General features: G+C 34.8%; 4 protein-coding genes across 6 annotated transcripts; 2 read left to right on the top strand and 2 right to left on the bottom strand.

Annotated features, from left to right (window-relative positions):
- Nucleotides 1–16,614: 16,614 nt before the first annotated feature.
- LOC136034649 (dnaJ homolog subfamily B member 6-B-like) lies at nt 16,615–17,016 on the top strand. Its single transcript, XM_065715960.1, has one exon. The coding sequence runs from the start codon at nt 16,615–16,617 to the stop codon at nt 17,014–17,016; it is 402 nt and encodes a 133-aa protein (XP_065572032.1).
- Nucleotides 17,017–30,391: 13,375 nt separating this feature from the next.
- On the bottom strand, nt 30,392–62,867 carry LOC136039308 (nitric oxide synthase 1-like). The gene is made up of 12 exons (XM_065722921.1): nt 61,050–62,867; nt 58,417–58,602; nt 52,879–52,987; nt 50,063–50,144; nt 46,181–46,419; nt 44,499–44,668; nt 43,406–43,616; nt 40,880–40,961; nt 39,254–39,369; nt 37,226–37,374; nt 33,936–34,136; nt 30,392–32,088 (listed from the first exon to the last, which is right to left on the bottom strand). The coding sequence occupies exons 1-12, from the start codon at nt 61,179–61,181 to the stop codon at nt 31,993–31,995; spliced, it is 1,773 nt and encodes a 590-aa protein (XP_065578993.1). The 5' UTR covers nt 61,182–62,867; the 3' UTR covers nt 30,392–31,992.
- A 6,999-nt stretch (nt 62,868–69,866) lies between these two features.
- Nucleotides 69,867–100,684, top strand: LOC136039316 (palmitoleoyl-protein carboxylesterase NOTUM-like). 3 transcript variants are annotated; one of them, XM_065722944.1, is made up of 7 exons: nt 69,867–70,036; nt 73,972–74,130; nt 76,105–76,238; nt 78,626–78,764; nt 83,384–83,699; nt 87,473–87,702; nt 99,676–100,684. In XM_065722944.1, the coding sequence occupies exons 5-7, from the start codon at nt 83,521–83,523 to the stop codon at nt 99,813–99,815; spliced, it is 549 nt and encodes a 182-aa protein (XP_065579016.1). In that variant the 5' UTR covers nt 69,867–70,036; nt 73,972–74,130; nt 76,105–76,238; nt 78,626–78,764; nt 83,384–83,520; the 3' UTR covers nt 99,816–100,684. The 3 variants fall into 3 exon arrangements, with proteins under 3 accessions (XP_065579016.1, XP_065579005.1, XP_065579007.1); XM_065722933.1 differs by having other exon boundaries at nt 83,499–83,699; XM_065722935.1 differs by lacking the exons at nt 69,867–70,036; nt 73,972–74,130; nt 76,105–76,238 and having other exon boundaries at nt 77,990–78,764; nt 83,499–83,699.
- A 12,175-nt stretch (nt 100,685–112,859) lies between these two features.
- On the bottom strand, nt 112,860–113,375 carry LOC136034655 (dnaJ homolog subfamily B member 7-like). The gene has a single exon (XM_065715973.1). It carries the CDS (start codon nt 113,373–113,375, stop codon nt 112,860–112,862), a length of 516 nt encoding a protein of 171 aa, XP_065572045.1.
- Between the last annotated feature and the right edge of the window lie 24,644 nt (nt 113,376–138,019).

The following is a 138,019-nucleotide window of genomic DNA, read 5'->3' on the forward strand; positions in this document are numbered from 1 at the left end:
ATCTTTTGGTCACTAACATTTGGCACTAAGACTTAGTGACGAAGATGCATTAAGTTAGAATTTGCTTAGTGTATATTATACTTAGAAGCTCGAGACACTCTATTGCCAAGAAAAAATAAAAGATGATAAATAGAATATATGTCATGCAAAAACAAATATCTTTATGAAGTATAAAATATAAAGGATAATGAACTTTCAAGGACTCAAAATTTCAACGCTGAATACTCGACAGCTAAAACTCATTTGGTTTTTTTCTTCATCCATAATATTAAATCCCTTCGGACGCCTGTTTTTATATTACGAAAAACATGATTTTGAGCTTTTCATTTTTATCATTGCCTCAGTCAGATCACTCCGAAATTTGGTTATTTTGTAAAATCTTGTTAGCTTTTATAGAAATGTTTTTAGACGTTATAGTGTTTATAGATAAAGGTCGTTGGGTAGGAGGTTGGGAATAGGAAAGTTAAAACGCATTTGAAAATATTTACCACCAAAACCATACAAAGTGTGAACTTGACACTTCAGAGCGTAGACTACATTCATAGCATTTAGTCTTTTTCTTCTCATTTTCTGTGTAAGTGACAGTAACGTTCACTAGAAAAAATTTAAGAACACTTCAAGTTTACTCGCAATTTAGGCTAGAAATACGTTTTACGCCACCGCGGCGATCCAGTCTCCTAACAGCTGTTTTTATGATTCCTTGGATACTGTTCCGAAGAACTTTACAATGACGTTTTCTGTTTTCTTTACCAAACCCCTTTCCTGGTTTCCCCTTTACATTTTTGAATGGTTTTTTACTTTATAATACAAAAATCTTTCCCCACAAAATTTTCTCTTTCACGAGTTTGCACCTTGTATAAATATAACCTCTAGTCGTTAATTCGTTAATCATAGTTGCAGTGGTAGCCGCGACCTAGTAAAGAGCGAACCTCAGCCCATAGTAACCATATTGCACAATAGCACATAGTAAAGTCTACCATTGGAATCAGCATGGTCGAAACCCTAGTTATGGGAATTCTAGTTATACGCTGTTTGAGTTTTCCAGCTTGGTTTTTGCTTTCTGATTCTTCTCCGGCTTGCTTTCACTGCCTCTTAGGAATCTTCTCCGTTTGGTAGCCAAACAGCATCTTCTAATTACAAGACTATCTGCGAAGATCCATATTTGACATACAACAACAGCGTGGCCGGAGTTTTCCCCTGACATCGTCTGCGCTAAGGCTTACAATACCCTTCCACTTGAACTGAGTGGTAGGATCTCCCATGGTTCTTTCAAAAAGAAAGTAAAAAAAGATATCTTGTTTGGAAATAAGTTAAATTGAATAATGAATTTAGATAGATAAGAAATTTTAGTCATTATTTAGTATTTTATGATTATTAATTTTTTTTGCAGAGATTGGAGTGATTTGCTCCTAGTTTTTCTTGACTCTATTACTGTGCTAAAAAGAGGCTACTAATAAAAACATTTGAAGCCTTGGTAATACATTTCTAACTATAACTTACTACAATAAAGCCATTCTTTCTTGCACTTTTAAGCCTGGTAATATCAATTCGGCGTTCTTTTTGTTCCTTTGTCACTTAATGCCTCTTAGTTTGAAAACTGGATAAGTAAAACGAAGAAAAATTGGTAATCACGTAGCCTTGTGGATTTATCTACTTAGTAGTATACTTGACATTTTCAATAGGAGATATTACAATAACTTATGCCATATGCAAAACGGAATAATACTCAAATTCTGTTTCAAATATAACACCTGGTTGGCAGTCTTGGAAAACTTCTTGTCAGTGCGTAGCACTAAAAAAAAGTAAGGCAACAATCATCGAACTGATTTCAGTCGTCCAACTCACAATGAAAATCAGGACGCTGAATATCTCATAGTGAAGGAGCTGAGATGGCACAAAACTTAATGACTTTCGTTTACATGTAAAATTGAGGGATTGTTATGAATATTTGATAGGTAAAAGCGATAGAGTTTGTCATGTAGATGTGTTTCTCGCTTAAACTAGCGGAAATCCTTAGAAATAACTTGGTGGGCCCATGTTGTGATTTGGAGCAAGACAACAAGCTGTATAGGAGCTGTGCGGCTCCCATACATGTGTTTAGTTTTTCAATTTTATGTATGTGTACACCTTAAAAATATTGCTATATTTTGAATTATGTTGCAAAATTAGCAGGTTTGCATCAATTTTTTTGGGATATGGAGAGGTATGAGCAGTGGAAGCATTCCAAATGGCCAACTGTACTCAGCTTCCTTGAAGAGTTTTCATCACTGAGTATTCCTGCTGAAATTCTCATCTACAAACTCCCCTTAATGAAGCCTTGCTTTTATCCCATAGCTTCTAGTTTGCTGAGTTCGCTAACTTGTGTGGATCTAACAGTGGAGGCAGTCAAATTTATTACCGAAGGTGAACAATTCTTATGACCGGAATAACTAAAGTTACGTATTCACTAAGGTCAACTGCTTGACAAAAAAAAAAGAAGCATATTCACGTATGGACTCAATTATTTAAGCTGCTAAAGATAGTCTCATTTATCGGTTAGGATTTCCAAAATCAAATTCCTTTTTTGCATTAACAGACTGGGTCACTTCGATGCTGGTTACTCTCCATATCTGCTCAACAATATTGATGATTACAACTATGATTGTAATTTTATTGTAAAGTGTTCAAGCTCACTGAAAAATCGTACTGAGAAAAGCTGTCGCTAAGCGCGTTTAAAGCCCAGGATGGTTGGCCCCCAACCCCCCATTGCACTTCCTGACTGAAGGGCCAAGAAACGGAGATCAGCACCGCCGGTACGGACTGTAAAGTCTAATGCCGTATCCTTTACCTTTTTACCTTATATATATATATATATATATATATATATATATATATATATATATATATATATATATATATATATATATATATATATATATATATATATATATATATATATATATATATATATATATATATATATATATATATATGTATATGTATATATATATATATATATATTTATATATATATATATATATAAAAGGCAGCTCGTACTTTCAACCCTCATAAGTGGATCACTTCATGCATCGCAAATAGATACCGTTATTTTCTTGGGAAACTTACAAATTTTCCCTTTCTGTTTTGATTAGAAAAAACTAATATACCCTTGGTTCTCATGGTGTTAACTACACTATATTTAAAAAAATTCATATTCTTTTGGTCCTTTAGTTTAGGAGAGTATCAAATATTTTTATAAACACACCCAAATTTGTATATCTGAGGCAACTTTATAGCGTTGTCTATAGTAAAGGCCGTACGACTCCAATGTTTTATTATTTATTATATTTTTTTCAGAGGTACTTCATATGGAATGGATCGTCGCATAAACTTCGAAGGGGGCTCATTCGATTGGAAATCGGAATTTCTAGTGGCATTTTTAAGAGTCAAAAGTGATCAGAAGCCAACTAGCCCCTCCCCTCCCACGCCCTTTTTCCCAAATGTATCCGATAAAAATTTGAGATAGTTATTTGTTAAAAACTGTTCAAGGATCATATAACAAAAACTCTAATGTCGACACAAAACCCCAGGGCCTGGGGGCAGGTGTTGTAAGTTATGCACTGGGGGCATATATGTTTCTTATGGAAGATATGCTTGTATAAACTTCTGAAAGGTCTCATTTGATTGGAAATTGAAAGTTCTAGTTCACTTTTTAAGAGTCATAAGAGATCGGGGTTCAAATACCCCCCCCCCTTCTCCCCACGCCCTGTTTCCCCGAAATTATCCGAGAAGAACTTTCAGATATCCATTTTTTGAAAATAGTTCAAAGATCATGTAAAATGAACTCCAGAGTCAACATAAACCCCAAGAGCCCCGGGGGGCAGGTGTTGTTTGTTACGCCCTGGAGGCATATATGTTTCTTTTGGGAGGATGGTCGTAAAAAACTTCAGAGAGGGCTCATTTGACTTGATATTGAAAGTTCTAGTTCAGTTTTAAGAGTCAAAAGAGATATGAGGACAACTAGCCCCCCTCCCCCCACGTCTATTTTTCTAAAGATATTTTATGTCTTCAGCTTGTGGTTGTTAATACTATAGACTAGCATATCCATAGGAATGACCTATATTAAGTTATGAAGCAAATAAAAAGAGATCACAGCTGTTGAACCATTATACCATTTCATTACTGAAGCCCGTACTTGAATTTGTAGCACTTTCGTGATTCAATTTTTTTTTTTTGTCATGGACGAAATGATGTGTATTTTCAAAACAGGCAGAGGAATTAACAAAAGTGTGGATCGTATTTTTCTGTATTTGTTTCGAAAGATTTGTGCGAATTTGATTTAACCAGGACCACATTCTTGCTATGTTTGTTTCGAAAAATTGGACCTAAGCTCGAAATAACCGGAAGAAAAAAAAATTGATCCAAAACAACTAAAGTTAGTGAACCATGCGCGTGTCGCGGCGCAAGCTTTGACACGTGCAAAATATTGTTTAACTTTAGCACCGAAAATTGTTGTAAAACATACAAATTTAGGGAATTTTAGCACTTTAGGAACTGACCATGATGGCAATCCTGGTTTTCAAAGACTCAGGCGTATTTTGGCGTACTATTTGTTTCACTTTATGGCAATACTAAGTTTCAGTGATGCTTTTAAAGGCAGGTGTATGTCTAATCGAAAGAAGTTATCGTCAATAGTTTTTAGTGTTCTTTCGTTTATGTGGATGTAGATACCTCTCTGTTTGAATTTTATTTTTTATAGAAATCTGTAACACAAATAATGGTGATGGATGCCAACAGCCGTCGTACTTGTGATTTGTTAGATAGCCACGGTGGTCATATTTATGTATGCGGAGATGCTAACATGGCCAATGAAGTCAAATCCGCGTTGGTTTCAATATTTGTACAACACGGAAATATGGATCCGGATGAAGCTGAATCGGCTGTAGAAAATCTCTCTGTAAGTTTCTTGCATGAATAAGGATTAGAAGTAAAATTATATTCTTATTGCCATCCTCTTGTCAGTCCCAGGGCATCAGTAATGCAAGCTTGCAATCAAAAACTGCTTAGGGATTTTTAATTTTTCTTACATACTTTTACCTTCACTTGCTAAAACTAGTATTGAAATACTACTATTATGTTAGTTTTCTTGCAAATCAAATGTTTAAGCTTAATTTTGCGTGAGGATAGGCTAAGGTTTAGGGTCTTCCAACTGTCATAAGTTTTCATCTTCATCCCTGGACCTCAAGGTCCTAGTTCTATCCCTCCACCCCTAGATTCAAGGAATCAAATTTGGTTGGATTCCAGAGTTTTTTACTCTCAATGTGTCTATACATTTAGGAATACTAAATTTAAGCGTAAAAATTCGTTTGTATCTTGATAAAAGCATAAAATTTTCATATTTTCAAAAATGGATTTTGGGCTTTTTAGCTTAGTACGGTTCAGCAGTTAAAGTCATACCTTTAATATTAATTTTGCGTAAGGATAGGTTGTTTGGAAAAAATTGAAGCTATTTTTGTGTTGTGAGATGGTTTAGGGTTATAATTTCATACCTATATCCCTGAAACAGTACCCCTGTCTGTCTAGGCTCATAGTGGTACTGAGATAGACTTTCCATGAGCTCACCTAATTAGAATTGGGCCTATAAACATAGCTTCGGGGTAAACTTGATGAGTTGCTTCTTTCGAGATAATAATAGCCTAGTTAATGACATAGCATTGTATTGGATTTGATTAATGCATAGTTTTTGTGGGTTGCTTTTGTTTTGGTGGGATTTTTTTGGATGAATAACCTCTTCCTAGCTACGTTATAACTGTAATTCTAAAAGCAAAGATCTCAGTTCCGTGAAAATTTTATCTTGACTGGTTTTTCTTGGTTTGAAAAAAGAAATATTTTTGAATGAATTTAAAATAAAATGCATTCAGAGAGTATAAATTTAGTATCCTACTGGAACTATCCTAGCATATACTTATTTGGGTTATTTAGTATAAAAATACTGTATCCATGATTTATAATAAATCCAAGAAAAAATATAATGAATCTACAGCATAAGCTGTGGTACGATAATCTTTACGTTTCCATAATTTTTTTTTTTTTTTTTATCTTATTTAGTTATACCGTTTGGGACAAGATTTTTTGAAATATCAAAATATTGGTGCAATTAAAACCCTCTCAAGAACAATGAGGTAAGAACTACAATAAAATTCACTCAAATAATCCTTGCGAAAAATATTCTTTTAGTCGAGGCTGTCGTTTCAAATGCAAATTATATCTTCTGTTTAAAAATAAAACTCGGGGTTAACAGTGTAGGTATGCGTGTGTGTATTAATTCTATACAAATTCTTCTGTATGTGCAGTTTTTTGGACCATCCCATTTCAAAAAGCAACTTTTATAGTTATACTTGCCTTTTCATCTCTTCCTTATGTTATCTCCATTATTTTTTAGCTGTAACTATTGAATGAAATATTTAAAAAAAATGTATTTTATTTAATGTCCAGCCTTTTTTGTTTGAGAGTTAAACCATTCAAGTCAAAAACACTTTTTTCTGTATATGTGTCTCTACAGTCGTATAAAGTCGATTATATTCTTCAATGACATCCAAAAATAAGCGGAGATAAATTACTCCCCCGTTGTTACAAAATTGGGAATAGTCATTTTAAAATCAGTCGATATATCTTAATGCCACCGGTCAGTAGGTCCGATAAATATGTTGTCAGGGGAAAAGGCAGGAGAAAGGGTATATTTTATGATGTTTGAGTAAAGAGTTGCTGTGTTTCTAATTAATCATGTATTGTTTTAGAATAGGGGCCGTTACCATGAGGACATTCTGTGAATTACTGTTGGTGCACGAAAATCTCACTTACAACAGACAAGCCCTTAATGAAGAATAGTACTGTCTGATTCAATTGTTAGTTCAGTGTTCAAACGTTTATTGGATTTGAAGCTTCTTCTTCTTTTTTTGAAAGTGCTATTTTCCCCAAAATTTATCAATTTTAACTGTATTTCAAATTATTCGTCTTAATAAACATATTAACCCGAAAATAATGTCTTTCAATTATTTTTTTTTCTGGGAGTGGTTGATTTGATAGAAAAAATCTAATTTTTTTTTTGCCAACAATGCAATAATTCGTAGGTTAGATTTTGACTGTCTTTTGACTGCTTTCTATTATTTAGGGACACTTGGTGATTGGTCATAACCTGTTTTAGCTATCTTTTGATGTACCCCTCTTGTAATTTTTAATGAAAAACTATACAACTTTAAGTGTCAATTTTTTTAATTTGCCTCTGCAAATGAAAGCGGCTAGTTGACGAATGAAATTTTTTGTTAGATTTTAAATTTAGTTTTGCCATTTTTGACTTTTTTCTTAGTAACTATAGTAAGGGGTACATGATGTTCTGTGCGTATCTCATGTAGTAGATGTTATTTCTGCTTCGAAGCAACGCTGGGTTTGTTTTGCTTTATTGTGTCTGATCAGCGGTCTTTAGCTCAAAAATGGAAAGAGATGTAAATCTGAAAGTTTTTTTGTACTAACATTTCCAATTTGTACAAATTTCCATTTTAAATAGGTAAATTTTCCAAGGCTTTGACACGCGGAGACAATATTTTGGAACTACCCTCCCCTCCCACCTCAACATCAAAACATTGAATTAACTTCATCACTCAGGACGAATATCCTTAAGTGGAATGAGAGAGTGCAATGTTAGTTTTTGTGTATGCGTTTTATTTCGATTTTTTAATCCGAAAGCATAAGCTGTAGTAAGATTATGAATTCTATAAGCGTTACGTTTCTACAGTTATCTTTTTTTTATCTTGTTTAGTTATGCTATTTGGGACAAGATTTTTTGAAATATCAAAATATCAGTGCAATTAAATCCCTCTCCAGCATAAAGAGTTAAGAACTACAATGAAACCTTCTGAAATTTTTTACACTAAGCAAAGCCATCACGGTATTTGCATTCGCTTTCATCTGAAAACGAGATTTAAGAAATAAGTGAAGTATATTTCTTAATTTTGTGCAGTATTTACAAAAATAGAAAAAAGATTGAATATAATATCTTCTATATATATAAAAATAAGTTGTCTGTCTGTGGATGGATCAGGTGACGTCACCTGAAAAAACTGGATCAGGTGACGTCAAAACTGAAAAAACTAAAAAAAGGCAAAAACTACAAAAAAAAACTAAAAACTAATAAAAAAAATAAAAAAGCTAAAAAACTAAAAAAACTAAAAAAAGGCAAAAACTACAAAAAAAACTAAAAACTAATAAAAAAGCTAAAAAACTAAAAAAACTAAAAAAAAGGCAAAAACTACAAAAAAAACTAAAAACTAATAAAAAAAATAAAAAAGCTAAAAAACTAAAAAAAGGTAAAAAACTAAAAAAACTAAAAACTAAAAAAAACTAAAAAAAAGGAAAAAACTGAAAAATAAGCTAAAATAAAGGTAAAAACCAATAAAAAACTAAAAAAAAAACTGAAAAAAAAACTAAAAAAACTAAAAAAAGGTAAAAAACTAAAAAAAATAAAAAATAAAAAAAAAATAAAAAAAAGGAAAAAACTGAAAAATAAGCTAACATAAAGGTAAAAACCAATAAAAAACTAAAAAGAAAAAAAGGAAAAAACTAAAAAAAAATTACTAAAAAGAAAAAAAAACTAAAAACTAATAAAAAAACTAAAAAATCTAAAAATCTAAATAAACTAAAAAAGAAAAAAAAAGGAAAAAAATAAAGGAGAAAAACAAAACTAAAAAACGAATGTATATACAGACCGGTACACCGGGATACAAATGACGACCGGGACACAGGGAATATAAATGACGACCGGGACACAGGGACACAACTACAACGGGGACACCGGGGGAAACAGGGGGATATAAATGACGACCGGGACAAAAAAACTAAAAAGAAAAAAAAACTAAAAACTAATAAAAAAACTAAAAAATCTAAAAATCTAAATAAGCTAAAAAAGAAAAAAAAAGGAAAAAAATAAAGGAGAAAAACAAAACTAAAAAACGAATGTATATACAGACCGGGACACCGGGATACAAATGACGACCGGGACACAGGGAATATAAATGACGACCGGGACACAGGGACACAACTACAACGGGGACACCGGGGGAAACAGGGGGATGTAATATATATATATATATATATATATATATATATATATATATATATATATATATCTATCTATATTCACAGGTGGGACATAGTGACACAACTACAATGGCGCGTAACTATTATGGCGCGTAACGACTTACGCGCGCGGGGGGGCTTGGGGGGGCGCGAAGCGCCCCCACCAACTAGGTGTTGGGGTGGCGCGAAGCGCCACCCCAACAGCTAGTATATATATATGTATATGCTGTTTGTTTGTTTGTACCTCTGTTAGTCTACTGTACTTCTTTACTTCTGTTCTCTAAAAAATCTACTGTGGTTTTTGTTTAAGCGATCAACAATTGCAATTCAAACTTAACATTAAAAAACTAAAAAAAAAAAAACACCAGAAAACTAAAAAAAAACTAAAAAAAGAAAAAAACGCCATAAAAACTATAAAAAAACACCAAAAACTAACAAAAAAACAAAAGAAAAAAACCCACAAAAACTAACTATTAAAAAAGTGGTAGTTCAGGCGTTGTTTCCAAAGAATCATCTATGGTAACTACAACTGCAAATTTTCGGTTTTCGGGGCTTCCCACAGACATTGCGTTGGATAAATAATTTTTAGCACTGACACCCCAAGTGATGTTGGAGCGCGCAGCACAACAGCAACGCGTGGCAGGCGAGGGAGGAGGATAGGGGGACTAGCTGACACTCCACGTGCTGCTGGGGTGTGCAGCGCCATAGCAACGCGTGGCAGGGGTCAACTAGTATATATATAAATCAGACAAATTTAGACCATTGACCCTCGTCACTTGTATCTAAAAGCCAAGATCCAGGTAGTACACAAACTTTTGTCTTTAAAATTTAGAATACCTAGCTGTAGGCAGGACAGCCACCATCTTAAGGGAAAAATTTGTGGCAATCGTAAAAAAAAAAATCCATAGCTTGGCGATGACAACCGTATCAAGAAAGGAATCAGAACGTGCTGCCTTTCAGTGAAGTGATACTCGTCACTCAAAAATACTCTTGTTACTGAAAAGATGAATTTTTCAGTTTACTAGGGTTTAATAAAAAATACAAAAAAAAACATAACACACATAACCTCTCTTCTCTATGCAAACATACATGCGGAGTCCCTAATCGCCTCAAAACTTACTACGCACTATGGCTCTCCCTTCACTCCTCGAAACAACAATGGCCCCTGCCTTCAATATTATCCTTACAAGTCCCTACCATTTCATCTTGGAGCAAACAACTCCAATCTCTACTAAAAAAGAAATAATAATAAAATACTCAATAATGACTAAACTCTCTTTATCTATTTAAATTCATCATTCAATTTAACTCATTACCAAGCAAGATATTTTTTTTGTCTCTTTTTGAAAGAACCATGGGAGCTCCTACTTCTCAGTTCAAGTGGAAGGGTATTGTAAGCCTTAGCGCAGACGATGTCAGGCGAAAACTCCGGCCTCACTGTTGGCGTATATCGAATATGGATCTGTGCAAATAGTCTTGTAATTGGAAGATGCTGTTTGCCTACCAAACGGAATAGATTCCTAAAAGGCAGTGGAAGTAAGCCGCAGAAAAATCTGTAAGCAAAAACCGTGCAGGAAAGCTCAAATAGCGTATAACTAGGATTTCGACCATGCTGATTCCAATGGTAGACTTTTTGTTTTGATCCGGTACCGTTTTTGAGTTTTCTTTTCGCAATAACCATTCAAAAATGTATAGGGGAAACGAGGAAAGCGGTTTGGTAAAGAAAACAGAAAACGTCATTGTAAAGTTCTTCGGAACAGTATCCAAGGAATCATAAAAACAGCTGTTAAGAGACTGGCTCGCCGCGGTGGCCTGAAACGTATTTCTAGCCTAAATTACGAGTAACTAGAAGTGTTCTTAAATTTTTTTCTAGAGAATGTTACTTGCGATACTGTCACTTAAGGCAGAGAATGAGAAGAGAAAGACTAAATGCTATGAATGTAGTCTACGCTCTGAAGTGTCAAGTTTACACTTTGTATGGTTTTGGTGGTAAATACTTTGAAATGCGTTTTAACTTTCCTAATCCCAACAGCCTTTATCTATAAACATTATAACATCTAAAACACTTCATAATAGCTAGCAAGATTTTACAAAATGAAAAAATTTCAGAGTAATCTGACTCTGAGGTAATGATAAAAATGAAATGAAGCCCAAAATCATGTTTTCCGTAATGTAAAAACAGGCATCCGAAAGACTTTAATATTATGGATGAAGAAAAAAAAAATGAGTTTTAGCTGTCGAGTATTCAGCGTTGAAATTGTGAGTCCATAGAAGTTCATTATCCTTTATACTTTATACTTCGTAAATATATTTGTTTTTGCATGAAATGTATTCTATTTATCATCATTTTCTTTTTTTTGGCAGTAGAGTGTCTCGAGTTTTTAAGTATAATACACACTAAGCAAATTCTAACTTAATAAAAGAAAAACTAAGCATTGAACATATTGATTCGTCCCAGCACTGTTTTTTGGCTTTTGAAATATCAAACAGTTCTTGGTAACAAACCGTAAATAAGAAGCGAACCGGCTCAATAGTAACCGAAACTCTAAAAAACAGAACTTGATACCAATAGTTATACCAAAAGAATCGGCGTATTATACTCCTTTCTAATTTATAAGTTTCGCTAAGTTCAATCTTAAACATTAACGGCAATGAGCCTGAGGAAATTCGACTGATTTAAAAAAAAAAGGAGGAATCACCGCTTAAAAGTCAGAGAATCTGAATGAAAATCACCCCGCCAGATTCAACGTATCAGAAAATCCTCCGGTAAGGCTTTCAAGCTCCTACCTGCAAAACTGTGGAATCTTGTATTTTTGCCAGAAGAAAGAACACGGATACGTGTTTATTTGTTGTTTTTTTTGTAGTTTTCAAACAGTTCGTGGCAACGAACTGTAGTAAAGAGCGACCCGGCTAAATAGTAACCGAAACTCTAAAAAATGGAATTTTGATACCAATAGTTACATCAAAATAATTGCATTTTAATGCTGATTTTAAATATATAAGTTTCATCAAGATCAGTTATACCCATCAAAAGTTACGAGCCTGATAAAATTTGCCTCATTTTAGAAAATAGGAGGAAACACCCCTAAAAGTCGTACAATCTTAACGAAAATAACACCATTTGATTCAGCGTATTAGAGAACCTTATTGTAGAAGTTTCAAGCTCCTATCTACAAAAATGTGGAATCCGTGTTAGTTGTTATTTGTTTTGTTTTTTTCCCCAGGGGTGATCGTATCAACTGAATGGTCCTAAAATGTCGCGTGAGGGCTCATTCTAACGGAAATTAAAAGTTCTAATGCCCTTTTTAAGTGACTAAAAAATTGAGGGCACCTAGGCCCCCTCCCACTCATTTTTTCCCAAAAGTCACCGGATTCAAAATTCTGAGATAGCCATTTTATTCATCATAGTCGAAAAACCTAATAATCATGTTTTTAGGGACGATTTATTCCCCCGCAGTCCCCATGGGAGGGGCTGTAAGTTACAAACTTTGACCTATGTTTACATATAGTAATGGTTACTAGGAAGTGTGCAGACGTTTTCAGGAGGATTTTTTGGTTTAGGGGGGAGAGTCGAGGGGAGGGGGGTTACGTGGGAGGATATATCCGTGGAGGAACTGCTCATGGGGGAAGAGAATTTCAATGAAGGGGGCTTAGGATTTTCTAGCATTATTTGAAAAAACAATGAAAAAATAAATATGAAAAGTTTTTTCTACTGAAAGTAAGGAGCAGCATTAAAACTTAAAACAAAAAAAAAAATTATTACGCATATGAGGGGTTTACCTCCTCGTTATACCTCACTCTTTACGCTAAAGTATTTGTAGTAATTTCAGCTATTTATTATATGGCCTTTGTGATTGAGAGGTCATTCTCAAAGAATTGGGAAAAAATTTAAGCTTTAGTGTAAAGAGCGAGGTATCGACGAGGGTTGAACCCCCTCATATACGCAATAAAAATGCGTATTCATATACGCATATATATATTCATATACGAATATATTCATATACGAATATAGAAGTTCGTTACGTAAGTTAATTCGTAAGTTACGTATATTTTTTACCAATGAAAACGTTGTAAAAAATTAAAAGTTCTAGTTGCCTTTTTAAGTAATCAAAAAATTGGAGGACAACTAGGCCTCCCTGCCCCTCGCTCCTTTTTTCTCAAAATCTTCGATTACTTGCAATTAATTAATATGCAAATTTCGTTTTAATTATTTATGTGCCAAGAGCCAAGATCAAAACATGCTGTAATTCAAAAACGTCCAGAAATAAAATAAAATAAAACAAGTTTTTTAAATGAAAGTAAGGAGCAACATTAAAACGAACAGAAATTACGCCGTATATGAAAGGGGATTTTCCTCCTCAACGCCCCACTCTTTACGCTAAAGTTTCTTACTGTTTTAAAAAGTAGAGTTAAGAGAAAGAGTATCTTTAGAGTCAAACTAAGAGAAAGAGTCATACTTTCCATCAAGTTTCATCCCGATATCTCCACTCTAAACGTTTTCCAAGATTTCCGGTTTCCAAGATTTCTGTTTCCCCCCCTCCGACCTTCTATGTCCCTGGATCCGATTCGAATTGAAAATGGACCATCTGAGAAATAAGATTCTTGTATATATCAAGTTTCATTGAGATCCAATCACCCATTCGTAAGATACCTTGATTTCACGTTTTCCGAGAAATCTGGCTTCCCCCTCCAACCCCCTTCAATGTCTCCGGATCTGGTCGGGATTTAAAATGAGATTTATAAAGCACAAGATCCTTCTAGATATCAAATTTCATTAAGATCTGATAACCCGTTCGTAAGTTACAAATACCTTATTTTTTCTAATTTTTCCGAACTACTCCCCCCCCCCAACTCCGCCAAAGAGAGCGGATCCGGCCCGGTTATGTCAGTCACCTATCTTGGACTTGTGCTTATTCTTTGCACCATGTTTCATCCTGATCCCTCCACTTTAAGCGTTTTCCATGATTTTCGGTCTCCCCCCCACCCTAATGACACTGGACACGGTCGGGATAAAAAATAAGAGATCTAAGTTTCGATGACCTTCTAAATATAAAATTTCATTAAGGTATAATCACTTTTTGCAAGTTAAAAATACATAATTTTTTCTAATTTTTAGAATTAACCCCCCCCCCAACTCACCCAAAGAGAGCAGATAAGTTCTGGTTATGTCAATCCCGTATCTAGGACTTGTGCTTATTTTTCCCAAAAATTTCATTCCGATCCCTCTACTCTAAGCATTTTCCAAGAGTTTAGGTTCTGCCCCCCCCCCCCAACATCCCCTTCACCGGATAGAGTTGAAATTTAATATGAGAGCTCTGAGACATGATATCCTTCCAAATATCAAAATTCATTAAGATCTGATCACTCCTTCGTAAGTTAAAAATACCTCATTTTTCTAATTTTTCAGAATTAACCCTCTCCCCCACTCCCCCAAAGAGAGTGGATCTGTCCCGGTTATGTCAATCACGTATTTAGGACTTGTGCTTATTTTTTCCATCAAGTTTCATCCCGATCCCTCCACTCTAAGCGTTTTCCAAGATTTTTGGTCCACCCTCAATTCCCCCCAATGTCACCAGATCCAGTCGGAATTTAAAATAAGAGCTCTGAGACTCGATATCCTTCCAAACTTCAAATTTCATTAAGATCCGATCACTCCGTCGTAAGTTAAAAATACTTCATTTTTCTAATTTGTTCAGAATTAAACCCTCCCCCCCAACTCCCCCAAAGAGAGCAGATATGTCCCGGTTATATCAATCACGAATATAGGACTTGTGCTTATTTTTCCCACCAAGTTTCCTCCTGATCCCTGCACTCTAAGCATTTTCCAAGATTTTAGGTTCCCCCCCCCCTCAATTCCCCCCAATTTCACCAGATCCAGTCGGAATTTAAAATAAGAGCTTTGAGACAAGATATCCTTCCAAATTTCATTAAGATCTGATCACTTCTTCGTAGGTTAAAAATGCCTCATTTTGTCTATTTTTCTGAATCAACCGCCCTCCCCACTCTCCCCCCCCCCAGATGGTCAAATCGGGAAAACAATATATTTTTAATTTAATCTGATCTGGTCTCTGATATGCTTGCCAAGTTTCATCGTCCTAACTTGCCTGGAAGTGCCTGAAGTAGCGAAACCGGGACCGACAGACAGACCAACAGAATTTGCGATTGCTATATGTCACTCGGTTAATACCAAGTGCAATAAAAACAATTTTTTTCGACTGAGACTATGGAGCAAAATTAAAACTTAAAACAAACAAAGGTTATTACGTATTTGAAGGTGGTTGCCTCCTCCTCAACACCTCACCCCTCGTGCTAAAGTTTGAATTGTGCCCCAATTCCTCAAGAACAACTCCCGAAACACAAGGGTCGTTTAATTAGAACAATAAGAAGCTTTTTCGAAAGTACTAAAAAATATTGGCGTCAAAAGTGAGGTTATGGGGAGCAGGCTACCCCCTTCAAATGTATAATCTTCTCTGTTCGTTTAAATTTTTAATGTTGCTCCATACTGTCAGTGGAAAAAAAAACTTTTTTATTTTGTAAAAACTCAGAAACATTAAAAGCCTTTGCTTCGAAAACATGAACACCAGTTCCTTTGACTCGTCTTTCTTTAATTGCTGTACTAAAGAAATACTTGTCGTATCCCTATAGATACGACAAGCGAATAGGGTATCTTGTGGAATGATGCTCACCGTTTTGGATCGAATGACACGCAAGCAGGCATCCTTAAAAAGTTCAAATAAATATCTCTCTCTGGCTCCTTGTAGGACCATCACCGCCAAGCTCTGGCACCTCAACTCAGGTTCAAAATCCTGGGCAATCTCTTCCACAAGGCTTTGAGTGGGAAATTCCCCTATTTAACGATCGGTACTCTTTTGATAGCAATGATTCTCTCTCAGTGCAACAGTTCAAGGTCTGTATTTGTGTGGTTTTTTTTACCCAACCAATAGAATGAGCCAAATTACATGCTACCTTCGTCGCAACCTGAAACTTGACCATGAGGTAATGATTAAGTTGAAAACTATAATTATAGTGGTAGACAATAAAAGATATAAATAATGCCTCATTTAGCGTTAAAATACAAATTTAGAATAGTTTAGCAAATTTTAGCAAATGGGAATATTTTCATTTTACGGATGAGTACCGTTTGAATTTTTTTTTTTTTTTTACATTAATCTCGGTACAATATTAAGTTTTGTGCTGATTATAAAAGCTATTGTATATTCATTGTCGATCTTTAACAGTAGCTAATTCAAAGGTAAATATGACGTCACATCTAAATTATATTGTAATCTTAAACGCGTGACGTGTGAAAGTCTTAGACTCGTAGTTATGTAAAAACTCGATAACGTCATTCATAGTATAAATAAAGGGAATACTAAAACTACTGAGTAAGTACAACACTAGGAGTCAGATTAGACAAAACTTTAAGAAATTCATATCATGTCAAGGCGAATAGAAGCAAAGAAAACCGACTATTATACTATACTAAAGTTAAATAGAAACAAAATGACAGGTATGAAGGCAAAGGAAATTAAGGCAGAAGTAAGAAAGTCATACCGTTTTTTAGCTATGAGATGGCATCCTGACAAAAACCGGAACAATGAGAAAGAGGCCACGAGCCGTTTTCAAGAGATTTTAAACGCTTATGAAGTTCTTGTTGATGACAAAAAACGTGAAAATTATAACGTTTATGGCTCTAGTACAAGCTCTGGCACTTCTGATAGCTCTGGCACTTCTAATAGCTCTAGGACTTCTGAAAGCTCTGGCACTTCTGATTGCTCTGGCACCAGAAAAAAGTCATTCCAGTGCAGGGTATGTAAGAAGAAATTTCTAAACAGGGATGACTTGATTTACCACATGGGCAAATATAAAAAGTCTTGCCATTTAGAGTGTTTTAGATTTCATTGATATTTCATAGAACATTCTTGAAAAACATGTATTTAATGGAAGAAGATATTTCTAAACAGGGGTGACTTCATTTGCCACATGGGCACATACAAAAAGTCATTCCAGTGCGGGGTATGTACGAAGATATTTCTAAACGAGGATGACCTCTTTTACCACATAGGCCTATACAAGCATACCAACGGATGGCATACATTGTACACCTGAATGATTTCTAAATATGGTTTTGATTGTCTCATTCTACTATCCCCTCACAACGGCCTTTTTAAGGGCCATCAAATCTATAAATATTTTCTAGCCCAGGCTTTATGAGCCTTTTCTGTGCTGTTTATTCAAAATGTTATATATATTTTGTTTTTTTTTGTTCATATCAGCTGCTGCGTTTTCTTAATAGACTTATTCAAAGAAAGAAATGTTTCTACTTTACTGTATTCAGCTTTTTCTTTTATTTTTGAATAAAGTCTGTTTTCTTGCATATGGTATTGTTCAGAGAAATAATTGTTGCTATTTTACTGAAAAGGTTTTTTTTTCAAATAAAAATCAAATGGGAATGAAATAAAGAGTGTTCCTGCTCTTCTGAAGTTGTCGCTCAACCTTACATATTTGGGTAAAAGTATTGAGAATATATTTGGGACTATAAATGACCGGGACACAGGGACACAACTACAACGGGGACGCCGGGGGGCACAGGGGGATACGTAAATGACGACGGGGACACATAGAATTTTCGATTAGCAATCATCATCTACAAAGCTCAAGGGCAATCATTAGAATCATGAGGTATAGATCTGAATACGGATTGTTTTTCCCATGGATAATTATATGTTGTATGTTCAAGAGTCGGTAAACCTAACAATCTATTTATATGCACAGACAAGGGGACAGCGAAGAAGGTTGTATATTTGCAAGTTTTACGTAGTTAAAAACATATACTAGGTGTTGCTTAATATTGCTAGGTGCTGCATAATTAAATTACTAGGTGTTGGGGTGGCGCTTCGCGCCACCCCAACAGCTAGTATATATATATATATATATATATATATATATATATATATATATATATATATATATATATATATATATATATATATATATATATCACAGGTGGGACACAGGGACACAACTATAATGGCGCGTAACTAATATGGCGCGTAACGAGTTACGCGCGCGGGGGGGCTTGGGGGGTGCACGAAGCGCCCCCATCAACTAGGTGCTGGGGTGGTTTGAAGCGCCACCCCAACAGCTAGTATTGAATACATATTTTGAATATCGAGAGGTTTTTAAAAGATCCTATCGACCATCTCATAGCAATGGCTAATTGTAACAAGTTGAAACTTCCAGGACTTGGTGAGGGAGATGTTCAACTGATTAAAAGGCATGTGTTAATATAACTGTTGTTAATAGTGCTAGTTATACTGTTTTTAACAATACTGCTAGTAGTACCATTATTAATAAAACTGTTACTGCTGCTGTCGCTAGTATTACAACTGTGCCTAAGGGTATAAAGGGGAAATTTTCGGGGATTGAACATTTACTCATCATCTACTACATGAAATTCTCTTGTCTGACACCATTTATTATGAGTTTTATCGATTCTTTATATAACTGATTTTAAAATTATTTTTGTTAACTACAATAGGTTTTTAAATACATCAATTTCTTTTAAATGAGCCATTAAATAGCTCTCTATGATGCTTCAGTGCCCTGATAACTGAGGAGAAGGCGAAGAAAAAGACAAAAAAAAAGAAGATGGAATAAATGCAGAATATGGTGATTTCAGCCACTTTGCTTGATTTCTAGGCCATTATATTTTCCTTGTTATTCAAGCCAAGGGATGGTAACTTTCCTATGTTATGCATCAAAATTTTAGGAATGTCTAGGTTCGAGCATGGCCTAAAGTTGGATTGGAACCACTGCTTTAGAATTAAGAATATCTAGCTATAGGCCTTAAACTAGCTAATATAGGCTACCTAGCTTTTTATCCCAGAATTCACAGCTATACCTAAGTTCATCCCCATCGTGTGTATTGTTGTAAAAATTAGATATATGATAAAGCAAAAACGGGAAAATTTTACGGTTTTAAAGGAAACTGAGAATTTGAACATAGTGGTTTGTCCCAACGTTGAATCTTTACTTTACCCCTTTCTACATTATTCATTAGAAAAATATGTGTAACTTTCCAAAGGACTGTTGGATAATAAACAGTACATCTTACAAGTTTCCAAAAATTCCATCAACTGTAAACTCTGTGTTTTATCGAGCTCTTGGGTATATTAAAAATTGCTGAAAAGCGTTTACTTTTACGAAACGGTGGATTTTTAGTTTCGCTATTGGTCTCTCCCCTATATTACCTATAACTTAATCTATTTTTCTTACATTTTTTCAAATTTGTCATCATAAAAGAAGTTGTCATCACAATTTAATAGCAAGCACTTTATTTCCGAAACACAATGAATAAAAATCGCTGAAAATGGTTTGCCTTTACGAAACACAATCGTTACCGCACGCCCAAAAATATTATTTCGTACTTCTTAAAATATTAGTCTCTATGAGAATTAAAAGCTTTTGCTTTAGATAAAAGAAAACAAAAAAAGATGTATCCAAATTTTTTAAAACTCATTTTTTTTTTAAACTGGGGTGTTGAAGGAATCCTAATAGAAGCAAAAGAAAAATATCAAGAGGAATCAAAGATGCATGTATATTAATCTTTAATGTACGCAGAGATCGATCGCTTCTATTTCTGAACAGATTGAACGATTTCGATCTTTTTGTTGTCATGCCACTTTGTTCAAACTCTAATTTTTCCTAAAAACCAATAAGCTGTTTAACGTTATTTCGTGTGAGTGTTAGAACCTTGTAATGACCTTAAAAGGGTGGTGTATCTGCCCTGTATCAATTTGCCGTGTAAAATTTTCTTACGCTTGTATATCATTGTATTTCATCTTCAAGGTAGTACCATTCAATATATTCCTGAGTATATGTTTTTTTTTTCTTCAAAAATGCTAAAAATGTTTTTGAAAAGTATGGTCTAATTTAGAGTCTTTATTCTGAATCAAAATGAAACAATATCTGTATAAACGTTTTCACCACTTCCTGGTCTTACTGGAAATTTTAATCGAATTTTTTTCAGTTTTCAGTTCATTAGTCCATCAAATTTCAGTTCATCAAATTTTTAATTTAATCACTTACTGATCTATATGATTATGAGGTCAAAATTGCAATATTTCTCAAACTGGTCTCATAAAAGCAGTATGAACTTCTTTAAAAAAAACAACAACAAAAAAAAACCAGAAAAACACAGTATTTCACAGGGCATGTAATAACTCGTCTATACGATCACCCCTGAGAAAAAAATAAATGAACACGCAGCCCTGACCTTTCGTCTGGCAAAAATACAAAATTCCACATTTTTGCAGATAGGCACTAGAAACCTCTAAAGTAGGCTTCTCTGTAATAAAGTAAATACAGATAAGGGTATAAAGTTATTTTTCATAGTCCCTCTCCCCCTAAGATTCAGCTTATGGGTGTCCATGTATGTAAGGGCTAACTAATATTCGTCTTAAATTATAATGTTTCTCCTTATATTCAGTTTTAAAAAACTAGTTTTTAATTAGTTTTTGTCACTTTAAAATAATGCAAAGAAAGCATGTACTCTTTTATAGCCCCCAACCCATATTGGGGGTCTTCCTCGGGAAATAAAACCTTGGATACAATTCTCCCTAGGAAAGCTCCACTCACATAAAATTCCCCTGGATAATGTTATCCTTGCTGAAAATTCCCGTGGAAAACTTCCTATGGAGAATTAATGGAAAATTCTCTACTTTGCTGTGATAAAAATATTGTTTAAATTTATTTTCTAATTGTTTTTCAAATCATTGAAAATCCACCTCCGTAGTAGGTTATATGGTACCCTACTTACGTGTTATCCCAACGAAACTCAAGAAGTTTGATCGGTCGAAAACTGGTTTCAATGTGTTTCTCTGTGAGAATTTGCTTAGCCTGCTTAGTTATCCTACTTAAGTGTTATCCCAACCACACTCACACCACACCGTTGAAAACTGGTTTCTTTCTTTTTTTCTGAGAGAATTAGCTTAACATGCTTAAGATAAACTATTATGTAGTTATATTTTAATTAAATATTTCATATATAGAGTTTGTTAGGTTAGGTATTTAGTATAATGCCTTCTAGGTGGCCTGCTTTCCATTATTCTCTGTTGTATTTTCTAAGCTAGTTTATGGGGAGTAAATAGCAAAGTTTCAGCAGTCAATGCAATGAATGCTTCACCAGCAGCCGAATCCGTAAAGGCTCTAAAGTGTGAAGTTTTATCTCTCCATAATCACACAAGGAGATAACATCCTTGAAAAACCGGCCACAGAAACGGTGTTTCAGAGGAAAAGTATTTAGAGCGGAGGTCTCAATAAATCCCATGTAAAAAGTAGCCAAAATAGTGAAAGGCCTAAAAGTTACCTAAAAGTGCAAATTTCGATGCCTAAATTGCCTAAATCTCTATGAACCCTTACTTTTCAAAGTACCAGTATTTTATTGGCTCTTATTTTTATCTATTAAATAAGTCTCAAGTAATATGCAATCGCCAATTGTCCTGGCCATACGCAATGACCCAATTCATAACCTTGAAAACAGTGCTGCCATAATTTGTCCCCTATAACCAAAAAATCAGAACACGCGTTTTTGAATTTTTATTTGACCAGCATTGATGATAAAAAGACTATTTTACGTCGTTATAAAAGCCAGTGTACCCTTTAAAAAGTTATATCTGCTAAAAAAAAAGAGAATCAAAGGCATTCTATGATGGACAGTCCTTTTGAGAAGATGGAAAAGCCTCCGAAACTCTTATAGCCAAAATAATTCGTAGTATCCAACTTTGAGTAAGGAGCGACTTGACCGAGCGTGACCCAGAATCGAAAAGATGAAATTTAAATAGCAATAAATTAACAAAGTGAATGATATTCTTATGGTGATTTCAAACATATAAAATTCACCAAGGTTAAGGTTACCCATCAAACGCTACGAGCCAGAGAAAATGTTTCTGATTTTTGAAAAAAAGTGGGAAACATCCCCAGAAAGTCAAAGAATTTAAGCGAAAATCAATACCATCAGATCTAATGTATGAGAAAAGCTTATTATAGAGGTTTTCAAGATCCCTTCTGAACAAATATGAATGACAACTTTTTGCCAGAAGAAAGACCACGGGTGCCTGCTTATTTCTTTTTTTCTCAAGGGTAACCGTTTCAAACCATTGGCCTCAGGAGATCGTCCACATGAAATCTTTGATCGTCCGGATTAAAATTCTTAAGCCTCTCTGACAACTCCTAAGTTTACACCTATTTGAACCTTGAGTAACAGTAAACCTTTCTGTAATTTTGGTTTCAGTCTTTTTTTTTTCTTTTACTCTAGGTTTTGAACATAATAGATAGATATTGAATGCCTTATAATAGATGATATTTAAGTATATTCACCCATCAGATTAATTGGCCTACTAAAACATAACAAAAAAGGAATAATTGTTTATTTTTTCACTACTGGAAAAAAACAGCCTTTTAATGGACAGTTACTATTATCAATTATTACCCCTGAGAGTAAGGAACATTTTTATCTTTTAAATTCACCTGTGTTATGCTAAAAGCTTGGAACAAAACAGTACATAGGTGAGTTTTTGTTTGTTACTACGCATTCTTTTAAGTTTACTTAACACTGTTTTTCAATTAGATCATGGTATGCAAGCATTAAACCAAGTGTGTAAAGAATAATTTGATTTTTTGCTATTATATATTTTTTGCTTTCAGTTAAGCACTAGTCAAATCTGCAACTGCATACATGGAGGGATGGTAGTTTTTGTTCCTTCACTTGACTCTTATTTTACTTTTGACCTACACTTATGTGTTGGGTGTTAGATATGCCGATTGGGTTTTTCTTGTTTTACCCATAATTGCACTATAATAAAGTTCACCGTTTTTGGGGTAATTTTGGCTATTCTGGGCTATGTTTGGCCTAGCGATTGCGCCGGTCTGGGCTATGTCTTCTGCCAAAAACCTACTACTACTACTAACAGCTCACTGCAGCACCAAGCCGTCTGAGGCCTAAAAAGCTACACATACTCCACCTCCATCCCAACCTATTCAAAATTTCCTCTTTACACCCTCCTAGGAAGTTCCATTTCCTTTAAATCTTTATTTACGACGTCATCCCACCCCAGACAAGGACGAACTGCTTTCCGTTTAGCCCTAGACGGTTGGCCGAAAAGGACAAATTTCGGCAATCTGTCATCTTTCATCCACAGAACGTGACCTAGCCATCTCAACCTTTCTTCCATTTTAGTCCTAGAAAGTGGGATTCAAGCGCATTTTGCATACGGCATACTGTTTGTAATACGGTCAGTCAGCCAGGTATCCAGAACTTTCCAAAGGCTATTTCTCTGGAAAATTTCTAATAAATCTCCATCACTTTTCAAAGTGCCCATGCTTCTGAGCCATACTTGACCACCGTCATCACTGTCTTTTCCAATATTCTAATCTTGGTTTGCCGACTTGTCTTATTTTTCCAAACTTTTTTTGAACTGTGAAAAAACACCTCGAGCCTTGGCTATTCCACTTTTAGCATATTCACTGTATTAGCTGTTTTACTAATAATGCTACCAAGGTAATTGAAGGTGCACACCTGATCAATCTTTTCGCTACCCAACGTCACCTTTTCATCTTCACTTATTCCTAGCCTTCGTGATTTAGTCTTCTTAGTTTTAATTTTCAAACCTATTAAAGCACCCTCGACTCGCAAAATTTCTGAAAGTTCATTCATTTTTCTCACACTTTCATCTAGTATGCTTAAATAGACAACTAAAATAAAAGACAACTAAATAGACAACTAAGGGACTTCTCAAATATTAACCTAAGAGTGAAACTTTGATCGACACATCCTCTACCTTTTCTAAAACCGTATTGTTCTTCTCTTAAAACTTTGTCTACTGCATCTCTAAGTCTAAAAAGTATCATATTATTAAATAATTTGTAACCAGCCTTGATAACAAAGACGGTTTAAATAAGGTTTTCCTAAGATCGTTAGGTACTTCCCCTTTTTCAAAAATCGTATTCATAATCTTTCGTAGCTTATTTCTAACCTCAGAGCCACCATATTTAAGAAACTCATATACTATACTATCAGCTCCTGGAGCCTTATTATTTTTTAATCCTTTTAGTACTGTCACTACTTCCTCACAAAACAAATCTTCCTTCACATCTAAGTTATCGCAAACTTTTTCATTTTCCTCAATATTTTTTCCTGCAACTGTATCTTGATTTACCACACTCTCAAAATGTTCCATTTATCACTCTTTAAGTCTTTTCTTATCACTAAATTTGACCCCATTCCAATTCAATTCAATTTATTTCTGACCCGTCAACAAAACAAAAAAGGGTTTGTAGCCCTAGTGACAGAGTAAGACGAAAAAAAAAATAAAAAAAGAAAATAAACAACTAACAAAAAGAGAGATTACAGTCAACAAACACAAACATAACTACATACTATGCAAAGAGGGAAGACCACTGGTGGTTAAGTTTTCTAGCAGAGGATTTGGAATCTTCCACTCTTTTATCAATAATGTTTGCAGGTAGAATCATATAAATTTTTGTACCAGAGAAGAATTACTGGTCCAAGGAGGCAGATGCAGCAAATACTTGGCAAATTTTGAAATAGATTCGGTTAATATTATTTTTAGTTGAAGCTGCAGAAGGTTTCCAAATGGGGGACATAGCAAGAAGATGGGCTAAGTTAGACTGTTGTAAAGTTTGGAAAGGTGAAACCGACTAAGATTCGTGATATTAGATGCAAGTGAAGAATATGCAATTCGAATCTTTTTAGCGAGGTTTTGAATTACGAGCTTAACGGTTTCTTTAATACTTCTTCCAATGGGCATACCAACATAAATAAGGCTTTCAGAAAGCGGAATAGAGGTTTTAGAAAGTGGAAGTTGCATGTCATAGTTACCCCTAAGATTGAAAGCGATTGCTATAGTTTTATCAGCATTAAAATTCAGACTGATTTGCTGATATTGATGCTGGTGTTTAGAAAAAGTTCTACTACCTCCCAAAAAGGTATGACTTAGATTCAAAATATCATTAGCGTAGGTAAATAAAAAAACATCGATTCCTAAATAAATACACGTACACTTGACAGCATGGAACAGCAGAAACTGAGTTATTAAAAAGCAGAGAAAGTTAAACCACCCTGTGTGAAACCCTTAAATATATTGAAAAGATCCGAACCCCCTTTTATTTTAGCTTTAAGATGAATGTACATATAACGGAGACAATTAATAACAGAAGGATCAACCCCTCTTTTTATTTCTTCTGACAAAATCTGGGCAAATATACACAAATCGAACGCTCTAGCTACCAGATTCTTTCACATCAGCTAGAATATTAAAAAAGGGCATAAAGAGCATGCTCCCGACTTAATTCTTTCTGGAAACCAAACTGATGACTCAAAAATCCACTATGGACACATAAAATTTTGAACGAGATACATGAAACGGTTATAGGGCGGTATGATTGAAAATCTTCAAGATCTCTTTTTCCTTTTTTGGTAATAGGAGTGATCTGGCCAATGCAAAACTGTTGTGGTACCACACCTGAGAAAATTGACATTTGAAACAACAGCGAAAGGTGCTGCACAAGCAAATCACCAGCATTTTCAAAATGTTTAGCAGAGACCAGATCAACGCCAGTGGATGTTTTTCTGGATCTCTCTTAAAGCGCACTTTACATCAGAAGGAGTAATTGAGAAGGTAGACCGCTGGAATTATGCAAAGATACTGCCAAGCATTTTTTGGAATTTACTTTTAGTTGACGGATCTGGTGACGAAAATTCAGTTTTATAATAATCAATCCACTTAATTTCAGAAATATTATAGGTAGAGGTCCGCTCGGAAGTTTTAAGATTTTTACACAAAAGAGAAGGATCACTGGCTATATTGTCTACATTTGTTTGTATCAGCATGATTTTATGGTCCTTAAGAGCTCTTGCAAAATTTCTTTTGTTTTTATACACAAATTGTTTACTATACCAGAACGCGTCTAGTTGAAGCCACAATAAGTTCTTCACATTGAAGTGCGTGATTAATTTCCGCAAGATAACTGGTAATCTGAATTTCAATCTGACGCTCACTAAGATAAGAACTGCAGTCAGGGCTAAAGAGACAGAACGGACCCTTGATTTTATTAAAAAGCAAGTCACACTCTAACATAAATAACTGGCAATTAATGGCGCTTTAATCTTGGATATCAAACCATTTTTTGAAGTTAGAAATTGTGGTAGCACTGATGCACTCAATATATACACAGATCGGAAAGTGATCAATGCAAAAGCCTTCACGCAAGACTGTGGCTTGGTTCAATGGAAAAGAAGAGACAATTTGATCAAGGTTCGACGTTGAGGAACTAGTGCCTATATAAGTAAAATTTTCATCTTTTTCAACTAAATGGTGGAGTGTAAAATGATGGAAAGGAGCTCCAGGGCTACTGACTCCTTGGGAGGGTTTTGTTTGTGAAGTCACAATTAAAGTTACCTATGACTATAATTTGTGAGTGAAATTCTCTACTTTCTTGACGAGTCGGCACACTTTTTTGTCAGCACTTAGATAACTTGAATCAGAGATGTCATTGCATTAATTCGTCGGGAGGTAAATGTTTACTATCGAGATATCCAGGCATGATACTGCAAGAATACGATCGCCAGATTCAATCTGATAGCATGTTAAAGTAGTCAGAATGGCAAGGCCAACCAAGGGGTGTCCCTGTTCTGCAGAATACATTGCTGGGGAGAAAAATACAAAGCAATTGAGCGAAATTCTTAGTAGCTTTTTTTTATCTGTCGAAAGAAAATGTTCTTGAAGAAAATCACATCATATTTTTTGAGTAATTGGGTCAAAATTGGAATTTTATCAGCGACTTTGCCATTTATATTCCATGATTGAGCTGATATAGGGCACGTCATTGTCTTGGGATGTGTTTTAATAGGGTTTGAGCCACAAGGCACTTATAGCTGTAGCATAGGTGACTGGAGGACTTGCAAAGGGCACATTTTGTTGGTTTCATTCAGGGATCGTCTTTAAAGCTGCAATGTCCCCCTCCACCACAGACAGAGCAAACGTAGGAGTTCTTACAAGAGGCGGATACATGGCCAAACTGCTAGCAGTTATAGCATCGAGGTGGGAAGAATTTGTATGCCTCGATTGGTAGACGCTCGTAATCAATTACAATGGGGGAGCGTATTGTATTGAGTAAATTTTTTTTTTTTTTTTTCAAACTTCAGCTTATATGAGTGGGTTGTGCCTATCATGACAGCCAAAACGCAGTTTTCCACCTTAGCACAAACATTTCAGAGCAAAAGCCAGCTGGAAGTCGACGCACAACTCCGTAATAAGCTTGGGATTTTACTTTTGCACTAAGGGAGGAATCAGAGGTTGAAATGGATTGAGCTACAGAATTAGCAGCATTCTTGCTATCTACGAATACCGTACAGAGGGATTTACGAAGTTTCAGTTCGAGAATGCTAGCAGCATCGTTGCCAGAAACCTTTTTCAAGTATTCTTTCCGAGCTGCCGCATCTGTCACATCTTTGGGAAAGTTTTTCAAAACAACTGAATAGCAGAGACTTGGAGATATAGACGCGGAGTCATTTCTACTAAACCCACTAAAGCTAGCGGAAAAGGATTGACCTGATTCGACAAAGCTGTCAAACTTAACAACCATCTCGTTCACTTTTTTAATTAAAGTAGCGCTAATCTCATCAGCAATTTCCGGAACCTTATCAGGTTCAAAAATAACGTATCTTGGGAGACTAATTTTTTCATCGCACTGTTAAATAGCTTTTATGATGTCTACCAAGTTGTCAGCAGGGTTTTTTTCTAGATGTTACACGAGTTGCTAAATAAGCATGACTCCACACTAGCTCCTTAACCGCTATATTTAACTTGGACAAGTCCAGATTGACTACTCCTTCTCAATTTATTAACATTTCAATATGATATATTACTATTATGCCGTCTAGCTGCATCTTCCAGATCCTCGGCAATATTATTCATGACCTCCACTTCACACCTCCTTAGTTCATATTTTGATGTGTTCTCCACTTTCTCCACATTTTTTTTGTTTTTATACGATTTATCACTAATATAATCCTTATACAAACCCCTTCTACTCTCTATTAAACATATTAAACAGCTTTGTAACTAATATAATAGCTGCATTCTTAACTTTCTTCCCTAAGATACCTTCCGCTGAGATACCATTAGCAACTTCACACATTATTTTTCTAAAATTATTTCATCCATCTTCCACATTGTCAAATTACTCTCAAGCTTCGTATTCAACTGTCCCAGGAAAGTTTCTCTCAAATTCTCATCTTGGAGCCTACCAATATCTTAACTATCCGGGAAGTAGTTACCCTCCTGAAATTTTAAATTAACCCTAGAAAATATTAGATGGTCGTGTTTACTTTTAATATTAATAACAGCACTCCTATATAGCCTACCCTAGTATGTTGCATTGATCCTGCTAGTCTTCGGTTTACAATAACATAATCAGTAAGGTTTGCTGTCTTACTATCACGTGAATACCATGTCAACTGATGCGCCATTTTATGACCAGAAACCGTATTAGTTATTACTAGATTGTTATACCAACAAATTGCAAAAGTCTGTAGCCATTACTGTTTTCTTTTCCTGCATCAAATTTACCAAGACTAGGATACTATCTATCCTTATTTCTACAGACATGGGCATTAAAATCTCTTAGTAAACTTGGCAGCACTTGCAGCAACTAGAGCGCCATCTATTCACAATTGAATCAAATTGAATTTGAATGGTTTGTACTAATTTTTTTAAGAATTCATGTGCACAGACACTCCAAGTGATGTTGGGGCACGCAGTGCCATAGCAACGTGTGGCAGGCGAGGGTGGATGGGGGACTAGCTGACACTCCACGTGCTGCTGGGGTGTGCAGCGTCACAGCAACGCGTGGCAGGGTTCAGCTAGTATACATAAAAATCAGACAAATGTAGACCATTGACCATCATCATTTGTATTTAAAAGCCAAGATCCAGGTGGTACACAAATTTTTGTCTTTAAAATTTAGAATACCTAGCTGTAGGCAGGACTGCCACCATCTTTTTTTTTACGAACATTTTCATAAGTAAAAAATAGACGTAATTTACGAATTAACTTACGTAACGAACTTCTATATTCGTATGTTTTTATGGCGTATATGAGGGAGTTCACCCCTCGTCGATACCTCGCTCTTTACACTAAAGCTTTAAATTCTGTCCCAATTCCTTAAGAATGACCCTTGAATCACAAAGGCCGTAGAATAAATAGTTGAAATTACTAAAAATACTTTAGAGTAAAGAGCGAGAAATTATGAGGAGGTAAACCCCTCATATGCGCAATAATTTCTGCTTGTTTTAAGTTTTAATGCTGCTCCTCACTTTCAGTAGAAAAAAACTTTTCATATATATTTTTTCATTGTTTTTTTTAAATAATGCTAAAAAATCCTGCGTCCCCTTCATTGAAAGTCTCTTCCCCCATGAGAAGTTTTTACATGGAAAGATCTTCCCACGTAACCACCCCGCCACCTCAACTCTTCTCCCAAACCAAAAAAATCCCTCTGAAAACGTCCGTACACTTCCCAGCAACCATTAATATATGTAAACACAGGTCAAAGTTTGTAACTTACAACCCCTCCCACGGGGACTACGGGGGAGTAAATCGTCCCCAAAGATATAGTTATTAGGTTTGTCGACTATGGTGAAAAAAAGGGCTATCTCAGAATTTTGATCCGGTGACTTTGGGGAAAAATTAGCGTGGGAGGAGGCCTTGGTGCCCTCTGAGTTTTTTGGTCACTCAAAAAGGGCACTAGAACTTTTAATTTCCGTTAGAATGAGCCCTCTTGCGACATTCTAGGACCACTGGGTCGATACGATCACCCATGGGAAAAAAACAACAACAAAAAAACAAATAAACAAGCATCCGTGATCTGTCTTCTGGCAAATAATGCGAAATTCCACATTTTTGTAGATAGGAGCTTGAAACTTCTACAGTAAGGTTCTCTAAGACGCTAAATCTGATGGTGTGATTTTCGTTAAGATTGTATGACTGTTAGGGGGTGTTTTCCCCTATTTTCTAAAATGAGGCAAATTTTCTCAGGCTCGTAACTTTTGATATATATGTTTTTAACTACGTGAAACTTGCGAATATACAATATTCTTCGCTGTCCCATTGTCTGTGCATATAAACAGATTGTCAGGTTTACCGACTCTTGAACATGCAACATATAATTGTCCATGGGAAAAACAATCCGTATTCAGATCTATACCTCATTATTCTAATGATTGCCCTTGAGTTTTGTTGATGGTGATTGCTAATCGAACATTCCCTGTGTCCCCGTCGTCATTTATATATCCCCCTGTGCTCCCCGGCGTCCCCGTTGTAGTTGTGTCCCGGTCGTCATTTATATTCCCTGTGTCCCGGTCGTCATTTCTTTCCCGGTGTCCCAGTCTGTAATTTCTCTTTGAGTGTCCCGGTCGTCATTTATATTCCCTGTGTCCCGGTCGTCATTTGTGTCCCGGTCTGTAGTGTCATCTTATAATGACGTCATATACAAAGCCTTATATACTTATAATGAAGTCATATGCAAACCCACAAACAAACAAACATGCATACATACAGCTTATTTATATATGTGTAGATATAGTTTCTTTTTTAGTTTTCTTTTTTTTAGTTTTGCAGCTTTTTTAGTTTTTTTAGTTTTTTCTCTTTTTAGTTTTTTACCTTTTTAATTTTTTCCTTTTTTTTAGTTTTTTTCTTTTTAGGTTTTTTCTTTTTTTAGTTTTTTTCAGTTTTTTCATTTTTTCTCTTATTTTAGTTTTTATTTTTTAAATTTTTAGTTTCTTCTTATTTTAATTTGTATTCTTTTTTACTTTTTTCTTCTTTTTTTGGTTTTTTAGTTTTTATCCTTTTTTTTTAGTTTTTATAGTTTTTTACATTTTAAAGTTTTTTTTACTCCTTTTTAGTTTTCTTTTTCGTCTTTATTTTTTAGTTTTTTCTCCTTTCTTGGTTTTTCTTTTTTAGTTTTTTCTTTTTTAGTTTTTAGTTTTTTCCTTTTGTTTTCTTTTTTAGTTTCATATTTTTTTAAACTTTCTTTTTTAGTCTTTCATTTTTGGTTTTTCTTTTTTAGTTATTCTTTTTAAGTCCTTCTTTTTTTTTCTTATTTAGTTTTCTTTTTCTTCTTTATTTTTCACACGTCATATGAGGAAACTCGCGATGTTCGTAAAAAAAAAACTTTCAGATTCTCATCTCTTTCCATTTATGAGCTACAGACCGCTGATTCGACACAATAAAGCAAAACAAAACCGGCATTGCTCCGAAGCAGAAATAACATCTATTACAAGAGATACGCAACAGAATATCATGTACCCCTTTGCTCTAGTTACTAAGACGAAAGTCCAAAATGGCAAAACTAAATTCAAAATGTAACAGAAATTTTCATTCGTCAACGATCCGCTTTTCTTTGCAGAGACAAATGAAAAAATTGACACTTAAAGTTGTCTAGTTTTCCAATAATTACAAGAAGGGTACACCAAAAGATAGTTAAAACAGGTTATGACCAATCAATAATCATCCCCAAATAATAGAAAGCAGTCAAAAGACAATAAAAATCTAAACTGGTAATTATTGCATTGTTGGCAAAAAGAAATTAGATCTATTCTGTTAAATCAACCACTCCAGAAAAAAAAAAGAAAAAAAGAAATTGAAAGACATTATTTACGGGTTTATATGTTTATTAAGATGAATAATTTTAAATGCAGTTAAAATCGATAAATTTCGGGGAAATTAGCACTTTCAAAAAAATAAAATAGCTTCAAATCCAATAAACGTTTGAACACTGAACTAACAATTGAATCAGACAGTACTATTCTTCATTAAGGGCTTGTCTGTTACATTCCAAGTGAGATTTTCGTGCACCAACAGTAATACACAGAATGTCCTCATGGTAACGGCCGCTATTCTAAAACAATCATAATTAATTAGAAATACAGCAACTCTTTACTCGAACATCATAAAGTATACCCTTTCCCCTGCCTTTTCCCCTGACAACATATTTATCGGACCTACTGACCGGTGGCATTAACATATATCGAGTGATTTTAAAATATGTTTATTCCCAATTTTGTAACAACGGGGGAGTGATTTACCTCTGCTCATTTTTGGATGTCACTGAAGAATATAATTGACTTTATAGGACTGTAGATACACATATACAGAAAAAAGTGTTTTGACTTAAATGGTTTAACTCTCAAACAAAAAAGGCTGGAAATTAAATAAAATACTCTTTTTTAATATTTCATTCAATAGTTACGGCTACAAAATAATGGAGATAACATAAAGAAGATGTAAAAAGGCAAGTATAACTAAAAAGTTGCTTTTTCGACATGGGATGGTTCAACAACTGCACATAGAGAGGAATTTGTATCGAATTGATACACAAACGCAGACCTACACTGTTAACCCCGTATTTTACTTTTAAACTGAAAATATAACTTGCACTTGAAACAACAGAATCGACAAAAAGAGTTTTTTTTTTTGCAAATATTATCTGAGTGAATTTTATTGTAGTTCTTACTTCGTTATGCTGGAGAGGGATTTAATTGCACTGATATTTTGATATTTCAAAAAATCTTGTCCCAAATAACATAACTAAATAAGATAAAAAAAGAGAAAAATATGGAAACGTAAAGATTATAGAATTCATATTCGTACTACAGCTTACGCTGAAGATTCATTATATTTTTTCTTAGATTTATTATAAATCAAGGATACAGTATTTTTACACTAAAATAACCCAAATAAGTTTATGTTAAGATGGTTCCAGTAGGATAGTAAATTTATACTCTCTGAATGCATTTTATTTTAAATGATTTCAGAAATATTTCTTTTTTCAAACCACGGAAAACAAGTCTAGATAAGATTTTGACAGAACTGAGTCCTTTGCTTTTAGAATTACAGTTATAACATAAATAGGAAGAGGTTATTCATAAAAAAAAACCACCAAAACAAAAGCAACCCACAAAAACTATGCATTAATCAAATCCAATACAATACTATGTCATTAACTAGGCTATTATTATCTCGGAAGATGCAACTCCTCAAGTTTACCATGAAGCTATGTTTATAGGCCCCATTCTAATTAGGTGAGCTCATGGACAGTCTATCTCAGTACCACTATGAGCCTAGACAGACAGGGTTACTGTTTCAGGTATACTTGTATGAAATTACAACCCAAAACCACATGACAACACAAAAACAGCTTCAATTCTTTCTAGCCAGCCTATCCATTCGCAAAATTAAGACTAAAGGTATGATTTTAACTGCTGAATAGTACTAGTTAAAAGACCTGAAATTCATTCTAATATATTAAAATTTTTTGCTTTTATCAAGATACGAATGAATTTATACGATTAAATTTACTATTCCTAAATGTAAAGATACATTGAGAGTGAAAAAACTCTGGAATCCTACCAAATTAGATTCCTTAAATCTAGGGGTGCAGGGATAGAACTAATCACCTTGAGGTCCAGGGATGAAGATGAAAACTTATGACAGTGGGAAGACCCTAAACCTTAGCCTATCCTCACGCAAAATTAAGCTTAAATATTTGATTTGCAAGAAAACTAACGTAATAGGAGTATTTCAGTTCTAGTTTTAGTAAGTGGAGTTAAAAGTATGTAAGAAAAATTAAAAATCCCTAAGCAGTTTTTCATTGCAAGCAAGCATTACTAATGCCCTGGGATTGAAGAGAAGGCTACAATAAAAAGAAAAATTTACTTCCACTCCTTATTCATGCAAGAAACTTACAAAGAGGTTTTCTACAGCCGATGCAGCTTCACCCAGATCGATATTTCCTTCTTCTTTAAATATTGAAACCACAGCCGATTTGACTTCATTGGCCATGTTAGCATCCCCACAAACATAAATATGACCACAGTGGCTAGCTAACAAATCATAAGTACAACGACGGTTGTTGGCATCCATCATCATCATTTGTGCTACAGATTTCTATAAAATATAACATTCAAATATAGCGGCATATAAATCAAATGTGGCTTCAACTGAAAAACAGAACATAAACGAAAGAACAGTTTCAAAAGCCTATCTAACAAGAAGGCAAGGCTATAGAACAAGTAGCCAGAAGGCTGTCTAATAAATCATTAACACGACGGTTGTTGGCACCCATTCCCATTATTTGTGTTACAGATTTCTATAAAAGCAACACTCAAACTTAGTATTGCCATAAAGTGAAGCAAATAATACGCCAAAATACGCACGAGCCTTTGAAAGCCAGGATTGCCAGCATGGTCATTTCCTAAAGTCCTAAAATTGCCTAAATTTGTATGTTTCACAACAATTTTTGGTGCTAAAGTTAAATAAGATTTTAAGCGTGTCGCAGCTTCCGCCGCGACATGTCTATGGCTCACTAGGTGTAGTCGTGGTTATTTCGAACTTAGGGCAAATTTTTCGAAACAAACGTAGCAAAAAGGTGGTCCTGGTTAAATTAAAATTCGCACAAATCTTTCGAAACAAATACAGAAAAATGCGATCCACACTTTTTGTTAATTCCTCTGCCTGTTTTAAAAATCCACATCAGTTCGTCCATGACAAAAAGAAAAATTGAATCACGAAAGTGCTACAAATGCATGTACTGGCTTCAGTACTACACATGATGAAACAATTCTTTCTTGATAAAGTCAGACAAAGTTTTGCCTCTAGTCTAACTCTATTTTTACCTTGCTTGCTTACCTTTGGTTCATCCTGTTCAACTTTCACGGCAAAACATCAATTTCGCGTGATCCACCAACGTTAATCTGTTTTTAGCTGCCGGTTTATGCGTCATAATGGTTCAACAGCTGTGAACTCTTTTTATTTACCTCATAACTTAATATAGCTCATTTTTATGGATACGCTGGTCTATACTATTAACGACCACAAGTTGAAGACATAAAATATCTTTGGTTTATTGTCACATAAACATTTTCGGTACAGTTGCAACACATTATTTACAAGATAACTTCATAATGAATGTAAGGCGTGAAAAAGAAAGATGAGTCTAGTCAAGCAAAACGTACAAGTAACATTGTCAAGAGAAATCCTACTAAAATTTCGATAAAAAGCTGGATTTTATAAATTATGTGTTTTAAATACTTGTCTAAAAAGTATTATTATAAAGAGTAAGTTTTCACTTGTTTCAAGCAGTTTCTTCAGCCGTAGAAAGAAGCGTAAAATTTACACATTGATCTAGATGTCAAACTTTTCAGCCTGTAAAAAACGCAGAGGCCTAATTGACCCTTTGTACAAAATAAATAGCCCGTACAAAAAAGTAATTGAGCTACGATCTTTTTTTATTATTATAACTTTGTTTATCTGTGATTAAACTAAGTTCTGGAAGAGAAAGGTAAGTTGCATCTAATCTATTCGTTCTTTTTTCTTTGAAATTTCAAACCCAGGCGTGTACTACGGAGAAAAGACCTTGATTAAAGAGGCAACCACATGAAAAATAATCGAAGGTTTGGACATAAAAGCTCACCAATTTAGTATCAACCAAAATCTTTCACACAGATCTGTCAAATATATCCAAAAAAGCATGAATATGCATATAATCCAAGTCTTACCTTAGTCTGAGCAGTAAAAGAAAAGAGTGTAAGAAAAGACTTTAAAAACGCATAAAAAATTTAACTATATTCATTTTTACAAGTCAGAAAAAATTTCGGGGGGGGGATAGGGTTCAAACCCCATGACCCCCCTGGATACTGCCTTGGTCTCAAAGTCGTTATTTCGTTCTTCATCTTAATATTTTTATCTCATTGTTTTTAAACATAAATTAAAGTAAATTTATTTTATCAGTTTACGAATAATGAGAACTAACAAGGACGTTGATAAGCAAGTACATTTTCATCCAAGAAAAAAACTTTTTTTTATGATTAAATAAAGTTAGAAGTTAGTTAATAATTTCAAATAAATAAAAAATTTTCAAAAGCAAATAACTCATTCGAACAGAGACAAAAGGCAGTCAAAACTAGTCAAAATTATTTTACCACTTTATTAATTATTAAAGTTATATAGTAGCAGCTGGGATAAGAAACTTGACAATAAAGTTCCCTTAAATCAGCGCTATTCTGCTTGCATCCTATCTAAACGCAGGGTGCACTTACAGAACCAAGGGGAAATAAATTCCCTAATGGTTCCTTTACACATTAAGGAAATCCGTGCAGAAATCTGTCCGTGTCTTTATATATATATATATATATATATATATATATATATATATATATATATATATATATATATATATATATATATATATATATATATATATATATATATATATATATATATATATATATATGTTTTTAACTACGTAAAACTTGCGAATATACAACATTCTTCGATGTCCCATTGTCTGTGCATATAGATAGATTGTCAGGTTTACCGACTCTTGAACATGCAACATAAAATTGTCCATGGGAAAAACAATCCGTATTCAGATCTATACCTGATTATTCTAATGATTGCCCTTGAGCTTTGTTGATGGTGATTGCTAATCGAACATTCCCTGTGTCCCCGTCGTCATTTATATATCCCCCTGTGCCCCCGGCATCCCCCTTGTAGTTGTGTCCCTGTGTCCCGGTCGTCATTTATATTCCCAGTATCCCGGTCGTCATTTGTGTCCCAGTGTCCCAGTCTGTAAATTCTCTTTGAGCGTCCCAGTCGTCATTTATATTCCCTGTGTCCTGGTGTCCCGGTCGTCAGTTGTGTTCCGGTCTGTAATTTATCTTTGAGTGTCCCGGTCGTCATTTATATCTCCGGGTCGTTATTTGTGTCCCAGTGTCCCAGTCTGTAATTTCTCATTCTCATGTTTACTGTCGACTCCATTATCCAATTTGCTCATAAAATCCATTTATTTTTTTTATTTCAACCATCTTCAAGTGAAAATAATTTCCTTGGACGTACTTATCCGAAGGCCAGGCTTGTTCACGATATAAGAAGCGAAAACCAGTTCATCCTCACTGGAAAGCTTAATTTATCGACTTGTTAATATTCTAAGGCAAAAACAGAGAAAAAGGAAAAAAAAATGTCAAGACTACGCTTACTGTCTCAATTACAGCTTCTCGGGAATACGTAGTTGGAGCTAGCTCAATAACACCCAGTTTATGATATTTCCATTTCTCCTCTCTGTATAGGTCCAGTTCTTGTGTTGTATACTCTCCATAGAAAATGGCTCTTCCCAGTTGTTGTTGAACTAAAAATAAATTTGGATTATTCGTTTATGATGTATTAAGCATTAGTATAAACTGATATAGAACCGAAGTTGACAATTTTTCCGAAGAAAGTAAATCGGATCAAAAGTAACACTATTAATCAACAGTAAATACCAGAATTTTAACCAAGTAATCTACATTTTAACTATCAAACAGATTTGTTAAGACTAGAAATTTTAATAATAAAACAACTTTTTGGCCCCTACTTTTTAATCAAGCAGGTCGTGGAAATGATCTGTGAGTATGGAGCGACTCCACCTAATAGCAACAGAAACTCTAAAAACAGAATTTTGATAGCAATAAGGTATGGATGACTCTGGCAAATATTAACCGAAATTCTGAAAAAAAGAGCTTTGATAGCAATAAGGTAAGGAGCGATTCTGGCCAATATTAACCGAAACTCTAAAAACAGAATTTTGATAACAATAGATGGATCAAAAGATTTGGCCTTGTTAATTTTACTAATCAAAAGTTACGAGCCGGAGAAAACTTTTCCGAATTTCGAGAAAGAGGGCAAGCATCCCCCAAAAGTCAAGGAATCTTATTGAAAATTACACCATCAGATACAGCGTATCAGAGAATTCTACTGTAGAATTTTCAAGCTTCCACCTGTAAAAAATAGAACTTTGTATTTTTTTTTACCAGAAAAAAGATAAAGGATGTTTTTTGTTGACAGTATTGAACCAGTAAGCCTTGGACATTGGGAGAGGGCTCAGGCGCTCACAGAAACTGAAAGTTCCAGTGCCCTTTTTAAGTGACAACAAAATTGGAGTCCAACTAGCCTCCGTTCCAAGTTCTTTTCCCCAAAGTCGTCTGATCAAACTTTAGAGATAGCCATTTTGTTTAGCATAGATAAAAGGCCCAATAACTTTCTTTGGGGACGACACTATCCCCCCAGAACCTTTCCGGGTTGAACTTAAATGTGGAAATTTTTCACGGAGGAATTTTCCAAAATTCATATACGGAATTCGTTTTATATGTATTGCTTTCTCGTTGGCATCTCATTTTAAATGTGGAGATGCTCTGGGGGAATTGTCCGGGGGAATTTACGGTAGAGTTAGAATTGTCGGGGGGATTTCCCACGGGAGAAATTCTCCCAAGAGCAATTATAAGAGAAACTTTGCATGGGGATTTCTGCGGAAGAACCTTTTCATTGGCAGGGGAAGGGGATATTTCCCCCAACATGAAAAATATTTTACACACAGGGGGGATTATCCCACGACTGGAACAAAGCTCAGAAATTCAACAGAAAACAAGTTTTTCTTCAAATGTAAAACATACAAAGGAGTATTTTTCAGACGGGATCGCAAATAATAAATTTTCCAGAGGGGGGATTCACAGCAAGAATAGAACTATCCGAGGGTAATTTCCTGAGGTATAATTTTACGTGAGACGATTTTCAACAGAGGGGGACGGACGGTGGATTTCCTTGGATTCTTTGGAAAACTATCAGAAATAAATAAAATTAAAAAACTGGTTTTTTCTAATGATAGTAAGGGGTAACATCAAAACTTAAAACAAGCAGAAATGATTCCGTATAAGGGGGAAGAGAGGGGGCTGCCCCTCCTCAATATACAGCTCTTTACGCTAAAGTTCAACCTTTTGTCTCAGTTCTTTAGAAACGATTCCTGAAACACAAGGTCCATACAATTAGAAGCAGAACCTTTTTTCAAAGTACTTCACAAACTTTAGCGTGAAGAGGAGCATTGAAAAAGGGCCACCACTTCTCATATAACGAACAATTAGTGTTCGTTAAAAAAAACATATTTCCATGGGGGACATAGCTTAAGAGAAAAACATAAAAACTGGGGGAATTAGAAGCAAAATATACAAAACTGTAAGATAAATCGTAACAATTACCTTTCTTGAGTTCTGCCCTGTGCATCCAGAAAGACCTGAATGGTGCGGTGCCTTTTCCCATTCCTACCATTATAATTGGAAAATTCGGATTTTCCGGTAAATGAAATCGAGGCTTACTAAAAAAAAAAAAACGTATTGTATTTATTAAAAAAAAAACTGTTTTCCAGACTTATTGCTCCAGTTAATGATGAGCATTGTTTCTATTGGGCGTTTTAAGCAGCTTTTAAACTAAGTATGCAATTTTCTATGCTGTAATACAATACGCACTACCTTTCTATTTTAAACAAGTTCTTTTGCACTAAGTTAACATATTTTAATTTTACATAAAATAGGAATTCTGGAAGTTTTCAAAATACAATATATTGCGAAGACAAATGGTTTCTTGGCAATTTATTACTGGCTCATCGAAAAATCCCTTTCATTGTTGCTATTTTGGCTTTTTCTTAACCCAACATAAACTTTTGCCACCCCCACCCCCAAAATTCCGCGATCGTCTATTTTCTATTTTTTTAATTGTGTTGCGAGAGCAACACTTTTTTTTCCAAGCATCCCGATTTCAGCTTATTTTTAGAAAGTGGTAAGGGTCTAACCTCCGTGGTTTTTACGGAAAGTGTGGACCTTAGGCCGGATTGATGAATATGACTATGCATTTTGGAAAGCTTCGTAAAACTCTTGCATGGGGCCGAAAATCTATTGTTTCTACTCATTTCTGTTCGTTATTTCAGCTGAGTTTATCATTCGGCTTTTTGCACTTGGGATTGTGGTAGAGAAATGGTATCAGATGTGTCTCTTAAACTTTAAAAGTTCTCTCATCGATAAGAAATTATTAGTTTATCCTTTGCTCCTTTCTAAGTGATGACGTTAGCAAATTGGCCTACGGCAAAAAAGTCAACTTTTGAACTAAGACAGATTTTTTTTTTCGAGGGCAGTCGATAGATCTTGATGAATTGATCAAAGGAAGAAAAATTCCTTTATGAGATATACCAGTTTCAACATTTAATGGAGTTAACAACTTCAGTAGTAAGGTACAAACTGAAACCAAAAATATGCCAATTATTTGTTTACGGTGTATTTGATGGTCCAGCGGAACCAATTTGGTTCCAGTGGTAAGACATGTAGGGGACATGTAAGTAATAATTAGCTGTTAGTCTACATTAAGCTACATATACTTCAGCGACGAGGGGTTTGCAACTTTTGCTAGTTACAATGAGGGGTTTGCAACTTTTGCGTTGCAAAAGTATTTATTTTAAGATCCTTACAGATTAACAACTTCAGCGGTTAATCGAAGCGAGGCAACAAAACCAAAATGTTGCTCTCGCAACACTTTACTCGGCAAAGCCAAAAAAAGGTTGCCGCAACACCTCACGTTGCCCACGCAACGTAGATCTAGTTTCAATTATTTTTCAATGGAAAACGAGCTCAGTTATAAAATAAAATGACTCAGAAGAGAAAAAGAAAGAGAGACATGGAGGAAACCGCTATCCCAGGCCAACAGGTTTGACTTTATATATATAATTTTACTCGATCAATTGGGAGCACAAAATATTACAACTAAAATTGGATTTCTCAAAATACTAAAAAATTAAAATTTATGGAAATTCACACCAGATTACTATAGTAACAAACCTCCTAAAGAAGGCTTTTACAGTTGATCCAATGTTTGCTTGATTCAGGTACATTGAACAAAGACCACTTCGGGATGAGTCATCTGTAAAAAACAAGAATAATTTGTAATCAAAATAAAAAAATAGATTTTGGTCCAGGGGCTGAGACGCGACCAAACTGTCATCCAAAAAAGGGCACAACTCATTTCGGGGGAGAGGTCCAACTATGAAAAAGGGTTTGTCGAAGCGTAAGAAACAAACTTCAGAGTCATGTGAATTCTGATGGAAAATTGTTTGAGTTATTGTTTAAAGGAAAATAAAGCTTCTTATTTTGCATTATTCCATTATTATTTTTTCATTATTGATCAGAATAAATTGAATCGTCAATGTGATAGTTTGCTATTAGTAAATAAAATAGGATTCATATCCAACATAGAATTCATAAATCTTAGTGAGGTCAATCAAGGGCTTACCCGGAGTCAACTCAACTCCAAATGAGTACCAGAAGAAACCTGGGGAAGGTAGATATGAAAAGTGTACGAAAGGTGACCCTGAAGCTTAGTGCTGAATTCTTCTTTTTTTTTTGCTAACATAGAAACAAAATCACAAGAAAACAATCACCACTCAGTACAAAAATGATCATTTAAACACTACAAAAAATAATAATAAAAAAAAAAAATCTCACGCCAAGAAATATTTTTCTTCAACTTTTCTATCTTTTGCACTCTCAAACTAAACGGTACACATTTTCGTCTAAATATACATGCATGGAGTGTGGCAGCAACTATGCTCTAGTTTGTAGTGAAAACACCATTCAGTAGAAGTACATAATCACAATTCTTTCGGGAAAAATTGGGAAAAAAAACTGTCGCAAAGTTGTTTTTAATTCATTTCTGTTCGTTTGTTTTTTATTTGAAAAAGTTTCAAATTTTTAAAAAACTCCTTATTTCAAAATAAGATTTTTTTTCACCATTAATCTTTCATCAAAGTAACAAAACTAGTATCAAAGTAACAATATCAAAGTACCAAAGTATCAAAGTAAAGATAGGATCAAAGTTAACAAGGTATCAGAGTAAACAAAGTATCAAAGTAACAATAAGCAACTTGAACAGCTTACAGCCCTGGCACCGTAAATTGAAGTTAAAACGTACATCACTAAATCCATTATCAAAGTAACAATAATTGGGTTCCATAACACAGAGCCATTCCCCCAGGGCTGGGGGACGTTAACCCCGGAAGTATAATTATTCGGCCTTGGAAACTATTTTGAACAAATTGGCTATCTCCAAATTTTGACAGGATGCCCTTTGGGAAAGTAAGGGCGTGGGCTAGTTGGCCATATATCACTTTTGACTCTTAAAAAAGAGCTATAGGTTTCAATTTATGATTGAATAAGCTCCCTCAAAGTTAATATGACCACCCCTTCCACAGAAGATTTCTCAACCCCAAAGTTATAGTAATTTGAAATGTTGGACTATTTTGAACAGAATGGCTATTTCAAAATTTTGTTAAGATGCATTTTTAGAAAAAAAAACACAGAGGGGGGGGGGATTGTTATTTTTTGATCACTTTCAATTCTTAAGAATTACAACTTATCGGATTATTTTGGGGGAAAAGTGCGTGGGGGGGGGGGGGGTTTGCTACCCGATCTCTTATGACTCTTGAAAAGTGAACTAGAACTTTCAATTTCCAATCAAATGAGACCTTTCAGAAGTTTATACGAGCATACCTTCCATGAGAAACACATATGCCCCAAGTACATAACTTACAACACCTGCCCCCAGGCCCTGGGGGTTTGTGCCGACACCGGAGTTTTTGTTGTATGATCCTTGAACAATTTTGAAAAAACAACTATCTCAGAATTTTATCGGATGCATTTAGGAAAAAGGGCGTGGGAGGGGGGTAGGAGGCTAGTTGGCTTCCGATCACTTTTGCCTCTTAAAAACGGCACTAGAACTTCCGATTTCCAATCGAATGAGCCCCCTTCGGAGTTTATGCGACGACCCATTTCAAATGAAGTGCCTCTGAAAAAAAAATATAATAAATAATAAAACATTGGAGTCGTACGGCCTTTACTATAGACAACGCTATAGCGTTGCCTATGATATACAAATTTGGGTGAGTTTATAAAATGTTTGATACTCTCCTAAACTAAAAGACCAAAAGAATATTAATTTTTTAAATATAATGTAGTTAACACCATGAGAACCAAGGGTATATTAGTTTTTTCTAATCAAAACAGAAAGAGAAAATTGAGCTGCTGTGTAAGTGACAAATATATATATATATAAATATATATATATATATATATATATATATATATATATATATATATATATATATATATATATATATATATATATATATATGAGGTAAAAAGGTAAAGGATACGGCATTAGACTTTACAGTCCGTACCGGCAGTGCTGATCTCCGTCTCTTGGCCCTTCAGTCAGGAAGTGCAATGGGGGCCAACCATCCTGTGCTTTAAACGCGGTTACACCTTAGTGAATACGTAACTTTACTTATTCCGGTCATAAAAATTTCTCACCTTCGGTAATAAAATTGACAGCTTCCACTGTTAGATCCACACAAGTTGACGAACTCAGCAAACTAGAAGCTATGGGATAAAAGCAAGGCTTCATCAAGGGGAGTTTGTAGATGAGAGTTTCAGCAGGAATACTCAGTGATGAAAACTCTTCAAGGAAGTTCAGTACGGTTGGCCGTTTGGAATGCTTCCACTGCTCATACCTCTCTATATCCTAAAAAAAAATGAAGCAAACCTGCTAATTTTGCAACATATTTCAAAATATAGCAATATTTTTAAGGTGTACACCTACAGAAAATTGAAAAAGTAAACATATGTATGGGAGCCGCACAGCTCCCATACAGCTTGGTGTCTTGGTCCAAATCACAAGATGTGCCCGCCAAGTTATTTCTAAGGATTTCCGCTAGTTTAAGCGAGAAACACATCTACATGACAAACTCTATCGCTTTTACCTCTCAAATATTCATAACAGTCCCTCAGTTTTACATGTACACGAAAGTCATTAAGTTTTTGTGCCACCCCAGCTCCTTCACTGGAAGATATTGAGCGTCCTGATTTTCATTGTGAATTGGACGACTGAAATCAGTTCAATGATTGTTGCCTTACTTTTTTTTAGTGCTACGCACTGACAAGAAGTTTTCCATGACTGCCAACCAGATGTTATATTTGAAACAGAATTTGAGTATTATTCCGTTTTGCATATGACATAAGTTATTGTAATATCTCCTATAGAAAATATCAAGTATACTACTAAGTAAATAAATCCACAAGGCTACGTGTTTACCGATTTTTCTTCATTTTACTTATCCAGTTTTCAAACTAAGAGGCATTAAGTGAGAAAGGAAGAAAAATAACACCAAATTAATATTACCAGGCTTAAAAGTGCACGAAAAAATGGGTTTATTGTAGTAAGTTATAGAGCTAGAAATACCAAGGCTTCAAATGTTTTTTATAGTAGCCTCTTTTTAGTAGAGTAAGAGAGTAAAGAAAAACACAGTAAACAAGTATTAAAAACTCAAATAAGAGCTAAAAAACACCATTCTTCTGCATAAATTAAATATATAAATGAAATATATATATAAATAAAACTAGGCACCTGTGAGAGAATCTTCAAATCTTCTTTTTGTTGTGAATCGATAGCGTAGACAACAAGATCTCCAAGGAGCGATTGGGTCGGGGGAGTTGTAATATCCAAAAACTTCTTGAACCACTCAACAATTGTGGCAGCAGGTAGCTTTTCATATAAGAGACACTCTTTCCTTGAGCCTGAAATAAATAAATTTGGAAGTATAGAGTAAAGCCCCCCACCTAGAAAAAAAAAATTAAATCCACAACAAATATAACAAAAAGCTGTACAGTGATACTGACTAAACGATTCAATTTAAATACTACTGGCATTACTATTTACCCTCGGCCAGAGTCGACCCAGCTCGAAATCGGTACATGGAGAAATTTGGGGAGTGTAAACAGGAAGGATGTGCGACAGCCAGTCTTTTAAGAGGTTAAAAGAATTTACTTCGAACAATCCTTGGGACTAAATATATAATGGGGCTTCATGTTTAAAGCAAGGTTAATAAAACACCTAAAGGTTACATTTCAAGTGATATATAACGAAAGCCATATTAGTGTTAAACGTAAACCATGACCGTCAATTGGAAACAAGACAGACCCTCCTCCCTTCCCTAAATTTTGAAGCATTCCTTTTTTGGTGTATTTTATTCGAAAAATGACTTTTAGTATATGTAGTAGAAAAAAGAAAAATCTAAATAACGAAATTAGCCGCTTGAATTTGACAAAAAAAATCCCCTCCTCCAATCCCCATATTTCCATGAGTTGACACATCCAGAGTAAAACCTCATAAATTGTCAATATCTCAAGAACAGGAATGATACTTATCAATAAGATGAATATAAGCTAAAAATCAGATAAATATCAGATCTCAAAATCTCATTAATCTAAATGATTTAAAAATACCTGGCAAATAAAAACAAGTAGCTGCTAGAAAAAAAATTGAATAAAAATAGACATTAACAAGAGTTGTTTCTGTAAAAAAAAATAATAATAATAGAAAATAAAATTAATCGACAACTACCCAGCCCACTTGGCTAAGTAAGGCTCATTTTGAGTGTCCACAATGAATACACCGAGTTTGATTATGCCATCTGGTGTAACTTTCTGGGTTATTTCCTAAGATAAAACGTACAGAGGTTTCTTATTTTCATCTCTTTTTAATGAGTTTACCATAAAATTAGAAATAATAATAGATTTTCATTTTGAACTTGGAAACAAAAAGATTAAAAATTGTACCTCTAACATCGAGCAATCTAATTCATTATTAGCATGCGATTTCTCTGGGGTTAGAATTATCCAAAGAAGATGTTAGTCGGTGGCTGCTTTATACCAAGTAGCAAAAAAAAGCATACAACTCTCGAAACAGAAATTTGAATATGAAGCCCGATGTAGCAGATTACTCTATCAAGAAACATCAAAACACCAAACCACAGATAGAGAAAGGGAAATAGGTTGGGGGGCAGATTTTCAATACTCAAGGCATTGTCAATGACTATTCCAGAATAGAGCTGTGACCAACATACAACACAAAGGTGAAATAGGAAACCACAGTTGGGGTTATAAACTTATTTGCTTTCATCATCATCCCAAGAAAACAGAGGAGAGCCCTTGCTCCTCTTACCTAGGCTTTGTGGTACTAACAATACACTTCAAAAAATAACCCAACAAAATAAAGAAAAAGTACAAGCATTAATTATGAAATATTACCGTCAATAGTCACTATCATCAAACGGTAAGCCTGTTCAAGGCTTGGGACAGGTCTTAGCTTCTGGATTACCTTCAATACCATTTCCTCGGTATTTTCAGGGAGTACCCCAAGATCATCACCGGGTTCATATGAGACTGGGTTATTACAGCCAGTAGTTTCAAAAACAAGCTTGCCAAACCAATCTAATTTTGAGTCAAGCCACTCTTCCCAAGTCAATCCAATTTGAATCGTGCATGGACTAGAATATATAAAACAAGATATGTATGCATAGGTATTGAATTATACACAAAAGCTGCAGTGCCCATGGCTAGGAAAGCACAAGTCAAAAATACAAAAATTTAGTTTCCTTTTCAACAGTCATATGACTTCAGTGGCGGCAGCAATAGCTACAGCCTAGTAAAGAATGAACCAAGGTCTTCAGTAATTGAAAATTAAAAGAAGTCTCTTGAAAAGAATTGTCTAATCCAAAACAAAATTCCTATTTGTAACTGGGCAGAAATTGTACCTGTTATCTCATTTTGACATAATAACAAAAAATAATTAGGAAAAGTTCCAAAAGACACTGAAACCCTTAGAAAATAACAGCAGATCGAAATAAAAAGTAGCCCTTAGAATCATCATGATTTAAAACCCTTTTACGGTGGAACAACAAACACAATTACCGGTCGTGGCTAGCCCTTTACTTGATTTCATCTAAAATAAAATAAAAAAATTTCTGTTTGCAATGTAGACAGATCGTTCTGGATAATCTGCCCACGCCGACTGGACGCCGGGACTCAAGTTCGAGTTCTAGTCTCACCGATAGAAACTCATGGCTTGGGGGAGAAAGGTAATTGGCATGGCTCTGCTAACTCAGCCCCTGGTGTATGGAAGCCATGGGTCTTTGAGGCCTGAGACTTGGTCCAGTTGAGTCCACACAGCCAAAACGCATTCATTACAAAATCATCACGGTCGCAGAGTTCACTCCAACTATTTAAACAAACTTGGAGTAAAGCCTGTCGAACAACAAGCATACAGCCTTAAATCATGGCTACAGCAATAGCTGCACCCTAGTTGATAGGATGAGATGGCAAGACACGTTTTGCAGATGAAGGATGACAGATTACCAAAGATTGTCCTTGTTGGCCAACCGTCAAGGAGCAAACAAAAATCAGGTCCCCGAATGGGTTGGGGGGATATCATAAGGAAATAATTAAGGGAATACGAACTTCTTAGAAGGGAGTAAAGAGGGACACTTTGAATCGATTGGGACGGAACAGAAGCGTTCATGGCTGAAGCAACCTCAAGCGGTTTTATGCAGCAGTTAGTTGTTAGTAGTAGTAGTAGTAATTACGAAAAAGAACTTTCCGGAATCTCAAAATAGATCTTGAAATGCTTTAATGCTTCTTCCTTTTTTAGTTTTAGATTTTCAGATGGTAAAGGTTAGGTTGCCAAATCTTTATTAAAATACACACAATAAAGTAAAAAACGATAAAATTTGATATAGTTTAAAAAAGTGACAAGCAATCCATAGCACAACAAAAAGGAATATCAAGCCTTTCCCTACTTACTATTTGAAACTTTAATTCACAAAAAAAATAAGACTTGAAACTTCAATTTCAGAGAAAATAAATGAATGGTAAAAGGATCATTTGAAACTTGCTCCTAAGGCTGCTACATAATCTCTAATTATTGATTTTAATCATTAATTATAACTATCTCTCAATAACTTGAAAATAAACTCATTAGAGAAAAAAAGTATCACACAAAAGCAGTAATGCTTATTTCAATTATTTATGTCCAGATTCTTTAAAATACTACTACTACTAATAACTCCTCGTAGCAACAAGCCGCCTGAGGCCAAAATAGCTACGCATGCTCCTCCTCCAACTCAATCTGTTCAAAGCCTCCCTCTTTACACAATCCCAGGAGGTTACCATTTCCTTTAGATTTTTATTTATGACGCTCTCCCAGCCCCCGACGAGGACAACCTGCTTTCCGTTTAGTCCTAGAAGGTTGGTCGAAAAGGACAATCTTTGGCAATCTGTCATCCTTCATGCGCAGAGCGTGGCCTAGCCATCTCAAAATTTCTTTCATTATAGCCCTAGAAAGCGGAATTGAACCACATTTTTCGTACAGCCTACTGTTTGAAATACGGTCAGTCAGTCGGGTACCCAGAACAATCCGTAGGCAAATTCTCTAGAAAACATATGGTAAATTTCCCTCCGCTTTTCGGAGGACCCATGCTTCAGAGCGATATTTGACCACTGTATCTTTTTTAATACTACTTTTCAACATGAGTTGGATTTTAGGAAAAGCTAAGAATGAGGCAAGCGCAACATTGTTCTAGTTTATATTGAATCTAGTTTTTTTTTCTACCTCAGCACTGTCACGATAACAGTATCTTGTCAGCTACCAAATGTGTGTATGATATTTTATGTAAAGCGAATAAATACATGCTGACCATAAGTCATCAATCTTTGTAGACTATAGATACTGTTTGATCTGTGTTTTTTTGGAGGGGGATTGGAGGTGTGTCCTAGAAAGGTATGCAATAAACACTGCTGATGCACCAACGATATCATAAATCCTAATTTTGAAGAAAACAAAAATTGCTGCTAAACAGAAGTGTAGAATCGTGGTTTTTTTTTTGTGTTGGTACGTTTTAAAATATTGCTTTGTGCCCTAGCAATTACATTCGTTTGCAACTCAATACAATTCACTTCTTTGCAATATCGAGCTTTTATCTGTGAATTCATCGGTCTTCATATGTTTTTCTGCATTCTGTCAGTGCTTTGTCACATTTTGCTTTTATGATTTCTTATTCTGAATAGTTCCTTTTAGATTTTTAGGCTGCTCAAAAGCTTTGTTGAGATGGAAAACGGACGAGACAACATATATTACCCCCTTGTGGTTAAGGTCGGTGATGGAGAGGTGCATTTCTTCGATATTCCTGAAGATCTAGTTTTACAAGCATCAGTTCACCTCAAATGAGGCCCCAATCACTAGAGGACTTCAAAGAAATCACTTGAAAGCCCTCAAGTGAGTTTTCACTTAATCAGTGGTTGACATATGAGAATTTAAGCCAGGAGAATAATCAAGCATCCTCACATAAATTTGTTTTGCAGGATGGGAAAAACATTTTGTATAGGAAGGATTAAAAGAACACACAAGAAGCCGCCCAACTGTTTAAACAATATAGAGAATGATAGGAAAACTCATAAAAAATACACCACCAGCACAATATACCCAATAAATATTTCTAATTTGGAGAGGGGGGATGGGAGAACTAAAGAAGACAAAATAAAAGTAGCCAATGGCATTAAAAACACAGAAAATCGAAGGGGCAGCTTGAAAGAGCCCTGACATTCCAGGGGAGAAGGGGGGTGAAAGAACTGTTCCAGGTTGTCAAATCGTCATTGAATATATACGGTATATTATTAGCAAGAAACGATAAAATTTGATGCATTTTAGAAGTGACAAGCAGACTATAGAAAAGCATTAAAACTATTTGAAACATCAATTTTAAAGAAAAAGATTGAAAATAAATAATTGGTAAATGAAAGACCAGGACACTAAAAGGAAAACCTCCACATATTTCTATTATATGAATAGGATATCAACATATTAAATTCAAATATTACAGGAGCAAATTCACACAGCCTCATTTTTTGGCAATATATGAACGGGTCAGTCACAAGTGCCTCATTTTCGACGCTGCTCCCAGATAAGAGATATTCCATTTTAAAGAGCCATAACTAGCTTTTACCAATAAATCATATTTAAAGCTGATTTGTTTTTTAGTCGATCCTCATGACTACGGGTATGATATTCCACGTCCAAACTTGCAATAAATCCTATATATTAGGTGAAAGGGAGATAAATATTAGAAAAGGACTTACCCATCATCTCTTCTTCCAGCAATTACTTCATTATGTGTCACCTTAAGAGGTACAACTTCCTTCCCAATATGTTTGGAAAAATCTAGAAAATTGTATAGCTTTTAATACATACTCAAAGAATAAAATAAGTGATTTTGTCTGAACTAGCTTGACCAGAAATTAAGGCATTCAGTATTTTCTCTCTATTTTTTTTTTAAATTAAATGTGTTTGGTACTAAATCCTTATAAAACTTAATAGAGAGTCTAAACAGGTAGTTCATGGTAAGGAACTCAAATTAAAAAGCGACCATTGAGAGTATCAATCAACACCCTAAAAACAAAGATTTTAACAACAAAATAAATATTAAAAACCTGATTGTTATGGCAATTTTGAAACAAAAAGAAAAATCAGCCCAAACAAAAGTGGTCCAATTTAACAATCTTTTTGGTTATGAGATGGAACCAACCAATAGAAATCATTGTATCTGACAAAAATATCTCAGACGCAAAAATCTCTATCTCAGACCATGGAGAGTGAAAATACTTTTTTTCAAAAAGTGAAAAAAAAACCTTTTGCCCCTTTTTGTTACAAAAAAAAAAAAAGATTGCCCCATAGCAAACATGCAATTTTTGCAATTTCCTGCCATAAAACAATAATTTTTTTTATCGAATTCAGGGAAGAAAGTTAGGAACGCATTTAGGAATGATAGTAACAGTACTTTATATTTAATAGAGAAAAGAAGGGGCATGTACAAGAATTAAGCGAGTCAAGATCGTGTGATAATATGATAAATATAAAGAAAGCAGAAAAAAGCATAAAAATATGGACTAAAGAAGTCTGAATTAGAGATCACGGATAAATTTGCCGAGGATGTGGAAATGGAGCAAGACGGTATAATAGTAAACTATCGCACTGGCATGTTAGTACATTATGAGGGAGTAGACAATCTGAAATTGTCCCACTTAAAGCTAGGAACAGGACCAGAATCAATGATAAGGAAAGGGTTAAAGAGGAAAGGGTAGTATATTTTGAAAATGTGCTAAACCGGTGTTACAGGCTAAACCAGGTCAGTTACAGGAAAAGATATCGAGGAGAGTCAAAAAGTTAGAGAAACCTTGGATGTTAAGGAAGATTTATTTTGTGAGAAGGAATAAATGACAGTAATAAAAGGAATTAAAAAATAATAACGCCCCTGTGCCGATAGCGTAGTAAATGAGTTTCTTAAATATGCTGGCTATGAGGTTAGAAATAAGTTGTTTAAGAATATAAATATGATTTTTGGAAAAAGGGAAAGTAATAATTGAGAAGTACCTGAGTCATCAAAAACGTTTGGTCCTAATTTTTATGAAGTATGAGCAAACGTTCGAGTCAGCTAATAGAAAAGCTTTAGCGAAGATCTTATCCTTGCATGGTATACAATAAATTACAAAAAATTGAAGAAGAGCTAGACAAAACAACCAGACTTTTTGGAACCAGAAAATGCAAGGTAGTTAAATCATTCCATACTTACTCCTTTCCTTGCAAAATATGCGCTGTCTGGTTAGTCAAAAGTGGAACCGAAAAGGATAGAGGATTTGTAGTTATCCAGTGATATTGAAACTGCTAGTCCAGCGGATTACTAGAAAGCTGTTTAAGATCCACTTGATTATTATAGGAGCCAATGCTTTCCACTCATAGCAAAACTTGTGGAGCACATTTTTTCGCTACCATTTTTCAACTGTTTCTTGTGAATAATGTTTAGTTTGCTAAATGAGGTCAAAAGTGACAAAAGAATCCATCAAACTACAATCACGCTGGCTTCCACCAAAACTGGGAATGAAGAGAGCTAGTATTACAGCGAAAAGTTTGACAAAAGACCAGACTATAAGAAAGAGGCCAAAAGAAGTTGTAGCGTCTGCATCACTAGTAGATTTACAACAAAGTCTGCTGCATTAGCTGCAATATATAAAATGAAAGTTGTCTATTTTGTTCATGTTTGGATGGTTTGAACTTTCAGTGAAAGTTATCCTTTTTCACGTTCTGATATATTTTGGTTACTAAAACCTTTTCAAGAAGATTTCGAAATAATGATTATACAATCTTTTAATCTGTAATTTTTCGACTTCAGCAGGCTCATTTGGACACTTAGCCCGCCTTTTTGACTGCCTTCTAAGGATCCATTCAAAAATCGTACTTGTTTGGCTTTACCTTGTCTGCAAGTCAAGGATTTTTAAGCTTTCAGAAACTGATGCGTTTACAACTTCTTTCTAATGACGTTCTTTAAACTAGTATTTTATAACCATGTCATAATGATACCAGTCAAAGAGTTCACTTTTCATGGCAACTTATAATTCATAAATTTAATGGCAAAACAAAATTTATTTGCGTTTAAAATTTGAATTATTTTAGATAAAGAGGGAAAATACACCTAAAACAAAAGCCGTCTTGATAAAAATTACTTAGTCGGATTCAGTATATCCCAAAGCCTTAATCCGAAGTGTCACACTCCTATCTAATATAGATACAAAGGTTTGAAATTACAATACCCTTATCTACATATTTTAAGGAATGTATTTGGACTAAATATGATTGGAGGATGCCAAAGTGACGACAACTTTCCTATTATTGGGCAAACTCGAAGTGCGGTTCGAAATACAAAGACAGTTTGGAAACACGGAAAGACTCCCTTTTAAATTTTTTTTATCTGCTTAATTAAGGTTTTTGATAACTTGAATCAACCAATCACGGAGTGGGGCTCTAGACAACCACATTTTCTCTTCTTGGAATTTACAAATTAGTCTAAAATTTTGAATCCAAAATCAAGCTTAATGGAATAAAATGACAATATGCAACTTACAATCTATGAAGTCAGGTCCTTCAGAAGAATCAGCAGTAACCAAAACCAAATTTGTTTGAATGGGCTCATGAACAAAATCTGTGCCACTAGTTAGAAACTTGGAGGAATTCTACAAAAAAGAATATTAATAATAATTAATTCATCAGAAAAATTGGCTTTTGATGCTGAATCGAAATATATGACATTCATAAAGATAAATAATGCCCATCAATAGCTTCAATTTTGAAAAAAAAATTGGCCGATTTTCACAAAAAGGAGGAAATACCCATAATATATCTAACAATCTTAATGTAAATCGCACCATCAGATCCAGCACAACAGAGGGCCCCACGGTAGACAGTTCATTATTCCATCTGCCAAAACATATAATTTTATGTTTCTCCTAGAAAAAAAGATCATGAATGTGGGTTTATTTATTTGTCTCTTATCTATTTATTTATCACTCAAAACACTTTTTAATTACAGAAAAATCATTTATCTGTTTATTATTCAATTCTCAAATAATTTTTCACGGGGTAAGTTTTCAAAGGATAAATTTTTCATGGAGGAGAATTATATGAATGAAAATTTCCAAGGAGGAAGAATTTTCCGTTAAGATTTGAAAAAACAATCAAAATTTAATATAAGAAAATAATTCTGCTGTAATTAAGAAGCAACATTAAACCTTAAAATGAACACTAACTGTTCCATATTTGAAAAGGGTTTCATGGTCCTCTGCCTCTCATTTAGATTTTTTCCAATCGACAATTAACTTTCAGTGTGAGTAGACGGTACACAGGGGACTTTTAGGAACACTACCAAGTTAGGAAGAAAGTCAAGTTTTGGTTTTCCAGATTCCCTATTTCTGCGGTTTCCGTAATATCCAATTAAAACAAGTATCACACCACCTTCCTATAGTATCACCTTTTAAACTAGATTTAACTCATACTCAAATAAACCAATATACGCCCAAGCTGAAGCGGTTTCTGCTAAAGTTTTGATGCTTTTAAAAAATATTTCTGTTCTAATTAAACGGCCCTTGTATTGCAGGAGTATTCTTAAAGAATTAGGAAAGAAGTCAAACTTTAGGTTTAACAATGTGGGGGGGGGGGCAAACGAGGATATAGCTCCTCAAGATTACGAAGTTCTTGGTGCTTTTAGTCATTTTGTTTACTTATCACGCTGCCAACAAAAAGAAAAAATTTCAGGCCTATTTTTAAGTAATTTAGATCAGAAAACAAGTACAACAACCTACACAAATTTACCTACTGTCTGATTTTGGAATGAAATTTGGTGAAAGATGCTTCCTCTACTTTGAATTTACACCTCTCTGTACGGAAAGGTATCTCTTTCTCTTAAGAAGTGAGTTTTCTCTTATGTCTAGAGACACACCTGCTTTCAAAAGCCTTATTATATACTTAGAGACTATCCCTCAGTAATTAGGACTGCATGTAATTCTATAAAAATCACACAAATAATAGTAAGAGTGAATACGCAGACACGTCTGTACAATCAGATATTCTGCAATTTTTTTTTTAAGACAAGAGGAATAATATTGGTGCAGTCATTCTTTATAAAATGATCTCAAAAATGTCTCACGAGCTCGTCGGGTTAAATCAAAAATATCAAGAAATGCTTTATAATGTAAAGTTGCAATCTCAAACTGAACTGTACATTAACTTTTGTATCTTGCATCCTGCTATCAGGAAAGATAAAAACTCTAGAGGCTAAAAATAATAATGTGGAGTTACCATGACATAAAAAATGTCCGTCAGTAATTATGAAGTCTCATGAACACACAGCACTTAAATTTTCAAACTAACACTTTATTACATTTTCAGTTCGAAAATATGCATACAGATTATATGAACTATCAATTAGTCATTTCACCCCTTTGACTCCCCAAAAAGTATCTTCAGACAATCAGAGATACCTTCATTCTCATCAGTAACCAAGCCTCTAGAAATAAAGAAGTCTTCCTGTCACTTAATAACCAGTGATCCCTATTCTTAATTTTATTGATGGGTTGTGGGAATTTTAGGTACTTGCTACGCATCCCCAGCAGTTTAAGGCCTATAGGCTGGCCGGTACAAATACGATTTTTCCCAGTTACTCCCACTTTCTTCTGCACTTGTAAACATACGTTACAATCCCAATTTCATTATTAGACACATATTGGATAATTTCATCAGGTTTAGTTGAGTTAAGAAAGATACAATTCCATCATTCAGAAGTAACTCGTATATATTACCAATTCTATGTTGGTTAAGAGCACTATAAGCACCCTTTCAATAATGGAACATAACTGTAAGGGAGTCCTCTCTCTTAACATTCACAGTGAAACTACATCTTAAATATTTGAATAGATTCAATCAAATGTTATTGACATTTTTGGCAGCAAACACTTGGCCTGTAAGCATTGGGGTTATAAGGATGATGGATTTGTTCTTCATTTCCATTGTTGGGACTATTTTAGAGATTATTTCAGAAGGGCTTGAGAACGGCTTTTTGCATTTCTGCTTTCTAATAACTGTGTGAAAATCATGATTGAGCTGGGAATCAGTTTTGGGGTTAGGGGATTCTGGGACAGTTATTATAGTATTATTCTGACTGTCATCACCAGAGATGGGAGATACAGGAATGACATTAGCAGCAATAGGGATCTCAGCTTCTGAATACTAATTTGATGGTTGGCTCCTTCTCTGAGAAGGCTAGAGGAGCTATGATAGATACAGTTAAGAAGAAAAATTCCAAAACGAATCCTACCACACAATAAACTGGAAGGATCCAGCAATGAAATACTTTTCAAAAACATAATAGTCAAGGATTAATTCCAATCACTGAAGAAGATAAAGGATATCAATATTATAAACTTTTCCGAACTTGAACCTCCTACTTGAACCCTTTATATGTCATCAACTACAACATATATTACATTTCTACATAATATGTTACATACGTTATATTACATTTCCTCAATGACATCATCAATTTTAATGAACAGGCAAAATATGTTAATAAAATTTCCTGAAAAAATTACAAAGGGTATTGTAAATTGAGAAAAATTAGAATTAAATAGATTCTCGTCTGTAACTAAGCGCCTAGAAATAAAGAAGTCTTCATGTCACTTAATCTTGTCGGCTGCTCTGTTTGTCCGATATTTTATGTAAATACACCGAAACACATGGTATCTACTACACCGACCGTGTAGTATAAATATTGTGTTATCTGTTTTAGTTTGGTGGGGAGGGGGATTAAAGATTCATGCTGAAAATGTATCCAATAAACGTTGTCGATGCATCAACAATATCGTAAATCCTAATTTTGAAGGAAAAAACTGCTGCGAAACAGAGGTATAGTGGTTTTTTCGTATTGCTATGCTTTGAACTATTCAATTACGCCTTGGCAGTTCTGTTTGTTTGCAACTTGATACAATTGACTAATTTGAAATATCGAGATTCTCTCTCAACATTCATCTGTTTTCATGTCTTTCTGGATAAGGTCAGTAATTTGTGATATTTACTTTTATGATTTTTCATTTTGAATTGTTCTTTTTTTGATTTTTCGGCTGCACAAAAGCTTGCTTGGGTTGTAAAAGGGACGAGACAAGAATTACCCCCCCCCCCTTATGATTCAGGCTGGTGATGGAAAGGCACATTTCTTTGATATTCCTTAAAATCTAGTTCAACAAGTGCCGCTTCGCTACCCTAAGTAAGTAAAAAGATCGTCGTTCTATTCTTAGCCTTACAACCACACTCAGAGAACCAGACAAGATAAATATTAATATTTAAGGTTATGGGTGATCAGCAAGCAGGGGATGGCTTGGAAATGTAGTATGATGTAATCGATCATGCTGAATACGAAAATCAATGTTATAGTCAACAAACAGGTGCTACTTCTCCATTTCTTCAAATTCCCTAAAAATCGATCCAAACTGACAAAATCCCCTTTAAATAAATAAAGAAACCCAAACTACTCGAAAATTACTGAATTATAGTTAAAATTATTGGAAATCAAATAACGCTCAAATTTTTTTTTTCAAAGTTGTTTTACTTTTTGCCAATCAGTTGTAATCATTAAAAATTGACAAAAACATAACATAGTCAAAAGTAAACCGGAAAACTTGATCCATCTTGAAAATTTGCCTGCATAAGGTTTATTACCAATGGATTTAGCAGGATATATTTCGTTTTTCAAATTGGATGATCTAGAAAACTTTCTACCTTCTATCCCATTATCGTAATCTTTCATATACTTAGATTGTATTGTACTTGTATACAGAGATTTATACAGGAGGGGAAAATTGGGTTTGAATCTCACCCCTTCAAGATATTTTTCTAACTCGAAAACTAGTTAATAAAAATGCATACAGAGGCTGTATTTCTTCCTCCGAGTCGAAAACTAGAATTGAAAATATTGAAGTGAAAAAAAAACCTTATCCCCTGAACAAAAGCTCTTTCGCTAAGGACCTCCCTTCCCCTCCCCTTGACAATTTTTTCATAGAACTCCTCCCAGAACTAAAATTCTTTCAGAAACCAGACAGATGAAAAACTTACTAGAAATCATCCCCCCCACCTCCCCATATAATTTTGAACCCTCTTTCCCGAACAAAACTTTTTTGCAACCTCCCCACCCCAGCTCAAACAAAAATCATACAGACAAGTCGGGGATTTACAGTGTATTAATACTATTGGGATTTACAGTGTATTAATACAGATCAAACAAAAAAAGAGGCTATATCTCCTCCTCCGACTAGAAAGCTAGAATTAAAAATATGGAAGTGAAAAAAAAAAAAAAAAAAAACCAGCTCAAACAAAAATCCTGCAGATACGTCCAGGATTTATAGTGTATTAACACTATTGTATTTTTTGAATTAATTTTATGCTGATCAGCCTTTCAAGTGAATAGTGAACTTATAAGTTTTTATTAGATTAGTCAAGCAGTGTATTTCTGGTTACAAATCGTCTTTATTTTATGATTCAATAAAAAAAATTTCGATTGAGATTAGAGAACGAAATTAAAATTTAAAACAAACAGAAATTATGCTGTATATGAAAGGAGACAACCCCTCCTCAACACCCCTTTCTTAAACACAAGTTCGACTTTGTCAAAAATCTACTTTTTGCGTAAAGTAGTCTACTTTAGCGTAAAGTCCGGGGTGTTGAGGAAGGGAAAATCTGCCCCTCATAAAAAGGGACACCCTTTTAGTTGTGCTTCTCCCTTTTTCCAAAATTCACTTCAGTTCATGGTTGCAAAGCCCCCACTGCAAAATATGTAATAATCAGGTTTACAATTATAAATGACAGGTAAGCCCAACTGACGAGACACTACAAGAGCAAAAAAAAAAAACAAAAAAAAACACAACTATAAAATACAAATTAAAAACTATAGCAGGGCCATTTGACTATGGTGTGCCTTATAATTCCCCCTTATCCCTTTGGCAGAAAAAAACACGCTAAGATTCTAAACTTTTATATCAAAATGCATATTTTTTTATTCTCCCGTTTACCCCGTCCCCTCCTTATATCGCTATTTGAATGACCGATTTTCTGCACGTACCTCATAGTTATAAAATGGTTTGATCCAGCAAAACATGACTTCTGGATGCGAAACTTCAGTTGTAGATGATACAGGGTGGTTGACCCAAACCCAATCTGGGGAACCTCTTTCTTCATGCTCACTCTTGAAATGTTCAATAGAAGTCCCACTAGCTGTCTGATGGTTAATGATTATCATCTTAGCATCCTAATAGCAAAGGTCAGTTAAAATATTAAAATACGATGTTTTACAATTTCAAACAGACAACAAATGCCTACATATTTGATTTAATAACGTTACATGGATAAAGATACAACACAAAGTCCCGCCCCTTTTCTAGCTCTGATTCAATAACTCACATTGAAGTTTTGCATCGACACTATGATATCCTGAAAATGAAAATCTTGTCTTGTTTAAAAACTCGCTTGAACAGTTGAGTCTGAGAAAAGATTTTTCAATTTCCTGCCACTAGGGTAGTAGTATGTCACCACATTTGACTTCTTGTAAATTAACTTCTTGTAAAACTAGATTTGAATAAAGGGTCAAATTTTCAACCAGAAATTTTGAGGAAATCACAAGTGCTGTTTAACGAAATACCCAACCGAACCCTGGTAGCATTAAGTTTTCTTTTGCGTGTTTATAGTACATTGACATTTATATTATTATCAGGAAAACCAGATCTTATGCATTTTTTGATAAAAATCAATTCTTCTAGGAATTTTTATTTGAGTCTACTAGAAAATTTGTTTTAACTGGCAACCCCTTTCTCTAGAAAATACAACGGAATAGTAGATACTATATCTTAATTAGTAGAATTAAACGCCTGTTTTTATGCAGCCTTAAACGTTAGGATAATTGTTCAGACTAACAACAGAAGCAAAAATAAAAGATAAGTTACTACTTCAATAACACTAGTTCTCAACTGATTGAAACTGTCAATCACCTTTGATTACAAGACAATTGGGCTGTTCAATCCCAGAACAATGTATCCACATTTTCAGGGTTATACAGGCTTCTAAATACAGTGTGGTATAGGAAGTATGATGCAGATAAAATATTTTACACCATAAGAAATATAAGAAACTTTGATCTCTTTATTTTCATTAAATACTAGCTCATTCAAAAGCCTTGATCACTTTAACAAGGTCTGAACTTAAGTTATACTCAGGTATTTCAAGACAAAATCACTTTCTACTTGGGAGCATTACAGTAAACGAGCTTTGCGAGAATATTATGTTCCTTCCCTAAGCTTTTTTGTCATGGACTGATTTTTATTGGTCATGTTTTCATTTGAGTAGTAGTGATTGGTCTTTTAGACCCACCAGATTGAAAATACCCTTTAGGGTGATACCATTAAACCCAGAATATAAATTCTCACACTCTTTCCATATATGGACTGAACACACAAAAGCCATAGTAAGGACATCAGCTCTTACTTCTAAACCGAATTTGTCCGAAATGTGCAAAAAACCTTTTGAAAGATAACTTGACCTCAGATTTCAAATTAGGTCCTGATGTCAAAATGGCAAAACTAGGACATTAACGTTTAAAACCCACCATGGTTCGTAAATATCCAACGGTTCCTTCTGGTAAATGTTTTATTAAGAACAAGTTAAGGACCCTCTACTCCAACATGTATTGGATCAATTTAGATCTTCCAGAAAACATAATGAAAATTCTTACTCTCACTTTTACTCATGTGTGAATGATATTCACCTACCGATTTTGATAAATGTCAGGGTGATAAGAATTTAAGTACTACCTCTTCCAAGAAAATCAAAATGCTTATGGATCCCAAAAGTCAGAACTACAAAACTAACTGTCAACCAGTGTTGACAGATATTTGATTAGTCCCCCACTAGAAAAACTCATTAAAAAGGGTTGGTTCTCCTTTTTCCTACCCGCGTAATTTCAGATTGAGCAAGGACTAAAAGACAGCAAGTACATTAGTCTTACTCAACTAACTTACATTAAGTGCCAACAATTCTTTTGGGTAAATTTCATGATGAGACAAATTTTGCTACTCGTTCTTTGTTAAAGTTGAATCAGCTACAAACTCAAAAGAGGTACAGCTTGGGCACCTCCTCCTATTCAAAATAAGTTAAAGTTATTCATTAATAAAGTACATATCAACAAGAAAATAGCAATAGTCCAAAGAAGCCAATTTCTCACCTAAGTTTAGGTGAGATCCAATCAGCCTTTCTCCTGGACATTCTGATGATTTGAGTTATAAGACCCATTTTCCTTCTCTCTATATAAAACATAGATCAAGTCCAGTTTCTCCAAAAGCCTCCTAGGACACTAATTTTAACTTCTAAACTTGGCCAAGACCCAAAAATCCTTTATAGTACATTTTTTCCTAGGCTGCACCTATCACTGCAACCATCATATCCAAATACAATAAACTTATTGCATCCCCCAGTTAACCCTAGATACAATTTTAAGATTTCCATCTCTAGTTGTTATCAAGCCACAAACTACTGATAAAAAAAAAGAAAAAACATAGGGTCTGGTGCTACTTCAAAAAAAAAATCGATTATTCACATATAAGCAAGACAAATGTGGACTTCATATCAAGCTGAGAATGAGTGTGAATTCACTGAAGCTGATATCATTTTTAAAATAATCAAAAAGGGAAAGACATAGAAACTTACAGGAAAACTTTGTGCTATGGCAGCAGCAAGATTGCTGATGACCAAATCTTGCCCATTGGTCTCGTTTGTTTCTGTACTCAGGTCCATTATACCAGCCATGACCTTGAAATCAAAAACGCTATTAGCAAACATACAAGAAAGAAAATTTACTCTCTAGATTTTATAACACTATTCCTACCTCAATACTATTGATGCATATGTATACTACAAGCAGGTTTCAATAGACCCCAGTTCCTTCTAGCGAAACACTAATAGATTTATCCATTCAATGATAAAATAAGGAAAACTATATGCAGATAAAAAGTAAGAATAGATCAGACTTGTGCAAAAATATTTGATCAGTTGTTTCAGCAAAGAAAACATACTATGAGAATTTTTGGCTTGAATTGTCCTATTTTTCGCTTTTACAAATATGTTTGCTTTTCTTCTCTCTTACATCACTGATTAAGGTTCTTCAATCAAAATCCATGACTCAACTCAACCAAAGTTTATTTTATTTAAGAATAAAATAAGCTTATTTCAAGTAAGAGCAAGCACCCAAGCTGTGGCTTTTGGGAGCTTGTAGCCAATTCAAAGTACATGAGGAATGAGTAGCAAAATTGTTCTTGTCAGGGGATTTACTAGAAGGGACTGATGGACCTTAATGAAAGTTACTGTTTCATATTGCATGTTAATAATATATTGGCATTTAAATTATTGACTGCAAATCTAGATTGAAATAAAAGACCTTCAACACAAAGCTCTATAGTTCATTTCTTTATAACTTGATAACTTCAATTGCTTAGTATTTTGATCCCAGTATTTTTTTTCACTGCCTTTGCAATTTTTTGAAAAAAATTAATTCTTCTAGGAAATTCCATTCGATTCTTATTCGAGTCAATGGGAAAATTACTTATAACTGACAATCCCTTTCTCTACATAATCCAATGGAATAGTATATACTACATCTTTATTAGTTAGATAAAATATCTGTTTTGATATAGGCTTAAACATTAAGACAATTGTTCAAAGACTAACAACAGTAGAAAAAATAAAAGATAAGTTACTATTTATTCACACTAATTCTCAACTGTTAATAACCTTCGAGCACAAAAAATTCAGCTATTCAATCCCAGAACAATATATCCACATTTTCAAGGTTATACAAGCTTCTAAACACGATACTTCAAGAATATGGTTTAAGAAGTCTCAAGCAGATACAATGTTTCACACCATAAGAAATATAAAAAACTTTTACCTCCTTATTTTCATTAAATACTAGTTTGGTCAAAAGCCTAAACTACTTTAACATGGTCTGAACTTAAGCCATACTCAGGCATTTCTAGACAAAAACTACTTTCTACTTGGGAACATTATAGAAACCAGCCTTTTGACAATATTATGCTTCTTTCTTCGGATTATTCGTCATGGACTGATTTTTATTGGTCATGTTTCATTTGACTGGTTGTGATTGGTCTTTCAGACCCACCAGATTGAAAATCCCTTTAGGGTGATACCACTATACCTAGAACCTACATTCTCACAGTCTTTCCATATATGGACTAAACACACAAAAGTCAGAGTTAGGACATCAGCTCTTACTTCAAACTTACTAGAACAGGTTTCAAAAAGCCACTGTTCCTTCTAACAAAACACTAATGGATTTTTCCATGCAACAAAAAAAAGTTGGAAAACTATATGCAGATAAAAGGTAACAAAAAATAAGACTTGTGTAAAATGTTTGATTAATTGTTTCAGTAGTGACTCTTTTTTGCTTTTACATTTTTGCCTGAATTTTCCTATTTTTGCTTTTACAAATATATTTACTTGACTTCTCCATTACATCACTGATTAAGGTTTCTCAACCAAAGTCTATTTTCTTATTTATATGTATTTTATTAACAAATAAAATAACCTTATTTCAAGTAAGAGCAAGCACCCAAGCCATGACTTTTGGGAGCTTTTAGCCAATTAAACTTACATGAGGAATGAGTAGCAATAGAAAGAATTATTTGTAGAGCATTTTCACCAAGGGAAAAAATAATCTGGGAAAATTTTTAGGGTGGAAAGGTATTTATGTTTAAGAATTTTCCATTGATACATTTTTCATGGCCATGGAGAAACATTTGTTTAGAGTGGAAGCATGTTTCTTGACATTTTTTGAAAAATTACCAAAAATTGAATATAAATAACTAGTTTATAGAACTGAACATAAGGAGCAGCATTAAAACTTAAAATCAAAAATTATTTTTTATATGAAGAGGAACCACCCTTTCCTCAATACCTTGCTTTTTACACAAAGTTTGAAACTTTAAATAACATATCAAAACTGTGTTTATGCATCTTGAATACATCTTTCCATGTCAGAAAGACATTATGGGGGAGGGGATGGGAGATCACAGTAAGGGCAATAATTTTCTAGGGTAGAAATCCTCATTGAAACAACTTTCTGCAGGGATTACTATCCATCCTATCAGAGAGGAAGGGGAATATTGGGCTAAATTTCCCTTGGAGTTTTTTTTTTCCAGCATGATTTAAGAAAGGATAATAAAAATTAATAAAAACAGGTCTTTTATCAAATGAAAATAAGAATAGTTTTCTATAGAGAATTGTCTATAGAGGATTTTCAACAAAGAAAAAATAATCTGGGGAAAATTTTAGAGTGGAGAGGTATTTATATTAAGAACTTTCTTCTGAGATATTTTTATGAGAATGGAGAAAAATTTCATGCAGAGTGGAAGTGTGTTTATTGACATTATTTGAAAAATGGTCAGAAATTTAATACAAAATAAATTAGTTTTTACAACAGTAGATAAGGAGCAGCATTAAAGCTTAACACAAATAAAATTATTCATTAAGTAAGGATGACATAAGGATTCCATTTACAAAACAGTCCCCAGGGAAAAATACTTTTGGTTTGGGGGGAAACCATTAAGATTTATCCATATTTTTCTTGTTTTTATATAAAATCACTGGCTTTTTGGTGCAAAAGTACCATAATTCTGCATTTAGCTCTTTAGAATAAAAAATCCTTTTTGTCTATTACTGTTGGTTCCTTTGCAAACACTGTCAAATTTATAAAGCAAAACAAAACAGATATAAGCTAAACTTTGCTTTTGTGATAACAGGTTGTAACTTACCTTCCATATTTGTTTGCATTACCACTTATCAGCATTTTTTTTCCTATCACCTTGAATGGACTATTTTTGTACAGATTGTCTTTCATTGGATGACTTCTTTCACCAAGAAGGCAGATAAAAGGCAGGGATCTTTTTGCTACAATTGATGTAAGTCTAGGAGCAGTCCAGTACATAAGAAAACATGTTAAGAAAACAATTCTTACTTTATAATATGCATAATAATCCTAGTTAAAATATAAGGCAGGGAAAGAACCTTCATTGTCACTTCTGTCCTTGTGTTTCCAGTTTTTCTATCACATTTTTAAATATTTGTATCTATTTTTTAAGTTTTGAAAATCCTTTATAAACAAACACCTAAATGCCATTTAACTAATCTAACCTCACCATACTTAACCTAAATTATCAGTATTTGTCTATTAATATGTTCTTGGTAGGTGGCATTGATAGTGTGTAACTAATAATTTAGATCATTTGTTAATGGAAAATCTAGTTGATTTCATGTTTATCTTTAAGAATTTTGTAAATAAAAAATTGTACAACAGTGAAAGAAGCAAAGATGGAGGTTCTCTCCCTGCAAAATATGTTAATTAAGATTATTCTGCATAATATGAAATAAGAATTGTTTTCTAATTAACATCTTTTTACATCCTAGTTTAATTATCTTAATATTTTTATGTTTTAATAATATGCTTAAATGTTTTTATTTATTCTAATTAAAATGTTGATTTAGACCCTGAAGTTAGCCTACATTAAATTATACTGTAATAAAATAGGGGCAGTTCAAAAACCCATATCTATTTTGTCAGAAAGCCCAAGAAAAGTGGTCTTTCCTGAAAAGAGGTCTTTTACCCTAGGCTGACCTTTTCCCTCATTATTGCTTTAGATGGCCTAGGCTATGTTTCTTAAAAATTTACTTTTACAAGACAAAGTTTGTTCTGAAGTCATCAAAACTAAATATTCTCTCCACAGACTTGGAATAATTTAATTCTTTGATAATAACTACTTGTCAAGACAACAAAAAAACCCATCATTCATAATCTTACCAAAGCAAAATTTTAATAGCCTGGCAAACACCACAGGCCTAAAGAATACACAGCCAGCCTGAAATACATTGGATAACTCTGCTATCTACACATCACATCTAACTCTATGCTGTAAAAAAAAGAATACAAGTTACAAGATTCCCCAAGTGCTTGATATGGTAAAGGGTTAGGTTAGGAAAATGAAATTTTCAGGAATGGGTCAACAGACTACAGTAGGTCCTGGGAAAGTATTTTGAAGTAGGTTACCTACCTCTACTCCTTCTTCCTCTAGAGGCAGTGACCTCAGATGACCATTAGGCTATTAATTTATGTCTTATGAAGGTGAAACCTTGAAAAACAGATCTTCAGGTTAAATGAAGTGAGCCTACAAGAAAACTGTTTTCAGCTTGGTTTGGGATCAGATTTAAGATCTGGATATACATCTCCTAAATTAACAAAAAAAAACAATTCATATTGTTTAAAACTCTATTGAAGTAACAAGAATTGCATTTTCAAAACTATAACTGGAGAAAATAAAACTAAAAGTAAGGTCAAGTGTTGTTTTGTTGGAATTTCAATACCCGAGAAATAGTGAAAGCTCTAAGACTTAAAAATCAGAAGAGGGCTAACATGGAAGCCTTGCAATACCTTCCCAGAGTAGGCCATGTTTTGGCCCTGGATTCATTGCTGAAAGTTTCATTTTTCTAACCTAATCCCTTTCCAAGATAGTGAAAGGAAGTTAAACTAGAATTTCATTCTTGAATGAAATTCGTAAATGTTCTATTTTCAATAGAAAATGCACATGAATTCTTAAAAATGTAAGTAGCCTACAAACCATTCAAATTCAATTTAATTTAATTTTGAATAGATGGCGCTCTAGTTGCTGTATGTGCTGCCATGTTTACTAAGAAATTTTAATGCCCATGTCGGTAGAAATAGGGATAGAAGTATCCTAGTCTAGGTAAATTTGATCCAAGAAAGAAACAGTATTGGCTACAGACTTTTGCAATTTTTTGGTATAACAACCTAGTTATAACTAATATGGTTTTTGGTCATAAAATGGCGCATCAGTTGACATGTTATTCACGTAATGGTAAGACAGCACACCTTATTGATTATGTTATTGTAAACCGAAGACTAGCAGGATCAATACAAGATACTAGGGTAGGGTATATAGGAGTGCTGTTATTAATATTAAAAGTAAATATGACCATCTAATATTGTCTAGGGTTAATTTAAAGTTAAAATTTCAGAAGGGTAACTAGCATCCTGGGTAGTTAAGATGTTGGTAGGCTCCAAGATGAGAATTTGAGAGAAACTTTCCTGGAACAGTGGAATACGAAGCTTGGGAGTTTAGAATTTGACAATGTGGAAGATTGATAAAATAATTTTAGAAAACAATGTGTGAAGTTGCTGATGGTATCTTAAGGAAGAAAGTTAAGACTACAGCTAATATATTAAATAAAAAGCTTTTTGTTCAATAGAGAATAGAAGGGGTTTGTGCAAGAATTATTGGAGTGATAGATCATATGAAAACAAAAGAAATATGGAGAAAGTGGAGAAAGCATTTAAAAATAAACTAAGGAGGTGTGAAGTAGAGGTCGTGAATAAAATTGCCAAGGATCTGGAAGATGCAGCTAATCGGCATAGTAGTAATATATAATACTGAAATATTGATAAATTTAGAAAGAATAGTCAACCTGGACTAGTCCCAGTTAAAGATAGCTGCTAAGGAGCTAGTGTGGACTCATTCTAATTTAGCACCTCGTGTGACATTCAGAAAAAACCCACATCCAGTGTGACATCCAGAGCTGGTTGATAAGTTTGACAACTTTGTTGAAACAGGTCGATTCTTTTCCACTAGCCTTAGTGGGTTTAGTAGAAATGACTCCACGTCTATATCTCCAAGTCTTTCCTCTGCAGTTGTTTTGAAAAACTCTCCCAAAGATGTTACAGATGCGGCAGCTCGGAAAGAATACTTGAAAAAGCATTCTGGCAGCGATGCTGCTAGCATCATCAAACTGAAACCTCGTAAATTTCTCTTTGCGGTAATCGTAGGTAGCTGCAATGCCACTAATTATTTAGCTCAAGCCATTTCAACCTCTGATTCCTCCCTCAGTGCAAAAGTAAAATCCACAGCTTATTACGGAGTTGTGCGTCGACTTCCAGCTGGCTTTTGCTCTGAAGATGTTTGTGTTAAGGTTGAAAACTCTGTTTTGGCGGTTAAGATTGGTAAAATCCTACTCATATAAGGTAAAGTTTGAAAAAACAACAGCATTTACTCAATGCAATGCACTCCCCCATTGTAATTGGTTACGAGCCTCTACCAATGGAAGCATACAAATTCCTTTCTCCCCAATGCTATAACTGCCAGAAGTTTGGCCATGTATCCATCTCTTTTAAGAACTCCTGTGTTTGCTCAGCCCGTGGTGGAGGGGCGTATTCTCGTTCTAAAGACGATCCCTGCAAGAAATCAACAAAATGTGCTCTTTACAAGTTCTCCTGTCAACCATGCTACAGCTATAAGTGCCCTGTAGCTGAATCACTATGACAGCACATCCCAAGACAGTGACATGCCCTATATCAGTTCTATCATGGCATATAAATGGTGAAGTAGCTGATAAAATTTAAATTTTGACCTGACTAATCCAAAAATATGAAGTGATGTGTATTTAAGAAGATTCTTTTTTCAACAGATAAAAAAAAGCTTTTAAAATTTTGTTCGATTGCTTTGTATTTTTCTCCCCAGCAATGTATACTGCAGCAGCTGGACACCCCTCAGATGGCCTTGCCATTCTGACTACTTTAACATGCAATCAGACTGAATCTGGCCATCGTCTTCTTGCAGAATCATGCTTGGATCTCGTTAGTAAACATTTACCTCCCGACAAATTAATGTAATGAAAACACTAATTCAAAGTATCTAAGTGCTGGCAAAAAAGTGTGCCGACTTGTCAAGAAAGGGGAGAAGTCATCTGACAAACGCATTATAATCATCGGTGACTTTAATTGCGACTTGACAAACAAAACCCTCATAAGAACTCAGTTGCTCTCTAGCTGAAAAAGATGAAAATTTTATTTATATAGGCACTAGCTCCTCAACGTCGAACCTTGATCATATTGTCTCTTCTTTTCCCTTAAACCAAGCCACAGTCTTGCGTGAATGCTTTTGCTCTGATCACTTTCCAATCTGTGTATATATTGAGTGCATCAATGCTGCCACAACTTCTAACTTCAAAAAATGGTTCGATATCCAAAATTAGAGCCGCAATAATCCCCATTTATTTATATTAGAGTGTGACTTGCTTCTTAATAAAATCAAGGTTCCATTCCATCTCCTTAGCCCCGTCTGTAGTTCTTATCTTAGCAAGCGTCAGATTGAAATTCAGATTACCCTTTATCTTGCGGAAATTAAGTACGCACTTTGATGTGCGGAAAATATTGCGGTTCCAGCTAGACACTTCCTGATATTAAATAAAAAAACAAGTTTTTTTAAATGAAAGTAAGGAGCGACATTAAAACTTAAAACGAACAGAAATTACTCCGTATATGAAAGGGGCTTTTCCTCCTCGACACCCCGCTCCTTACGCTAAAGTTTTTTATTGTTTTAAAAAGTACAGTTGCGAGAAAGAATCAAACTTTAGCGCAAGGAGCGGGGTGTCGAGGAGGAAAAGCCCCTTTCATATACGGAGTAATTTCTGTTCGTTTTAAGTTTTAATGTCGCTCCTTACTTTCATTTAAAAAAACTTGTTTTTTTATTTAATTTCTGAAAGTTTTTGAATTAATGCATGTCTGATTTTGGCTCTCCGTACATAAATTATAAAAATGAAATTTGCATATTAATTCTTTTTTTGGCTAAATGGCTTTCTCTTAGTTTTGATCAGACGATTTTGAGAAATAAGGGGTGGGGAAGGAGGTCTAGTTGCCCTCCAATTTTTCGCTTACTTAAAAAAGGCAACTAGATCTTTTATTTTTAACGAACGTTTTTATTAGTAAAAAAAAATACGTAACTTAAGAATTAAATTACGTAACAAACTTTTATATTCTTATATTTTTGATTATATATATGAGGGGGTTGGTCCCCTCGTTAATACCTCGCTCTTCACACTAAATCTTGTTTTATCCCAATTCTTTAAGAATGACCCCTGAATCAGAAAGGCCGTAGAATAAATAGTTGAAATTATTTAAAAAAATTTTAGCATAAAGAGCGAAGTATTTATCTCTTCCTAAATACCTCGCTCTTTATGCTAGAGTATTTTTAGAACCCCTCATATGCTTTATATGCTTTATATGCTTTTTTTTACTGTTTTAAAAAGAAGAATTGAGAGACAGAGTCAAACTTTAGCGTAAAGAGCGGGGCGTTGATGAGGAAGCAGCCTCTTTCATATACGAAGTAATTTCTGTTCGTTTTAAGTTTTAATGTCGCTCCTTACTTTCAGTTAAAAAAACTTGTTTTTTTTATTTAATTTCTCAAAGAGCTTGGCAGTATGTTGGCTAAATTCCAGTGGTCTATCTTCTCAATTACTCCTTCTGATGTAAAATGCGCATTAAGAAAGATCAAGAAATAACGTCCGCTGACGTTGATCTGGTCTCTGCTAAACATTTTGCAAATGTTGGTGATTTGCTTGTGCCGCACCTCTCGCTGTTGTTTCAAATGTCAATTTTTTCAGATGTGGTGCCACAACATTGGCCAGATTACTCCTATTCCCGAAAACGGAAAGAAAGATCTTGAAGATTTTCAATCATACCGCCCTATAACCGTTTCGTGGACCTCGTTTAAAATTTTGAGTCTCCAGAGTGGATTTTTGAGTCGTCAGTTTGGTTTCCAGAAGGAACTAAGTCGGGAGTATGCTTTTTATGCCCTTTTTAGTATTCTAGCTAATGTGAAAGGATTTGGTGATTTCCTTTTTCTTTGCGCACTGATCATAGCTAGAGCATTCGATTTGTGTATATTTGCCCAGGTTTTGTCAGAAACTATAAAACAAGGGGTTGATCCTTCTGTTATTAATTGTCTCCGTTACATGTACAGTCATCTTAAAGCTAAAATAAAAGGGGTTCGCGTATTGTTCAGCCTCAGTACTAAAACTGCAACTCTTAGAGTCAGATTAGACAAAACTTTAAGAAATTCTTATCATGTCAAGGCGAATAGAGGCTAAGAAAACCGACTATTATAATATGCTAAAGTTAAATAGAAACAAAATGACAGGTATGAAGGCAAAAGAAATTAAGGCAGAAGTAAGAAAGTCGTACCGTTCTTTAGATATGAGATGGCATCCTGACAAAAACCGGAACAATGAGAAAGAAGCCACTTTTAAGAGCTCTTGCAAATTTTCTTTTTGTTCTTAAACGCAATTTTCTTACTTTATCAGGAAGTGTCTAGCTGGAACCGCAATAAATTCTGCACATCAAAGTGCGTAGTTAATTTCCGCAAGATAACTGGTAATCTGAATTTCAATCTGACGCTCGCTAAGATAAGAACTACAGACGGAGCTAAGGAGATTGAATGGAGCCTTGATTTTATTAAGAAGCAAGTCACACTCTAACATAAATAAATGGGAACTAATGCGGCTCTAATTTTGGATATCGAACCATTTTTTGAAGTTAGAAGTTGTGGCAGCATTGATGCACTCAATATATGCACAGATCGGAAAGTGATCAGAGCAAAAGCATTCACGCAAGACTGTGGCTTGGTTTAAGGGAAAAGAAGAGACAATATGATCAAGGTTCGACGTTGAGGAATAAGTGTCTATATAAATAGAATTTTCATCTTTTTCAGCTAGAGAGCAACTGAGTTCTAATCTCTGTTCGTTTTAAGTTTCAATGCTACTCTTTACTTTCAATTTAAAAATACTTTTCCATGTTTTTTTTTTTATAGTAATTTTAGAAAATTCTGCGCCCTTTTCATTGAATTTCTGTTCCCTCATGACATATTTCTCCAAAGAAAGATCCCCCCACATAGCCCCCTCCCCTCAACACCACCCCCAAAACCAAAAAAAATCCCCTGAAAACGACTGTACACTTGCCAATAACCATTATTATATGTAAACACTGGTCGAAGTTTGTAACTTGCAGCCCCTCCCCCAGGGACTGTGGGGGAGTAAGTCATTCCCAAAGACATAATTATTATGGTTTTTGACTATGCGGAACAAAATGGCTATCTAAAAATTTTGTCTGTTGACTTTGGAGAAAAAATGAGCGTGGGAGGGGGGCTAGGTGCCCTCCAATTTTTTTGGTCACTTAAAAAGGGCACTAGAACTTTTCATTTCCGTTAGAATTAGCCCTCTTGCGACATTCTAGGACCACTTGGTCGATACGATGACCCCTGGGAAAAAAAAAATAACAAATAAACACGCACCCGTGATTTGTCTTCTGGCAAAAATACGAAATTGCACATTTTTGTAGATAGGAGCTTGAAAATTTTGCTATAGGGTTCTCTGATACGCCGAATGCGATGGTGTGATTTTCGTTAAGATTCTGTGACTTTTAGGGGGTGTTTTCCCCCATTTTCTAGAATAAGGCAAATTTTTTCAGGCTCGTAACTTTTGATGAAAAAGACTACATTTGATGAAACTTATATATTTAAAATCAGCATGAAAATCTAATTCTTTTGATGTATATTTTAGCATCAAAATTCCGCTTTTTAGAGTTTCGTTTACTATTGAGCCGGGTCGCTCCTTACTACAGTTCGTTACCACGAACTGTTTGATTTTTCAGAGCATGTCTGTGAGCCGAAGAAAAAAAACAGGTACTTATGTATTATACAAGAAACACTCGAGAATTTGGATCGCAAAGATCAGATAAACACTCGATAAATCGGATCGAAAAGATCAGATAGGACAATAACTGGTTAGTTTGTAAGGTCAAACTTTGCAGAGTACATGTGGTGGACAGCAGTATCGAAAAAAGTCAGAACTTATTTCAACGTGATTCTTAATGACATTTCTGCGTTCAGGGCACATAATTCTAAGTTTTAGTTTTCACAATTTTGCTAATAAAGTATCATACTTTCATCATATTTTGTTTTATTTCATTAGCGTTAACCCTAATTCACTTCTCGAGAGTTTCTTGTATAATATATAGGCTAAGTACCAAAATACATTTTCATTATCACTTGTGTGTGCTGATAGCCGTGAAATTTGTATTCAAGATGAATTTCCTGAGCGAGTTTGTGGAAGGTTCAAGAAAGGTATACTTTTTTGGAAAGCCAAGAAGAAATGAAAGCATAAGATGTTTATTAAACCTAATCAATTTACTTGAAGAATTTGTTAAAAATACTAATTCGTTGCTACGATCTCAGGCTTATTTATCAGAAATTTACGTTTCAGTTCAACCGAAAACTACTCAGCGCAAACTGATTTCACGCAGATTGTTCCATTTGGCAATTTCCTAGTATATTTTTAAGAAGTTCAAACCCATGTAAAAGGGTTTGTTCAAACTTAAAAGAAACGGTAGAATAGTAGTGAATAACCTAACCTTGATGCCAGTTATCCTTTCTTGTCTTGCTTTTCTCAAGGTGGTAAGGATATTTTTTATGGCACATTTCTGTGGTGCTTGAAAGTAGTAACCATTTTTAATTTGACTTCATTATTTCGCCAAAACTCTAGAGAGTAAGTAACCCGACTTGGCAGATAAGTAATACTATTAAACCTACTTGGTACATGTTATCCATTGTTGCTTCAAAAGGCATCTATATATTATCTTTTTGCGCAATATAGATAGACGAGTTTAAAAGTATCTACGTGCTTTACAAAAGACTGCGTATTTTCATTTTTTGTTCGAACTATAACGAATACAAAATGCATTCATAATCACTGAAGCGGTATTTTCCAGTAACTTCTGCTGCAGGTGCAACTAAATCAAATAAGCCAGAAAGTAGTTTACATTTTCGAACTGTATTTCTTTATGCGCTTTGTAATATCTACCGATTAGAAAATTAAATTGCAATGGGCTTCATATTCTAATCAATGGTAAAAATATTGGCTGGGAAATATCAAAATTGGTAAAGTCTGAATGGCGTTGCATTAGATTTCCCCCATCTTTTCATTTTGACTCGTCTAAATTGGAAACCGTAAATTTAACCCACTTAAAGCTTTTTTGCATGCAGCAAAGCTTTACAAACTGATGGTAATGCTGGAAATATTCCTTACCTTCTGAGGATAGATCAACGATGCAACCCTTGATTCTAAGTTGGTAGTTTCAGGTGGTGCAATGCTGACAATCCCTCACTCCATTTAATTCGAATCTCCTTTAAATAAGAAAAACAAACAGTATCATTACTTGCATGGGGCCAATTATGTACTTAAAGATGAAGAATTGTGTGATGTAGTCACACATTAAATTGGTTGTTAAAGCTGAACTAAAGCACCTTTGACTTATGCATAATAATAATGCTAACGTTAGACAATATATTTCAGAGTTCTTTTGTGCATTTCTATCTGACATTGTATGCGTAGCCTGTAACCATTGGGCTATTTTTTTATGGATTGTAGACAATATACCCCTTAAGAACCAGCAGCATCATATCTAAGAACTTTTTTAAGTAAGGCCTGAAGTTTAAGTTAAAGCTACATAAGCATACGCTTAGTTATTTTTTTTATATTTCTTTACTACCTAGAAGTATGCTTGGCTTTGAACAAAATTAGGACCCTGATTAAATTGCTACTTCAGAGCTTGCTAATTAAGAGCCTTCGTCCATTGTGCGTAATAGTAATTAGGTTCTACAACTATATTTTTTATTGTTAAAGGAAAGCACCATCTCTCATATTTGGATTTTATTTTTAGTGCTGGTGGAACTGGTGTAATGCTTAATGCTGATACCATTAGAAATTGGCTGGAAAAGGAGAATATTCGTACCAATTTTTGGGGGATTGCAGACTCCGGATGGTTTTTAAACAGGATACCATTTGCACCAACCACTTGCTTTGAAAAGGACACCCAAAAGTAAGAAACTTATCAAATTGTGACTTGTATTATAAATTACTGAAATGTTATTAACAGAAAGTAAAAACTTCTGACCATTAGTGAGAAACGAGCATATTTTAATGGACATCGCATCCTGTAGTTAGACAGCGTAGAGAGCGAATAGAACTAAAATATAGTGCCACGATAACAATATATGTCCCAGTTGAGCGAGGTTGAACGAAGTATCTCGGGGATTGAGATTAAGGTTTTCAGTTTTTTGAGCCTTTTTTAGTTTTAAAATTGAGTTTTAAATTTGAAATGCTGTCAGAACTTTTAAGAGAAAATAGTTATAATTGCACCCTTTAGTCGGCTGTAAAATCTATCTTCAGAGTATCTCTATCCACTGTTTCCACAAACTATATGACTTGGTGCTGCCCAAGTTTTAGTTTTAAAAATATAGCTGATATAAATACCATCTGGATAATAGATTGGACGAGTGTCTTGAATAAAGTTAACAGATATTGAAAAAGGCTTGAATATGATTTTCTGATTTTCTGCTGTTTTTTTTTTATCTTGCATATAAATGACAACCTGCTTCTGATTAACATTTTCCAAAAATAGTTTTTTCGGCTTTTCTTGGCATTGAACTTTGGTTTAAAGCGTATGAGTATGAGTCCTCTACTATAATTGAGCTATCGCTAGTCCCCCTCATTTTAATAATCTGACTATCTCTCATGTATAATGAATCTGGAATCTCGGCATTTCCTTTACCAACAGGATTCTTAGTTTTCACCAGCAAACTCTATCTGATATTAGCAAAAATGCCTAATTTTCTACACAGTGATTGTTCCGAACCGAAGAAAATACAATAGACGTACTGTTGCACAGCTTTACTCGACCTTCTGGGATCATATGTTCTTTATGCTTTAGGCATTTTCTCTTTTCTTAAAATCGTAACTCAATAGGGAATCTAGATAAAATATCTTAATTTTTTTTAGTCTTTTGTTTATATTCAACCTTGCACAAAAAACCTTTTTTAAGTAATTTAGATGTCTCTTATATTATTTCAAAGTTAGAAATACTACTTCTACTGCTACTAACAACTCTCCGCAGCACCAAACCACCTAACGCTAATACAGATACACACGGTCCTCCCCATCCTAATCTATTTAAATCTTCCCTCTTTACACCTCCCAGGAAGTTCCCATTTCCCTTAAATCTTTCTTTACGACATCCCATCCCCCCAAACGCGGATGCCAAGCTTTCCGTTTCCTAGACGGTTGGCCGAAAGGTAAAATCTTTGGCAATTTGCCATCCTTCCTCCACAGAACGTGCCCTAACCATCTTAATCTTTCTCTCATTACAGTTCTAGAAAGTGGGATTGAATCACACTTTTCGTACAGCCTACTGTTTGAAATACAGTCAGTTAGCCAGGTACCTAAAACAATCTGTATGGAATTTCTCAACATCTAGCAAATCTTTCTCTGTTTTTCGGACCCCCATGGTTCCGAGCCATATTATCTGGTTATCTATAGCTTATCTGTGGTTATTCCCTAACAACTGTCTAATTTATTCTCCTCCATTTAAATCCATTTTAGTTTTTTGTTTTGCTACCTTAATACGATCTGAAAACGGCCAGTATGAAAATTTAGTATGTTTCGTCTGTCTGTTAGAACGAGAATGTTCTTCAAATAAAAGAAAGTATCACTTGAGACTTCCAGCATATTAAAGTGCATTTCTAAAGATTACTAACAATACAAATATTCTTGATTTTTTAAGCTTTAGGTTAGAGAGACAGAGTGACGAATATGGCAAAGATAAGTAAAATTGGACGAAGGGGCCTCTTAAAAATTATTAACATCATTCAATTCCCTGCTGTTGCTAGATGTTTTACTGTTGCCATAGATATTTTTTGTAGTCTAGCTTAATTAAACTGTCTTTGATAATATATTTTGGTCTTAATCGGATTCTAGACCTATGGTCTTGCTTGAAATCAGAACTTTATGCTTTTAGATGTCCACCTTCACAGTCAGTGCAAATGGGTATGAAGCTATGGTCCAGCAAACTTCCTGAAGCTTGTACTAGAATTAACAAAGATGAACGTTGGAAATGCTTTTTCGGAACGTCTATTCATCCATCATTGATAAGTGAGTCTTTTATATGATGCTATTCTTTTAAGGTTGAAACATTTTAAATTTTCAGAAGTATTTAAGCTAGGACTTTACACTAGATTTAGATTATACTACTACTACTACTACTAATAACTCACTGCAGCACCAAGCCGCCTGAGGCCAACACAGCTACGCACGCTCCTCCTCCAACCTAATCTATTTAAAGCCTCCCTCTTTACACCCTCCCAGGAAGTTCCCATTTCCTTTAAATCCTTATTTATGACATCCTCCCAACCCAGACAAGGACGACCTGCTTTCCGTGTAGCCCCAGACGGTTGGCCAAAAAGTATAATCTTCGGTAATCTGTCATCCTTCATCCTTAGAACGTGGCCTAGCCATCTCAACCTTTCTTTCATTATAGCCCCAGAAAGCGGGATTGAACCACACTTTTCGTACAACCTACTGTTTGAAATACGGTCAGTCAGCCGGGTACCCAGAACAATCCGTAGGCAATTTCTCTGGAAAACATCTAGTAAATTTTCATCTGCTTTTCGGAGTGTCCATGCTTCAGAGCCATATTTGACCACTGTCATCACTGTAGCTTCCAATATTCTAATCTTGGTTTGTAGGCTTATCTTTCTATTCTTCCAAACTTTTTTTAACTGTGAAAAAACACCCTGAGCTTTAGCTATTCTACTTTTAACATCTTCACTGCTCCCACCATCTTTACTAATAATACTACCAAGGTAACTGAAGCTCCCAACCTGATCAATCTTTTCGTTACCTAAGGTCACCTGTTCATCTTCACTTATTCCTAACCTTAGTGACTTAGTCTTCTTAACATTAATTTTCAAGCCTATTTTTGCACCCTGAACTCGTAAAACCTCTAAAAATTCATTCATTTTGCTCACACTTTCATCTAATATGCTTAAATCATCAGCATAATCTAAGTCCAGGAGCGTTCTTCCTCCCCATTTGATTCCATGGTCTCTAATTGCCTTTCCTGTGCTCCTTAAGACGAAGTCCATCAAAAACAGTCCATCTCTAGCTGAATAAAAAAAAAACAGTAAAAAGCTATAATTGTTCCGGATTTGTCCAATTTCACTAGTTAATTTGTTTCTACAAAACTGTATCCATATATCAATTGATAAATTGTATTTTTCTTTTTATACGATAGATGGGATTCATTGACCATTGAATATACAAAAGGTACTGCAATAGTGTACTATTCTCACAAACCAAAGGCTCTTTGGCCTGTAAAGCAGGATCATCGCTTTTTTTTGGGGGGGGACTGGCAAGGGGGGCAGTTACCACACCACCACCTATCAATAATGATGAAAAAATTGTTATAAATCCCATGCCTCTTGACTATCTGGATATGGACCCCTTTAGCCCCCGCCCTCAGTAAAAATGATGGAGGTTCGTCCCTGCTGTAAAAAAGGAGAAGCTAATCTTATTTTAGTGAACTATTTGGAATAATTTGGATTTATTAGAATAATCAAAAAAAGGATATTATTGTTGAATATTGTTTTACAAGATGAGAAATTCCAAACTTGAATGAAAATTTGAAATATTTAGGGCCGTTTTCAGTTTCATTTGTAAGCAGTAAGTCAAGCTAAATTACTATTTTCTTTCATATATAACGCATGATTTCCTGAACAATGGCAGTTAAAACTCGTAAATTGTCAAAATTATTGCACGAATAGTTAATGTTTGGCAAAATAAAGGAAACTGATAATGTGTTATAAAAAAAAATATATATATTGACATAAACCAAGTCACAAGTGAAAATAAAATATTTTGGCTGGAAATTTGTCTAGCATTTTGTTTACGATAACAACCTAAATTCCTAATTTCTTTTACCTTAATGGGGCCTTTTGGTGGAAAATAGAGGAATAAGAAAGAAAAACAGAATGAAATAATCTGTATAGGCCTCTATCAAGCTATTTAAAGAAAGGCTCATAAGCGAGTGCCACATAATTTAAACTTGAATTATAGCTCAGGATCGACTCAAAGTTTTAATTAGGCTCCCAATTGTCAAGGGTAAAGAAAATAGGGTTTGATCCAGTCTTAGCTCTGACTAAATCTTGGCCACCCTAAAGCCTCGCTCCTTCTACCAAATGAACAACCAAATCAAAATTGTGAGAAAAAAATAAGCAGTAGAATAGAAAATAAGGAACAATCAGAACGAAAGACAAGCATTAATAAGAAGTCTGAAATTTATAAAGAACAAAAATCGAGCTTCAAATATCCACCTTAAAAAAAAAAAAAAAAAAAAAAAAAAAAAAAAAAAAAAAAAAAAAAAAAAAACTAGTTCAGGGGGAACATCAAGCTACAAGAAATAAAGCTGTTAAATAAAAGCATGTTATAAGGTTTGTTTTAATATCTGAATGGCTTATAGGATATGTAATCCTTTGTTTTAGCTCCTACTTTTATCTTTCAATTGCTATTTGATGAAGCATAAATGAAAGCTGATAACGTCGGATTGCCTCTTTCAAAATTCCAGTGGAATTACATCAGAAAGTCTGCTGAAGATCTTCGAGAGTCTTTCAACAGTTCCAAGTAAGAAATTAAAAATATACCTACTTTTCCTTTCTCCTTTTTTTATTGTTATGGCTATTTACTTGCGTTGATCTTTGTCCCATAATTTCAAGAACTCTAAAGTTGGATCCATTAATTGCCTTGCATTGGTTCATTAATTGCCTTGCAGGATTTAAAACAAAAAAATCTGCAATGAAAATCTAGAATAATAGAAAAAACAGGAAAAACAAATTTTAAACTGTTAAATTAGGTCTACGTGTCTCATGGGAAAGCAATTATTATATTCTAAAAAAAGTCACGATTTTTTTTTGTAAAAGTTGTTCTTTTTTAATCAAACAGCTCGTGGTAACGAACTGTAGTAAGGAGCGACCTGGATCAATAGTAACCAAAACTCTAAAAAATGGAATTTTGATACCAATAGTTACATCAAAAGTATCACATTTTAATAATTACTTTAAATATATAAGTTTCATCAAGATCTGTTATACCCATCAAAAGTTACGAGCCTGAGAAAATTTGCCTCATTTTAGAAAATAAGGGAAAACACCCCCTAAAGTCATGCAATGTTAACGAAAATCACAGATCAAACTCATCCAGATGCGCCATTGGGGGGGGGGGCAAATTACCACCCCAGATTTTCCAGGGGGCCTAAGCTTCCACCAAAAAGGGCCCTTTGCCAGCCATAATAATAAACACTGTTTGTTATTAACCATTGTAAACTTTGAAAGCAGGCTCGACACATAATTAAATTCTCAAGTTCTGTCAAATGCCAATTTCCTAGATGATTATATTAATATTATAAATTCTGAATATTTGCAGTAATTCCTCTAAGTTGATAGACTAAAATAGGTCAGTTCCTGGCCTATGATTCCTTGATGGAATCGTTCCTTGTTATTTTCCAATTGCACTACATAGAAGCAATTATGCGAGCGACGAAATCGCTGTCTCAGCAGCTCCGTGCCGTCACCATCGACTTGGTTATTTCTCGATCGCGCACCCTGATTCAGGCCACAAGAAGCAAACTCACCGACCTGCGTTCAGATGCTTCATTTGTATCGCTTTTCAAGAAGGCTAAAGAGTTTGCAACAGAACTCGAAATTAAATTACCTGCTGTGAATGGACCCGCGACTAGACCCTCCTCTGTTGGTCAGAAAGGACGACCTTGAAGAACTCAAAAGATCACCAAGCATTGGAAAAAATTTGTGACAACTTTGACGCTAGGAAAGAATTTCATCAAATCTGGAAATTGGACTACTATTTTGGCGGATGAAATGAAGCAAGAATACTTCAAAACTTTTGACCGTCTACTAGCCGAATTTGACAGAAGGTTCACAGATAACTTGCCAGTGCTGAGTACGCTCGAAGCCTTGGATCCAAGCCCAACCAAGTTTATGGACACAGAGCTTCTCAAGCGTTTCTCTTCTCTTTACGGCGAGTTGGATATCGACAGCATTCTTCTCGAATCTCAAGCTGGTATTGCCAAGCGTTTCTTGATCAATGAGGAGAAAAGGCTGGAAAACTTCCTAGACATTGTCGACCGTCTTCAGGCATTAACAGTGGCTTACTCAGAAGTAATTAAAATACTTCGTATTGCTGCCACTCTTCCTGAGACTACAGCGAGCAATGAGCGTTTGTTTTCTAGCCTAGAAATAGTGAAAAACCACCTGCGGTCTACAACAGGAGATGATCGTCTCAGTCACCTCCTTTTGATATTTGCAGAGAAGGATTTAGTAAAAAATTTGGACTACAGCCAGCTTGTTGAGGATTTTGCAAAGATGAAAGCTCGGCGGTTCCCCTTGTTACCTTGAATGTTGTTATATATTTTTTTTTATCTTGTTATGTTTTTCCTTTTCGTAAATATATTTGATCTGGAAGATTTCTGTTGAAAGAAAACTGAGATTTTGGTTACAACCCTCAGCATAAAAAATGAAGGTTACTTTCACCAACGTATTGTTTACTTAAATAAGAAAGTTTCTCGCTGAGGAATGCCAGCCTGTAGTCTGGTCGAATTTTCCACTTTCAGTTTAATCACTTAACCTAGTTGATTGTATTCTTCGTTTTTATAATTAATCTTAGAGGTCAGTGTGGCTAAGTTCCACATTTGGCTACAGTACATTTTCAAGCAACACACGGGTGCTGAAAATGCATTTTTACTTAGAATATTCGATCAATGTGCTGCCAAAACCCGGATTTTTCTTACGCGACACAAAGTGAATCGGGGGGGGGGGGAAGATGGAGTTCATGCCCAACCCAAGATTTGGCCCAAATGGCACCTCTGGATTCAGCGTATCAGAGAACCTTATTGTAGAAGTTTCAAGCTCCTATCGACAAAAATGAGGAATTTCGTATTTTTTGCCAGAAGACAGATCACGGATGCGTGTTTATTTGTTTTTTCCCCCATGGGTGATCGTATCGACTGAATGGTCCTAGAAGGTCGCGAGAGGGCTCATTCTAACGGAAATTAAAAGTTCTAGTGCCCTTGTTTAAGTGACCAAAAAAATTGGAGGGCACCTAGGCCCCCTCCCACGCTCATTTTTTCCCAAAAGTCACCGGATCATAATTCTGAGATAGCCATTTTATTCACCATAGTTGAAAAACCTAATAACTGTATCTTTAGGGACGACTTACTCCCCCGCAGTCCCCGTGGGAGGGGCTGCATGATACAAACTTTGACCTGTGTTTACATATAGTAATGGTTAGTGGGAAGTGTACAGACGTTTTCAGGGGGATTTTTTCGGTTTAGGGGAGAGTTGAGGGGGGGGTACGTTGGAGTATATTTCCATGGAGAAACTTCTTATGAGGGAAGAGAATTTCAATGAAGAGATGCAGGATTGTCTAGCATTATTTGAAAAAACAATAAAAAAATGAATATGAAAAGTTTTTTCTACTGAAAGTAAGGAGCAGCATTAAAACTTAAAACGAAAAAAAATTATTACGCATATGAGAAGTTTACCTCCTCGTTATACCTCACTCTTTACGCTAAAGTATTTTTAGTAATTTCAACTATTTATTCTACGGCCTTTGTGATTCAGAGTTCATTCTTAAGGAATTGGGACAAAACTAAGCTTCAGTGTAAAGAGCGAGGTATCGACGATGGTTGAATCCCCTCATATACGCAATAAAACACGAATATAGAAGTTCGTTACGTAAGTTAATTCGTAAGTTACGTATAAAATTGTATACAAACGTATACGTTTGTAAAAAATTTAAAGTTGTAGTTGCTTTTTTAAGTGATCAAAAACTTGGAGGGCAACTAGGCTTCCTCCCTCGCTCCTTTTTTCTCAAAATCTTCCGATTAATTGCAATTAATTAATATGCAAATTTCTTTTTAATTATTTATGTGCGGAGAGCCAAAATCAAAACATGCATTAATTCAAAAACGTTCAGAAATTAAATAAAAAAAGAGGTTTTTTTAAATGAAAATAAGGAGCAACACTAAAACTTAAAACTAACAGAAATCACTCTGTATATGAAAAGTTTTTCCTCCTCAACGCCCCGTTCTTTACGCTAAAGTTTCTTACTGTATTAAAAATAGAGTTAAGAGAAAGAGTCAAACTTTAGCGTAAAGAGTGAGGCGTTGAAGAGGAAAAGCCCCTTTCATATACAAAGTAATTTCTGTTTGTTTTAAGTTTTAATGTTGCTCCTTACTTCCATTTAAAAAACTTGTTTTTTCATTTAATTGATCGTGAACAGCGAGGGCTATGGAAGGTTCAGACCCCTCACATAGAGAATAATTTGTGTTTATTTTAAGTTTTAATGTTGTTCCTTATTTTCAGTTAAAAAACTTGTTTTTTTGTTTAATTTTGACCGTTTTCAAATCATGCTATGAAACCCCTCCTCGTGTAAAATTTTCCATAGGAGATTCACCCTCCTCAGTAAACTTTCTTCCACAGGAAAAATTCTCTCCGAAGAATATTCCCCCCCATCCTCCCAGAAAATTACATCCGAAAAATTGTCGTATATTTCCCAACAACAAGTGCTATATGAAAACAATGGGCAAACTGCAGAGATTACAGCCCTTTCATGTGTTGTGGGGGTCATGTCATTCTTAGAAGTATAGTTATTAGACCTTTAAGCTATACAAAACCAATTGGCTATCTCATGATTTTTGATCGGGTGTCCTTGGAGGAAAGGGGACGTAGGAGAGAGGCTAGTTGCCCTCCAATCTTTCTGGTCATTTAAAAAAGGCACTGGAACTTTTTATTTCCGTTTGCATGAGCCTTCTCCCATTTTTTTGATTTGATGACCAATGGTTTGATGTGATATTCTTTGCAAAAGAAAAATCACTAAAAACTAAAAAAACGAACAAATAAACACACATTCGTAATCCTTCCTCTGACAAAAGATATAAAATTCCACATTTTATAAACAGAAACTTGAAACCTCTACAGCTCTCTGACACAGTAAATTTGATGGTGTAATTTTTATTAAGGTCGCTTGAATTTTTTGGGATGTTTCTCTCTTTTTCGAAAATCAGGCAAATTTTCTCAGGCTTTTAGCTTTTGATGGGAAACGTTAATCTTAATTAATTTTATATATTTACAATCAAAATTAAAAACAATTCTTTTAATGCATAAATTATTACTGTATCTCTTTAAATACTTTGGTTACTATCGGACCAACCTACTCCTTTCTTACAGGTCGTTACCACGAACTATTTGACTACAAGAAGGTTGATTTTCTGATAGTTTATAATTTCATCAAATAAAGTCATAGTACTTTTTTGTCCCTTTCAACCAATTCTCTCTTCTCCAGTGCTATATTTGCTCCTGCCTGTATGTCTCATACTGTTCATACAAAAAGATCCTGGACAACTGTAGAAATTGACTCCATTTCCCTACCTCAAGCAATTAGATGCTGGGAGTTGAGTCTAAGCCCAATCGAACATAGAAAGCGTCATCATAAGCTGACAATCAAGGAAGGAGCTCCAACAATTGAATCAAGCATACAGTTAGCGTGAGTTTCTTTTTAGTTTCTTTAACTACCCTAAATATAAAATTTAACCATTTGTTATTTTGGTTGTGACAAAATAGCTAAGTAAATAGTGGTTCGGCATTATAGTCGATGTTGCGTATAGTTGTGTAGTTTTAAAGTACTAAAACCCTTAAATAGTTGAAACCAGATAGTTTTTCGTGCATTCTTAAAATAAAAATATCTCGTTCGTCAATAACTTTTTCTAAAAATTGCCTTATTTTTAAATCACCATTCGGTCCTTTGTAAAAAGTCATTTATTTGAGGTTTTTTAATCAGCAGTTTTACTTTAAATAAATAGGGAACTAAATAAAGAATGTACTTTTTTACATGTTGAATAAGGGTTAATGATTTATGAATATAAGACAAGAACATAATGTTTAATCTTTCAATAATTACGGAGGAAAAGTGTTAAAAATGTCAAATATTGAAACGATACGAGGGAAATAAATGAGCAGTTTATTGACAATGTTAAAACCAAATCTAAATTAAAATAATGAATGTAATATATTATATTTGTTACCCACAGACCTCTTAGTCTATCAAACGTTTTGTGCATGAAATGTCAAAACTTGTCGACACATTAAACCAAAATTATATTAATAACAATAAAGGAAGTCATCTTTGATGGTTGTTCGTCGAATTATTGCAAAATTGGTTTTAAAAGCATCCTATATATCCTGTATCTGTGCCAACTAGCTGAGTAGATGACATATTGGGCTGACAATCCAATATATTTATGGGAAGGGGTTTAGGCTTGGGGTCAGTGGTGGGATTCTGCAATCTCAGTGACTAAGTCTGGGAAACTTACGGTTAAACAGATTCCCAGGTAATATCTGGATGTCAAATGCCAATTGAGGTGGAAAAACACCAGATTCTGCTGCAAGTGCAAGTATGTAGGTGCAAGTTAGTATCTATATATGGGAAGCTGGTATACACTTAAAGGTGTGGGTAAGGGTAAATTGAATTTAAGTTTTATTAAGAGCATAGTCAATATCATTATGAGCTTAATCATAATCAGTAACGGTAATGAGAAGATCGATCAAATGGAGAGCATCAATTATCTAGATACAAGACCCAGGGTGAAACAGTTTGGAAGAGTAGGAAGTTAAGCCTGCGTAACAAGATTAGAATTTTGAAAGATAAGGTCATGACAGTGGTCAAGTAAGGTTCTGAAGCGTGGTCGCCCAGAATAACGGAGGAAGATTTGCTTGATGTTTTAAAGATAAATTGCTTACGAGTGGTTTTGGATACCCGGCTGACTGACCGTATCTCGAACAGTAAGCTTTGCAAAAAAAACGTGGGTCAATCTCACGTTCCAGAGCTATAATGAGAGAAATATTGATATGGCTAGGAAACGCTCTGTGAATGAAGGATGACACACTGCCAAGATTGCCCTTGTCTGGGAACAGTCTTGGCCGAAATAAAAAGTAGGGATCGACGGATGTCTTAGGAAAAGATTTAAGTGAAAAAGGAATTTATTGCAGGGTGTAAAGAGGGAGCGTTCGAATGAATTGGGACGAAGGTAGAACTTGTGGATCTGTGTTGGCCTCAAGCGCCTTGGTACCATAGTGAACTGTTAGCAGTAGTAGTAGTACAATCGATATCTATAATGAGTGGAACTTTACGGTAAAGAGTAGGGGGATTGGGTGGTATTCATTCCCCCCAATCTGTCGGATTAATTTATGGTAATTTTTCGTCATTGGTTTTTGTTTTCTTTCGAAAAAGGTTATTTTTTTCATTTAGTTTTGGTCTGTTTTTTATACATTGAGGGTTTTACTAAATGTTAAAACTTGCATTTAAATTATTTCTTGATACGATTAAACCTAATGAAAATAAAACATGTGAACAGGCAAACAAAAATATGGGTGTAACCAACCTCCTGAGCAAAATGAAAAATTTTGCTTTTGTGGATAAGGACTGGAAACCTCAGATGCAAGCTTCTTTCACACGTTAAGTATGATTATGTAATTTTCATCAATATAACCCCTTTTTAGGAATATTTTCACCCTTTTTCTAAAATCACACAAATTTTGATATGACAATAACTTTTGATAAGAAACTTTAAACTTAATGGATTTTACATTAGAATCAGTATTGTCTTCAAATACTACTTGGAATGTATACACCAGTAGCAAATAATATCTTTTACTCCACGTTCTTTCAATTTATAACGAAAAAAGTAAAATAAGAGGCGAAGAGAGTGAACGAAGCAATAAAAAAGTTTTTAAAGTGATACTAAGAAGAGCCAATCTATCTTAAATAAAAGTCGTCTCCGTTATTTCATTTTTTGTTTCATTTTAATTGTATATATTTAGTATTAATTTTGTTGTTGAAAGATCTCTACAACACTGGCAAACATGCTATATTTGTTTAATTTTATAATAAGCTGTCATTGATAGATACATAACCACAATTTCAATTATTACATATGTAGCAGGGTTTTCAGGAAATTGGTAGTATCTGTTGTATTTAAGATAAATTCATTGGGCAAATCATGCTCTTAGTTTGAAAAAATTTAGCGCAAGACTGAGAGGTTTAGGGGATGGCTGTCACTCTATTATATAAGATGGCTCATTTAAGTATTTATAGTTGTTCGTTGCTTGAATTTTCTCTTCCATCGAATATCTTCCCCTTTTTAATATCATGTTTACGCAAGAGGGGCTACACCTTTCTGCCTCTGATGCTTAAGCTCAAATGTTGTATAAAGTTTCTTCGACAGTAAAAATAATCACTGAAGAAGGGGCACGCTTGAATTTTTCTTTGGAGTGGGAAGATAGAGAGAGATAGAGGGGGGGGGTCAATAATCTTGCGGATGATTTTTAAGGCATTCATTTAATATTCAAAGGAAGGTGGGCTCCATCGGAAAAATATTCCTCTGTAGGATACTTTCGATATGAATGTGATGTTATATTTTGCACAGGTTCACACATGTTCTGAGACTGGAAGGCAATGCAAGTAGCTTCTTGATTGTTTAAAATCAATAAGCTCTCTGTATATTTGTTTTATAGCATTCTGGCTCAAATGAAAAGAAAAAAGAAATAGTATGCAATGGTGGTTAATTATCTCGTGAGAGCTGCGAAATTTCGTGTTTTTGTATTCAGGAACTTCAAGCGACTAACAATGGACGAGGTTATTAAAATTTACGAAATTTTTGGTTTAATGTTCACCAAGATCACCGTCCTAGCCACTTTTTAGCCATTTTTCTACAGATTTACTTGAGCCTCAAAGATTTTAAACATTTGAAAATATCACAAAAAAGCATATTCTTTCTATAATATTCTAAAAATAATTAATATTATTCTCAATATTGTTTCAAAATAATGTTCGCAAATTTATATCGTTATCAAAATAATTTTTTTGAAGTTTTAGGTACAATTGGAACTACTCAAAGTTTATCCCTGTGACCTTTCAAAGACTGACCTTTATTTCTTAAGTAAATTTTTTGTTTCAGTATCACCTGTGATTTTGATAACAAAAACACTTGTGTCTAATTAACTATTTACTAGTTCTTGTGAAAGAGCCTGTAAAAGCTCTTACAAAGGAGATAGATTTCATTTTAAGATTAAAAAATTCTTGCTTCCCCATAAGAATTCTCTATTTTAAATATTGCACAGCTTTGTGTGATATATACATTTTGATCTGCCAGAGACGATGAGGGAGGAGGAGGAGTCACTGCAACTTTTTCCTTCTTCCAATCTCTCAAATTCAACATTTTTTTCTATTTTCTCTTTAATTTTGTGCATATTTTCTTTCAGATCATCCCCTGCTCTGCTTCAATCAGACGAGCCAAAAAACATGTCTAGAAGGAAACTTAAAAATATAGTATCTCCATCTCTACCTTACAAACTTCATCACAAGCAGAGAAACAAAGTGAAGCAGAAAAACTCAAGGAACAAAAACAAGAACAGAAGGAAAAATGAGAGAAAATCTAAAAGGAAAGAAACAAAGAAAGAGAGGAAGAATGATAGAAAGAAAAGAAGACATAGTGAGTAGATTCTTATTGCACAAATTTATTTCTTGAAATTACCTCCGGCTGGGAAGCCAAGACAGCAATCGACCAAACTTAAAACCAACTTGCCACTCTATAACTTGTTACCTTTTCAATTTTATGGAAATGGTCACGATCTAAACTTTTATTAGAACATTTAGAGTATACTGACCCACCATTACTTTTTTTTATTACTATTAGGAAAGGTTAGCATTATTCAGGATAATCATTTTCTTTAGAGGAAGGGGGTGAGGTTCCAATAAACAATTAGCCATCTTTAAGTGTTTTGTTTTTTTACCAATAAAAACAGGAAACCGATGGGAACATCCTGGGCCATCTTGGAACTTTTCTCCCAAATTAAATGAATTTTTTTTTAAGCTGAAAGTAAGGAGCGACATTAAAACTTAAAACAATCAGAAATTACTTCGTACATGAAAGGGGCTATTCTCTCCTCAGCGCCCTGCTCTTTACACTAAAGTTTGACTCTTTTTCTCAACTCTACTTTTTAAAACAGTAAAAACTTTAGCGTAAAGAGCGGGACGCTAAGGAGGGAGCCGTTCTCTGATGCGCTGAATCTGATGGTGTAATTTTCGTTAACATTCTATGACTTTTAGGGGGCGTTTCCCCCTATTCTTTAAAACAAGGCAAATTTTCTCAGGCTCATAACTTTTAATGCGTAAGACTAAACTTGATGAAATTTATATATTCAAAATCAGCATGAAAATTCAACTCTCTTGATGTAACTATTGGTATCAAAATTTCTTTTTTTTAGAGTTTTGGTTACTATTGAGCCGGTTTGCTCCTTACTACAGCTCGTTACCTTTAACTGTTTGATTCAGTCGTGCTGGCTTATATTTAATTTTTAGAAGCCTGAGGTATTTTTTAGTTATTATTAATAGTTTTTATCGAATAATACAGGTTTGTATTATCAAATGACTATCAGAGTTTAGCTTACTAAGTACTAAGTAATTACTTCTTTTTATAGTGTCAAAATGTTTTTTTTCATGAACTTCGCAGGGGTGAGTTTTTTTTCATGAGAGTAAGTTTTCCAGAGTCTAGTTTTCTAGGAGCAAACTTTCTGGCGCGAGTTTAAAAGGGGTCAGTTTCTCGTGGGGGGTGAGATTTTCCCGGTTGAATTTTCTGGGGGTAAGTTATCTAATGGTAACTTTGTTTGGTGGCAAATTTTGCAGGTGTAACATTTCCGAAGGCAAATTTTCATAGAACCAAAAAAAGCCATTGAAATTCTTTGCTTGTATTATTAAATTACCCAGTGGTCACTTTTCTTACTATTTAAATCGAGTTGCAAAAAATAGCTATGGTAGTATGCTACTACTACTACTAACAACACATTGCAGAAAAAAGCCACCTGAGGTCAACATAGCTACGCATGCTCCTCGTCCATCCCAATCCATTCAAAGCCTCTCCTTACACCCTCCCATGAAGTTTCCATTTCCCTTAAATCTTTCTTTATTACATCCTCCCACCCCGAACGCAGACAACCTCTTTTTCGTTTAGCCCTTGACAGTTGGCCGAAAAGGACAATCTTCGGTAATGTGTCATCATTCATCCACAGAACTTGCCCAGGCCACCTTAAAATTTCTCTCACTATCAAACAGTTCATGGTAACGAACTATAGTAAGGAGCGACCCGGCTCAATAGTAACCAAAACTCTAAAAAATTGAGTTTTGATATCAATAGCTACATCAAAAGAATTGCATTTTAATGCTGATTTTAAATATATAAGTTTCATCAAGTTTAGTCTTACCCATCAAAAGTTACGAGCCTGAGAAAATTTGCCTTAATTAAGAAAATAGGGGGAAACACCCCCCAAAAGTCATAGAATCTTAACGAAAATCACACCATCAGATTCAGCGTATCACAGAACCCTACTGTAGAAGTTTCAAGCTCCTATCTACAAAAATGTGGAATTTTGTATTTTTTGCCAGAAGACAAATGACGGGTGCGTGTTTATTTGTTTTTTGTTTTGTTTTGTTTTTTTTCTTTTCCCCAGGGGTCATCTTATCGACCAAGTGGTCCTAGAATGTCGCAAGAGGGCTCATTCTAACGAGAGTGAAAAGTTCTAATGCCCTTTTTAAGTGACCAAAAAATTGGAGGGCATCTAGGCCCCCTCCCACGCTCATTTTTTTCCCAAATTCAACGGATCAAAATTTTGAGATTGCCATTTTGTTCAACATAGTCGAAAACCATAATAACGATGTATTTGGGGATGATTTACTCCCCCACAATCCCTGGGGGAGGGGCTGCAAGTTACAAACTTTGACCAGTGTTTATATATAGTAATGGTTATTGGGAAGTGTACAGATGTTTTCAGGGGGATTTTATTTTGTTTGGGGGGGGGGGGTTGAGGGGAGGGGGCTATATTGGAGAATCTTTCCTTGGAGGAATCTGTCATGGGGGAAGAAAAATTCAAGGAAAAGGGCGCATGATTTTCTAGCATTACTATAAGAAAACAATGAAAAATAAACATGAAAACGTTTTTTCAAATGAAAGGAAGGAGTAGCATTGAAACTTAAGACGAACAGAGATTATTACGCATATGAGGGGTTCTAAAAATACTATAGCATAAAGAGCGAGGTATTTAGGAGGAGATAAATACCTCGCTCTTTATGCTAAAGTATGTTTAGTAATTTCAACTATTTATTTTACGGCCTTTCTGATTCAGGGGTCATTCTTAAAGAATTGGGACAAAACTTAAGATTTAGTGTAAAGAGCGAGGTATTAACGAGGATACAAACCCCCTTGTATACATAATAAAAATATAAGATTATGAAAGTTTGTTACGTAAGTTGCTAGTTTATAAGTTACGTATATTTCTTACTAATAAAAACGTTCTTTAAAAATTAAAAGTTCTAGTTGCCTTTTTAACCAACCAAAAAATTGTAGGGCAACTAGGCCTCCTTCTCCACCCCTTATTTCTCAAAATCGTCTGATCAAAACTAAGAGAATGCCATTTAGCCAAAAAAGAATTAATATACAAATTTCATTTTAATAATTTATGTGCGGAGAGCCAAAACCAAACATGCATTAATTCAAAAACGTTCAGAAATTAAATAAAAAAAAAAACATTTTTTTTTTAGCTGAAAGTAAGGAGCGACATTAAAACTTAAGACGAACAGAAATTACTCCGTATATAAAATGGGTTGTCCCCTCCGCAATCCCTCGCTCTTTACGCTAAAGTTTGACTCTTTGCCACAATTCTACTTTTTAAAACAATTAAAAGCTTTTAATTGTCTTATAATTTTTTATTGCGATTCGGAACTAATTTTTAAACTTAAAATCCTGTCATAAATCTCTGGATATATTTGATATATTTATTCTAGTAACAATCGGGATAACCAATGCAAAAAAAAAATAATATTACTCCTAAGGTAAGTATCTTTTAATATGTATATTAAAGAAAAAGTCACCAAATGAAATTCCCATTAAATTACTCTATTTCGATTCTCTGTAAGATTTGAGAAGCTTCAATATTCAACAATTTTAAATATAATGTTAATATATAACCCATATTAAATAAATACCAGAAGAACACTAAAAATGAATATGAAAAAACTACAAATGAATGTGCATAGTCAGTTTAATATGTATATGTTCATATTTATTCCTTAAGAATCTTATAGTTTTTGATTTATTAAAGTCATAGAACTAGAACATTTAATTTTGTTTTAGTAAAGCGCAAATTATGTTTGGGCCTTGAGAATGTATAGGGGTCATGAGCCCTAATCATGTTAGTTTTTAGTCGTTTTGAGTTTGACTATGTTATATATTGTAATTTCTGTTCCTATTTTGGTTTCATTTAGTTATTGATTCTGATTTCTTTTACTTTTACGCATGGTAGATTATTAGATTCCATTTTTTGTTTAATAGAGTTCTTTACTGTCCCTTGAAAAACTTGTTTTGTGTAAAAAAACTTTTTTTGATTAATTTTGATTCTTTTCAGGAAAAAAAGAATTGGAAGCCTGATTGCCTTCCAATCACTTTTCCCTCCTAAAAGGAGCACTACAACTTTAAAATTTCCAATCAAATTAACACTTTTAAAATATATATGATATTACTAGTCATGATAGAGCAGCGGTGCCTATGATATTGATTTCAAATGTCCTTTTAATACCCCATAAACATTCCCTAAAAGTTTGAACTTATTGCCCTTAGTGTCATTAGTTACAGTAATTGTAGAAGTAGTATCAAAAGCATACACATAGTGTCTCCTGGCTAGGTCAAAATCTGTCACAACTTACCCTGAAAGGTCTAACATAAATAATGCAAGCCATTATTGTTCAATTGCTTTGTCACCTTGACAATATCCATGATCAGGGTTCGTTTAGATTAGGTTCAGCATAATTATTCCTTGAAAGCTTCACCTTAATACACTTAGCTCATTCAGTAGTAATAGTTGTAAGCAGTAGTAGCATTAGTAGCAATATAATAATAATAATAATTAATAATTTATTTGTTACCCGCTTGTTTTGACAAATTAAGCGGAGTAAAAACATTAAGGAAAGAAAAACGAAATAACACAAACAATACAATTAATACAGTCTAATCAAAGGGTGGTAAGGGCCCAAGCGTTGACAGGCCTCAGCACCTAATCTAGCATAGAGTTTTTTATAAACGAAAATAATATCAGTGGCACAAAACTTTCTGATAATCTTCTGATTTCTATAAGAACGCGGCAGATACAATAAATATTTACAATAACGAAAATACATAACTCTTATGCCCTGCAAATCTTGATTATTAAACAACGGGCGCAAACCGGAAAGAAACAATATAGAATGATCGCAATATGTAGAATAAAGTCTGGATAAAGCCTTTCGTGAAAATCTGCCTCGGTTCGGGACAATTTTCGCGTACCCTTTTTTAAGTTTACTTTTAATATCATTTAGCCCACAGGATCGAAAAGCCGATAAAGATGAACAAATACTAATACCAAGCCACCGAATCGAAGAAACGAGCTTAACTGAAAAATAACCACAATCAAGATCACTACTTTGATGCTTAGCATTAAAAACTAAATATTCACATTTTTCAGTATTAAGTTTGAGGCCGATTTCCTCAAAAGACTTAGAAACAAGCTGGGTCGACTTAATTAGGCTAGATTTAGTGCGGCTGATCAAAAGTAAATCATCTGCATATGCAATGTACGAAAGATTAGTTAGGCCTAAAAAACATGATGGATTAATACGTGGCAAAACAGAATAAAGACAAGCATTAAAAAGATAAGGGGATAAGACTCCTCCTTGCCTAAGACCAGAACGGATGGGGATATTACCAACGTAGGTGTCACCTGACTTGAGTCGAACATATGAATTAGCATACCAAAAACGAAGAGTTGATATAATAGACACATTTGCACCAAGTTGGATTAAAGAATACCAAAGTTGGCTATGACAAATTGAATCAAAAGCTTTTGAAACATCGAGTGCACAAAAATGAACCTCAAAACCATTTTTATGCGCTTCAAGTAATAGCGAAACTATAGCACGATGAGCATGTTGGCATCCTATATACGGCTTAAAGCCAAACTGATTAGACATATAATCTACATTAGACAGGAGATCAGGGAGCAAAACATATTCAAATACTTTACTTAAAGTACAAGCAACCGTAATAGGCCTATACGAAGCGCAACTAGTTGGGTCCTTACCGCGTTTCAAAATTGACGTAATGTTACCAACTAAAAAAGAATCAGGGACTAAAGAAGAGCATAAACACATCTGAAAAAGTAACTGCAAGTGATAAACTAATTCCTCCGAATCGGTGTTGAGGTGAAAAGCACTGATCCGGTCTATATCATAAGATTTCGATTTAAGTCTCTCTACACTTCTTTTGACACGGTTAACACTAACGGGAGGTACATGACCTTGAATAATTTTGTTAGGCAACAGATTAGAACAGAGCTTGGCAAAACGAAAATGAACCGCATATATCACTGTATCGAAAATGTTACTATAATGATTGATCCATGATACATTAGGGATTCGGTCAGCCGTAGGCGATCTATCAAACTTCGCGACATTGATCACTTTTTTCCACTGGCTAGGAGACTTAGGAAATTCAGCACCATTGTACCTAATTTTTCGAAGATAGCGTTTAAAATCAAGCTTTGTTCTTTGTTTAATATCGAAAACATTACCCCTTAAGGGGCGGCCGCAAGCTATCCAAATTTTTAGCCACAACTTAGCCCGATTTTTTATTGTTTTGAGCTCTGGGTCATTCTTCCAAATTGAACTTCTTGTTTTTGCTCTAAAGCGACATAGGGGAACAGCTACTTCTTCAGACCTCTTTAAGCACGATACAATGTGGCTATAATAAATATTAAGCTGAATTCTGGCTTGTGGGGACCCAACGCTTGTGCACAACAGATTAAAAGGGACTTTAATCGTTGATAGAAGGCTAACAAGCGTAGAAAAATAAAGAGGCCAGTCAGCTTTGTTCCATTCTCTTTTAGAAATCCATTTTCTAGAATTGGGACGAAGGTTCTTCTCCGCAGTAGCATTAAGGGTAACAGTGAGGGATAGGGGGAGATGGTCGTAATCACGCTCATCCTGATCAACATGGACTTCGCCACAGATGAGACCAGAAGAAACGATACAATGGTCAATGTCTGAAAGTGAGCCACTATTATGGATATAGGAATGGGAGGCATCTTTCTTCAAAATTTTGTAACTATTCGGTAAGGAATCTAACAGAAGCTCAGTCCGCACTGATGAAGAGTGAATGTTACAGTTCAGATCACCGATTAATAACCAATCCAGTCCACTACTCTCAATGTCATTCAAAAGACTTTTTATTAATGCGCAAAATTTTGTAAATTTAGTTAAATTTCGGAGGGATTTCTGGTCGCAGGGGAGATAAACATTAATGAGGACAAGGTTGGCAAGACGAATAGCAATATAACAATCACTCTCGTGATAGCATAAAGGGGGTGGTGAAAACAGCGTTTTTTTTTATTAAACATGCTAGGCCACCTGATGGTCTGCCAGAGGTTTTGCGTGCACTTTTACAAAAAACTGAGTGTTCGTTACTTCTCTGTAGGGAGTTTAAGCTCACTAAAGGTAGGAGATGCTCCTGGAGGAATAAAACATCAAAATTTTCTAATTTCTGATCTAAAGAAACGTCTTTATCCTTAGTACCGTTAATATTGAACGAACATATAGTAAAATTAGTCTTAGCACTCATTTTCTAGTATAGGACGATCGTTTCGACAGAAGTTCACGAAGAATTCGGCATTTCATTGAAAATGACACATGATTGCCTTGACAGTTCGCACATTTTGGTGTAGCCTGGCACGGAGAATCAGGCGAGGATTCATGTTGCCCTGCGCAACGGGAGCAGCATTTTTCTTTATCACAATTTGATTTTAAGTGATTTGGTGATTGGCAATTATAACAGCATTTGGGTGGGCGTTGGTATTCGTGAACTCGATATATCTCATACCCAATCTTTATACCAAGTCGAAGTGCATTAGCCAGCGCAACAGCGTTTTCAAAAAACACTCTAACAGCCAAAGAATTGCCTATTCGCTTCGCATGAGTAATATTATTGCAATCAATTAACATTTCCTCATCAAAATTGGTCGGTATACCTTTAATGATTCCAATATATTTCGTTTCTTTTACTTTGACGTCACAATCTCTCATTACATTTGGAACGGCATTGCAAAAGTTCCTTGCAGCAATCTTGTCAATTCGTACCACTAGCTTATCGCCAGAGGGCTTAATGCTGTGAATACATTCATGACCTGGAATAGAGTCTATTATTTCGCGACGCTGGGCAGGATTATCTAATTCTGATGGGACTTTAGAAATAACAACGGTCGTCAGATCGGGATTCAATGACTGAGCGCCAGGGCTGCTAAGAGGGGGGAATTTAAGATCATACGACGAAATCTTCTCACGGATTTGCTTAAGTTCCGAATCAATGCTTACAAGCTTTGAGGCGAAGCTAGAATAAGCCACAGCAGGAATAACAGGAACCTCGGTAGGTAAAATAATCACGTAGGTAGGCAAAGACAAATTTTCGCTGTCGCATTTCTGGAAGATTTCCATCATGTCCTTAATGTGACGGTAATTAGCTTGATCGCCTTGGCGTCTTTGCACACGTTCACCCTCGTAAACATGAGACCAAAGTTCTATTTTAGCCGCTATAATAGACTTCTCATCGAAAAACCCAACAGCATGGTTAGCAATAACTTCATCACTTACTCCTTTTTTAAGATTTGATTGCACGAAATTCAACACCGACGAATGTACATATTCCGTCATAATGGTATAACCAACAAATATGGACAATTAGCCAAAGTCCAAAATCAAATCAAATTATTACTCACCATGCTGTCAAACAGCTAACATCCGATAAAATTAGTTTCAAAATAATCCTTTTCAAAGTAACTGAATTCGTTATTTTCGTCACACTAAAGTAGACCGGTTTTACTCACAGTTCATAAATATCCAATTCAAACCAAATCCTTTTACTTTGAACTCCGAATCAATATAATCCAGTTATTTGAGATGTTCTCACTCTGAAAGCTAGGTTATGCATATATCATCTTTGTTTTTTTAACATTCTCTTTAACATTCTGTCAACTCACGATGTTCCAGCTTCATACACAAATCAATCCTTAAAATACACTCTTTTGACAATGTAAACGCATATAGAGTCTTTTGATCGAATTTGGCATCAAAATTCTCTCAATTTTACCTTCATAAACTTACCTTTAATAGTACTAGTATCACAGTAGTTGTGGTGGTAGTAGGAGAAGTACTTGCAGTGTTAGTTTTGTATTAGTAGTAATAGTAATAGTAGTAGCAGCAGTATTAATAGCGGTAGTAGCATTTACATCTTGCCTTTTGATCAATTCATCATCCCTTCCAGGATGCCCCAGAAGTTTCAACTTGACACGGTAAGACGTTCCAAAAACATTGCTGAAGTGCGCTTTTGATCCCGTTTTGACGCCTTTTTCCATCTTGATCTTTGAGCCTTAAAAGTTGTTGCAATTGCAATTGCAGTTGTTGCAAAAAAAAGAGAGTAGTTTAGTAGCAGAAATAGTATTAGTAAAAGTGGCAGAGGTAGTAGTTTTTGTACTGACATGCATATATTTCTTTTTTGTCAATTGATCTTCCCCTTTAAGTATTTGCTGAAAGTTTAACTTAATACCCAAATCTATTCTTGATACGCCCTTTTGAAAATCTGTATGTACATAGTGTGTTTTGGTTTCGTTCAAATTCCCCCTCATTATTCTGTCAAATTTTCACCTTCATAGACTTAGCCTTAATTTTACTAAAATCAGAGTAGTACTAGTAGCAGTAGGAAGAGTAGTAGCAGAAATAATGTATTATCATTGGTAGTAGTAACAGTAGTAGCAGCAGTATTAATAGCAGTAGTGGCAGGAACATTTCGACTCTTGGTTACCTGAACATTCTACTTATCATAACCCTGAAGTTTCCTCGTTGATGCGATGAACCGTTCCAAAAATATGGCTGTTACGCCCGTATAAGCAATCGGTATACACATAGTATATTTTGATTTAGTTTAACTTTCCCTTCAACTTTTCCTCAGATGTTTATTTCAATATCTTCAGCCTTGGTTGTACCCACTACGGAAGTAATAGTTTTAGTGATAGTAGTGGTAGTAGTAATAGTACTTATGGTAGCGGTAAAAGCAGAAGTAGTTGGAGTAGTAGTAGTAGCGTGCAAATATTACATTTATAGTCAATATTTGAACGTAACATATACCATATGTAAAAACGATGAAATTGCCTAACTTACTGTCCTTACCGTAAGGCCTTGGGGCAGGGGGATGACACTCCCAAACGCATAATTACTGAACTTTTCAACAATACTGAAAAATAAATAGATGTCTCAAAACTTTGTTTGGATATTTATTTTTGCGGAATAATGGGTGTGGGGAGGGGGGCTTGCTACTCTCAAATCACTTTGACTCTTAAAAAGGGCACTATAATTTCCAATTTTATATCAAATTAGCCCTGTATGAAGTTTATACGACACATTCCGTAAAACCTTATATGCCACCAGGGTATAACTTATAACCCTTTTTCCAGGGTTATGGAGGGGTGTGTCAGCCCTGAAAGCATTGTTATATGTTCTTTGGACTATTTTGTTTTAAAATGGATATCTCAGAATTTCAATCAAATGCTTTTCATAAAAAGAGGGGTAGTTAGGGGGAGGCTAGTTAAAATGGAACTAGAACTTCCCATTTTCAACCAAATGAGCCACCTCTAAAGTTTATATAACCATCCCTTCCATAAAACCTTAAATGCCACCGGGGCATAACTTGTAACCCTTGCCCCCAGGCTCTGGTGTTTTGTAACAAAAAGTCTTTTTATACTATCTTTGGACTATTTTTAATAAGTTGGCTGTTTCGAAATTTCTATTGGATGTATTTTGGGAAGAAATGACGTCTGGGAGGGGGGATGCTGTTCTCTGACCAATCTGACTCTTGAAAAGGGCACTAGAACTTTTGATTTGCAATCCAATGAGACCCCTCTAAAGTATATACGACCATATTTTCTATAAGAACCTTATAAGCCACCAGTGCACAACTTACAACCCGAGTCCTAAGGGCTGTGAGATGGTTGTCATCCTCAAAGACATAATTTCGAGTGGTCGACGGTGTGGGGGGTGGCTAGTTGCTCTCCATCACTTTTGATTCTTCAGAGGGAACTAAAACTTTCAATTTTCAACCAAATGAGACTCCTCTAAAGTTTATAGAACCATCCCTTCCATCAAAATTTTAAATGTCCCTAGGGCAGAACTTATAACCCTTACCCCTAGGCCCTGGGGATTTGTTTCCACCCCCAAAAAGTCTTGTTATATGATCTTTGGACCATTTTGGATAAAATGGCTATCTAAAATTTTCGATTGGATGCATTTCGTGAAAATACAACGTGTGTGTGTGGGGGAGGGGTACATTAGATTCTATGAGAGCCTAATGTGCCCCCAAGGCCAAAATTAAAACCCTTGCCCTAGGGGTAGTAGGAGTGGTCGTCTTTTGATGTTCTTCTAAAGTATTTTTGGTATTTATTATACTATTAGATTTTTTTCAGTGTCCCTTTTCATCCTCTTATTAATTTTTTGTCAAATTAAGGGAAAAAAATTATCTTCCAGTAAAGTTTTAGTTTGTATTGGACTAAGGTCACTTTTTACTTACCAGTTGCTACCACGAATGGTTTGACTATGTTTTTAAAGCTGGCAATTGCTGCTAAATGAAATAAAATTTGGCCATTTTACCTAGGCTTTTCTGGGAAAGGGATTGCAAAGGCCTATTCTCAAAAAAACTATGTGTTTGGCTCAATGCCTGAGTAATTTTTGTTGACAGCCTTAATTCTGGCTTTGAATTATAGAGAGTGATTGAAGGCTCCTACTTCCCAGGTTAACATTTATAGTCAGGAACTAAGGAATCTAATTGTAAATTAAGTTTATAGTTTAGGCACAATTTTTAAAGGAAATAATCATTTTTTAGTAATGGTTACCTGTGCAATAACTAGTCCAAATTCTTTATTCATTCTCTAAACTAGTTTACATCGTAAGCTCATCACAAATAGTTAGCGTGCCCTTGTTGAAAAACTGTGTTACTCAATTTAAAAAAAAACTCGTAATTCAATATCTGACAACCATGTTGGGTAGGAAGATTGCGAATCCAAAAATCCAAAAACCTGACTAATTACAATAATGTCAATCCAAGTCGCTGTCTTCTGACTTAACTTTCTGACCAAGAAAATGACACACCTTCGCATTACTGTGTTGGCATCAGATGGCCTTGGGGCTAATATATATTTTATTTTAATATTAGCCGTGCTATATAGCTGTTAATTAAATAGCATACATCCTCACTTTTGAATAGATATACATTCTTTCTCTTCTTACTCATAATGTGTTTCTAAGTAGCTATGTAAGTTAGTAATACCTAGAACTTTTCTTCTTTCAGGAGAAGAAATGGAATTCATTGAATTACTCGGATCTTTTAGCGCCGATCTCAGTGGTTTAGCGAGTGCACTAGGTCTGGAAGTCAGCATCATCTCGTTCGAATATTATCGCAAGCATAATTCAAATATTCATCTTCATTGATTAAAATTGGATATGCCTTGATAAATGACAACGAAGAGGAGATTTCGAATTTCAAACTAGTCCTTTAAAAGTTGTTTAAGTTGGACCACAATTGATGTTTTGCTCTTCTCTCACAACCAATATAAACAACGAGCTTCAGAGCCTCCTGCAATTCCTAGATCAATAATTTCACTAAGTGTGTTTCAAAGGTGAGAGTATGAATCACCTGACAAGTATGCTTAGCCTACATACCTTTGCTTTTCTTAGCCAGTCAGATCGAACCGTATCAATTTCTGGGATTATGTTCATGTGAAATATACTTTAGCTCGTAGATCCTCCCAAAATATCTCAAGTCGGCTAGTCATCCCTTTGGAGTCCATCCTATGATTCAGAAATACTGCAGGAATAAAATACATTCCTCTATACTTGTAAGTGAAATTGAAGTATAACATTGGTGTCAACACCTGACACTAAATCCCAGCGTATCGTAGACAATAAAAGTAAATTTCACACTATATAACGCAAGAATGTTTGAAACATGTAGTAATTCAAATTACTATAGTATCACCACCACATGGAAATCGATTATGTAAGACTAAATGTTCATGTTTGTAAGAATTCAGTGCATAAAAAGGTAAATATTTAGTAGAGCGACCAACCATCTAGAGGCCGTTAATTGTAATTATATAAACTGCGGGTATTGTCAACTTTGTTTTCTTTAATTTTAAGAGAAGTTTCTACCTCAGGAACTGCTATATAGTGCTGGTATCTTACTCAAATTTTTAATATATTTTTTAAACTGTTTTACTAGTCTCGAATCCGTGCTAGTGACTTGTATGCTCATTTTGTGTAGATTTTGATTTGTATTTCAATATATGTATTTAAAGATTGACAGCATTTATTCATTGCGGTAATTTAGTTTTATTCAATACTCTAATTCAGTGAAATAGACTCTGTATTTAAAAAAGAAAAGAATATAAAGCAGGCAGTAACAGCCTGGTCACCCTCGAAAGGCGCCTGAGCAAAATTTTAAGTGAAATCCTTAAAATCAAAGTGTATAAAGTAGTAGTCTACTCGTTGTGAGAGTTCAGAGGAGAATCCACAGGAAGAGGAATCTACGCAGGGGAAAACAGCAGACCGAACGGAGCTGATGAAGCATTGTGGAAAATTCAACCGCATCTCAGTAGCACTGGCATAGCAAGGCGATAGGTGCAAAAAACCTCAAAAATCATAATAGACAACTTTTGGATCACGCAGAATTTGATTTAAATGAAAGGGCTCTGAAGCATTACCCCTGGAAAATTTGCCTGTAAAGCCACCAAACCCTCAGAAAATTACTCTGGAAAATCCCTCTGAGGAAAATTCCCTCTACAATTCCTCCCTGGAAAAATTATTTCCAAATGTTAAATTGACCAGCCGAAGGGAAATTAAGACAAATAAAAGAACGAAGAAAAGAGTGGATGCCACAAGCCAAAAAGAGCGTATTTCATTGCGTAAATTGTCTAAATCTCTTTGAGCCTTCAACTTTACAATCACCAGTATTTTACTGGCTCATATTATCTACTATTTGGGTAAATGGGCTGATGGAAATGCATGACTATGCTCTACCCCCCCTATACTCTAATTCCCACCCTAATATGCAAATATTATGCCCAAATTATATAAGTCCAATGCATTCTGTCACCCGTCACTTGTTTTCCGGTTCTTGCTTTGTTACAGTGATTCAATTTACAGGTAAACGGGCCGAAACAAGAGAGCCACATTGAGAGGAAGGTAGGAAATCCCTCAGAAGATGCCTCAAAGAGTGCATTTAATGCCCAAATATCCTAACTCAATGAGGTTTCCGATAAATATATAATGCCTTCTAAGGAAGTGGGAGGGAAGGTAAAAATGGATCAAATCCCTTTTGATCCTCGATACTGTTTCTAATCTACACTGTTATCATTTTTTCTGGAAGGAGGGGATAGTGATCCCCCTGTTGCGATGATATTTTTCGATATAGAATAAATTATTAAGATATTACATTCACAGGCCTACCTCAAGGATTTTCCTGGGGCCTCGTCAAGGATTTTCTTGGGGGTGGGAGAGCTAGCGAATCGGACCAGGAGCCTTTTTTCTGTGGCTTTAAATTGTCGTTTTTTATTTTAGTATTTATATTCAATGCTTCAGTCTATTCAAATATGTGCGTACAGTGTATTTAAGCATCAGAAAATGTTATTGCAGAGGTTGCAATGGTTTATGGTTTAAGTCATGTAGAAGCTCAAATGTGAAGCAGAATTTCAAATCCTGTAAACGATATTACCTCTTTCCGTTCGCTTAAAATTTTGTATTAAATAATATTAAGAGCTGATTCAACAAATTATTATTCACCAAAAATTTTTAACTAATTATTCAAACTCTGTCCTAAATAAGGAATGACTGCCGAAATACTACGGCTGTTCAATTAGAATAACAAGCGTTTTGAAACCACTATAATGTTTTAGCGTAACGGCCAAAGGCTTGAGGAGAAAATTAGCCTCGATTATATGCGAGATAATTTCTGACTGTATTAAGTTTTAATGTCGCTCCTTACTTTCAGTTGGTAAAACAAGTTTTTCTTTTTTAATTTATCTTATAGTATAGATTTTTATGTTCTATTCCTTTTAATTCTTCTTTTAATGTTTTTGGGGCTGGGGTTCAGAGATCAAAATTCTGTTCACCATAAATTTTGTCTAATCTGACTTGTCTAATTCTTTTGAAATTAAATTAAAAAAAAAAACCCTTAAAGGTGCTTCAGATTTTGTTTGGAATACGGAGTTTTGTCTTTTTTAATAGACCAGGGCATTTCGTATAGAGGGAGTTGTCGGAGTAACTTTGAAAACAGCCCATTTGATTGGAAACTTAAAGGACTAGTGCCCTTTATAATAGTCAAAAGGGATTAGAGGGCAACTAGCCCCCTCCCACCTGTCATTCTCCCAAGAACATTCAACCAAAATTTTGAGTTAGTCGCTTTGTTCAGCGTAGTTGAAAGATCAGGAAATTATGTCTGAGGATTACAACCTCTCCCCCTTACAGCCCTTAAGGCAAGAGTTACAAGTTATGATGGGCAAGAGTTACAAGTTATGATGGGGCCATATAAGGTTTGAATGGAAAGAGTGGTCGTATAAATTTCAGAAAGGGCTCATTGGACTCATTGGAGTCAAAGTGATTGGAGGGCAGCTATCCCTTTCTTTGGTTTTAGACCAGGGTACTTTGTATAACAGAAGTTGGAATCTTCAAAAGAAGCTTATTTGATTGGAAATTGCAGTGTCTAGTGCTCTTTTAAATAGTTGAAAGTGACTCAAGAGCAACCAGCCCCCCCCCCTCTTATGTGGATCATTTCTAAAAATATATCCAATCAAAATTTTTAGATAGCTGTTATGTTCAGCATGCTTAAAAGGTCCAGAAATTATCTCTTTGAGGACACAACCCCCCCCCCCACACACAGCCCTCGTGCAAGGGCTGTAAGTTATGCCCGGAGGGCATATAAGTTTTTTTAAATGGAAAGAGGGGTCGCAAAAATCAGAATGGACTTATTGGATTGAAAATCAGATGTTCTTGTGCCATTTTTATGGGTCAAACTGATTGGAGGGCAGCCACCCCACCACGTCGTATTTTTCGCAAATGTATCCGATAGAAAATTTTTCACAAATGTGTCCGATAGAAATTTAGACTGTTTTGTCCAAAATAGTCTAAAGATCATATAAAAAAGTCCCCGGGGTTCAAATATCCCATCAGAACCTCCAAGGCATATAAGGTTTTATTGAACGGGTTGTTGTATAAACTTTGGAAAGGGCTCATTTTATGGAAAATTAGAAGTTATGGTGCTCTTTTGAGGAGTTAAAAGTCTATTGAGAGCTACCAGCAATCCCTAACGCACCCACGACCTTCATTTTCCAAAACAAACGTTCAATTAAAATTTTGAAAACGGCTACTTTCTTCAGCATTTTCGAAAACTCCTGACTTTGGGTATGTCGACCCCCTTACTGCCCCGGGAACAAAGGCTGTAAGTTGGATATTTCCTTCCTTTTTGGTACATATACTATACGGTATTGAGAAAGGTATACATGTTTGACCTTTACTTCCCAAAAGGATAAGGGGCTTTCAGGTGAGTCCCTTAGAAAAGCTATAGAGGAGTGTTGAACTAAATCAAACCATGTTATTTGTGAATGGGCTGTCAAAAGGGTGTAACTCAGGAATGAGAGAGTATATTAATTTGGAACCTTCGGGAAATGATAAGGGATAATATAAATTGATCAAAAAGGTAATATTTGTACGTTACATGCTTCTGCTACTAATACTACAACCACAGTACTACATCTAAAATGTTGAGAGTAAATTTGAACTAAATCAAAAGACACTAGGTGCATGCACATTGTCAAAAAAGCGTATCTCATAAATGGATTTGAGTATTAAGTAGGATCTTTCAGAAAATACTTAAAGGGGAAGATCAAATGACCAAAAGGCAATTTGTGAATGCTACTACTAATGCTACTACCGCTACTACATTTACTACTACTACTACTACTATTGCTGCTACTTTAACTATTACCTCTATTGCAGTGATCGAAGGGCAGCTGCCCCCCCCCCACACACACACATGTCGTATTTTCTCGAAATGCATCCAATTGAAATTTTTAGATAGCCATTTCATTCAAAATAATCCAAAGATCACATAACAAGGCTTTTGGGGTTGAAACAAACCCCCACAGTCTGGGGGTATGGGGTGTAAGCTCTGTCCCAGGGGCATTTAAGGTTTCAATGGAAGAGATGATTGTATAAACATACAACCATCACATAACAGATGATTGTAGAAATCTCTTTTGGTTGAAAATTGGGAGTTCTAGCTCCCTGTAGTCAATTTATGATGCTATTAAATATAAAAAAAACAAGTTTTTTGAAATGAAAATAAGGAGCGACATTAAAACTGAAAACGAACAGAAATTACTCCGTATATGAAAGGGGCTTTTCCTCCTCGACACCCCGTTCCTTGGGCTAAAGTTTTTTATTGTTTTAAAAAATAAAGTTGCGAGAAAGAATCAAACTTTAGCGCAAGGAGCGGGGTGTAGAGGAGGAAAAGCCCCTTTCATATACGGAGCAATTTCTGTTCGTTTTCAGTTTTAATGTCGCTCCTTACTTTCATTTCAAAAAACTTGTTTTTTTTTATTTAATTTCTGAAAGTTTTTGAATTAATGCATGTCTGATTTTGGCTCTCCGTACATAAATTATTAAAATGAAATTTGTATATTAATTCTTTTTTGGCTAAATGGCTTTCTCTTAGTTTTGATCAGACGATTTTGAGAAATAAGGTGTTGCGAAGGAGGACTAGTTGCCCTCCAATTTTTCGGTTACTTAAAAAGGCAACTAGATCTTTTAATTTTTAACGAACGTTTTTATTAATAACAAATATACGTAACTTAAGAATTAACTTACGTAACAAACTCTCATATTCTTATATTTTTGATTATATGTATGAGGGGGTTGGTCCCCTAGTTAATGCCTCGCTCTTCACACTAAATCTTGTTTTGTCCCAATTCTTTAAGAAAGACCACTGAATCAGAAAGGCCGTAGAATAAATAGTTGAAATTATTTAAAAATTTTTAGCATAAAGAGCGAAGTATTTATCTCCTCCTAAATACCTCGCTCTTTATGCTAAAGTATTTTTAGAACCCCTCATATGCGTAATAATCTCTGTTCGTTTTAAGTTCTAATGCTTCTCCTTACTTTCAATTAAAAAAAACTTTTTCATGTTTATATTTTCATTGTTTTTTTTTTAATAGTAATGCTAGAAAATCCTGCGCCCTTTTCACTGAATTTCTCTTCCTCTATGAAATATTCCTCCAAGGAAAGATCCTCCCATATAGCCCCCTCCCCTGAACTCCACACCCAAACCAAAAAAATCCCCCTGATAACTTCGGTACACTTCCCAGTAACCATTACTGTATGTTAACATTGGTCATATTTTGTAACTTGCAGCCCCTCCCCCAGGGACTTGGGGGGGGGGGGGGTAGGTCATCCCCAAAAACATAGTTATTATAGTTTTCGACTATGCAGAACAAAATGGCTATCTCAAAATTTTGATCCGTTGACTTTGAGAAAAACATGAGCGTGGGAGGGGGCGTAGGTGCCCTCCAGTTTTTTTGGTCACTTAAAAATGGCACTAGAACTTTTCATTTCCGTTAGAATGAGCTCTCTTGCAACACTCTAGGACCACTTGGTCGGTACGATGACACCTGGAAAAAAAAAACAACAAAAAAACCAACAAACAAACAAACACGCACCCGTGATTTGTCTTCTGGCAAAAAATACGAAATTCCACATTTTTGTAGATTAGACCTTAAAATTTTTTCTATAGGGCTCTTTGATACGCTGAATGCAATGGTGTGATTTTTGTTAAGATCCTATGACCTTTAGGGGGTGTTACCTCCTATTTTCCAAAATAAGGTAAATTTTCTCAGGCTCGTAGTTTTTGATGACAAAGACTAAATTTGATGAAACTTATATATTTAAAATCACCATAATAATCCAATTCTTTTGATATATCTCTTAGTATTGAAATTCCGTTTTTTAGAGCTTCGTTTACTATTGAGCCGGGTCGCTCCTTACTACAGTTCGTTAAGACGAACTGTTTGATTAGATGACTGGAAAGATTCCTCAGAGTAACTATGGACAGAGTCACGTAGAAAATTGTTGGACACTATGGACCAAGCGTTTTCTTTTTGCGTGTTTTTTTTACAGTGTTCAAATGATCATTTCTATCTTGAGTGATGATTGTTTAATTATTATTTTGTTGCCGTAAAGGTAAAAAAAGGGCAGGTTATCCTGGGGAGATATGTCCTGTGCTTTCACACAGTTTTCCTGTCTACCTTCCCCAGGTGGCTACTGGTACTCATTTGGTGTTGAGTTGACTCCGGGTAAGCCCTTGAGTGACGTCACTAACATTTATGAATTCAGTGTTGGATATGCATCCAATTGTATTTACTAATAACTATTATCACGTTGACAATTCAATTTATTGTGAACAATAGCGAAAAAATAATAATGCAATAATGCAAAATAAGTTTTAGTTCCTGAAACAATTATAATCAAAATTCATGTGACTTTGAAGTCCGTTTCTTACGCTTCGACAAACCATTTTTATTATAGTCAGACCTCTCTCCCGTAATGAATTGTGCCCTTCTTGAAATGACATTTTGGTTGGGTTTCGTCTCCTGGAAAAAAAAGCTATTTCCCTTTTTTTATTACAAATTATTCTTGTTTTTTACAGATGACTCATCCCGAAGGGGTCTTTGTGCAATGTACCTGAATCATGCCACCATTGGATCAACCGTAAACACCTTCTTTAGGAGGTTCGTTACTATAATAATCTGGTGTAAATTTCTATAAATTTCCAATTAATCAGTATTTTGAGAAATCCAATTTTAATTGTATGTGCTTTCAATTGATCAACCAAAAATATATCTATTCAGTCAAACCTGTTGGCACGGAATAGCAGATTTTGGTTCCAGAAAATCATATATACACCCGTGAGCATGTATGACAGCTTCTCAGTGAAAAACATTTGTAAATTGAGTGTAGCAGCTCCTTGCTTGAACTCCAGAAAAAATCTAGAGCGAATATTGTTGGTATTCAATAATTTGTAAACTCAAGTAATCAAGTATTCTTTTTAAGAAAAATATAAACTTTGCCTTTTAATGGCTTCAAGCTCTATTTATTGATTTGCCTTGAGGAACAGAATAGTTCTGTGTCTTGTTTCTTCTATTTTTGCCTTTTAGTGCAACCGAACAATGTGCGGAAGATACATCGATTGAAGTACTGCGTGCTCTCCGATTTGCCACCTTGATCCTTCCTCGTATGTTTCTTAACGAACCTTTGCACAGTTTTTGATGCTTGTTTCTCATTATCGGTTTCTTTCATCTCTCTCTTTCTTTTTCTCTTTTGAGTCATATTTATTTTATTTAATAACTGAGCCCGTTTTCCATAGAAAAATAATTGGAATTCAAGAAAATAGAGAAAATAAAGGATCACAAAATTTCGGGACGGGCAACAGTTTATGTTGGGTTAAGAAACGGTGAAAATAGTAGCAATAAAAGGGAGTTTTTGATGAGCCAGTAACAAATTGCCGAGCGAGAAGCTATTTGTCTTCGCAATACATTGTATTTTGTAAAATTCCAGAGTTTATATTTATATAATATTAAAATATGTTAACCTAGTGCGAAAAAACTTGTTTAAAATAGAAAGGTAGTGCGTATTGTGACACAGCATAGAAAATTACGTAATTACTGTAATAGCCGGTTACAACACCAAATAGAAACATTGCTCATCATTAACTGGAGCAATAAGTCTGGAAAACAAAGTTTTTTTTTTGATAAATGCAATGCATATATGTATTATTTTATTTTTTTTTAGTATGCTCGATTTCATTTGCCAGAAAATCCAAATGTTCCACATATAATGGTAGGACTGGGTAAAGGCACTGCACCATTCAGGTATTTCTGGATACACAGGGCAAAACTCAAGAAAGGCAATTTCTACGATTTAAGCAAATGCGTAATTTTTACAATTTATGACTAAGGTATTACTTTACAATTTAACCTACAATTTTGTATATTTTGCTTCTAATTCCCCTACTTTTTACGTTTTTCTCTTAAGCTATGTCGCCTTTGAAAATATTTTTTTGAAACGAACAATAGTTGTTCCTTGTATGAGAAGGGTGGCCCTTTTCAACACTCCTCTTCACGCTAAAGTTTTTTTTATACTTTTAAAATAGATTCTAATTCTAATTACACGGCCCTTGTGTTTTCGGAACTGTTTCTAAAGAACTGAGACAAAAGGTTGAACTTAAGCGTAAAGAGCAGTATTATCTTGAGGACTGTGGGGAAGGATTGTCAACCACAAAAACTTAATTACTAGACTTTTCAACTATATTGAACAAAAAAGGTTTTTCTCAAAATTTTTATTGAATGTGTATGATAAATTAGAGGTGTGGGAGTGGGGGCTGGTTCCCCTCCAAATATTTTTTACTTTTAATAAGCGCTCAAGAGCTTTCCATTTTGCGATCGAATGAGCTCCTTTAAAAGTTTCTACGACAACCCCTTCTACACGAAGTGCCCTGTTCTGAAACCTATTTACTCACTTTGTCCTAAAGTGTGTCGAATCTAGGCATCAATGATGAGACACCTAAATGAAACTCCTTTTCTAAAACCAAACGAACCTCGTATTTCTGTTTCATTTCAGCAATTTTCATTGACAGTTGAAAATTATCAAATTGTTATCAGAAATTCCATTTATTCGATTTTGTTGCGTACCAGAATCAGCCAGCTCCTATTTTGTCACTAGGATCGTCCCCTTTTTGGTCTATGATTGTGTCCCCTAAACATCCAAAAATGTATTCATCTTCAAATCTCAAAAACTAGACACTTCTTTTTCACCAGTTGTATTATTATTCAAAAGACGCTTTATCAACCTCTTTCAAAGCGACAACTTAAGATCAAATTAACAAAAAAAAAAAAATACATAAGAAGCATTGATACAAAATGACTTTGAGGGGAAAGCTTAAAACTCATATAAACATGTAAATTCCTTACTCTGGAGAATCCTTTACTTATGACATCTGTGGCAATACCTGTATTGTAAATATTCAAAACCTGGATGATGTTCTGGACTCACATTGTCGCCTGTAGGAACCGACATTAAAGTCTACATATCAGGGAAATCTTACCAATCTGCCAGAGGTGTACATAACCAGAGGTGTGACTTGCTAGACCCCATTTTGCCCCCCCCCCCTCTAATCTGGAATGCAGTTTCTTCAATCACATAAATTTTTTCTCAGGTACCCAGTTAGGGCTCGCTTGAAGCTGAAATACAATGATATACAAGCGTAAGGAAATTTTAGACGGAAATTGATACAGAGCAGATACATCTTAAGTATTCTAATTCTATGTAACTGATTATTAACTAATGACCCTTTTAAGGCCGATACGGGGTTCTAACGCTCACGCGAAGTAACGTTAAACAGCTTATCGGTCTTTAGGAAAAATTAGGGTTTGGATAAAGTGGCATGGTAACAAAAAGGTCGATATTGTTGAGTCTGTTCAGAAATAGAAGCGATTGATCTCTGCGTACATTAGAGATCAATTATACATGCATCTTCGATTTCTCTTGATATTTTTCTTTTGTTTCTATTACGATTCCTTTAGCGCCCAAGTTTTCAAAAAAAAAGTTTAAAGAAATTTGGATTCATTTTGTTTTGTTTTCTTTTATCTAAAGCAAAAGCTTTTAAATCTCAGAGACTAATATTTTAAAAAGTCCGAAATAACGTTTATGGGCGTGTGGTAACGATTGTGTTTCGTAAAGCCAAACCATTTTCAGCGAATTTATTCATTGGGTTTCGGAAAATAAAGTGCTTGCAATTATATTGTGATGACAACTTCTTTTATGATGACAAACTTGAAAAAATGTAAGAAAAATAGGTTAAGTTAAAGGTAATACAGGGGAAAAACAAATATTGAAACTAAAAACCCAGCATTTCGTAAAGGTAAATAAAACGGATTTTTTTTGTTTCGTAAAAGTAAAACATTTTCAGCAGTTTTTACTATATCCAAGAGCTCAATAAAACACAGAGCTTACAGGTGATGGAATTTTTGGAAACTGGGAAGATGAAGTGCTTATTATCAAACAATCTTTTGGAAAGTTACACATATTTTTCTAATGAATAATGTAGAAAGGGGTAAAGTAAAGATTCAATGTCGGGACAAATCACTATGTTCAAATTCTCAGTTTCCTTTAAAACTATAAAATTTCCCCGTTTTTGCTTTACAATATATCTAATTTTTACAAAATACACACACGATGGGGATGAACTTAGGTATAGCTGTGAATTTTGGGATAAATAGCTAGGTAGCCTATATTAGTTAGTTTAAGGCCTTAGTTATTCTTGATTCTAAAGCAATGGTTCCCATCCAATTTTGGGCCATGCTTGAACCTAGACATTTCAAAAATTATCATGCAAAACATAGAAAAGTTACCATCCCCTGTCTTGAATAACATGGAAAATACATTCGCTTGGAAATCAAGAAAATTGACTGAAACCACGATATTCTGCTTATACGCCATCTTTTTTCTTAGTTTCTTTCTTCGCTTTCACTTCAGTTATCAGGGCATTGGAACATCATAGAGAGCTGTTTAATGGCTCATTTTAAAGGAAATTAATGTATTTAAAAACTTTTTGCAATAAACAAAAATAATTTTAAAATTATTTAAGTAAGGAATAGATAAAATTCATCATAAATGGTGTCAGTCAAGAGAATCTCATGTAGTAGATGATCAGTTGATTTTTAATCCCCGAAACTTTCCCTTTCATACCGTTAGGCACAGTTGTAATACTAGCAAGAGTAGTAGTAATAGTTCTATTAATGTTTGTACTACTAACAGCATCATTAAAAACGATAACACTAGCACTACTAACAACAGATATATTAAAATATGCCTTTTAATCAGTTGAACATCCTCCTCACCAAGTCCTGGAAGTTTCAACTTATTACAATTATCCATTGCTATGACATGGTGATAGGATCTTTTAAATACCTATCGATATTTAAGCTTCATATTCAATTTAAAAACATTAGCTATTCTGATTAAGCATGGGCACTGATCTTTTTTTTTTAGGAAATAAAAAAAAGGCTTGAATGAAACATATGTTAACAACAACCAGAGACCTGTTTCTGTTTTGCTTTGCTGTAAAACAGAAAACAGCTGATTTTGTTAAAAACAGCAAAAAGACCATTTTTTATAATGAAAGGAAAAAAAAACCTTTTACATACACAAGCTTTTCTATCTTTTTTGGGGGGAAGGGGGGAGGAGGGGGTTTTTCCTTCCTTTTTCTTTTCTTTTTTTAATTTCCTTTCGTGAAAATCTTAATGCAAAACTTGTATTTTCTCATAACTGAAGATATTACGAATGTCTAAGAATGTTACATGCCTGCTGCTTCGATGAATGTCAATGAAACGGGAAACTGTTTGTTTTCCTGGAGAAACAGAGACTGCTATTGTTAATCAGCAATTTGTTTTAAATTGTCTGAATATGAATCTCCCCAAAGCCCCAGCCAAAGGGTGCATGTCCTACTCATTACCCGCCAAAACGTTTCCCTGATCGTTTTAAAATAATACCATCCATGTCTTGCTATTAAAATTACCCTCTACAAGTCTATATGTAAAATTGGGTCATCAAAGAGGAAGTAAAACAAACAAAACAGTTGCGTTTAACAATTCTGAACAATTCCCCCGCAAAAATTTCCCTTGGAAAGTTCACCACCAGAAACTTTCCTCATCACAGAAAACTTTCGCCCTGCCAATAATCCCCCAAAATATGTCAGTAAACTCCCCCTTCCTCCCGAAAAAACTCTAGATGTAAAGAATAGACATATAAACAACTTATAGCCGTTTTCCCAAGGGTCGTGGAGGAATATTGACAAATTCCCACAGTGTAAAACTTCCTTTAAAAAGTTCACTTCGTGAAACTTCCCTCTCCATGGACATTTCTTCGCCTTGGAACATCTCCTAAGCAGAAAATTTGTCCCCCCTCATGCATACTTCCTAATGAAAATTACATTTATTTGCATACTATTTTTTACTAACTGCAAATAACTATTGCGATATTTTTATCCAAATTTATAAGGTTGAGCGGCAACTTCGTAAGAGCAGGAACACACTTTATTCCATTCCCTCTTGCATAAAAAAAAAAAAATCGGTAACAAAGCAACAATTATTTCTCTAAACAATACTATATGCGAGAAAACAAATTTTATTCAAAAATGAAAGAAAAAAATGAATACAATAAAGTAGAAACATTTCTTCCTTTGCGTAAGTCTATTAAGAAAACACAGCTGATGATGAAAAGAACCAAAATATATATGACATTGTGAATAAACAGCACAGAAAAGGCTTATAAAACCTGGGCTAGGAAATGTTTACAGATTTGTTGTCCTTTAAAAAGGTCGTTGTATAGAGATAGTAGAATGAGACAATTAAAACCATATTTAGAAATCAGTCAGGCGTACAATATATTCCATCCGACGTGGCCAGGGTACATGCCCATGTGGTAAATGTGGTCATCAACGCTTAGAGATATCTTCTTACATACAATGCACTGGTATGACTTTTTGTATTTGCCCATGTGGTAATTGAAGTCATCCCTGTTTAGAAATATCTTCTTACACACCCTGCACGGGAATGTGCAACCCACACCCATGTGGTAAGTGAGGTCATCCCTGTTTAGAAATATCTGATAACACACCCTGCACTGGAATGACTTTTTTTTGGTCCCAGAGCTATCAGAAGCCCTAGAGCTATCAGAAGTGCCAGAGGTTGTACTAAAGCTATATACGTTATAATTCTCACGTTTTTCATCATTAACAAGAACCTCATAAGCTTTTAAAATCTCTTGAAAACGGCTTGTGGCTTCCTTCTCATTGTTCCGGTTTTTGTCAGGATGCCATCTCATAGCTAAAAAACGGTACGACTTTCTTACTTCAGCCTTAATTTCTTTTGCCTTCATACCTGTCATTTTGTTTCTATTTAACTTTAGCATAGTATAATAGTCGATTTTCTTAGCTTCTATTCTCCTTGACATGATATGGATTTCTTAAAGTTTTGTCTAATCTGACTCCTAGTGTTGCAGTTTTAGTACTGAGGCTGGACAATGCGCTGCTTTTATTTATACTATGAATGACGTCATCGAGTTTTTACATAGTCACGAGTCTAAGACTTCCACACGTCACGAGTTTAAGACTACAATATAATTCAGATGTGACGTCATATTTAGTTTTAAATTAGCTACTGGTAAAGGATGATGAATAGGCAAGAGCTCTTATAATCAGCCCAAAACTTAATATTGTACCGAGATTAATGTAAAAAGACAACAATTCAAACGGTAGTCATCCGTAAAATGAAAATATTCCTATTTGCTACAATTTGCTAAACTATTATAAATTTGTATTTTAACGCTAAAATAAGATTTATTCATCATAAAATGCACATACAATATTACATTTTACTATTCACCAAAAGGCTCTGGCCTGTAAAGAAGAGTAAGATAAACGAGTCACTTACTCAGAGAAGAAAAAATTGAAATAATCACTTACTCGCAGAGAGAAAAGCAACAAGGAGAAGAAAAGAAAATATGAATAAAATAAAAACTACAGAAAACAAAATTAAATAGACTAACAGATTGAATAGACGAATTTTTTAGTAGATAAGTAGATAAAATGGACTCCAATGAAATAATATATATATATATATATATATATATATATATATATATATATATATATATATATATATACTAGCTGTTGGGGTGGCGCTTCGCGCCCCCCCCAAGCCCCCCCGCGCGCGTAAGTCGTTACGCGCCATATTAGTTACGCGCCATATTAGTTACGCGCCATTGTAGTTGTGTCCCTGTGTCCCACCTGTGAATATAGATAGATTTATATATGTGTTTCAAACTACGTAAAAATTGCGAATATACAACATTCTTGGCTTTCCCATTGTCTGTCCATATACAAAGCCGTATGTACTAATAATGACGTCATATGCAAACGCTCTTTTTACAAACAAACAAACATGCATACACACAACTCGTTTTTATATAGATAGATAGATACAATACAAATTAACTACGTAAAACTTGTGATATATATATATCAAAAATTGATATCAAGAGGTTTTTCTGCAAATAAATTAACTTGGCAATTTAAAAAATTTAGTTTTCATTATAACGAACTTTTAAATAAATATCAAAAGAATTATCTAGAAATACTTAAAGAAATTTTTAACTAATTTCGGAGGTTCGAGAAATGTTGTCACAGCGCCATTTATTTTGAATTGGGTTTCTATTTGAGCGGAATTTTTAAAAAATTAGCCACATGGTAAAGATGAATTATATAATTGTTTAGTTCATTCAGGTTTTTTGCAATGTGTTAATATTTGTGATTTGGTAAAATTTATAATATTTAGTTTACCTATTGTTGCTAAAGGGAGGGATATATTAACAGGATAAGCTTGTTTTGGTTTTACTTGGTTGTTTTACATTTGCTGTTTTTTTCATGGACATGTATTTTGGGGGTGATACCTGACGCGGGGATGCCATGGATATTCTGTGGTAGCCACAACACTGTGCTGGGTAGAGAATTTAGAGTGACGAAACCCTATATAGGCCAGTGTATTCTCCTGATGAGCCCTTATGTTGGGTGTTGCCTCTGAATTATTTGTCTATATTATTTTTTCTATGGTTTGGTAAATGACGACTTATACTTATTGACGACATGACTGCCTGTCCATGGATTATTCTTTATGGTTGATTGTGTGTGGCTATGCTGTTTGACCTATGTGATTGTATGGATGAGTAGGGTTAAGGCCTCATTCAAGTGCTGGTCTATATTAATCACTAATTTAGGAAAACAGTCTTCCTTTTCTCCTTCTGTCTCCTTTTTTTTTTTTTTTTTTTTTTTTTTTTTTTTTTTTTTTTTTTTTTTTTTTTTTTTTTTTTTTTTTTTTTTTTTTTTTTTTTTTTTTTTTGTGTGTTTGTGCTGTAGCATTGGTGATTTCTCTTTTCATGATATATATATATATACTAGCTGTTGGGGTGGCGCTTCGCGCCACCCCAACACCTAGTTGGTGGGGGCGCTTCGCGCCCCCCCAAGCCCCCCCGCGCGCGTAAGTCGTTACGCGCCATAATAGTTACGCGCCATTGTAGTTGTGTCCCTATGTCCCACCTGTGAATATAGATAGATATATATATATATATATATATATATATATATATATATATATATATGGTTTTAACTACGTAAAACTTGCGAATATACAACATTCTTTGCTGTCCCATTGTCTTTGCATATAAATAGATTGTCAGGTTTACCGACTCTTGAACATGCAACATATAATGGTCCATGGGAAAACAATCTGTATTCAGATCTATACCTCATGATTCTAATGATTGCCCTTGAGCTTTGTTGATGGTGATTGCTAATCGACCATTCCCTGTCCCGGTGTCCCGGTCGTCATTTACATCCCCCTGTTTCCCCCGGTGTCCCCGTTGTAGTTGTGTCCCTGTGTCCCGGTCGTCATTTATATTCCCTGTGTCCCGGTCGTCATTTGTATCCCGGTGTCCCGGTCTGTATATACATTCGTTTTTTAGTTTTGTTTTTCTCCTTTATTTTTTTCCTTTTTTTTTCTTTTTTAGCTTATTTAGATTTTTAGATTTTTTAGTTTTTTTATTAGTTTTTAGTTTTTTTTTCTTTTTAGTTTTTTTGTCCCGGTCGTCATTTATATCCCCCTGTTTCCCCCGGTGTCCCCGTTGTAGTTGTGTCCCTGTGTCCCGATCGTCATTTATATTCCCTGTGTCCCGGTCGTCATTTGTATCCCGGTGTACCGGTCTGTATATACATTCGTTTTTTAGTTTTGTTTTTCTCCTTTATTTTTTTCCTTTTTTTTTCTTTTTTAGTTTATTTAGATTTTTAGATTTTTTAGTTTTTTTAGTTTTTTTAGTTTTTTTAGTTTTTTAGCTTTTTTAATTTTTTTTATTAGTTTTTAGTTTTTTTGTAGTTTTTGCCTTTTTTTAGTTTTTTCAGTTTTTTTTTTAGTTTTTTATTGGTTTTTACCTTTATTTTAGCTTATTTTTCAGTTTTTTCCTTTTTTTAGTTTTTTTTTAGTTTTTAGTTTTTTTAGTTTTTTACTTTTTTTAGTTTTTTTAGTTTTTTTAGTTTTTTAGCTTTTTTATTTTTTTTATTAGTTTTTAGTTTTTTTGTAGTTTTTGCCTTTTTTTAGTTTTTTTAGTTTTTTAGCTTTTTTATTAGTTTTTAGTTTTTTTTGTAGTTTTTGCCTTTTTTTAGTTTTTTTAGTTTTTTAGCTTTTTTATTTTTTTTATTAGTTTTTAGTTTTTTTTGTAGTTTTTGCCTTTTTTTAGTTTTTTCAGTTTTGACGTCACCTGATCCAGTTTTTTCAGGTGACGTCACCTGATCCACGATCCACAGATCCACAGACAACTTATTTTTATATGTATAGATAGTTTTTTTTTTTACTTATGTCCTGGTCTTCTTTTAGTTTTTACCTTTTTTAGTTTTTTTTAGTTTTTTAGATGAAATTTTTTTTTAGTTTTTTCCTTTTTTTCTTTTTAGTTTTTTATTGGTTTTTACCTTTATTTTAGCTTATTTTTCAGTTTTTTCCTTTTTTTTAGTTTTTTTTTATTTTTTATTTTTTTTAGTTTTTTACTTTTTTTTATTTTTTTTAGTTTTTTTAGTTTTTTAGCTTTTTTACTTTTTTTATTAGTTTTTAGTTTTTTTTGTAGTTTTTGCCTTTTTTTAGTTTTTTCAGTTTTTTTTTTAGTTTTTTATTGGTTTTTACCTTTATTTTAGCTTATTTTTCAGTTTTTTCCTTTTTTTTTAGTTTTTTTTAGTTTTTAGTTTTTTTAGTTTTTTATCTTTTTTTAGTTTTTTTAGTTTTTTTAGTTTTTTAGCTTTTTTATTTTTTTTATTAGTTTTTAGTTTTTTTTGTAGTTTTTGCCTTTTTTTAGTTTTTTTAGTTTTTTAGCTTTTTTATTAGTTTTTAGTTTTTTTTGTAGTTTTTGCCTTTTTTTAGTTTTTTTAGTTTTTTAGCTTTTTTATTTTTTTTATTAGTTTTTAGTTTTTTTGTAGTTTTTGCCTTTTTTTAGTTTTTTCAGTTTTGACGTCACCTGATCCAGTTTTTTCAGGTGACGTCACCTGACCCATCCACAGACAGACAACTTATTTTTATATATATAGATATATATATATATATATATATATATATATATATATATATATATATATATATATATATATATATATATATATACAAAAAAAGAAAAAAAAGGACTCGCAATTAAAGGATTAAAATCTGACCTTACACAAGGAGGAAAAGAAGCTTGAATATGATTTTCGGTATTGCGAAGACTATAATTATTCTGATCAGAAGTGAAAGATGGCGGAACACTAAGGGAATGGGGGAGGTTACCATGAATCTGAGAAAAAGTATAACATGCACACAAAAGAATATACAGTGACTCGAGATCAAGTAACGGGATAGCTCTTGAACGAGTAGTTTCCTTAATGAGGTTTTTAGATTTATTGTAAACCTTAGAAAATGGTTTTAACAATGAAGGAAAGGTTAGCATCCATACTGTTGGACAGTAGGAAACGTAAGACTGGATCAAGAAGTGAAAAAGGATTTTCAAATTTGATCCATGGAAAATGTGTTTAATTTTCCTTGAAGTACCAAGACTCCAGCATATCTTCATTTTGATCAATGAATGTGACATTTGAAATACAAGTTTTCATCAACGAGAATGCCCAAAAAACGAGCATATCGATCTTTAGATCTATGAAATATCTCATTTGGCTGATGTATTTCTAATAACTCGGAATAAATCTGAGAAACATGCAAAAATATCAAAAAACTGGACTCTGAATCATTTAGGGTAAGATAATCAGTATCAAGCCACAAAATTACTCCCTTAAACAAATTTCCCAGATTTAATAAAAACTCAGATTCGCAATTTCCCAAAGTGCCAAGTGTGCTGTCATCAGCAAAAAGAACAAGGACATCAGAAGATGACGAACTATAGTTAGTACTAATCAAAATCAAAAATAGTACAGGCCCTAAAACTGATCCCTGAGGGACGCCAAAATTCACTTATGATGGTGAACGGAAAAGAGGATCGACAGAAATTAACCTATCATTCAAATAAGATTGAAACCAAGAAAATACATTACCCCTAATGCCAAAATGAGACAACTTTGATAGAAGAATTTCTTAGGTTAAGGAATCGAATGCCTTGCGAATATCTAAGAATACAGCTGCCGGAAATTTTCTACCAAAAATTAGACTTGAATGATCAACAGTTTTGAATTGAACCTTCAAACTTCATTCTGCGATTAAGCCTGTGTGCTCGTTCTAACGGCAGTAATTGAGGGGAAGGAACGTCGTTTCCTCCTTGGTTCTTCGCTCCTGCCTAGGTTTTCGAAAAACACCTTTCTTTGGTTATTTTATTGGAATAAGCACTTTTTTTTATTTGAAAAAAAAATGAGGAAACAGCCGAAAGTGCACTTTATGCGAATGTGCTGTGAAGTTAAATTTATAAGAAGCGATTACACATAAATATAAGCTTTTAAATGAGCCTTTAAACAGCTCTCTTGTTTTAAAGTAGTCTTCTAGTTTCTGCTAGTCAGTAGTCGATTTATAAAGCCCTGTCTTCGTTATAGCTTTTTCAGGCTAAGTCGGCCGAGTAGAAACACCTTTTTGCTCATCAAAAATAAACGTTCCTGAAAAACATGTATTGGTTTGTTAGGCATGGATAATGAGCTTTATGTTATAGACTGAAAGTTTTTCGTAGCTGTCAAGGTTGTCCGCAGTATTTTCTAGAGATGTATCATCTCAGCCGACGAGACTACAATGTCTTGTTTGAGAGTTCATACAGTAAACATCTTTATTGATACAACCTTGATATAATCTCATTATACAGTAAAACTCAATCGTGACTCCCTATGGAGTTCTCTTAATTGAACTTAATTGAACTACAATCTGGATATAATCTCATTATACAGTAAGACTCAGTCGTGACCCTATGGACTTAATTGAACTTGAACTTAAAAGAACTTGGATTATTTAGTTATTTGACCTCCCTATGGACTTTTTCTGAAAATATTTCTATAATCAGAACTTGAATTATTAGACAACTAATTATTAATTGTGAAAACATCGAAGTGACTGAGGTGCTATATAATTGCATTCAAGATTACTTATGTGCCTTACTTAAACTAAAATTGAATAATTCTTCCTTTCCTTCAGTGTTGTCACTGCTTGACTCTCCCTGTTTAGTGTTGCCACTGCTTGACTCGAGTCCCAAAGCAACTATTGTGATATGTCGAAACCAAAAAACTATTGTCTCGAGTGCCGACTGCTGGTAACCACAAATTCTGTCCAATGCGTGTCAGGATGCGGCCGTTGGTACCACGCGGGCGTTAATAAATGCGCCCGAATCGAACTAAAGCACAATTCCGGCGAATGGTTATGCATGGAATTTCTTGCAAAAAAATGCCCGTGACTCCGAAGTCGCAAGCATCTCAACCCCCACAAAAGCCTAGTGCAAAGAGACCTGTAAGAGGAAGTGGAATCGGCACCTCTTGACCGCAAATTATAACGGGACCTAAAACTAACTCTGATATATCGAAAGGGACTAAGCCGTCTACGGTAAGTGTAGACACTCCCAACTATGAATCCGGAACAATTCGTCTAAGTGAGAAAATTAACACCCTGGATGCAAGTTTATTGGCATGTCAAGCAGAAAATCTAGAAATCCGGACAAGGCACTCAACGTTTCTGTCAGAAATGGAGGAAAAGAACAATCAAATCAAAGTGTTGACAGGCCATTTGGAGGTTAAAGACTTTCTTATAGCCCAGCTGAAACAAGAACTCTTGGTGGCTATCGAAACCCGCCCTTGTGACCCTTCGCAAATCTCCCCTGACCAAGCTACCCAGTTAACGCAAACGGACAAGGATTCCGCTGTTCCTAACCAAAATGCACCCATTGATATTAAAGCGCAAAACATAACATCTAGCCCAAGCCTAGCCCACGACTGTGCGATCTTGTCAGACGTAATGAATCCTGGTGATACGTCATCAACTAGTGCAAATGCACCCCCTTCGACGCTCGTAGAGAAAAGTGACGTAAGAACTCGTAAATACAACATGCTTTGCCGGTTCTTTGAACGAGGGTTTTGCAGATTGAAGAAAAAGTGTCGGTTTTTGCATATATGCTTAAATTTCCGATTAAAATGTTGCAACAAAAATGATTGCAGTTTTGACCACGTAGATTTGTGTAGTGTCTTAACTTGTAACAACAGAGAATGTGTTTTTGCTCATTTCCCTCCTGACTTTCGGAAAACAAGAGGGTTGTTTCAGAAAACAAGCTCCCCCTCCCTGAACACCCCTACTTTAGTATCCCCTTTTAGTTTCCCTTCCCCTCCCATACAAACTTTTCCTCCACCTTTTCCCACCATGCATTGTAACAAATATTGTAGTTTTTTCCATGCACCAAAAGTAGATGATGTTAATTCTACTCCCTGTTCCAGTGTCCCTGTCCAAATTGTAAGAGCCACTCATCTCCCTTCCGCCGTCCTTTTTTAGTGCACCGTACTCAAGCAAAAATTTCTCATCTAAGTTCATCAGGCACAGCTCAAAAATTGACAAACCCTTCCTGATCCCGAACTCTCCTCCCTTATCCTTTGCTATCTCCTCCCCCTTCCCGCAAACAGAAGTTTTATTTCTTCCCCCCTCACAGTATGCTAACCTATACCCTCCCTACTCTGCCAAAAACCAGCAATTTCTTGACGGACATGAATCACTATTCCCAACCAGGCCCCCTTTCCCAGCACCTTACGAAACCCCACCCCCTGCCCATTTGTTTTACCCCTCGTGCCTACCCTGTCAACGTGACTCAGGTCTGAGACTTTTTAATTGTCTTATAATGAATCCTAATTGTTCTCCTCGTGCTTCATCCATATCATTGCCCGTCCCCCCACCCCTAAATCCCCAAGACAAATCCTTCTCTTGCTCTAATGATTCATCTATCGATGTTGACCCTAATAGTCATCCCATAAAGATCAAATGTGCTCCCTTGGTCCTTTGTTCTGACTACATTAATCTGGCCCCCGCTAAGAATCCCACCACACCGCCTGTACCCATTTGTAATGTAAATAAAGTTGAGTGTAAAAATGGTATCTTTGCAGGTCGTTTGAAATTTCCCACACTTTTGTTAAGCAGCGCTGAAAGTCTTAATTTTGAAAAACTTAATGAATTAGACTCCTTTTCTAAAATATATAGATCAGACACAATCGCTATTACTGAAGTACACGCTCAAAATACACACATGTTAAAAATGAATAGTTTCACCCAGTTTATTAAACTCAGACCCGAAACCCACCCTCTGGGTAAGAAAGGGGGTGGAATTCTTTTCTTTGTCCGTAATGATTTTTATCCTCCGTTAAATAGGAGAAAATAGAAAAAAGGAGGTGTTTTTAACTTACGAACGAGTGGTCGGATCTTAATGAAATTTGATGTTTGGAAGGATATCGTGTCTCACAGCTTTTATTTTAAATCCCGACCGGATCAGGTGACATTGGGGGGAGTTGGTGTGAGGAGATCTAAAATCTTGGAAAACACTTAGAGTGGAGGGATGAGGATGAAACTTTGTGGGAAAAATAAGCACAAGTGATCAACATAACCGAAACGGATCCGCTCTCTTTGGTGGAGTTGGAGGGAGGATTGATTCTGAAAAATTAGAAAAGAATGAGGTATTTTTAACTTGTGAAGGAGTAATCGGATCTTATTGAAATTCAATGTTTCGAAGGATATCGTGCCTCAGAGCTCCTATTTTAAATCCCGACCGTATCCGGTGACATTGGGAGGATTGAGGGGGGAGCCTAAAATCTTGGAAAACGCTTAGAGCGGAGGGATTGGGATGAAACTTGGTGGGAAAAATAAGCACAAGTCCCAGATACGTGATTCACATAACTGGAACGGAACTGCTCTCTTTGGCGGAGTTGGGTGGGGAGGGTTAATTCTGAAAATTAGAAAAATGAGGTACTTTTAATTTATGAAGGAGTGATCAGATCTTAATGAAATTTGATGTTTAGAGGAAATCATGTTTCAGAGTTTTTATTTGAAATCCCGACCGGATCCGGTGACATTGGGGGGGACCTAAAATTTTGGAAAATGCTTAGAGTGGAGGGATCGAGATGAAACTTGTTGGAAAAAATAAGCACAAGTCCTAGATACATGATTGACATAACCAGAACGGATCCACTCTCTTTGGGAGAGTTGAGGGAGAGAGGTTAATTCTAAAACATTAAAAAATTTTTAACCTGCGAAAAAACGATTGGATCTTTATGAAACTTCGTATTTAGAAGGACCTCGTATCTCAGATCTCTTGTTTTAAACCCGACCGGATCCAGTGTCATTGGGGAGGGGAGTCTTGGAAAACGCTTAGAGCGGAGAGATCAGGATGAACTTGGTGGGAAGAATAAGCGCAAGTCCAAGATAATTGACTGACATAACTGGACCGTAACCGCTCTCTTTGGTGCAGCGGGGGGGGGGGGTGTAATTCGGGAAAATTAGAAAAAATGAGGTATTTGTAACTTAGCAGCAAAGGGTGATCAGATTTAATGAAAATTGATATTTAGAAGGATCTTGTGCTTTAGAACTCTCAGTTAAAATCCCAACCAGATCCAGTGACATTGGGGGAGTTGGAGGGGGAAACCGGAAATCTTGGAAAACGCTTAGAGTGGAGATATCGGGATGAAACTTGATCGGAAGAATAAACAAGTTATAGATATGTGATTGACATAATTGGAACGGATCTGTTCTCTTTGGGAGAGCTGTGGGTTGTTAATTTGGAAAAATTAGAAAAATTGAGGTATTTTTAACTTACGAACGGGTGACCGGATCTTATTAAAATTTGATATTTAGAAGGAACTCTTGACTCAGAGCTCTTATTTCAAATCCTGACCAGATCTGTTGACACTGGGGGAAGTTGGACGGGGAAACCGGAAATTTTGGAAAACGCTAATAAATGTCGTAGATTTGTGATTTACGTAACCGGACTGGATCCACTCTCTTTGGGGGAGTTAGGGGTGGGGATTCATGGCTTTGCCGAGTTTGGTGCTTTTGGACGAGCTAGGACGATGAAAATTGGTAGGTATGTCAAGGAGCTGAACAAATTGATTTGATAAAGTCCTTTTCCCCGGTTCGACCATCTGGGGGGCTGAAGGGAGAGAAAAAATTAGAAAAATTGAGGTATTTGTAACTTACGAGTGGATGATCAGATCTTAATGAAATTTGATATTTAGAAGGACCTTGGGTCTCAGAGCTTACTTTAAATCGTGATCGTATTTGGCGATATTGGGGGAGTTTGAGGGAAAGTGGGAAGTCTGGGGATACGCTTAGAGTGGAGAGATCGGGATGAAACTTGGTGGTTAGAATAAGCAAATGTCGTAGATACGTGATTGACAGCACCAGACTGGAATCACTCTCTTTGGGGGAGTTAGGATGGCTGAGTGCTTTGGCGAGTTCGGTGCTTCTGGACGTGCTAGGATAATGAAAATTAGTAGGCGTGTCAGAGACCTGCATAAATTGACTTGACAAAGTTGTTTTCCCCGGAACGACCATCTGGGAGGCTGAAGGGAGAGGAAAAATTAGAAAAATGAGGTATCTTTAACTTAAGAGTGGGTGATCGGATCTTAATGAATTTTGATATTTAGAAGGACCTCGTGTCTCAGAGCTCTTATTTTAAATCCCAGCCGGCATTAAGCCTCTGATTTTCCTTCTTAGAATTTTTCTAGAGCTCATGCCATATGAGCTCTCGGCTCTTGGCTCTTCCAACCTCGTTACAAGTGCCATATGAGCTTTTGTTTTCCAGAGGTGATGGTATTGACCCAGTGCCATATAATATCGTGAGAGGGCTCATTCGAATGAAAATTAAAAGTTCTATTGCCTTTTCAAGTGATTAAAAGATTGGAGGGCAAGAAGACCCCCTCTCCACCCCTTTTATCCCCAAAATCGTTTTTAAATTTCTTATATAGCCATTTTGTTCAGCATAGTTAAAAGCCCCAATAGCTTGGATTTTGGACATACCATGACTTTCCCCCTCCCCCACAGCCTCGGGGGAAAGGTCTTTAAGTTATAAATTTGGCCACTGTCTACGCATCGTAATTGTTATTGGGAATATACATACATTTTAGCTTGGGAGGGTGATTAATTTTGTGCTGGGGGTTTTTCCATGGGGAAGAAAGTTTGTGGGGAGATTATTTTTCCGTGAATGTGGGCCAGATTTCCTGGGATTGTTTAAAAGCATTCAGAAATTAAACAAAGACAATTTTTTTCACCTGAAAGTATGGAGCAACTTTAAAACCTTAAATGTTCAGAAATTATTACGTATTTGAAGGAGGCTGCCACCCCGTCAACGCCTCGCTCCTTGCACTAAAGTTTGAAGCTCGTTTATTTGTTTTTTTTTTCTCCAGAGGTGATCGTATCGAACCAGTAGCCATGTAATATCGTGAGAAGAGTCATTCGAGCGGAAATTAAAAGTTATAGTGCCAATTTTTAGTGACCAAAAGATTGGAGGACAACTAGGCCCCTTCCCCGCCCCTTTTATCCCCAAAATCGTCTTCAAAGTTCGTCTTCAGTAATCGAATTCAATTGTCAGAATATTTTTTATATGAACTTCGCAGGGTTAAGTTTTTTTTTATGAGAGAAAGTTATCCAGGGTCTAGTTTTCCAGAAGCAAGCTTTCTGGGGCGAGTTTAAAAGGGTCAGTCTCTTGTCGGGGCGAGGTTTTCCAGGTGAAATTTTCTGGGGGTAATTTTTCCAATGGTAAGGTGTTTTGCCGGGAAAATTTTGCAGGGGAAAGTTTTCCAGGGGCAAATTTTCATAGAACAAGAAAAAGCCATTGATATTTTTAGCTTGTATGCTCAGTAATGTTTGCTTAAATCAATAATATTCATCTCATCCCGATATTATCAAATCACCCATTGGTCACTTCTCTTACAATTTAAATCGAATTGAAAAAGAAAAAATAGCTAAGTTAGTATGCTACTACTACTAACAACTCATCGCAGAAAAAAACCACCTGAGGTCAACATAGCTCCACATGCTCCTCGTCCATCCCAATCTATTCAAAGCCTCTCTTTACACTCTCCCAAGAAGTTTCCATTTCCTTTAAATCTTTCTTTATTACATCCTCCCATCCCAACCGCAAACAACCTGTTTTTCGCTTAGCCCTTGACAGTTGGCCAAAAAGGACAATCTTCGGTAATGTGTCATCATTCATCCACAGAACTTGCCCAAGCCACCTTAAAATTTCTCTCATTATAGCCATAGAAAGTGGGATTGAACCTCACTTTTCGTACAACCTACTGTTTGAAATACGGTCAGTCAACCGGGTACCCAGAGCAATCCGTAGGCAATTTCTCTGGAAAAAATCTAGCAAATCTTTTTGCGCTTTTAGAAGCGCCCATACTTTAGAACCATATTTGACCACTGACATCACTGTATCTTCCAATATTATAAGCTTGGTTTGCAGAGTTATCTTCCTATTCTCTCCATAATCCTATTCTATTTTGTATTCTATGTTAGAATAATGTGTTTTAAACTGTGTGAAACATACTTTAAATTCTAGTGAAACGTATTTCTTTCAGAAAAGCTGATGGATGAAATTCGTCGAGCTAAACGCTTGACACCCAGTCCAGCACTGCCAAAGCTATGCAAGCAAAAACTGACAGATTCTTGCTCGTGGCCATAGTGTAATAAATCATGTCAGAAGTTACAAAATCCCTTTAGTGGTGAGTTGATTTTTCATTTACGTCTGTTGAGTTGTTCGAAGTTAAATCAATTGAAACTAGCTTTTGGTACAATTGAAATTTACTGCAGTAATTCAAAAAGTATTATACTAAAAAATTTAAATTAAAGCATTAAATGTATTTCATTCTCTAGACTGTAATTAACAAGTCAAATTGTCCTGTCATAAAGGAGATTTTTGAGGCATCAATGTTATTTAAAAAAATGTTATCCGTTTTCTAACTACTTTTATAAGTGAGGAGGCAGGATGTAGCTTGTTTTGGAACAAAACAAAATTTTAAGCATCTCGAAAAAAAAGCGAAATTTGGATTGAATCAATCAAAAAAGAGTGTTGAATTGAATATAGGCTACAAATCTTAGATTGGAAATGGTCATATAACGCATGTTGAATTGCTACAGCTTAAATATACTGGTTAAGCATAATATAAATAATATAAATATGTATAAACGGGGTAAATGGTATAAACAAAGTAAAAGATAATATAATGGTATATTATAATTGGATAAAATGTAAATTTTATTGTTTACACCCAAACAGAGACAAACATAAGTAATATGGAATATTTTTACACCTCATGATTTGAGTTTCATAATAAAAAATAGTTATATATATTGTTTCTGGAGTTTTTGGCTCTTTCTTTATGAAAATAATTGATTTGACAAAACATTTTGTTTAAATTTTTATTTTATTGGACGTAAACTATTTTAGCTAAATTATGTAGCTTTGGACAACCCGAAAGCATTTTTCAAACTTAAAATTTTTGATATATTGGCCGCAAAATTCAAACACTGAATAATAAAAAAAAGTGAAAATTTATCATTTAAGTAGTAACTATGGATTAATTTTGTGTCTTATAATTTTTTATTGCGATTCAGAACTAATTTTGAAACTTAAAATCCTGTCATAAGTCTCTGGATATATTTGAAGGCATTGTTCTTAAATTTACCACCAAATTAATACATTCAACCAATTACTAATACCAAAATTTTGTTTCTTAATAATTGTGTTTCTGTAAGTTGACAGAAAATTTGTAACAGCAATTTTTAGTAACAATCGGGATAACCAATAAAAAAAATAACATTACTCCTAAGGTAAGTAGCTTTTAATAGGTATATTAAGGAAAAAGTCACCAAATGAAATTCCCATTAAATTACTCTATTTCGAGTCTCTGTAAGGCTTGAGAAGTTTCAATATTCAACAGTTTTAAATAAAATATTAATATATAACCCATATAAAATAAATACCAGAAGAACACTAAAAATGAATATGAAAAACTACAAATGAATGTGCATAGTCAGTTTAATATGTATATGTTCATATTTATTCCTTAAAAATCTTAAAGTTTTTGATTTATTAAAGTTATAGAACTAGAACATTTAATTTTGTTTTAGTAAAGCGCAAATTATTTTTGGGCCTTTAGAAGGTATAGGGGGTCATGAACCCTAATCATGTTAGTTTCTAGTCGTTTTGAGTTTGACTATGTTATATATTGTAATTTCTGTTCCTTTTTTGGTTTCATTTAGTTATTGATGCTGATTTCTGGTACTTTTACTCATGGTAGATTTGATTCTATTTTTGGTTTAATAGAGTTCTTTACTGTCCCTTGAAAAACTTGTTTTGTATTAAAAACCTTTTTTTGATAGATTTTGATTCTTTTTCTGGAAAAAAGAATTGGAAGCCTGATTGCCTTCCAATCACTTTTCACTCCTAAAAAGAGCACTACAACTTTCAATCTCCAGTCAAATTAACACTTTTAAAATATATATGATATTACTAGTCATAATAGAGCAGCGGTGCCTATGATATTGATTTCAAATGTCCTTTTAATACCCCATAAAAATTCCCTAGAAGTTTGAACTTATTGCCCTTAGTGTCATCAGTTACAGTAATTGTAGAAGCAGTATCAAAAGTATACACATAGTGTGTTCTGGCTATGTCAAAATCTGTCACAACTTACCCTGAAAGGTCTAACATAATAATGCAAGCCATTATTGTGCAATTGCTTTGTCACCTTGACAATATCCATGATCATGGTTCATTTAGATTAATTTCAGCATAATTATTCCTTGAAAGCTTCACCTTAATACACTTAGCTCGTTCAGTAGTAATAGTTGTAGTAGCAGTAGCAGCATTAGTAGCAATATGCATATATTATCTTTGTTTTTTGTTAACATTCTCTTTAACCCCCGATGTTCCAACTTCATACACAAATCAATCCTTAAAATACACTCTTTTGTCAATGTAAACGCACATAGAGTCTTTTGATCGAATTTGGCATCAAAATTCTCTCAATTTTACCTTCATAGACTAGATTTAATAGCACTAGTATCACAGTAATTGCGGTGGTAGTAGGAGAAGTACTTGCAGTGTTAGTTTTGTACTAGTAGTAATAGTAATAGTAGTAGCAGCAGTATTAATAGCGGTAGTAGCATTTACATCTTGCCTTTTGATCAATTCATCATCCCTTCCAGGATGCCCTGGAAGTTTCAACTTGACACGGTAAGCCATTCCAAAAACATTGCTGATGTGTGCTTTTGATCCCATTTTGACGCCCTTTTCCATCTTGATCTCTGAGCCTTAAAAGTTGTTGCAATTGCAATTGCAGTTGTTGCAAAAAAAGAGTAGTTTAGTAGCCGAAATAGTATTAGTAAAAGTAGCAGAGCTACCTAGTAGCTAGTTTTTGTACTGACATGCATATATTTCCTTTTTGTCAATTGATCTTCCCCTTTAAGTATTCGCTGAAAGTTCCAACTTAATACCCAAATCTGTTTTTGATACGCCCTTTTGACAATCTGTTTGCATATTGTGTGTTTTGTTTTCTTTCAAATTCCCCCTCATTATTCCGTCAAATTTTCACCTTCATAGACTTAGCCCTAATTGTACTAGTATCAGAGTAGTACTGGTAGCAGTAGGAACAGTAGTAGCAGTAATAATGTATTATCATTGGTAGTAGTAACAGTAGTAGCAGCAGTATTAATAGCAGTAGTGGCAGGTGCATTTCGACTCTTGGTCACCTGAACATCCCTACTTATCATACCCCTGAAGTTTCCTCGTTGATGCGATGAACCGTTCCAAAAGTATTGCTGTTACGCCCGTATCAGCAATCTATATACACATAGTATGTTTTGATTTAGTTTAACTTTCCCTTCAACTTTTCTTCAGATGTTTATTTCAATATCTTCAGCCTTAGTTGTACTCACTACAGAAGTAGTAGTTTTAGTGATAGAAGGGGTAGCAGTAATAGTACTTATGGTAGCGGTAAAAGCAGAAGTAGCTGGAGTAGTAGTAGTAGCGTGCAAATATTACATTTATAGTCAATTTCCACGTAACATATACCATATGTAAAAAACGATAAAATTGCCTAACTTACTGTCCTTACCGTGAAGCCTTGGGGCAGGGGGATGACACTCCCAAACGCATAATTACTGAACTTTTCAACAATACTGAAAAAAATAGATGTCTCAAAACTTTGTTTGGATGTTTGTTTTCGCGGAATAATGGGTGTGGGGAGGGGGGCTGGCTACTCTCAAATCACTTTGACTCTTAAAAAGGGCACTATAATTTCCAGTTTTAAATCAAATTAGCCCTGTATTAAGTTTATACGACAACACATTCCGTAAAACCTTATATGCCACCAGGGCATAACTTATAACCCTTTTTCCAGGGCTATGGAGGGGTGTGTCAGCCCTGAAAGCGTTGTTATATGTTCTTTGGACTATTTTGTTTTAAAATGGATATCTCACAATTTCAATCAGATGCGTTTCATAAAAAGAGGGGTAGTTAGGGAGAGGCTATTTAAAACGGAACTAGAACTTCCAATTTTCAACCAAATGAACCACCTCTATAGTTTATATAACTTCTATAGTTTATATAGTTTATATAACCTCTATAGTTTATATAGTTAAGATACAACGTGTGTGTGTGAAGGAGGGGTACATTAGGCTCTATGAAAGCCTAATGTGCCCCCAAGGCTTAAATTAAAACCCTTGCCCTAGGGGCCGTGGGAGTGGTCGTCTTTTGATGTTCTTCTAAAGTATTTTTGGTGTGTATTATACTATTGGATTTTTTCATTGTCCCTTTTCTTCCTCTTATTATTTTTTTGTGTAGTTAAGGGGGGAAAATTATCTTCTAGTAAAGTTTTGGTTTGTATTGACTAAGGTCACACTTTACTTACCAGTTGCTACAACGAATGGTTTGATTATGTTGTTAAGGCTGGCAATTGCTGCTAAATGAAATAAAAATTTGGCCATTTTACCTAGGCTTTTCTGGGAAAGGGAATGCAAAGGCCTATTCTCAAAATACTATGCGTTTGGCTCAATGCCTGAGTAATTTTTGGTTGACAGCCTTAATTATTGCTTTGAATTATAGACAGTGATTGAAGGTTCGTACTTCCCAGGTTAACATTTATAGTCAGAAACTAAGGAATCTAATTGTAAATTAAATTTATATTTTAGGCACAATTTTTAAAGAAAATAATCATTTTTTAGTAATGGTTACCTGTGCACTAACTAGTCCAAATTCCTTATTCATTTTCTAAACTAAAATACATCGTAAGCTCATCACAAATAGTTAGCGTGCCCTTGTTGAAAAACTGAATTGCTCAATTTAAAAAAAAACCTCGTAATTCACTATCTGACAACCATGTTGGGTAGGAAGATTGTGAATCCAAAAATCCAAAAACCTTTCTAATTACAATAATGTCAATCCAAGTCGCTGTCTTCTGACATAAATTTCTGACCAAGAAAATGACACAGCTTCGCATTGCTGTGTTGGCATCAGATGGCCTTGGGGCTAAAATTTATTTTATTTTAATATTAGCCGTGCTATACAGCTTTTAATTAAATAGCATATATGCTCGCTTTTGAATAGATTTACATTCTTTCTCTTCTTACTCATAATGTGTTTCTAAGTAGCTATGTAAGTTAGTAATACCTAGTACTTTTCTTCTTTCAGGAGAAGAAATGGAATTCATTGAATTACTCAGATCTTTTAGCGCCGATCTCAGTGGTTTAACGAGTGCACTAGGTCTTGATCCACCATCCCTGAAAGACATTAAATAAAAAAGAAACTAATGTTTTTAGCTGAAAGTAAGGAGCGACATTAAAACTTAAAACGAACAGAAATTACTCCGTATATAAAATGGGTTGTCCCCTCCGCAATCCCTCGCTCTTTACGCTAAAGCTTTAAATTGTTTTAAAAAGTAGAATTGTGGTAAAGAGTCAAACTTTAGCGTAAAGAGCGAGGGATTGCGGAGGGGACAGCCCATTTCATATACGGAATAATTTATGTTCGTTTTAAGTTTTAATGTCGCTCCTTACTTTCAGCTAAAAAAATTAGTCTTTTTTTTATTTTCTGAACGTTTTTGAATTAATGCATGTTTGGTTTTGGCTCTCCGCAAATAAATTATTAAAATGAAATTTGTATATTAATTCTTTTTTTGGCTAAATGGCTTTCTCTTAGTTTTGATCAGACGATTTTGAGAAATAAGGGGTGGAGAAGGAGGCCTAGTTGCCTTCCAATTTTTCGGTTACTTAAAAAGGCAACTAGAACTTTTAATTTTTAACGAACGTTTTTATTAGTAAAAAATATACGTAACTTAAGAATTAACTTACGTAACAAACTTTCATAATCTTATATATTTATTATGTATACGAGAGGGTTTGTACCCTCATTAATACCTTGCTCTTTACACTAAATCGTAAGTTTTGTCCCAATTCTTTAAGAATGACCCTTGAATAAGAAAGGCCGTAGAATAAATAGTTTAAATTACAAAAAAATACTTTAGCATAAAGAGCGATGTATTTATCTCCTCCTAAATACCTCGCTCTTTATGCTAAAGTATTTTTAGAACCCCTCATATGCGTAATAATCTCTGATTTTAAATATATAAGTTTCATCAAGTTTAGTCTTACCCATCAAAAGTTACGAGCCAGAGAAAAACGTTTTCATGTTTATTTTTCATGGTTTTCTTATAGTAATGCTAGAAAATCCTGCACCCTTTCCATTGAGTTTTTCTTCCCACATGACAGATTCCTCCAAGGAAAGATCCTACAAAATAGCCCCCTCCCCTCAGTCCAACCCCCAAACAAAATTAAATCCCCCTGAAAATGTCTGTACACTTCCCAATAACCATTACTATAGGTAAACACTGGTCAAAGTTTGTAACTTGCAGCCCCTCCCCAGGGATTGTGGGGGAGTACGTCATCCCCAAAGACATAGTTATTATGGTTTTCGACTATGCTGAACAAAATGGTTATCTCAAAATTTTGATCCGTTGACTTTGGGAGAAAAATGAGCGTGGGAGGGGGCCTAGATGGCCTCCAATTTTTTTGGTCACTTAAAAAGGGCACTAGAACTTTTCATTTTCGTTAGAATGAGCTCTCTTGCGAAATTCTAGGACCACTTGGTCGATAACTCTATTATAACTCTATTAGACCTATAACTCTATTATAACTCAATTAGAGTTAACGACCACTTGGTCGATAACTCTTGGTCAAAACTCTAAAAAATTGAATTTTGAAATCAATAGCTACATCAAAAGAATCGCATTTTAATGCTGATTTTAAATATATAAGTTTCATCAAGTTTAGTCTTACCCATCAAAAGTTACGAGCCAGAGAAAATTTGTCTTAATTAAGAAAATAGGAGGAAACAACCCCTAAAAGTCGTAGAATCTTAATGAAAATGACACCATCAGATTCAGCGTATCAGAGAACCATACTGTAGAAGTTTCAAGCTCCTATCTACAAAAATATGGAATTTTGTATTTTTTGCCAGAAGACAAATCACGGGTGCGTGTTTATTTGTTTGTTTTTTTGTTTTTTTTTTCTTTTTTCTTTTTCCCAGGGGTCATCGTATCGACCAATTGGTCCTAGAATGCCGCAAGAGGGCTCATTCTAACGGGAATGAAAAGTTCTAGTGCCCTTTTTAAGTGACCAAAAAAATTGGAGGGCATCTAGGCCCCCTCCCACGCTTATTTTTTCCCAAAGTCAACGGATCAAAATTTTGAGATAGCCATTTTGTTCAGCATAGTCGAAAACCATAATAATTATGTATTTGGGGATGATTTACTCCCCCACAAACCCTGGGGGAGGGGCTGCAAGTTACAAACTTTGACCAGTGTTTACATATAGTAATGGTTATTGGGAAGTGTACAGACGTTTTCAGGGGGGTTTTATTTTGTTTGGGGGTTGGGGCTGAGGGGAGGGGGCTAAGTTGGAGGATCTTTCCTTGGAGGAATCTGTCATGGGGGAAGAAAAATTCAAGGAAAAGGGCGCATGATTTTCTGGCATTACTATAAGAAAACAATGAAAAATAAACATGAAAACGTTTTTTCAAATGAAAGAAAGGAGTGGCATTGAAACTTGAAACGAACAGGGATTATTACACATATGAGGGGTTATAAAAATTCTTTAGCATAAAGAGCGAGGTATTTAGGAGGAGATATATACCTAGCTCTTTATGCAAAAGTATTTTTTGTAATTTCAACTATTTATTCTACGGCCTTTCTGATTCAGGGGTCATTCTTAAAGAATTGGGACAAAACTTAAGATTTAGTGTAAAGAGCGAGGTATTAAAGAGGATACAACCCCCTCGTATACATAATAAAAATATAAAATTATGAAAGTTTGTTACGTAAGTTGCTAATTTATAAGTTACATATATTTTTTACTAATAAAAACGTTCGTTAAAAATTAAAAGTTCTAGTTGCCTTTTTAAGCAGCCGAAAAATTGGAGGGCAACTAGGCCTCCTTCTCCACCCCTTATTTCTCAAAATCATCTGATCAAAACTAAGAGAAAGCCAATTAGCCAAAAAAAAGAATTAATATACAAATTTCATTTTAATAATTTATGTGCGGAGAGCCAAAACCAAAAATGCATTAATTCAAAAACGTTCAGAAATTAAATATAACAAAAACAATTTTTTTAGCTGAAAGTATGGAGCGACATTAAAACTTAAGACGAACAGAAATTACTCCGTATATAATATGGGTTGTCCCCTCCGCAATCCCTCGCTCTTTACGCTAAAGTTTGACTCTTTGCCACAATTCTACTTTTTAAAACAATTAAAAGCTTTTAATTGTCTTATAATTTTTTATTGCGATTCGGAACTAATTTTTAAACTTAAAATCCTGTCATAAATCTCTGGATATATTTGATATATTTATTCTAGTAACAATCGGGATAACCAATGCAAAAAAAAATAATATTACTCCTAAGGTAAGTATCTTTTAATATGTATATTAAAAAAAAAGTCAGCGAGGGATTGCGGAGGGGACAACCCATTTCATATACGGAGTAATTTCTGTTCGTTTTAAGTTTTAATGTCGCTCCTTACTTTCAGCTAAAAAATTAGTTTTTTTTATTTGCGGAGAGCCAAAACCAAACATGCATTAATTCAAAAACGTTCCGAAATTAAATAAAAAAAAACTAATTTTTTTAGCTGGAACTAAGGAGCGACATTGAAACTTAAAACGAACATAAATTATTCCGTATATGAAATGGGTTGTCCCCTCCACAATCCTTCGCTCTTTACGCTAAAGCTTTTAATTGTTTTAAAAAGTAGAATTGTGGTAAAGAGTCAAACTTTAGCGTAAAGAGCGAGGGATTGCGGAGGGGACAACCCATTTCATATACGAAGTAATTTATGTTCGTTTTAAGTTTTAATGTCGCTCCTTACTTTCAGCTAAAAAAAATTAGTTTTTTTATTTAATTTCCGAACGTTTTTGAATTAATGCATGTTTGGTTTTGGCTCTACGCAAATAAATTATTAAAATGAAATTTGTATATTAATTCTTTTTTTGGCTAAATGGCTTTCTCTTAGTTTTGATCAGACGATTTTGAGAAATAAGGGGTGGAGAAGGATGCCTAGTTGCCCTCCAATTTTTCGGTTACTTAAAAAGGCAACCAGAACTTTTAATTTTTAACGAACGTTTTTATTAGTAAAAAATATACGTAACTTAAGAATTAACTTACGTAACAAACTTTCATAATCTTATATTTTTATTATGTATACGAGGGGGTTTGTACCTCCCACAGATGTCATAAAGTAAAGGATTCTCCAGAGTAAGGAATTTACATGTTTATATGAGTTTTAAGGTTTCCCTCAAAGTCATTTTGTATAAATGATTCTTATGTATTAATTATTTGTTAATGATTTTAAGTTGCCGCTTTCAAAGAGGTTGATAAAGCGTCTTTTGAATAATAGTACAACTGGTAAAAAAGAAGTGTCTAGTTTTTGAGATTTGAAGTTGAACACATTTTTGGATGTTCAGGGGACACATTCATAGACCAAAAAGGGGACGATCCTAGTGACAAAATAGGAGCTGGCTGATTCTGGTACACAACAAAATCGAATAAATGGAATTTCTGATAGCAATTTGACAATTTTCAACTGTCAATGAAAATTGCTGAAATGAAACAGAAATACGAGATTCGTTTGGTTTTAGAAAAGGAGTTTCATTTAGGTGTCTCATCATTGATACCTAGAATCGACACACTTTAGGACAAAGTGAGTAAATAGGTTTCAGACCAGGGCACTTCGTGTAGAAGTGGTTGTCGTAGAAACATGGAAAGGAGCTCATTCGATCGCAAAATGGAAAGCTCTTGAGCGCTTATTAATAGTAAAAAATCGTTGGAGGGGAACCAGCCCCCACTCCCACACCTCTAATTTCATCATACACATTCAATCAAAATTTTGAGAAAAACCTTTTTTGTTCAATATAGTTGAAAAGTCTAGTAATTAAGTTTTTGTGGTTGACAATTCTTCCCCGCAGTCCTGAAGATAATACTGCTCTTTACGCTAAAGTTCAACCTTTTGTCTCAGTTCTTTAGAAACAATTCCTAAAACACAAGGGCCGTGTAACTAGAATTAGAATCTATTTTAAAAGTATAAAAAAAAACTTTAGCGTGAAGAGGAGTGTTGAAAAGGGCCACCCTTCTCACACAAGGAAGAACAAAACTGTAGGATACAAAACTGTAGGATAAATCGTAAAGTATTACCTTAGTCATAAATTGTAAAAATTACGAATTCGTTTAAATCTTAGAAATTGCCTTTCTTGAGTTTTGCCCTGTGTATCCAGAAATACCTGAATGATGCGGTGCCTTTACCCAGTCCTACCATTATATGTGGAACATTTGGATTTTCTGGTAAATGAAATCGAGCATACTTAAAAAAAAAAAAAAAATAATACATGTATGCATTGTATTTATCAAAAAAAAAACTTTGTTTTCCAGACTTATTGCTCCGGTTAATGATGAGCATTGTTTCTATTTGGTGTTGTAAGTGGCTTTTACAATAATTACGCAATTTTCTATGCTGTGTCACAATACGCACTACCTTTCTATTTTAAACAAGTTTTTTCGCACTAGGTTAACATATTTTAATATTATATAAATATAAACTCCGGAATTTTACAAAATACAATTTATTGCGAAGACAACTAGTTTCTCGCTCGGCAATTTGTTACTGGCTCATCAAGAAATCCCTTTTATTGCTACTATTTCGACTGTTTCTTAACCCAACATAAACTGTTGCCCGTCCCTGAAATTTCGTGATCCTTCATTTTCTCTTTTTTCTTGAATTCCAATTATTTTTCTATGGAAAACGCGCTCAGTTATTAAATAAAATAAACATGACTCAAAAGAGAAAAAGAAAGAGAGATGAAAGAACCGATAGCGAGAAACGAGCATCAAAAACTGTGCAAGGGTTCGTTAAGAAACATACGAGGAAGGATCAAGGTGGCAAATCGGAAAGCACGCAGTACTTCAATCGATGTATCTTCCGCACGTTGTTCAGTTGCACTAAAAGGCAAAAATAGAAGAAACAAGACACAAAACTATTCTGTTCCTCAAGGGAAAGCAATAAATAGAGCTTGAAGCCATTAAAAGGCAAAGTTTATATTTTTCTTAAAAAGAATACTTGATTACTTGAGTTTACAGTTTATTGAATACCAATAATATTCGCTCTAAATTTTTTCTGGAGGTCAAGCAAGGAGCTGCTACACTCAATTTACAAATGTTTTTCACTGAGAAGCTGTCATACATGTTCACGGGAGTATATATGATTTTCTGGGATGAGAATCTGTTATCCCTTGCCAACAGGTTTGACTGAATAGATATATTTTTGGTTGATCAATTGAAAGCACATACAATTAAAATTGGATTTCTCAAAATACTGATTAATTGGAAACTTATAGAAATTCACAACAGATTATTATAGTAACGAACATCCTAAAGAGGGTTTTTACAGTTGATCAATGGTTGCATGATTCAGGTGCATTGAACAAAGACCCCTTCGGGATGAGTCATCTGTAAAAAAACAAGAATAATTTGTAATCAAAAGAGGGAAATAGCTTTTTTTTCCAGGTGACGAAACGCAACCAAAATGTCATTTCAAGAAGGGTGCAATTCATTACGGGAGAGAGGTCTGACTATAATAAAAATGGTTTGTCGAAGTGTAAGAAACGGACTTCAAAGTCACATGAATTCTGATTATAATTGTTTCAGGAACTGATAAAACTTATTTTGCATTATTGCATTATTATTTTTTCGCTATTTTTCACAATAAATTGAATTGTCAACGTGATAATAGTTATTACTAAATACAATTGGATACATATCCAACACTGAATTCATAAATGTTAGTGACGTCACTCAAGGGCTTACCCAGAGTCAACTCAACACCAAATGAGTACCAGTAGAAACCTGGGAAGGTATACTGGAAAGATGTGTGAAAGCACAGGACATACCTCCCCAGGATAACCTGCCCTTTTTTACCT

Source organism: Artemia franciscana, chromosome 2 (genome assembly GCF_032884065.1).
Source record: "Artemia franciscana chromosome 2, ASM3288406v1, whole genome shotgun sequence".
Lineage (NCBI taxonomy): Eukaryota > Metazoa > Arthropoda > Branchiopoda > Anostraca > Artemiidae > Artemia > Artemia franciscana.

Bases quoted from the DNA above. Each gene is read 5' to 3' on its own strand.
- LOC136034649 (XM_065715960.1), top strand. From the start codon at position 16,615: ATGACAGGTATGAAGGCAAAGGAAATTAAGGCAGAAGTAAGAAAGTCA.
- LOC136039308 (XM_065722921.1), bottom strand. From the start codon at position 61,181: ATGTTTGCTAATAGCGTTTTTGATTTCAAGGTCATGGCTGGTATAATG. The intron at 58,603-61,049 runs GTAAGTTTCTAT...CTTTGCTATTAG, and splicing joins CCATAGCACAAAGTTTTCCT to GATGCTAAGATGATAATCAT. The intron at 46,420-50,062 runs GTAAGTCCTTTT...TATATATTCTAG, and splicing joins GCTGGAAGAAGAGATGATGG to TCCATGCACGATTCAAATTG.
- LOC136039316 (XM_065722933.1), top strand. From the start codon at position 78,667: ATGAAAGCTGATAACGTCGGATTGCCTCTTTCAAAATTCCAGTGGAAT. The intron at 78,765-83,498 runs GTAAGAAATTAA...TCTCTTCTCCAG, and splicing joins GAGTCTTTCAACAGTTCCAA to TGCTATATTTGCTCCTGCCT. The intron at 87,703-99,675 runs GTGAGTAGATTC...TTCTTCTTTCAG, and splicing joins TAGAAAGAAAAGAAGACATA to GAGAAGAAATGGAATTCATT.
- LOC136034655 (XM_065715973.1), bottom strand. From the start codon at position 113,375: ATGACAGGTATGAAGGCAAAAGAAATTAAGGCTGAAGTAAGAAAGTCG.